This window comes from Sebastes fasciatus, chromosome 9 (genome assembly GCF_043250625.1).
Source record: "Sebastes fasciatus isolate fSebFas1 chromosome 9, fSebFas1.pri, whole genome shotgun sequence".
Taxonomy (NCBI): Eukaryota; Metazoa; Chordata; class Actinopteri; order Perciformes; family Sebastidae; genus Sebastes; species Sebastes fasciatus.
The window spans coordinates 21007531-21120068 of NC_133803.1; the positions used below are offsets into that span (position 1 = coordinate 21007531).

General features: G+C 40.8%; 3 protein-coding genes across 11 annotated transcripts; all 3 read right to left on the reverse strand.

The window, feature by feature from the left end:
* Positions 1 to 1689: 1689 nt before the first annotated feature.
* On the reverse strand, positions 1690 to 15140 carry b3galnt2 (beta-1,3-N-acetylgalactosaminyltransferase 2). Its single transcript, XM_074646598.1, has 12 exons — positions 14867 to 15140; positions 13099 to 13225; positions 12603 to 12703; positions 8204 to 8403; positions 7851 to 7946; positions 5890 to 6000; positions 5705 to 5783; positions 5016 to 5199; positions 4558 to 4683; positions 4209 to 4368; positions 3825 to 3881; positions 1690 to 2789 (listed from the first exon to the last, which is right to left on the reverse strand). The coding sequence occupies exons 1-12, from the start codon at positions 14979 to 14981 to the stop codon at positions 2652 to 2654; spliced, it is 1494 nt and encodes a 497-aa protein (XP_074502699.1). The 5' UTR covers positions 14982 to 15140; the 3' UTR covers positions 1690 to 2651.
* Positions 15141 to 19456: 4316 nt separating this feature from the next.
* gng4 (G protein subunit gamma 4) lies at positions 19457 to 35337 on the reverse strand. The gene is made up of 3 exons (XM_074646609.1): positions 34840 to 35337; positions 33500 to 33605; positions 19457 to 21539 (listed from the first exon to the last, which is right to left on the reverse strand). Exons 2-3 carry the CDS (start codon positions 33596 to 33598, stop codon positions 21411 to 21413), a joined length of 228 nt encoding a protein of 75 aa, XP_074502710.1. The 5' UTR covers positions 33599 to 33605; positions 34840 to 35337; the 3' UTR covers positions 19457 to 21410.
* A 1190-nt stretch (positions 35338 to 36527) lies between these two features.
* Positions 36528 to 111466, reverse strand: lyst (lysosomal trafficking regulator). Of its 9 annotated transcripts, XM_074646608.1 has the most exons (55): positions 111361 to 111466; positions 109146 to 109402; positions 99929 to 100044; positions 96686 to 96774; positions 90943 to 91141; positions 86661 to 86751; positions 83302 to 85411; positions 77660 to 78608; positions 77377 to 77562; positions 74035 to 74191; positions 70998 to 71209; positions 70829 to 70895; positions 70336 to 70445; positions 69220 to 69589; positions 68981 to 69137; positions 68693 to 68866; positions 68114 to 68274; positions 66601 to 66791; positions 65675 to 65920; positions 63138 to 63311; positions 62266 to 62415; positions 60219 to 60356; positions 59937 to 60135; positions 59722 to 59850; positions 57024 to 57648; positions 55414 to 55594; positions 54716 to 54885; positions 54387 to 54617; positions 54034 to 54200; positions 52276 to 52428; positions 51394 to 51585; positions 50438 to 50649; positions 50156 to 50365; positions 49571 to 49747; positions 49322 to 49398; positions 49012 to 49200; positions 48347 to 48492; positions 48146 to 48242; positions 47911 to 47972; positions 47651 to 47706; positions 47400 to 47552; positions 45767 to 46011; positions 45444 to 45510; positions 45202 to 45358; positions 43803 to 43943; positions 43498 to 43715; positions 42450 to 42680; positions 42148 to 42337; positions 41928 to 42064; positions 41682 to 41780; positions 40182 to 40321; positions 39420 to 39517; positions 39149 to 39305; positions 38982 to 39053; positions 36528 to 38864 (listed from the first exon to the last, which is right to left on the reverse strand). In XM_074646608.1, the coding sequence occupies exons 5-55, from the start codon at positions 91132 to 91134 to the stop codon at positions 38726 to 38728; spliced, it is 11352 nt and encodes a 3783-aa protein (XP_074502709.1). In that variant the 5' UTR covers positions 91135 to 91141; positions 96686 to 96774; positions 99929 to 100044; positions 109146 to 109402; positions 111361 to 111466; the 3' UTR covers positions 36528 to 38725. The 9 variants fall into 9 exon arrangements, with proteins under 9 accessions (XP_074502709.1, XP_074502701.1, XP_074502708.1 ...); XM_074646600.1 differs by lacking the exon at positions 99929 to 100044; XM_074646607.1 differs by lacking the exons at positions 99929 to 100044; positions 111361 to 111466 and adding an exon at positions 109517 to 109663 and having other exon boundaries at positions 74035 to 74188; positions 77401 to 77562.
* Between the last annotated feature and the right edge of the window lie 1072 nt (positions 111467 to 112538).

Sequence of the window (112538 nt, forward strand, 5' to 3'; positions counted from 1 at the left end):
TTTGGGGCAATTCATAGTCAAATCAGCACACTGACACACTGTGTTATGTTATGTTATGATTTGAGCATATTGTTTTATGCTAAATGCAGTACCTGTGAGGGTTTCTGGAAAATATTTGTCATTGTTTTGTGTTATTAATTGATTTCAATAATAAATATTTACATACATTTGCATAAACAAGCAAATTTGCCCACTCCCATGTTGATTAGAGTATTAAATACTTGACAAATCTCCCTTTAAGGTACATTTTGAACAGATTAAAAAAAAACTTGATTAATTTGATTGCGATTAACAATAGACAATCGTACGTTTAATCGCGATTCAATATTTTAATCGATTGACAGCCATAACAGGACAATTTTTATTCCTCAACATATGAGGCACTTATCAGCAGAATAGTACTCTCCACATTATGTAAATACCCCACATAATGTATATTGGCAGGAAATAAGGTGAGATAAAATATAAAAAATGTCCAACTGCTAAATTACAAGCCTAGGAAGACTCATGATAGAATACATGACTGCACTTTTTAGACAAACATTGTAGTTTGTCTCAAGTCATTATGATGTGGTTGATTTGATAGCCTGGTTGGATGGGTATGAATGCGAGAACAGGGCTCACACACACACACCCAGAGAACAAAGGAGGCAGAAGATTTAGAGCATATCTGTGAAAATAAAAAAATGCTAATAATTTAAACATTTTACATCGGTGAGTGACAATATCCCCACAGCGCTCATCAAAGTTCAGACAAATTCAATAACTTCATCTTCTACAGAAGCGCTAGAGCAGAGATGAGATGGAGCTTTTCCTTTTTTTTTTTCATCTGCGTGTTATTTCCACACTTCTCTCTCACTTCACAATGAAGGGCTTCGAGCCAAATCAGCGAGAGAGAGAGGCTGATGGGGTGAAAACTGCCGTCCTTATCTACGTAGGAGAGTGGAACAGATGCGGATATGACTTTGTTATCATGCAGCTCACTGAAAGAGAGGAGGCGAAAGGCTGAGACGGGGAGGGAGAGGAGGAGCAGGAAGAGGAATGTGTGCTCCAATGTCAGGTTAATTGCAGGAATAGATTTCTTGGCAGGTGGGAGAGGCCTAAATAAAACAAACGACTTGTATTATCCCCCATTAGTAAAATATCCAGCATCATCTTTCATTATTTACAAAAATATACAGCGAGGCAATCTAATTTTTAGTGACTCAGCATCAATCACGTGGCTATACTTCAACAAACAAACAAATCCCTGCAGCAACTAAAAGCATGTACTCAGCGAAGGCTCATCAAAAATAACACATTTACTTCATGTCAACAATTTAAAAGGTTCAGTGTGTACGAGTTGATGGCTGGATGTGTTCAGTTCTATTGATTTAACATGAAACAGCGGATCAATTTGGGGCCAAAACACTCCACAGGTTTCCCTGCTCATCATTCCAGCGGCGTCCAGCTCAGGAAAACAATCACCAATAGAGATCAAAGTGATTTTATATTCCTTTAAAGCTGAAGAAACGGACTTCTGTAACAGCACCGGCAAAGTCTGTTTGCTGGATGTGTGCGTCTGTGGTGCTAACTGAGCAGCACTAACGGCTAACACAACGCCTCGGGCTCAACACGGATCCAACACAGAATCAGTGAGTTTACTACCGTGTGCATCATCCCCGAAACAAACAACAAGGAAGTCATTCATCTCTCTTAAGTGTTCTTTATTACCTGTGAGGAGGGTTTCATAAAACCAGTGTTAAACTAGTGACTCTATTTCACAGTCAATCTGACTGCTTGTTCAAGTTCCAAAAAATCTGTGTTGCAAACACACTAAATCTGTGTTGATATCACAAGTGTTAACATACATACGGTGCAGTATAGAGTGCTGCAGGGATGATGTATTTTTGGCCAACCTGGAAGTTAGCATCGCCCTGTTTCCCTTGACAAAAAGCCTGAAGTGCTAAAATGCTCACTTCCGGGTTTTAGGACTCATTCCTGCAGCGCTCTATGACGCCTAACAAATACAGTAAGGCCACATCACTATTTGCACAATGACAGTTACAGTACAAACTGTGTGTTTTTGTGAGAAAGCTCGTCGTGAATCTACAAATAGCGAAGAGGATGAAAAGCTTTAGACAATAATTTACAAAATATAGCAATGTAAAGCAATCATCTTTCTCTTCCATCAAATATCCCTTTTAAACCAAAAGGTTTAAGTTTGAGTACCAATAATTATAATATTACAGAGTACTCAAGTCATACAGCGGTGATTCTGTACATGATGACCATCACATGCTGATATTGCACATGATTTTTGTCCTCATCACATTACTAAAGCATCTTTTAATCCAGTCTTTTGTCTGTTCCACTGAAGACATTTTCAATTTAATAACTGAGTTCATGATACAAATGCTGACAGTATGCTACAGCTACATGAGTTTTCAACGTATTCTGAAGCTGCATTTTGTTAATAACCTGCAATGAAATCTCAACGTTTTTAAGATTATTTTCCAACGGGATGTCGCCACATTTCAAACGTGTTTTCATCATAAAATAACAACTGATAAAACTCTTAAACGACTCAGTTTGGGGTTTTAAGGAAACCACAGTAACTGAACTAGTGCCGAGTGTATTTTACCCACAGTGCCGCGTGGCGAGAGCCAGATTTAGTGGCCCCAGGGACACCCACAGGGGTCTCCACAGGACCTCTTCCTGTCCCAGAGGATGTGCAGCTCCTCGGCGGTGTGTTGGGGAGACGACAGCATGTCCAGGTAGCACTCTTTCTCACACAGCCAGCCGGGGTCCTGGCAATAGCAGAGGAGCAGGACAGTGGCTGTGTTAACATGCAAAGGCTGATTTGGTTATTAGCCATACATTGGTCAAGGTCTTACTCAGGTTCAAGTGTTAATGTGCACCTTTCACAAACTGTAACTGAACTCCATGTTGCCAAGATTAAACCAGTTAACTTAAAGATCATGTTGAGTGTTTCCACAGACTCCGCCAGCTCCACTCATACACATTCTATAGTCGGGTTTCCACCCAAAGTTAAGTAAAATACCTAAATAACTGGTTTGTGGCTGCAGATCTTTAAAGTGTGTAGAATATGGCAGCATCTAGTGGTGTGGTTGCAGATTGCAGCCAACTGAGTATCCCACCGCTCACTCCTCCCTTTCCAAGACTGCGTTAACGTGAGCCGCTGAGTATAAAATCGTGGTAACGCCGTTCGCCTCGCTCAGAAGCCATCCATACCATAATAACTCTACTTTAGGAGCAACGGAAGCCAAACGGCGGCTGGCGGTACCACAGTTTTGCAGTCTGCGGCTCACGTTACCGCAGTTTCACAAGCGTGTTGGAGAACTACGGTGGCCTTCAGGTAACGTCAAAACATTAAAGGCTTTCTCTAGAGCCAGTGTTTGGTTTGTCCGTTCTGGGCTACTGTAGAAACATGACGGACTCCGTGGAGACGACCCGCTCCCTATGTAGATATGAAGGGTCATTCTAAGCTAACGAAAACACAACAATTCTTAGTTTCAGGTGATTATACACTCGTGAAAACATAGTTATGAATATTATATTCCATTTCTGCTAATGGATTCCACGAAACGTTACACACTGTTCCTTTAATGTCAGACATTGAATCTCATCTTGACAGATGTTGGTAGACTGTGAAAACGCTGTGGACAACGACAGAAAAGAGAAGGACTTCATCGTTCTATCCCTGACAAAGTCTGATAAATTGTATTTCATAAATACATATAAAATTTACCCAACCAAATCATTTGTGGTCATGGTGCTTCATTGGAGTTGGAAGATCTGGATGACGTCATTACATTATTTACCTGATATTTTTGTGGTCCAACAGCTGCCATCCATATCCCCATGCTCACATCTTCTCCCTGTAACACGTCAAGTCACGTCAAACTTTTTTGTATAGCTCATTTAAAAACAACCACAATTGGCCAAAGTGCTGAACAGGCACAAAATACAAATGAACACGAGGCAAACAATGATAAGAACAAAGGAAAACAATAAACATAAAGTGCACATAATAGTATTAAAAGAAGTGCAGCACAAAATAAGATAAAGTCAAGGAGTCAAGCTCAACTTAATCAAACGCCAACCAGCGACTTAAATGACAAAGACATCCAGGACCAAGTCCTCACATTGTATTCAGGACTATCTGGCACCAGACCCTCACAGTCACTTGCTCTTGGGTACTCTACCTGGTAGGCCTTCAGTTTATCTGCATTACTGGCGAGCCACTGGACCAGGTCACGGGAGACCACATAGCCTGAGCCGCAGGCAAACGCCGGGTAGGCTGGACTGGCGTACTCCAGCTCCTGCCACTTCCCAATGCGGTCCACTGCCCAGCTCTGCCTGAAACTGGGTCAGGACGGTAGATATGTTATCATCGCATCCTGTCTTCCTTTCACCCGACCCATCATCATTTTGACAGAGCATTCCTGTTTCTTTCATCTAAAGTTCAGCTGACACTGAAGATAAGTTGCAAACACAAGTGGACTAAAATCACCAGCAAGATATACATCGTCAACAGGATCACATTGTACTTACTTCCCCCACCAGAAATTGCTGCGCTTGAGACCCTTATGGTCAATCTTCATTAATACCGAGTCCACGTCGATGTAACAATCATCATCCGTCTTCAGCAGCAGATTAAAGTCAGCGTTTCCCACAGACCTGCCAGAGAGGGAATTTGCAACCTTAATTAAAGCCCACCTTCTGATTTTTGGCAATATCCCAGAGAGGATTTACTTTCAAATGCCACCGAGACTGAAGGGCAGCAGGTCTTGCAAATAAATGATATACCTGCCAAAGATTAAGACCACTCTGTATATTTTGCTACCTGATGACTCACAACTGTACATTTTCCCTGACTGAGTGATTGCAATTGTGATTCTAACAGCGAGACACTTTGAGGCGACGACACACTTTCATTTCAGGTTGCTGATTTCCTCAGAGGACCCAGGCAATTTGGAGACAGAGAATCGAGTCATTAGCACTTGCCATACCATTTATAGAACTGAAGCAGTTTGGAAGGCACGTTCCTGTAGGTGTCGACCACGTCTACAAACACCATGTCGCCGTGCCTGAGGCTCTCCTGCTGCAAGGCGGCATCCTCCCGCCTCAGCCTGGAGGCATGGTGCTCCATCCTGGCTGGGCGGCCCCGCAGGAGCCCCGACAGACCGTCTTCATCTGACACAGGTGGTGGGGTTGGGCATAGTTAGGCGAAACAGGTGAAATTAGGCAAAATTAGAATTTAAAAAGTCACATTGTTTGAAAACATTAAGTCACTTTTGAGGGATAATAACTTAAATCACTGTAATTAAATAAAATTACAATATTTTACAGCTGGATCATTAGTTGTGTTTTCAGAGAATCGATGGTGAATTTAATTTTGTTTTCCCCAAAATGGCTACAAATCTATTCCCAGATAAACTCAAATGCAAAAACACATGCAGGTACAATCAATAATGCAACACAACAGGGTAGAGACGGGGCAAAGAAATGTTATTTCCATTTGGCACGTACTATGCAAGAGCCCTGAGGCGAAAAAGGAGCTGATCTCATAACCTGCCAGAGTGAACAATGTTTTTTAGAATTTTTACATAGGGACTCCTTTTACAACAGTTGGCTCATTTGATTTTGATCAAACTGTTTTCATAAAAAAGCTCAGAATTAATTCTGCTGCTTGACCAACCATAGATAGTAAATGTGAACCCTCCAGCCAAACCGGGAAATCCAAGCGCACTTCTATGAGGCAATACGCCCTCTGCGATCTGCAATTCAAGAAAACAGCAAAAACTAATTTCTTTCCTTCACATTAAAACTTGAGAGAGAGAATATTCTTAATACACTTATTTTTGATGCCCTGTCGGTACGTACAGAGGAGATCTTGAGGACGCCGCCTCCATCATTGAGCTGCACAGAGGAGGAGTTGACTGTGGTCAGTCCAGCAGAGTCCATATTCTCCCAGACCAGTGTCCCCTCAAAACCCTGGATAAAAAACAGACATTTCATTATCTGCACATGTAGCATGGTGTTGTTGTGTCCAACACTATTTAAACTGAGCAACATTATACTGTGTGCAGGGCCGTATAGCTACCATTGAGGACACTGACATCATGTCCTCTGTATTGTTTCTCCTCATTTATTGGTTTAAGCAACCTCGGGGTAGTTTACATTCTACAGTTAAAGTCCAGGTAAAGCAAAAATAAATGAGTTTTTCACACCACAAAAAAATGTGTTATAAACCACCCAGCCAAATTTGAAGGATTAAAAAAAAAAACTATATAAAATTAGGTTTCAAAATCATGAAAAAATAAGCAGTATTCTCTGAAATGCTGGGGGCGTGTCCATCAAAGGTGTTGAAACCACGTACATTCGCGGGTGAGGCTTAACTACATGTGTACAGTTACAGTATATATGACATGTTGGCCATCTCGCTGTTGCACGCTACTGATGCAGAACGTTCAGAGACTGCTAAGCCGGCTACCTTCCGGTTTAGCCCTATACTAACTTGAATTGGGATAAAATAATTAAATTATGCGGCTCTTCTAGACTTTCCAAATGTTATTGGACCGAATCGATCAAATTCTGATAGTTAAATGTGTCATTTCATGGGGCGTTGTGATGCTCAAAACAATTTATCCACCGTTTTACAGCCGCAACAGTAGCGACTAAGTAGGCTACGGCGAAGTCTGTGACGTAAGCACAAGTTTAACTAACTTAGTTGTGATTGGCCAGTGAGCCCAACCCCGGAAAATGCACGCAGCACGCTCTCGTGCACAGGCACACAGAGAGGGCCGGTGGGGAGAGACAGACGAGGCTGGACGGCTGGTAAAAACCTTTTTGACAGCCCACTGGAATTTGTCCTGGTGTGCCAGATGGCCAGTACACCACTGGCTGTGGTAAGTAAACGTTGTAACTTATGACTGAGTGGGAGAACCACTGATGCTATGTGTTTATATAGTTTTAGGGGAAGGGTTATGCTAAGGATAGCTCCAGGGCGTCATCGAGCCACGATTTCAGGTCATGTCAGGCCACCCGAAAAATACAGAACACGAAAATGGAGAAAAAAAAGTTTAACTCTACTATTCATACTACATAGTTCACAGTTTTTTAACATGTTTTCAGCCCCTATTATTTAACTGTATAATGCATTTAGAAACAAATCTCTGATTTTACTTTAAAAACTTAAATTTTATTGAAGCTGATTCTAGTATTTCTTCAACACAATTCTACTTATTTTCTGTAATCAGTGTAGCAAGCTAGCTAACTAGCGGCTACCTTGCTAATTCCAGCATGCTTTAATGCTACACCAGTTACAGAAAATTAGCTGACAAAGTTGTCACGCATCTGGCGATAGCAGTGTGCTTTCCTAAGCTGTGACAAGAGTGTGTGGATGACGCATTCATTTGTAAACTTTTCTAATTTACTCTGGCTTTCTATGCTTAGCCGTTACTGCAACACCTTGCCGTAAGTCGGTTTAGTTTATACAGAAGTCAGCTCACTACAACGGTCTCAATGGTAAATGGTACACATAAAAATGACCACCGCTCTGACCATCCTGCTACGTGGATTTTAATGGGACTGTCCGTTCTACTCGTATTCTATTTCTATGGTGATATTTTAGTTAGTTTAGTTCAGCTTATGATTTTCAGAGGAATTTTCTTTGAAAGAACTGCTCTAATTAAATAGAACTTGTAGAAAATATAACAGCTTACTATGAAAAATCCAAAGAGACTTTTCTTCTGAGAGGTGGGTGTCGGTTGGTGGACTTCGACTCATGACCTCAGAGTCGTAGCCAAGATATTAGAAATACTGAGTATGTGTGGAAAACTGACCTTAGGCAAGATGAACTGCTCCACTGGTTTGTACCAGACCCCGCTCACCTCGGTCCCTGTGCTGATGGCACTGAAACGAGCAGTGACCACAGCCTCCTGCAGAAATATCAAGTTTTTATCCAGCAAGTATTCATGAAGAATAGTTATTTTTTTGGGCAAATTTACGTTAATCTACAGTGAATACTACTTAAAGACAGAAACCCAAAAGCAGTTTCAGTCTGTGTCTTTGAGTGAGGCGGTAAACAGTACCAGCACCGAGTCCTCCAGCTTCCCCCAGGCTGTGTATATCTATCAGCCTCAACAGAAACGCAGCATACGGGATACATTATGCTCAGAGGTCGAGGTTCTGTTACCTCCTGGTCCAGCTGGAGAAGCTTCACCGTCACATTGCTCTGAAGCTCGGGCCGGGTCCCGCTGGGAAACACCCCCAGCCTAGTGATGACCACGGGGTGGAGGACCTTGAAATCCAAGGCGATGGCCGACACGTCGGAGGGGGCGAGCACCGAGGGATCAGACACCGTCACGATCTCTATCCCCGCATCCTGGCCTGCCACTGGCACAGAGGGATGGCAGAGATTACTGAACAAGCACACGTGAAATTTATTACAATCCCAACATGCTGACCGTCTCTTTTCAGTGATGAAGACCAAGTGATGCGGGGAGAGGGCGAGCGTTCAGAGAAGAAGGCAGACTCTGGTAAAGCTACAACATCAGCATTTTGAGGAGCTGGTTCTTGGGACTGCTGTCTTCAAAGCGAGCTTCTGCGCGTGAGTGTGGTTTCTTAATTACAAAAGAGCAGTTTATTACCCAGGAGATCAATGAAAAGATCAAGGCTGTTAAAATGGAAGCAGGCTTTTTACTTTATATGCATTCAACACAAGTTCTGCTGCTCACTCCAAAATAAAGTCAATTAGAGGTGAAGAATCACAGACAAAGAGCAAGCAGCACTTTATCAGACCAAATGTTTCTCACATCGAACGAGTGGAATTGAGCTGCATGAGTGTGTGAGGACATATTAAATATTCCTACGCTCACTAAATGATTAGTTTGTGCTCAATGATCAAAACAAGGCAAAGCAGTGCTTCTCTTGGCACTGGCCAGCATCAGATTGCCAGTTTATTCTGGGGGGAAATTAATAAAACTTGGCATAAATCATAAATAATAAACAGAAAATGTACAGTTATTTACTATTTTTTGGGGGATTTTTTTCAATGCCTAGGGGTGTATAATATTCTACATAGTTTACAGTTCAACAATAGTAACTTACGTAATGTAAAACTTAGGGCTGCACAATTTATCAAAATCGCAATATGTCCTTCGACAATTTTCAAATCGCAGGAGGCACAATATTTGTTAAAGGCAAAATGTGTGTCAAAATACCATTTTAATTTAAATATTGTGGTGCTGCAGAGATGTCCTGGCCTACACATCATATTCTACAGAATTAAGAAAACATCTTTGTTTGGTGCAGATCCCTGCAACAATCCCACCATAATCATTTTAATATGTTTTTCAAAGAAAATGAGAATAATGATGTATAAATTATCATTCCATCTAATATTGCAAATCATATCGTAATTGCAATATCAGTCAAAATAATCGCAATAAGATATTTTTTCAAAATCGTTCAGTCCTATTGAAAATCAAGTCACAACAAGGGCTGCATCTGACAATTAGTTGCATTATTGGTTAAAGTGCAACTATTTTCTTATCTATAAAATGTCAGGAAATACAAAAAAAAAAAATGTCCATCATATTTTCCCAGAGCTCAAAATAACTTCTTCAAATTGCTTGTGATTGACTGATTTTTTCATTGATGGATTTTTTCTTTATTTTTGTGTCATGCACACTATATGCCCATACCACATAGGTTTACAAGACACCAGATGTACAGTTGCAGTGGTCAAACTTGTCATTCCATTATAAAATTACAGGTTATTTTACCGCTCGGTCTTTAACACTAATCCCTCCCAAGAGAAGCAAATACTCAACTCAAATTTGTCATTAACTTCCAGCCAAAAGAAATCAACATAAATGGAGGTCATTTTACTCAAAAGTACGTCCCTTATGTCCTCGTAGACAAGACAATAAAACAAAAAATGAACCTCATTCTCAGTTTCACCTTCATTCTTCACAAAACAAAGTCTGTCCTCCTCTGGACCTTGTTTTTTCCGACTAACAGCCCAAAACCCAGATGTCAATTGCTAAATTAGTCGCCAACTATTTTGATAATCGATTCATTGTTTGAATAATTTCTTAAGAAAAAAAAAGTCAAATTCTGTGATTCCAGCTTCTTAAATGTGAATATTTTCTGGTTTCTTTACTCCTCTATGACAGTAAACTGAATATCTTTGAGTTGTGAACAAAACAAGACATTTAGGACGTCATCTTGGGCTTTGGGAAACACTGATCGACATTTTTCACCATTTTCTGACATTTTATCGATCAAACAACTAATCGATAATCGAGAAAATAATCGATAGATTAATCAACAATGAAAATATTCATTAGTTGCAGCCCTAGATCTGCTACAAAAAAGGTTCCCTTCCTGAAGCACAACTCAAGATTTTCATAGTCATCCAGCCAAAAGAAATCAACATAAATGGAGGTAATTTTACTAAAAAGTACATCCCCTAGGTCCACGTAGACGAGACAATAAAACAAAAAGTGAACCTCATTCTCAATTTCACCTTCACACAACAAACAAAGTCTGTCCTCCTCTGGAGATGGTTTTGTCCAACTAACAGCCCAAAACCCAAATATATTCAATTTAGTAAGACTAAGAAAACCAGCTAATATCCACATTTACGAAGCTGGAACCAGTGATTTTTTGGGGCATTTTTGTTTATCAAAATTCAATCAAAACGATCGACTAATCAATTTGTTGAAATGTTTTGACTCGAGCAGAGCTGCAACGATTCATTGATCGATTAATCGGCTACTATTTTGATAATCAATTAATCGCTTTGAGTAATTTCTTAAGAAAAAAAGTCAAATTCTCTGATTCCAGCTTCTTAAATGTGAATATTTCTGGTTTCTTTACTCCTCTATGACAGCAAACTGAATATATTTGAGTTGTGGACAAAACCAGATATTTGTGGACAACATCTTGGGCTTTGGGAAACACTGATCATCATTTTTCACCATTTTCTGACATTTTACAGACCAAACAACTAATCGATTAACCGAGAAAATAATCGATAGATTAATCAACAATGAAAATAATGGTTAGTTGCCACCCTAACTCCATTTAGTAAGACAAAAAAACACCTAATATTCACATTTGAGATGCTGGAACCTGTGATTTTTTGGGGGCATTTTTGCTAAAAGAAATGACTTAAATGACTAATTGATTTGAAAATTGTGTGTTGATTGTGTCGATTAATTGATTTGTTGAAATGTTTTGATTAGAGCTGAAACGATTAACACTGTAAAAAAGTCTTCATATCAGCCTTTAAGTCTCAAAATCCTTCAAGATCATTAAGATCATTATGATCATTTTGACTTCTTCTCTCCAGTAGGAAGCACAAACACCTTGTGCTGGTAACAGAATTATTCAAACAGCGTCTGAGAAGCTAATTAGCATTCACCTTATTGTAGTCCCAAAGTAAAATCCCAGTGATGAATGCGGCACAAACATATTTCAACAACAATTAATTGTCCGCTTAACGTGTGCTTTGACCTGAATCCCAAGTCAGGTACCCAACTGTGTTTAAAAGCAGCCGTTGTCTCTTTCTCTTCCATTTACAACGAGCATCTCGCCGCCTGCCTCCGATTCTGAACCAAATCACGTCAACATTTACAACCATTAACACAGTGGAGAGCAGAGAATGGGCTGGAAAAATAGAACGTCACCGTGACCCTAAAGGCCGCCGTCTGAAAAAGCCTATTCTGATGAGCAGTAATTATGTTTTCAGGAAGGCAGCAAACACTGAACCGACCGGGAAAAAGTAGTGAAACGGCTGAATTGGACCGGCTCTGTGAAGGTGAGAGACATAATAATTACTGTGGATGTTCCATCTGACAGTGAGCCTGTTCAATTATTTCCTATGGCGTGTCAGTGCTTCGTATAGCTTTACTTTTCAAGTGTTAGTAGTTCTAGTTACGGCTGCAGCAGCTGGGAGACATTTCTGCTGTGGCCTTGGGTATGGAAAAGGAAAAGAATGGTGTCCTTGAGCTGTGGGAGAACATGAATAAAGGTGTTTCACTTTTTTTCTGAACATGCATTCTTTTCAGCTCATCTCCTGTTATTCTGCCTCCGCTCCACTATTGACGACGACTAGGTACACACCGATACCGGATCAGATATTGGGCCGATGCTGACTTAAATAGCTGGACTGGGTATCGGTGACAATGGGTGCGATCTGTTCTATTCAATATTCATTCAATATAGTATTTAATGTAAATAATTAATCTCTAGCTGTTAGTTTAGGAAGCGCTTGATTTAGGCAACAGAGTTTTCTACGAGTCGATCACGTTCATGTAATTGTTGGAAGCCAAAATCGGTGCATCCCTAGCCTGATATTGCCTTACACATAACAGAATGATCCTAGTCACTTCCACACAGTGAGGCACACAGCTTTCTAATTAAACCCTGGTATCGGATCGGTACTCTGCCGATACCCAAAGCCCAGGTATCGCTATCTGTATCGGGACTGAAAAAGGTGGATCGGTGCATCCCTTATTGATGACATGCAAGCAACAGATTGCACACAGAGTTAGTGGTTGAGGCTGATTATTATTGATTTTTACCTGGCTGTGTGAAGTTCAGGAGGGAGCAGGAGTACGGATCCTCCCTGTCCTCCTCTGGAATGGGACACCCATGTTCGCCCACGATGAACTTCACCCCGACTCTAAAAAACAAACCACAAACACTGTTTCATTCTCTTCTCTCTTTTTTTGTGTGTGTGCGCGCAATATTCGTCTGTAAGATTTCTAAAGCTTGTCCATCTATCCACCCTCCGTTGCCATGGTTACTGAGGGTTGCTTAAAGGCCATCACACCTTATCCGCGCTCAGATCGCTGAATGAGGAGGAAATGGGACAAGAAAGGAAGGAAGAATGAAAGAGAGAACAATATTGGCCGCTGGTCAGGTGGAGATAAAAAGGGTTTGGTGGGGGGCCTGTCAGTTATATTTTCTGACAGCTGCAGGCTTTATTTCCACTGTATGAATCTGAAGTTGGAGCTCCACCCTACACACACACACACACACACACACACACACACACACACAGACAGACAGACAGACCTGTGCTGGAAGTGAGGGTGCTCTCGGAGGTAGCCCAGCCAGGTTTTTCTTATCGCTTGTCGCAGTTCATGATGGTGTCTCGCTGACAGCACTCCCACCAAAACTTCATAGAAAGGTAGTGATTCATCTGTATAGGAAAACAGAAAAGCCATGTTAAATATTTACAACAGGATGTCATTTCTTATTCAGTGATGACGATAGGGATAAAATATGACCTGACAATGTTAAGAGATAAAAAAAAGTAAATATCACACTTTAAGGCTTGATTTATGCTTCCCATCCTGACTCCTTTCATATTTAGTTTGACTCATCCTATAATTTACACCATAAAGATTGTCTTTAAAAGGTGATTAAACTCTGATTTAAAAAAAAAAAAGTAAATATCACACTTTAAGGCTTTATTTAATGCTTCCCCATTCTTGATCCTGACTCCTTTCATATTTAATATTAAATATATTTAATATTTGACTCATCCTATAATTTACACCATCTTTAAAAGGTGATTAAACTCTCTGATTTAAAAAAAAGAAGAAGCAGGTTCACCCTCTCTAGTGTAGCTGTAATGATAGTCCCTTTGAAAGCAGCTCTGAGATCAGTATAGTTGTAACAAGACACAGAGATGCTCAGCTCCCTTCAGTCTGTTTCACCAGCAACGCCCAACCCTGCTGTTACAATCACATTAATATTATCCACTAAAACATATCAACACATACTTTAACTACCTGTTCCAACACAAACTAACAAAAAGAAAGCAAAGTTATCCAGCCAGCAGCTCGGATGTGTTAAAAGTTATGTTAAATATTTAAAGACAACAGGATGTCCATTTCTTATTCAGTGATGAAGATATAGGGATAAAATATGACCTGACAATGAAAAGAGATTACAAAAAAAAGTAAATATAACACTTTAAGGCTTGATTTAATGCTTCCTATTCCTGATCCTGACTATAATAATAATAATAATAATAATAATAATAAAAAACTTATATTTTGTTTGACTCATCCTATAATTTGCACCATGAAGATTGTCTTTAAAAAGGTGATTAAACTCTCTAATTAAAAAAAAAAAAAAAAAGCAGGTTCACCCTTTAGTGTAGATCATATAAGTGAAAGCAGCTCTGAGATCAGTATAGTTGTAACAAGACAGAGATGCTCAGCTCGCTTCAGTCTGTTTCACCAGCAACGCCCAACACTACTGTTACAGTCACATTATTATTATCCACTAAAACACACACTTTAACTAGATAAAAAGAGAGAAAAAAAGAGAGGAAAAAAAGTAAATATCACACTTTAAGGCTTGATTTAATGCTTCCCCATTCCTGATCCTGACTCCTTTAATATTTAATATTAAATATATTTAATATTTGACTCATCCTATAATTTACACCATCTTTAAAAGGTTATTAAACACTCTGATTTAAAAAAAAAGAAGAAGAAAAAAAAGCAGGTCTCTAGTGTAGCCCTGATCATATATAATAAGTAATAAGTGATAGTCCCTTTGAAAGCATCTCTGAGATCAGTATAGTTGTAACAAGACAAGAGATGCTCAGCTCAGTCTGTTTCACCAGCAACGCCCAACACTACTGTTACAATCATAATTATTATTATCCACTAAAACATATCAACATACACTTTAACTACCTGTTCCCACACAAACTAACAACAAAAAGCAAAGCAAAGTTATCCAGCCTGCAGCTCGGATGTGTTAAAAGTTGCAGGCTCCCAGGAGGTGAAGCTCCAGGAGGGGGGTCGTGGTTAAAGAAAAGTACCCGAGTTGGTGTTGTTGTCCAGCGGGTTGGAGGAGGAGGAGGATCGTTGTGCCAACCACAAGTGCACCAGGACGGCGACAGCACAGGGCAGCAGAATGAGCGCTATCCTCCGCATTGGACGGAGCCCTTCATTCAAGCCTGGAGTAGTAGTCTTCCTTCAGAGCCTCTCTTCTTCCTGCTGCTGTGAGTCGCTCCTCCGTGTGTGTGTGCGCTTCATTTCAGCTCCGCAGCTCTCCGCCGGGGCTCTAACTCACAGAGCACTGCCTCATGTCTGCCTCCGCCGGAGGAGAGACGGACCAATGAGAGGACGAGGAGCTGCCTGCCGCGGTGCACTCTGGGAGATGGAGTTCCACGCTCTTCTAAGCCAATCAGAACAGGATAATAACAATAGAAGGTACAATAATGTATGAATATGAAAAAAAGGTAAAATATGACTTAACTTAATTAATTATTATTATCATTATTTTATGCCCTTATCCCCCAAAGAGTTGCATCCCAGCTGTAATTTTATGGTTAAAATGGCAATAAAATTAAACTTCAACAAAACACTATTACTACTACTGCTGCTGCTGCTGTTGCTAATAATAATAATAATAATAATAATAATAATAATAATAATTATTATTATTATTATTATTATTATTATTTATTATTATTGTATGCCCTTATCCCCCAAAGAGTTGCATTACAGCTGTAATTTTATGGTTAAAATGGCAATAAAATTAAACTTCGACAAAACACTACTGCTACTGCTGCTAATAATAATAATAATAATAACAATAATAATAATAATAATAATAATAATAAAAACAATAACAGCAATAATAAAATAATAATTATTGTTATTATAAATATAACAATTATTTTTATTATAAATATAATAATAAATATGATAATAATACCAATACTAATACTATTAATAATAATAATAATAATAATAATAATAATTATTATTATTATTATTATTAGCAGCAGCAGCAGTAGTAGTAGTAGTAGTAGTATTAGTAGTAGTAGTACTAGTAGTATTGTATTATTGTTTTGTTGAAGTTTAATTTAAATGCCAGCTGTGATGTAACTTTTTGGGGTATCAGGGCATAAAAAAAATTTATACAAATGATAATAATAATAAGATAACAAAAACATTAAAACATCTAAAGTTCAATCTGATCTTGAATAATTGAAATAAGTACATATGGCAGATTAAAAAAAGAAAAGATTAATCACCTAATTGTTATACAATATATCATGACACGGTAGCAATACAAATTATAAAAGAAGAGCTGTTATGAATAATAATAATAATATTGGGGTTACATAGGATTATGATCAGCAGTGGTATCTATCTCTTCGTACTATAATTTTGTATAATCTATCACAAGATAAATGTTTGGGTTCAGCCAATACATTTTAGATTTTACACATCCCCATAAAAAATAGAGGCTCCTTGCAGTTTCAATTTCCACTCAAATCGTATAGTAAGCACGATAAATAGTTTATCACATCTCCTTAGAAGTAAAGTGAAACATTAAAACAAATTGATTAGAGCTACAAACAGTATCTCTGAGGCAAACCTCCCTATGTTTATCAGATAAAGAAGTGCAATTTTTCTGTTTGTTTTGCTTCAGATCACATTGTGAATTTCTAATGAAGTGAGAAAAACCTTCTAAGCAGAGTAGAACAAAAACATATGAATCATTTTATCCCCCTAAAACCATAGGTGACACGTTGCAGCTTCAAAATTAGAACATAACTTTATTAAACCCGTTACTCTGTGCTGCACATGAATCATTTAAGTGGAATCTATTGTGCATGGAGAGGGGTGTTTGAGGAGGATTTCTTCTGACTCTGAGAGCACCCAGGTTTCTCCTGGAGAGGAAGAGAGGGCCACGCCACCCAGAGCGTCTGCTGCCATGCTTGTAAACATTTCATTTGTAATGATTTTAGAGTTCCAGTGTTGCATAAATGCTATTTTAGTAAGACTTTACCAACCCCTTCTAGAGGAAAATAATAATTTAATGGGAAACACTGGCATGCAACATACTGTATGCCAGAAATGAAAGCGCTCCAAAACAGCATGCTGTGAGTGTAGATAAATAATCTTATCGGAAATTATTACTATTCTCATGTATTTTGCGTACTCTTTGGGGGCTCACTGCTCAATTTGGAAAATTGCTCCTGCACAGATTCTCGGTATGAGATAACCTACTGCCCTAGGGATAATTACTTTCCTGTGCATTATATAATTCTTTTTCGAGTCATATTCATACTCATTACAATGATTCAGTTCTCTCTCTGCAACACATTATTCATTTGAAAGGAAAAGGCTATTCATAGCATGTTCAGGGTTTCTTGAAACACAACCTAACATCCTGGCTCTGCTGCGGATATCTGCTCTATCTTAGTGTTGTTGTTTATGTTCTCAACGCTGATTTAACTTTTTATTTATTTGTTGAAACCTATTTATGCTCTGTTTATATTATTCAAATCCAGGTGTATACATTGTTCTTTTGTTTTGCAACTCTCAGCACTCTGCACTTTTCTTTGGATTGATATAGATTTCTCTTGGTCCCATCTGATGAGCATACCACATCATATTGAGACCTACTTATTGAATTTCTAATTTTAGTTTTTGGTACATAAAACTTGTATTTTTCTCTATAGTGACTAAAGTTTTCTCATATAAAAGTTTTCTTTCTTATCCGAACTGACGGTCTAAGGAGGAAAGAGGAGACTTCAAAGCCCTCTGGGAAATGATTTTGGCTGTAGACCTTTTCAAACTTGACAACATAAACACTCTAAATGTTAATGCAGTAGCTGACAGGAAGTAAACTTGGACCAAAACTGTTGCCATAGCAACACAATGGCAATGAAGAGTTCTATAGGCTGTTTCAACAGAATTGCGTTGCTAGGCAACAGTTTGGGTCCATGTTTACTTCCTGACAGCTTTTGTCATTAACTTACACTGCAACAGGAAATAAAATGGGACACATTTGCGTTGTTTATGTTTACAACTGTGAAATGGTATAAAGTATGGATATATTTATTATCGACTACTAACAACACTAAACAATGACAAATATTGTCCAGAAACCCTCACAGGTACTGCATTTAACATAAAGAAATATGCTCAAATCATAACATGGCAAACTGCAGCCCAACGGGCAACAACAGCTGTCAGTGTGTCAGTGTGCTGACTTGACTATGACTTGACCAAAACTGCATGTGATTATCATAAAGTGGGCATGTCTGTAAAGGGGAGACCCGTGGGTACCCATAGAACCCATTTCCATTCACATATCTTGAGGTCAGAGGTCAAGGGACCCCTTTGAAAATGGCCATGACAGTTTTTCCTCGCCAAAATTTAGCGTAAGTTTGGAGCATTATTTAGCCTCCTTCCACGACAAGCTAGTATGACATGGTTGGTACCAATGAATTCTTAGATTTTGTAGTTTCATTTGATACCAGTATCTTCACTCTAGATTTAAAGTCTAGATTTAAAGTCAAGAAAATGAACATCCTTAGGTATTTATAAAACCCTAAAGAATTCAGCTAAGATGCTTCCTCGGGAATGTGTGGGTGTTAGTTTAGATTTTATTGAAACTGACCAAACAACCCACCAGCATTGATCATATTCTGATTCAAATGTTGCTAAAAGAAAATGTTGCACTGAAGTTTGAGACATCTCGTTTTTCCAACTAAGCCCTGCTCACCTCAAGAGCTTCTGAGCTCAGAAAAAGAATAAATGTGAAAAAACTGTCCTAACTTTGGAGACAACACTGTGTTCATGTAGGAACCCATCAATCACAACACGAAGCTGATTGAGAAAATAGATTTCAGGTGTCTTTAACTTGTAATAAAGGTAGATAATAATACACACCACAGCTGTGCCAAGGTTTTAAAAAAAAAAAAAACACCCCTCTATCTCTGCTTCTCTTTAATTACATCCTGGTCTTTTGGGATTGGGTCAGAAAAAAAAAATCAATAAAGGATACCTGACTTGCCTTATTAGTGTCATTCATCAAAAGTGTCCATATTGTTTTTGTACAAGCTGTTCAGTTATTGCCAGTTTTTATAACTTGACCCATTATTAGGCCAAACCAAGCAATTCTGACTCCGATATGGTCACCAAACCTTCAAGCTCAGTGAAATAGTGTCTGAAAAGTGCTTAAAATTAATAACAAATATCAATAAAACTTGGTAGAAAGTGGTAATTTCAGTCTATTCCCAGGTGAGGCTGCAATGCATGCATGGATGGACACATGGAATAGCTACAAAAGAAAATGTGAATCATATAAGGGACATTATTCATGTGACCTGCGGTGTTAGAAGATCTGCAGAGTAAAAGGCGAACTGGCTGAGGCTGAATTGAATCACAATCCTTTAAAAAAAAAAAAATGCCATGGCGCATGAACACAGTGCATCCAGATGGCCTATGGTTCAGCTCAGCCACAGGAGGTCTCCACTACACACCAGAATATCATGTTCATCTGTGAGACCCTGAACGGTTTGCAGTGGCCTTTTATGTCATCAGTGTGATCAGACTGTAGCTCAGTGAAAGACACGAGGCAGAGATATTGAAGACACGGCACATTGGGGTTGTCGTTTTCCTTTAATTCATTTGATCCATCAAAGGATTTACAAAGCCTGCTATTTAAATGCTATTTTTTTTTTTTACCAAAACGATAATACCATTCATGAATACAGCTGCACATTGTCGACATATCCGGACTCCAATGAGATTATTATGTGCAGGGTAGCACCCAGAAAGTCAACAAAGAGGCAATATTTCATATCATAATAGTTCTCTCTGTTATAGATAGAAATAAATCCATGCAATATTCATCTCTAGCCGTTATATTTCTTGTTTCAGATTTGGCACCATCCTTGAGATGAGGTCAGTGGGAGCGCCATGAGGTCAGTCTCAGCTTTTTTTATTTAGGAAATAAAGAGAATAATTATCCTGAAAACAATTTGAGTCCAATAGTTTGTGACAGTTTGATTCCTAATGCGATGGCTGTTCAAGTACCAAGAGGAAATTTCTTTTTAATTTTACAGAAACGATGATGCAAAAAGCCTGAACCACCGAAGGGATCATATTATGTAAACCGACCCTTACCATTATTTTTAAAAAATACTCAGATAGTATCAATAATTGCATGATTTATAAATGTTTTCTTTCCCTAAGTATCATACAAGCTTAGTAGCACTACACGTCATGTAGCGGTCAGTGCTGTGCAACAAATATTCAATAATACTACTGATAATAACAATATTAATAACGATCATAACAATTCATCGTAAAAATTAGCAAATGCTATTCAACTACCATGTAAAGGAAATGTTTCGACAGTGTGCTTTTTCTTCCCAAAAACAAACAAAACGGAAAAAAGGCTGTGGGAGCACAGTGTGAAGATCACACTGCTCTCACAGAAATTGGCACTGTAACATACTGTACACTCTAAAAGACTGACGGTCCCTCGGAAACAGAGGGGGTAGTCAAAAAGGAGCGGAGGAACATGCAGGCCTCTGGTTTGGCATTAATGTCAAAGGCCTTGCCATTCACTCTAGGACAGGCAAAAAGAATCAGGCTCAGGAAACATGCCCAGAAAACAAATGAGACCGTTAAGGAAATAAAAAGAAAAGACGTCCTGCGACTCGTAAGAATATTCCAGTCAGGGGCTGCAGGATTAACCGATAGTGTCTCTGATTTGAAGTGGACGAAGTATATAAATCAAACAGAGCAGCAAAGGTAGAATGCATTAGAGAGCGGGCCTGGGAAGGAGGTGGCAGATTCATAAATAATTTTTGACCTACGGGTTGTTTGCACAGTGATAACCCCGAAGAACTCATCTCGCTGTTGAAACATTAGCTCTGCACCTTTCGATAAATAGAGAGTCTATTTATTTATTTGCAGCAGAACTGATGTGCAGCCACCTCCTTCTTATTACCACGGTAGTTGGCACAAACAAACAATTTACTATGTGAGATAAGGTTTCCGTTTCTGGGCCCTAATCTGAATCTGACTGTATACTGCAGCACTGAAAACGAGCGGGTTAATTGTTTGTGACTCTGGAGGCAAATTGAAAGAAAAACCACTAGTGAGGGAAGTGTCAAATTGAAAGCAATAAAAAACTAACTGTTCAAGATAATACAAAGATTAATGCTTTTTTATTCAGATAAAGGGAAATAAATGTTTAAAAAAGTCGTAGACACTGGGCAAATTTCTGTTTCCTGAGGCATGTTAAGATCTAGCACAATAAAAGAAAAGAAACATCTCTCATCTCATTAAGCACTGAGCAAGGCTGTTCTCTAATAACAAAGCAATAACAAACCTATTTAACAAGACATGGTACGCTCACTGGGTTGCCAGTTTGGTAGCTGACTCCCCCAAAACCTTCAGCCACCAGGACAGAGCTGACCAACAACAGAGTGTCCACCTGGCAAAACTCAACTCAACGCCTATGGCCAGTAGCTTCAGGTGTGGTGAAGACAGAGAAGACAGGCAACGTCGTGCCTGCACCCATACAGCTCTACCGGCAGCTCATCAGAGGATGGTGCAGAAGAACTTCTTCTCCCGGAATGGGTTCTCGGAGGCGGGGACGGGCATGATGAGGGGGTCCTCGCGTATGTGGGCGTCGCAGTACGCCATCAGGTCCGCAGCCGCTTTGGAGACCTGAAATGTTGAGACAAAGGAAAAAGACATGCATAAGTGATCAGTTTAAATCTGACTATTATATAATAACTATTAAGATGTATGTCTACTAAAGGATCACAGTAGGGCTGTCACAAGATCAGATTTCAATTAAAATATTTAATCGTGATTAATCGCATGATTGTCCATGGTTAATCGGGATTAATTGCATATTTTATCCGTTCAAGAGGTATCTTAAATGCAGATTTATCAAGTATTTAATACTCTTATCAACATGTGAGTGGGCAAATATACTTGCTTTATGCAAATGTATGTATATATTTATTATTGGAAATCAATTAACAACACAGAACAATGACAAATATTGTCCAGAAACCCTCACAGGTACTGCATTTAGCATAAAAAATATGCTCAAATCATAACATGGTAAACTGCAGCCCAACAGGCAACAACAGCTGTCAGTGTGTCAGTGTGCTGTCTTGACTATGACTTGCCCCAAACTGCATGTGATCATCATAAAGTGGGCATGTCTGTAAAGGGGAGACTCGTGGGTACCCAGAGAACGCATTTTCATTCACATATCTTGAGATCAGAGGTCAAGGGACCTCTTTGAAAATGGCCATGCCAGTTTTTCCTCGCCAAAATTTAGTGTACGTTTGGAGCGTTGTTTAACTTCCTTCACGACAAGCTAGTAAGACCTGGTTGGTACCAATGGATTCTTTTGATTTTCTAGTTTCATATGATACCAGTATCTTCACTCTAAACTGAGCCCGCTACGAGGTAAAAATTGCAAGTTGCATTAATGCGTTAAAACAAATTTATGTTATCGCGTTAACTTTGACCGTCCTAGTTTAGTATCATTTATACTTCTCTTATACTTTTATCTGTCCTTTGAAAGTAAGTATTGTATAGGTGAATATTGTGAGGTGAGTAAAGCATGGAGGACCAGAGAACTCTTGTCTTTTATGGTTTAATTTTGGTAGCCTTGCACTGAAGCTCACACTGGTCTGCAACTCGCTGTGTGTTCATTCTCAGAGAAAATGTTTTTGAAACTAAACTTGCACCAGATGAGACAAGTCCACAATCTGGATGAATGTTGCATGGCTCTTTTTTCTTTGAAATTGCATGTAGTTCATGATTCGTCAGCTTCTGTGGCAACTGCACGGATGCCGGTTACCTCAGCCTCAGGCAATAAAAGGCAGCAGCTCATCGAGATGACTGACAGGTGTTAAGGCGGGACCATGACCAAAGAGGGAAAAGGAGGGTGGGACTATCAACACACTTTCTGCCTCAAGGCGAAAAGTTGTGCAGTGTATTTCTCAAAGTCAAACAGTGACTATACATTTTACAGTACGGGCAGACTGCATGTGAATGTAGGTTTCTACTCGGGAGGTTACGGGAGGGGGAGGCCAAATGGAGAGCAGAGGAGCAGCTGCATCAGAGGGACGGCGAGGGCTCAGGGATCTACGTGGAGGACAGAGCCATCTGATCTCCTGTCTGCCATTTCACCTCACCCACTGCTGCTCTCACAAGAGAATACAATGCACAAAATCCATCATGCCTATCAGCCTTCAACATGATTATTACAGTATTATTTTTACAGTCTCAACCAGTCTAAAGGGGTTGTTCAGTCGAGATTTCAGTAGTTTAAAAAGGAACAATTCTTATTGTGAACAAATCCCATGAAAAGACCATAACCAACAATGTGTTAGTCTCTCAATTCTTTCTGACTTCCCTATGCTGTGGCACGCAGCTGCAAGCCCATTTGTTATTACTGTAGACATAATCGGCTCTAAAATATATATAATTTCACTTTTTAAAAGGGACAGTGTGTAGGATTTAGCAGCATCTAGTTGTGTGGTCGCAGATTGCAACCAACTTAGTACCCCTCCGCTCACTCCTCCCTTTCCAAGCCTTTGGTAATATGAGACACAGAGTGCAAAACTGTGGTAATGCCGTTCACCTCGCTCAGAGACCATCCTTACCGTAATAACACTACTATAGGAGAAGTCAGACGGCGGCTGGCGGTACAATGGTTTTGCACTCTGCGGCTCACGTTACCGCAGTTTCACAAGCGTGTCGGAGAACTATGGTGACCTTCAGGTAACGTAAAAACGTGAAAGGCTCTCTCTAGAGCCAGTGTTTGGTTTGTTTGTTCTGGGCTACTGTAGAAACATGGTGGACTCCATGAAGAGGACCCACTCCCTATGTAGATATGAAGGGCTCATTCCAAGCTAATAAAAACACAATGATTCTTAGTTTCAGGTGATTAAACATTAATGAAAACATAGTTATGAATATTATATTCCTTTTCTGCTTATAGATCCCCCTAAATGTTACACACAAAGGCTCTGAAATTTCCTAAAAACAGCTGGGCACTGTAGTTTATAACAAATGTTACTCAAACAGGGGTAAACAGTGCATTTGTTGGGGATTATTTTCGGCCGTGGATTAATGCACATTTGGTCTGGTGCAACAATGTGGCCCATTGATGTGTTTTTAATAGTGTTTTTACAACAATGGAGGGAGAAAAGGTTGAGGTACACATGAAATACTTGTCAGTACTTGTGGTTTTGGTCTTTTTATGGAATTTGATTATAAGAAAAATATGGAAAATATAGACTATCACATGCAGCCTCATCCTGTCAACTTGTTCGATACCTTCCCATGTCAAAATAGACAGCTCTTTAAGAATAAACAACCAGAAATTAAATGTATTTTTTCTTATATCTTAGAAGCAGAATCCCTCCAGGTTTACTTGCTGTATCTTTACCTCAGTGGTTCTCTACCTATAGGATTCGGGACACGGTATACTTTCAGCTCTACAGGGCATCTAGAAATCCTTCAAATGAATCATTCTGAGAAGGTCATTGCTTCATTTTAAGTGGTCGCATAAAGCAAAAACTTTGAGAACCACTGAGGCACCTCATGCTGTACCAGTAAGTCAGAAACAAGATTAAGAGTCCACATTGGCAAGCAGCTCGGAGATACACAACAGTGCATCAACACGTTCTCATCCCAACTCCTCATGTACTGACTACTGTCTACTTTGTCAGATCCCTCGGCGTCACTCTTTTCGGTCGCAGTGAACACGTGTGTAATGTTGTGAAGTAAACAAAAACACATGCTTAGGTTCAGGTTATAAAACCACTGGGTTAGGTTTAAGGAAAAACAACATGGTTGGGCTTAAAATGACTACGTTTGTACAGGGAGAACGACTCTGAGCGTTGTGAACACGGGACACAAAGAAACAGCTGATTGTAATGTGACGCACGGGACACAAACAGCGGTGTGGACACAATATATATTAAACGGTAAATTATATTAGCTGCGTATTTATTTTAGATGTCTGTCTCTATTTGACCTAATTCAGGCACTAATCGGAGGGTCTGCACAAAGTGGGAACATTAAGAAAGCCGTCCCTTGCAATGCAACTAAACAGCTTAATTATTCTCATAATCAAAGTAAATGCAATAATTATAGTATCATGAAACTGCAGCCAGGCTTTCTGCAGAGAACGGGAGCCCCACAGGACAAGAAGTGGTATTGCACGGCGTGTGTCATTAGGCCCAGACTGACTGTAATTACACTGCAGCCCCATGATGGAAGGAGAGTCCTTCTAATTAGCACAGATCACATTCCTTTGGCTGATTGAGCAATTAATGAGGATGTGGTGATCCCTCAATCAGCAGCACAGAGACTCCTCTAGTTGTCACTGATACACACTCAGTATCCCTTAAGATCAGATCCCTTAATTAAATTTAAGGGATCGCCAGACGTGGCCAACTGTCTGTTTCCTCCTCTTTCTTTGTACTTTTCTCTGCTTTCATTTAGCGCCACCTTCAACTTCAGTGGCTCTTTTATTTTGAGGCCGTTAATAAAGAGTGATTTGGATCTCCACATCTGATGTGCCAAGTGGTTATTAAAGCACAAACAGCTGCCTGCTTTTCAATCATCCAACTGCTGCTGCTCAGAAAATAATACAGATGTGAAATCATGCTGATCAAAAGTTATTCCTTAGAGGGAGACATCAACTCTCATCTGAGGACATAAGTTATTTTTTCACTTTTGAATTAGCAAAAATGTTATATAAATAACTTAATATAATATTTATAATCGCCTAAAGCCTAACGTGGCCTGCTGTCTTAATCAGTGGAAACGTTTTTCCTCCTTAATGCATTCATTACGTTTTTCTTGGAACATTATTATAGCTGATAATTTGTTGAGAAATGCAAGCACTGATACAAAGAGTAAAACTGTATGTGAACCCAAATATTGGCAGTTATTTCATATAAATGTCCTCATAGTTGGCTGAAAAGCAAACTTTACTAATGTCACACATGTTTTTTTCTATAGAGATGAGAAGTTACGGCCTGATTAAACACAAATGTGCCTGTGTGTCAAGCAAAGAAACGAGGCTGTATGTCTTCTTGTAAAAACTAACACAGCTTTGTTTTGGTTGCTAAAAGGTTTTCACATAATAAAGATGCAGCAAATGAGACTGCAGAACTCAATTATTCAGAAAGCTTAAATATTTGTTAGATCCACTATGGAGCTGAGCAATCAGATGTGACATTTAAGATTCATTTACATTCAAGTCTGACGTGTCTTTTTCCATAAAATGCGAAGGTGACAATAAAACTGACGAGTCAAATCTATTCAGACACCAAGTGACTCATTTAACAGAACATCATTTTACACGTTTTACCATTTACCCTTCAGCAGCACTTTAAATGACTTAGTTTACCTTGCACACTATTTTAGACATGACAGCAAGTTATTATGCACGCTAATAAACGGTTTACAACTTAAAGAACGATTCAACCACCACTTTGTTACGGTGGATGCTGGTGCCATTTTTCTTGCTGTGACATAAGTTAATATTATGTTCTTTCTTTTATAAATCATGATGGCAACACCACTAATTGTTACGCTACGTTTATTCTTCTTACTCCAAACTAACTGGAAATGGAAAGCACATATTTCTGGTCCTTTTGGTATGATGATGGAGGCCTGAACATAATGTGTAAATGTAATAACAACTGACAACAAAATCCAGTATTAAAGCTGGTCAGTTTGATAAAATTGGTGTAAAAAATTTCCAAATTCCTTAATATTCTTATGCATTCATGCATGACAGTTACATCAAATTCACACCAGAGCAGCAGCACTGTACTGTGTTTCAGTGTCTAAAGTCTGCCCGAGAAGAATCACAAGCAGCACAAAAATCAACCTCATTATTACAGCCCGTTCTCATTCCCAGGGCGTCAAACACTGACGCTTTGTCACGGCCGTCGCCGTGTGATACCGCCCCAGGACGCACCCTTTAGTGCCGGTATGAGATACAGCAGGCTTTCCATTAACTACAATGTAAACCCATCCATATCAATATTAAACGCTCAGGGAAAGTGCTGTGGTGACGTAGTTTAAACAGCCAGAGAGACACACCGGGCAGGCAGGAGGGGTGGTGGACGGATCCAACAACAACACAAGGCTTTCATCCAGGAGACCGCTGTTCATGTTCACTTTACAATCAGCTGTTCATTTGTGTCCCGTGTTCACAACGTCAAGTCACATTTTCACTCTACAAACGTAGTAGTTTTAAGCCCAGCCTAAGCAAGTGTTTTGTTTAATTTGCAGCAATAAGCACGTGTTTACTGCGACCGAAAAGTGATGCCGACGGGTCTGACAAAGCGCCAGTATGTGATGAGTTGGGATAAGAACATGTGGATTATTTCCATTCTGTTGAAACTGAAAGAAAATAGTACTAATATAATAATGTCACGGATTGTTGCTATAACATTACCATTAAATCATAAAAAAATACAACTGTACACATTGAGGCTTCAAGATTCATATCTTGATTAACAATTTAATGGCAATATTAATGTGGTTTACACTCGATTTACTGCTTTGGGCTGAAAAAAAAGGGGATTTTACCCTTCTACCCCCTTGCATGTTTAATGTTTACGGTAATTTATATTTCTCTTGCAAATTTCCGTATCCACAAAAAATATATATTCTATTTTATAAAAAAATATATTAAAAAAAAGAATGAAAATCAATGAAAACATGACTTCTTGACTGACACTTATATTTGATTGACAGTATATTAAAGGACCAGTGTGTAGGATTTTATGGCATCTGGCAGTGATGTCATCCTCACCCCTCCCACCTAACCTGACCCTGTCAGATGGTTTGTTACACAGAACCGTCTGAGAAGCCGTCATTGGAAACTGTTTGGAAAAGGCACTTTCAAAAAAAATACTGGGTAGGTGATTGGATGAACAATCAAACTCTTGCCGAAGCCAGTTGGGAGAAGAGCGAAAACACCTTTTCCATCCAGAAAAGCCTTCAGTGCCGTTCCTTGCTCTTCTTTCAATGAAGAAATACTCTCCAGTTCTGATGTAACTGATGCTATTGCAGCATCTACGAGCATTGTTATTTAGAACAACACAGTCGCCTCTACACGCCTAAACCACGCTCGTAGCTCCTCACAGGATGCTGATTGTGTCCGGCAAGCCAGCTCACGGACCAAACGCATTACTTTTCATGTGATCATGTGATGCTCGCGTGATCACATCATGACATTGCGAGAATCCAGCTGCCGTGCAAGGTAACCTCCCACCACCAAATTCAAGCTGCCACTTCAAACGTAAAAATGTGAAAGGCTCTCTCTAAAGCCAGTGTTTGATTTGTTCTGTGCTGTAGAAACATGGCGGTACAACATGGCGTACTAAATTCCCGCTCCCTATGTAGATATGAAGGGCTCATTCTAACGAAAATACAACAATTCTTAGTTTCAGGTGATTATAGACCAATGAAAACAAAATAATGGATATCATATTCCTTTCTAACAATAGATCACACTTGCCCTTTAAATCCAGCTCTTCTCATTCAAAAAAATATGTAAATATCTGAAAACAGACTAAAAGTCAACTTGTAGGTTAAATTAGAGGTCTTCCTGATAACATCTTCCAAACCCTGATTACACGTTGGGGATAATCACTTTGTTTGAGGAGGTTTTCTTGTAAGCAGCCTTTGTTGTGCTGAGTAGGGATGATGGTGTATGGCAGGTTTCCAGGCCCCGGCTATAATGCTGAGCGAACAGCCTCGGGGCTGTGGGGCAATCATTCCCTGAGCACATGAGTAGCATACCGAATGAGATGATGACACGGCCTTTTAGGTTGCACAAGAAGACGTTCATGAACAGCGTTGCGAATCCCCTTCACACGTCAGACACATAGCCATGTAAAATAGCCATTTAGTGGGGTGAAAACATCGTGCAGTAAAAACAAAGACTTCTAGGAATTGTTCGATCTAATGAATGGAAGATAGAAATCTCTATTTACAGTGAAAATAAAATGACATTTTAAAGCATGGTGACTGACCTCAACCATAAGGAGTATAAACGGCTGAAAAGTGGTCAATATTTAACCATGTGTTGTTTGATAAGGACTCTTTATGAGGCCTGAACTGCTTCACAATAAAAGTCTGGTGGGGCTGCAGGAGGTTATCAGGAATATGATTATTATATAGAACCAGTGGGCAACCGCGGGGTCTGAAAAGTGAAGCCAATGAGGTGTGTCTTAAACTTGCATTCTTTCTAATAGTCAGCAGGGGGAGACTCCTCTGGTTGCATAAAGAAGTGTGATTGTATAGAAGTCTATGAGAAAATGAGCCTACTTCTCACTTGATTTATTACCTCAGTAAACATTGTAAACATGAGTTTATGGTCTCAATCACTAGTTTAAGTCCTCTTCAATACAGCGTGATGTTCATTTAGTAAATTATGGTCCCATTTAGAGTCAAGTAGACCATAATGCAGTGGATGATTTAGGGCGTGGCTACTTTGTGATTGACAGGTCGCTACCACGGCGTTGTCTGGTCTGGGTGTTGTCCGTGTTTTCGTCTTACAACCTTAACCCTTTCACAGTGTGTTTTCAGTTCATAAAAAGTTAATATTAACATTTTGGTCGCCTAAAAATTCAGCTTATTCAGTGTTCGATTGTACTTAGCTCCACCCTCTCACTTCTGGTAGCAAGAAACCAAGATGGCGACGGACAAAATGCCGAATTGAGGCTTCAAAACGTCAGTCCACAAACCAATGGGTGACGTCACGATGACTACATCTACTTCTTAGTCTGTGTATAGAACAAGCGAATAAATTTAAAAGTGCACATTTTCTTTGTTGCGACTGGGAATTTGAACTTCCTTACGCTCACAAGCCTGCAGCACACCTCCCGAAATCAAACACAGGCAATGTAAGATGAGAAGAAGCCTGCATGAGAAAGCGCTAACCAAAGACAATCTCAATGATCACACTCAGAGAAGTTGACCCACATTGGTAGAAAACTAATGTCAGATGTGGTCAACAATCACCGAAGCCCAGCATGCCTCTGGGCTCATCCCTCACAGTTACCACGTTGGTGCTACTCGGGTCTCCCAGCTGTGCACAGTGGATTCACTCTGACAGAGAGGTGGTGATGCTGGTGCTTTCTAGGTGAACTGAAGCTTCATGTGACGTCTGTCAGAAGAAGTTGCACTAAACTAAGCTGAAAAACATTAATTTTGTTGTCATCTCGCAGTCGGCTGTTGGAATAAATTACGGGAACAACTAATTATGGTCAATTATGAATGTTTATATATGTTTAAAAACTGTAAAAAAAGACTTTTGTGGCTCCAGCTGCATAAAGTCTGATAAATGGCTTCAAGGGATGTCACTTGAGTCAGCGTCACTTGAGGCCGAAGACTTTGAAAATGAAAACCGAGTACATGCTGGACCGTGTATGGTCACAGTCTGTGAATTTGTGGCTAAATTGTTACAAATATTCAGTGGGCATGTCTAAAATGTTAAATCCAGTGGTACATGTCCACCAGATGTTATTCCGTCTAAACAATCCACCAAAATCTACTTCTAAAAACAGTTTAAGTGAGAAATAGGCTGTGCCACTGCTGAATCTCGTTACATGTTAGAACAAGATCGCCTAGTTTGACAGCTTGGTCCAAGTTTCGTGAGCCGGACGCGTTGGCTGGACGGGCTCATTTGCATAAAGGATTGTTTTCCGCCTTCTCATTTTGAAAGAGCAACAGCCAATGAGGAAACTCCAACACCAAGCCGACCAATAGTGTAACTTCATCACTCAGTGGTCCAGCCAAAAATCTGGGGTTGTGGAGTTTGAAAAAAAGGGAGCTGATCAGACCTCTGTAGCCCGCTTCTCAACTCTGCTCGAGGCTCAAGGCTACATTAGTTGCTACCAAAGACTGTAGTGGAAGTAGTCGGCGTGACGCCACCCATTGGTTTGTGGACTGCCGTTTTGAAGCCTCATGTTCGGCATTTTGACCGTTGCCATCTTGGTTTTTGCAACCAGAATTGGCATAAGAGGGTGGAGCTAAGTACAAACAAATGCTGAATCAGACATTTTTAGGCGACCAAAAATGTGAATATCAACTTTCATGAACTGAAAACACACTGTGAAAGGGTTAGAGCTGTAAGACAAACCACAAGGACAACTCCCAGACCAGACAACACCGTGGTAGTGACCTGTCAATCACAAGGTAGCCACGCCCTAAAGCATACACTGCTTTATCATCCATTTGACTCTAAATGGGACCATAATTTACTAAATGAACATCATGCTGTATTGAAGAAGACTTGAAACTAGCGATTGAGACCATGAACTCATGTTTACAATGTTTACTGAGGTAATAAATCAAGTGAGAAGTAGGCTTATTTTCTCAGACTTCTATACAATCACACTTCTTTAAGGCACATCCGCATTGGCTTCACTATTCTCTTTGTTTAGTTTGTACAAAAACTGAAGTTTAGAAATAATCAATTTTTTTCAGGGATTTGTTTGCAGGATTATTTCTTGGCCAGGAGCTGGCATTCCAGCCAAATCAGATATAATGATATATAACGTGAGCTTAAAGGCAGATTTTGTTACCCTTGGACAGAGCAAGGCTAGCTGTTGTGTTTGGATGGTTTAAATGTCAAGATGGCAGCATGTGTAGGCTGGTTTGTCACAGAGGAGGGGATGGCTAAGACATGGCAAAAAACCTGACTTGGTCCTCTCGACATTTTCCCTGATAAAGGTCCAGTGTGTAGGATCTGGTAGTATCCAGCTGGGAGGTGGGGATATTGCAACCAACTGAAGCCTCTCCCGTGTGCCAAGTGTGCTGGAGAGCTACGGTGGCCGACGCCAAACCGTGAATGACCCTCTCTAGAGTCAATTGTTGTAAGAGTAGCGTAGGTCATTTGGAGCAGAGCCAGTGCTTAATGAGCCTACTTCTCACTTGATTTATTACCTCAGTAAACATTTTAAACATGACTTTATGGTCTCAATCGGTAGTTTCAAGTCTTCTTCAATACAGCATGATGTTCATTTAGTAAATTCTGGTCCCATTTAGAGTCAGATAGACCATAAAGCAGGGGATGCTTTAGGGCGTGGCTACTTTGTGATTGACAGGTTTCTACCACGGCGTTGTCTGGTCTGGGTGTTGTCCGTGTTTTCGTCTTAGAACTTTAACCCTTTCACAGTGTGTTTTCAGTTCATGAAAGTTAATATATTAACATTTTGGTCACCTAAAAATTCTGCTTATTTAGCGTTCGATTGTACTTAGCTCCACCCTCTCACGTCTGGTAGCAAAAAGACCAGATGGCGACAGCTAAAATGCCGAACTTGAGGCTTCAAATTGGCAGTCCACAAACCAATGGGTGATGTCACGGTGACTACGTACACTTCTTATGTACAGTCTATGTATAGAACATGGTGGCCGACGCAAAAACGTGAATGGTCCTCGCTAGAGTCAGTTGTAAGTGTGGGTAGGTCATTTGGAGCAGAGCCAGTGCTTAGAGTGTGTGTGTATGTTGGAAGTGAGGGGTGAAGCAAGAGAGGGGTGAAGCAAGAGAGAGAGAGAGAGCGGTGGCGATGGCGGGAGCGAGTAATGTTATTGACTCCAGTCCAAGCAGGAAAAGTTAACAGTGTTTGGTTTGTCCGTTCTAGGCTACTGTAGAAATATGGCGGTGCAACAAGGCGGACTCCGTGATGAGGACCCGCTCCCTATGTAGATATAAACGGCTCATTGTAAAGTAACAAAAACACAACTCTATTTTTTATCAGGTGATTAGACACTAATGAAAAACATAGGTATGAAATTTATATATTCTATTTCTGCTAATAGATTATTATTGTCAACAAATCCCATTAAAATGACCAAAACCGAAAACGTATCGGCCCGACCAGCCTCTCTGTGACTCTGAGCCCCTGAGCCCATTTGTTCCAACAAAAAAGCCACACATATATGCTTTCATTTTTGCAAAATACAGAAGTCGTAGTAGCTCAGTAATTTCCCAAAACAGCCGGGCACTATAGTTTTGATCAAATGTTACTGAAACAGGACTGAACGGTGCATTAATATGGGACTAATTTGAGCCGCGGATGAACACACATTTGGTGCACTAGTAAGTAGATATGGCAGCAGGTCACTGAGTCAAAATAAACTACAGGGTTCATCGTGATGAAGGAACCTGTCAGCAACAGTGAGGCTCACTGATGTGTGCTTTGGACAACAATAGCTTCAGTGTTTCAGCCAAATAAATGATTACTTTCATTCAATTGTGTGCAAATATTAAGGCGTAAGTAGCAAGTATAACGTTGTAATTCTAAGCATTTATTTTTGGTGTTTTGTTCAGACTTTACATCAATAAAAATGAAAATGTTTGCTGGGAGCTGAAGACTGTCACTCATATTGTACCCCTCTAAACACTCAAGGTGTCTAAATCAGTGTAAGATTTCACATTAATCATATTAATATATAGACCTTGTAGCTGCATAAAATGGCAAAACACAAAGCTTCCAACAATTACAATAGCTGATACAGTATTTTAGAATAATGTACACTTCAGATAGCCCATTTACAAATCCACACATTGCATATTTGGTAAAGAAGAAACAGGTAAAAATAAGAAAGAGCTGTACCTTTATCCTATCCATGCAGGCCTCCATCTTCAGCTGCTCCACAGCTTTCCTGGCATGGGAGATGCTGGCCGTGCTGTTGTTGGCGATACCGTCCTTCATGGTGCTCCTGTGACGCCAAACACAGGCACAAAAGGGGGACACATGGAGTCAATGAACATCACATTAAATCCACAAAGCAGCATCCCCCCCCGGCCATGTCTCTACCCCCCCTTGGAGCAGCCATTCTCTGCCACAACCTTTTTATTTAAAGGACCCATTTTGTCTGGAGGGACTCTGTTTTACAGCAGCCAAGCTCCATTTTATCTGAAGAAAAGAGCTTAAAGGGCAGCAGCTGGACAGCAGTTTGTCATTTTACAGTCAGTGCTCATGCATGATTATTTTTGCCTTTTTTTGTGGTCAAGTTGTTCTTATTTGTTGAAGGGCACTTCAGGACACATTTTGATGGTCTATGTTGCATCATTTTCTTTGAATTATCAGCTCTTGGACCTGAATCTAACCTGCAACTTTCCTTCCTCTTACTGTCCACCTTCATCCTCTCAACTTTCTCCACAATGTGCATCAATGCAAGTGCAGTGTATTAAATATGCTCCATTGCAATCAGCCCTTTCTGTGCATCTATCAATGTACTAAATCTTGCTCTCATTTTTAGGCCCCTTCTTGACCCCCTCACTCACTGAAATGTCCCAGTTTGGCAGCCACAGCACAGAGACACACCTGACCACAGCTGTGTTTTATATTAATGTGCATGCAAATATGAAGCATTTCACTATAAGGTGGGGTTGCTGTTGAATCAACGTTTTTTTTTTTTTTTTTTTTTGCATCATGCTTATTTATTGCATTTCATCGCATCAATGTATTTAAACAGATGTGAAGCTGATGTTTTTGTAAAAAAGGGGGGATGCATGCAGACGGTGAATTCATTTTCCAATCCCACCCTTCATGGCTTCTAAAGCCAATTTATAGCTTTTAATCATCACAGCCTCGTAGGGAAGCTATCAGGCCTTTTATCCATGTATAGGTTTCCCTTCTTGATGAAGCTCACACGGCTGCATCAGTTTAGGTCTTTGACTTTAAGGTCTGCATTGTTTTATCCGCCTGTAACGAGGCTAATTGTTGATGCAGATCTGTCAAACATGAGCGACTCTTATTTCTAAAGGGAATTAAAATTGTGGACACACGCCGTGCGCGCTGCGGCCCTGCTTATAAAGAGCAGCAAACCCACACACACATACATCATGAGAAAAACAAAATGCATGAAAGAAATGACATGAAATGATGCCTCGCTGCATTGCTCGACTATGGAGCAGATTAATGTAGGGCTATACCAGCCGACAACCTACCTGAAATGTGCCAATGGTTTTCCAATTTGGAGAATTCCGGGTTGACTCCACCCAACACACACAAAAAAAAAAGAGGATCGGTCAAATATCAAATGATAAGAGGAAATCCCAGCCTCGTTTCGGTTGTGGACTGAACCCGAGGAGGTAAAATCCTGGCGTTTTTAATTTCGCCTCAGCGGTTTTCGCTCAGTGTGAGTGAGTCGTGCGTATTCCGTGTAGGAAGATGAGATCCAGGCGGTGAGGTCTTGGTGAGCAACCACACGGCTGGACTTGGAGAGATGTTACGCATGCAGCAGGGGGGGAAACCTCTGTATGACGATCAGATACAGGCTGTGGAGCTGGGAGCACTCGATCAGAGGACCAGGAGCTGCAGGAGGACCAGGAGCTGTAGCAGCAACAAGACAAGATGCGTTTCTGCTCTTCCAACTGGCCCTAAACGCACCGAGGCAGCCTATTAGTCCAATTAGGATCTGCTGCTTTTCTAATTTGCTTTATTGCTGCAGAAGACACCTGAGATCTGCAGGCTTCCCTATTTCATTTTTGCATCATTTTGACATCACTGGGTCCCCCCCCCTCTTATCTTATTATAACTGCTGGGCCTCATCCACAACAACACAACTCTTTGCATCCAGATTAAAAATCCATCTATTTGAATCATAATCAAATGTTTTTTGCTTAAAGGTCCCATATCGTGCTCATTTTCAGGTTCATACTTGTATTTTATGTTTCTACTAGAACATGTTTACATGCTGTAATGTTCACAAAACACATTATTTTCCTCATACTGTCTGCCTGAATATAGCTGTATATACCCTCTGTCTGAAACGCTCCGTTTTTAGTGCATTTCAAGGGAATTGCAATGGAATTGCATTCCTAGGCAACAGTTTGGGTCCATGTTAACTTCCTGTCAGCTGATGTTATTTACTTACACTGCAACAGGAAATAAACTGGGACACATTTAGAATGTTTACGTTTAAAACCGTGTAATGGTCTAAATATTGTATATTCATGACATCACAAATAGACAGAAATCCTAACGGTTTGTTTCAAACGCACAATTTCTGAATACGGGCTGTGCGTATTTCTCCGTATATTGAGCGCTTTGATAGTTTAACAATATTTATAAAGCACTTAACCCTGCTTTATAATATAAAAGACATGAAAATGTCACTTTTTACAATATGGGACCTTTAAGTTGTATACAATTACTGTGAAAGTAATGAAAAACTTAGTCCAAAGAGAAACATACACGGCCCATATTCAGAAACTGAGCTTTTGAAACAAGCTGTCAGGATTTCTGTCCATATGTGATGTCACAAATCTACAATATTTAGACCATTTCAAGGTTTTAAACATAAATATTCTAAATGTGTCCTAGTCTGTTGCAGTGTATGCGAATGAAGCTGTTGCCTAGCAACGCAATTCTGTTGCCATTCCTTTGCAATTCCATTGAAATGTACTAAAACGGAGCGTTTCAGACGGAGGGTAAATACAGGTGTATTCAAGCAGACAGTATGAGGAAAATAAAGTTTTTTTTAAAACATTAAAGTATGTAAACATGTTCTAGTAGAAACCCAAAGCACAAGTATGAACCTGAAAATGAACATAATATGTCCCCTTTAATCTAATTTGTGCTTCTCGCTTTAGATGCCCCCTGAACGCACCACACAAATGGACACAAGATGTAATCATATTTCTTCAAATATTTATATATATTTATATATTTATAATATACTCATCACTTGGTTTGTCCATACATACATACATACATACATACACACACACACACATATATACAAACAAAAAAGAAACATGTCCTTTGAGAATCAGTCCATGATGCCAAACCAGCCCAGAGAGGTCAATTAAATGACAATGATCTTAAATTATGCATAGCTTAAGTTATCAACAGAAAAAATATATTTCCTTCTGTGTCAGAAAGCACAAAAAAAACACCCATTATCACGATTTCTTCTTCTCGTCTTTCTGCCACTTTCTCAAAAAAGGAGGGAAAAACATTCGTACAATCTCAAATGTGGATGTTCGAGAGAAAAGAAAAACTTGTGGTTCTCATGCACTTCTATAAATTTCAAGGAGGAAATGTATGTACACATGCAAGCATGAAACACAGTAAACAAACACAGTAACATCATGTCTTGTGCAGGCCTGATGCTGCACACAACGAGGGTCCAGAGGGGCTGAGAAGAAAGAAAAAAAACAAATAACACCAATAAAGGAATGACGTCATGATATAAGAAGAAATATTCCCTTTCTTGTAAACAAGTCAAACACCCAAGTGTGAATTTTAAGACATCAGTTTTCATCACAGAGGGCTCGCTGCAGTCGACACAAAGGCAAAAACAACTTTTCTTTCACATCTGAGTTAAACAAAAATGATCTATTGCGTGTCTGATATTGCTTTCTTGATTAGATTTATTAGTGGAGTTAAATCAAAGCTCATTTCATGTTAAGACCACGGTTCTTGAATCAAATGGTAGCTGATAAAAAAAGTGCTTTCACTACCATTTCACACATACTAACAGACAAACTGAAAGTGCTGTAGGTTAAGTGGGAATGTAAAAAATAGCTGCATGGACCCATGGGTGGGTAAAGGAAAGAAACGTTTGGTCGGTGGTTTGCTGAACTGATTAGTGTAGTGTTTAAGATTCTGAAATAAGCTGTAAACCTCATCAGTGCAGGAGACGCTAACTGCTTTAACCTCAGTCTGCTGGACATGATGCTCTTCACCACGCCCTCCCTCCTACTACACCCTTCTTGTAATGCTGCGCAGGTACTAAAGCACGCCTTGTAGATCAGCGAGGTGGCATTCAGGAGATTCCTCCTTCAGCTTCAGGCTGTTTTGTTAATTGCTTTCTCAGAATTTCAGCAAATTATGTTAAGTAGTGAAAAGGTTTTTAGTGCATTTGAGAAGCAAGTCTGTAAAAAACAAGAGAAGGAAAGATGAGCCTCCGTGGCGCTTCTAATAAATAAACGAACATTTCTCATTGCAAAAAGACAGGTTCAACTGAGGCAGGCCTTCACAAAGGAGTATCATGACAGCAAATGTCTCATCCACATACATACAGTCAGCATCATTCTAGCATGCAAAAGTAGGACAGAAAAACAGGCAACACAAGGAACGACTCATTCCGACGTCGCCCCCGTCCCTCCGCTGAGCGCAGATACAAAGTGATGCAGGGCCGTGACTCTAGTGTTCAGACTTGAGTGGAGCAGACAGCTCAGCAGAGCGGCGTCTCACTCCCACAGAGCGGGACGTCTCCCGGTGACAGACGCAAGGAGGGGCTCCCCTCCCTCCTAGCTGCTGCAGCGTCAGCAGGAGACGCTGGCCGAGCTCTGGCAGCAATCTGTCAGACGACGCGCTGCGGGAGATCCGCCGACGTGAGAGACGGGGTTCTTCACACTTTGGGTCCGGCTTCGGCCAGACGATAGCAGCTTACCAGGAAACAGCAAAAAAATCAACATCAGGCAAAGATCTCTGCACAACAAAACCTCGACAGCAAGAAACAAAAATGACAAAAAGACTCAACAAACCAAACACACTCTCAGAAATGCATTTTGTATATAAAGTGTCTGTTGCAGCCGCGGCCATATCTTCATCCATTACCCCCAACATTCCACTTCAGTATGTTTATAAATATATATTTATATTCATATAATGCTATTTTCATGATCATTTCTTGATGCTGGGTAGAGTTTGCTCAGCTGGGGATGGCTTTAGTTTAAAGTTATGGAGGGTTCAGGGAGGTTGAGGCCATGCTGATGCGTCCTCCTCCCTGTCAGTGCAGAGAGGAGGAGGAGGAGGAGGAGGAGGAAGAGGGGGGGGCTCCTCTTGCTGAGAACAGGACAGTAGTAAACATCAGACACACAGTCAGCCTGCGGCATAGCTGCTCAGGAAGGAGTAGAACATGGGCAGCTTCATGCGCTGCTGGTCCCGCCGACACCACGCCATTACCGTGCCCTCGCTGTTGGCGGTGTAGAGGTGGTGGCCGTCACACGAGTACGTCAGGCTGAAGCGCGCAGGAGAGGACATTATCATCAGTATTCACCTCAGAATTACACCAGATTAATTGACAATGATAATAATAAAGTTAGCTGCAGCCCTAGTTGAAGCGCTGATTAGATACCTGATGATGGGTTTGCTCGACTTGGAAAAGGTGATCTCTCTCACTGGTTTTAAATCCCAGGTGCTCCACAACCTGAACATATTTCAGACATAAAAAGTGTTAATAATTCAGAGTCCTGAGAAGAAAAGAAGCACATGAACGTGAAAAAAAAAATAGTTCCTGCTCACCTGACGACGCCGTTCTCCAGCCCCCCGGCGATGACATTAACAGACACGCCCTCCGGCTGGTTGGAGAACGCCACGGAGCAGATGATCTCTCTGCAGTGGACGTGACCGATCAGGTCACCGTTCACCGTCCACAGACGCAGGTCGCTTCCTCCGCCCACTGGATACACAGAAATCATGTGTCATAACTCAACATTGTGTCAGTCTGGATAAGTGATGTGATAAAGTCTGAGAGGACGCAGAGCAGAGTGGAGTGGAGCGGAGCGGTCTTCACCTGAGTCACAAACTGTTGCGATGTCCCCCGTGGTCTCGCTGGCGGACACTGCAGTCACTGGGCTTTTGTGGCCTGTCAGGCTTTGTACATAACAGAGTCTGAAGAAACACAGAGCAGCACTTTACTTTAGATTTGTCATCACGCATAAAAAGACATGGAAAAGAAATTATTAAAGATTTTTCTTCTTAGCTTCTTATTATTCGACTATTAGGTTATTCGTTCATTGGGTAGGTATTCGGTTTTCAATTTTTGGATTCGGATATTCGTATTTATTTTGCAAATTTTTACGAAATTTGATCAAAATTGCGATATGGCCTACTGCATTTTTCAAATCACAAGATGAGGAGGAAATTGCAATATTTGTTAAATGTGAAATGTGTGTCAAAATACCATCTTAAATTAAATATTGTGGTGCTGCAGAGATGTCCTGGCCTACACATCATATTTCTACAGACTTAACAAAACATCTTTGTTTGGTACAGATCCCAACAAAAATCACACCATAATCATTTCGATATGATTTTCAATGAAAATGAGAATAATGATGTAAGAATTATCATTCCTTATAATATCACAAATCATAAAAATAATTACAATTTGATATTTTTTCAAAATCATGCAACCCTAGATTGAAGCACTCCTCCGGTCACGCCGGTCCTGCGTGTGCACGACAGTCCGCCGACCGAAGCTTTTGAAAATTCACTGTTTATTGCTATTGAAGAAATGGTATTGGGGACAGCCCTGTCTCACAAACACACTGACCTGTTGAGGTCCCAGAGGATGCAGGTGCCATCTGTGCTGACACTGATGAGGATGCTGTACGGTTTGCAGACAAACAGGCTGGTGACTTCACCGGTGTGTCCGTACAGGTGAACCTGAGATTCCACCTCCATCTCTGACGGCTATGGAAAGACACATGTTAGAGAACAGAGGACATACAGATCTGAATAGTTGTATGTGACTCAATGACTACATTTACATACACAAAATATTAGTAATAGTTTTTGTCCTTATACTGAAAAAGACTGGCGCGGAGGCATAATAACGAATATTCCACTAATATTTCCGTTTACATGTAGTCGTGCATACTCCGTTTAACATTACTGGTGGCAGACTTCTTCCTCTTTCATTCCTTCAGCCACCTCCTTTTGCACATATCCAGAAACCTACGAAGCAACATTTCTTAGTGGCCAAACGTTGGTACTACAACTTCCAAGTCCGTCAAGTGATGCCATTGGGCCCAAAAATACTTTTTCCCATAGACTCACGTTGGGAAAGAAACGTCTGTAACTAGGCAGATAATTTTTTTTTAGGTAAATCAACTTCCCAGTATGAACACTTGAATAGCCCTTTTTTAAATCATTAGGTCCTTAAAGTTGTAAAATGCACTAATAGCCGAATCCAGAGTTATTTCCCTTCTTCTGTTCATGTGAATGATCCCCAGACCGAGGCTGGACCGTGGGCTGGGAGGCGGAGTTAAAGAAAACGCTACTGCACCTGCACTATGAGCCAAATGGATGTGGAAGATCGCCGGATGATCCGGGTACTTTATCACTCCGTAGTCGAGCCATTTTGGCTTCATGCACCACTGAGCAACTCTCATAGGAATGAACGGGCGCCCACCTACAACGCTGTATCCAGTTCTCTTTATACATCCATGTGTGCAATGCACAGAACTGGCTGTAAACAGGCAAGAAGCCGTGTGTCGCAAACTGCCGTAAAAAACATGATTGAGACGCAAAGAATGCTCCTAAAACCTGAATAATATCGGCATATCCCACAAGTCTTAATTGGAAAATATCCAAACAGGATATGCTTTTTACATGACCCATCAGAATAACAGTGGACTATTAGTGTGCATGTAAATGTTACAGTAGTCAAGGATGAGGTATCTCGGTTTTTACCGTTTCCTAAAAAACTCCATTAATGAATCTCCAACAGGATTTTCTGAACAGCACAAATCAATTGCTACTGAAACACCCCTTCAGAGGCAGAGAAAAGAGGAAATGTAGATGCCTATTGGTGGGGACCGATGAAAGTCTGAAAGCCTCTCTGATGACTGAACTCCCGGACCTCTAATCCCACTTGTAGACTCGCTGGAAATGTGTTTCAAGGGTAACTGTGATGTGACTAATGAAGCTGAGCGTTTAGAGCACGGTGAAAGAGGGGTAGGGTGGGGAGGGGTAATGGGAGGTGGGTGGGTGGATTGGGTGTTGATGTGGAGGCGGAAGGTTAGAGGGGGACGTCGCCATGGAAACCCACCGTGGTGCTGGTGAAGCGGTTGCTGTAGGCGGTGATGACTCCACACTTGCTGCCTGTAAATAGCTGGCAGCCATCGGGCACCCAGGCGCAGCTGGTCACCTGGAGGAGAGCGAGAGACGGAGGAAACGACAGCTTATTGGTCGATCCGAGGGTAGAGTTGCGTAACACTGACGGGAGACCAGTAATTCCTTTCACTAACAGGTGCTCTGTTATTTTTTTGAGCTTGAGAGTTTAACTGGTGTTTACCTGGTGAAGTTGTGAACACTGAATGAAGTTGATAGGTGGTTCGCTCTGCTTGCTCTTCAGCCTCAATATGTTGTCTGCGTAACCCCAGCTCAAGATGGCCGACCACTGGATGTCCGTGCTGTGCATGCTCCGGACACCTGCAGAGCAGAGAACATAAAGTTAATGGAGTCAGCAGGACATTGTGCAAACCATCCAGGCTGACTTGTGAGTGACTTCCTACCTTGCTCTTTGCTGTAAATCATCATGAGGCAGAACTTGCGGGACAGACCGCAGATGGCTCGCGTCGGCAGAGCCAGCAGGGATCCGAACCGCTCCCCGTGCGGCTGGCTGAAACACACCACTGGGTCTGGAGCGGAGGGCGAGCCCACGTACTCGCCCCATTTCAGACCTTTGATCCATGGCAGTGGGCTCTGTGGGGGACGAAGAAGAAATTTCCAGGTTGAGCAGCAGATCATTTCATGGACGATCTATATTAAGTCATTCCTGTCAGAGTCACTACCACCACCACAGAGAGCAGATTACCGGGCAAACTATTTCTTTGGCCTGTTCTCGGGTTTCTCTGAAGGCCAGCTGAACCAGGAGGCCCATAGCTGCCGGCAGCTCCCCCTCCATCATGAGTTTGGGGCCGGCCCTGCTGACATGAGAGGCGTTGAAGAGCTGCCTGGGCGTCTGTCCGTATGTCTTGATCATCGTCTCCAGGGCTCGTCGCTGCACCGGGTCTTCTACAGCCGAAACGTCCATGCCAAAGTAGGTCTGTGAAAAATGATATGAAAGCTTATGTAAGCAATAGGGCTGTCAAAGTTAATGCGATAACACGTTAATGCAAATTCGTTTTAACACCACTAATTTATTTAATGCATTAACACAATCGATCTTTTGGTGGTTGTCAAGGGCTCGGTTTTAAAGCCAGAGTGAAGATACTGGTATCATATGGAAATAGAAAACCTAAAGAATCCATTGGTACCAACCATGTCATACTAGCTTGTCGCAAAGGAGGCTAAATAACGCTCCAAACTTGCGCTAAATTTTGGCGAGGAAAAACTGTTATGGCCATTTTCAAAGTGATCCTTTGACCTCTGACCTCAAGATATGTGAATGAAAATGGGTTCTATGGGTACCCACGAGTCTCCCCTTTACAGACATGCCCACTTTATGATAATCACATGCAGCTTTGGGCAAGTCATAGTCATGTCAGCACACTGACACACTGACAGCTGTTGTTGCCTGTTGGGCTTGAGTTTGCCATGTTATGATTTGAGCATATTGTTTATGCTAAATGCAGTACCTGTGAGGGTTTCTGGACAATATTTGTCATTGTTTGTGTTGTTAATTGGATTACAACAATAAATATATACATTTATTTGCATAAGGCACATTTGTCCACTCACATGTTGATAAGGGTATTAAATACTTGACAAATTTCGCTCTAAGGTATATTTTGAACAGATAAAAAATGTGCAATTAATTTGCAATTAATTGCGATTAAATATTTGAATTGATTGACAGCCCTAGTAAGCTACAACAACTTTCCCAATAATTTCTATCACATGTAAAACAGGCAGCTACTTACAGCTGGGTGGAAGACGTTGATGGCGTGGACAGCTGCTTTGCCTTTCTGCTTGAGCCCAAACACCAGGTCGATCCACTGGCACAGTGTCTGGGAGACCTGATCCGACTCCAGCGCTTGCCGGTGGACCAGGATGAACAGACGCGGGTCGTTGCGGGCCCACGGCGGCAAATTCACATGATTCACCCTCTCGCCATTTTGACGAACACCAAAATCGAAACCTGTGAAAGCAAAAAAAAAAATCCTTTTTTAATACATAAGATGTGGAAAAATCCATAAAGGTATAAAATGGTGTGTCAAATAATTACCCTCTCTGTTGACTAGGAATTCTGGGAGGTAGAAAAACTCTGGGATGAGCTCTTTCACGTCAGTCATGGACTCGAAGGAAGAGAGGCGCCACGTGGTGTTCATGGAGTGAAACGTCCGGTCGGGGATATCAAAGCTCTGGTCTGATTGAGGCCAAAGACAATCTAATTACAGATTCAACTCACTGATTGAAAAGATCCCCTTTCATGACCTTAGACACCACGCTGGCTGAATACATTTAGGATCACATAAAAAGATGCCTCGCAGGATCAGAGGAGAGAGACGGATGAATGAAAAAATAATTAACAAGAAAGGAAGAAATAGAAAAAGGAAGGGGAAGGGAAGGGCGAGGAGTTGATCAGAGAGAAGTATAAAGATGAAGTAACCTTTCATTGCTAATGCAAGTGATGCAGCTCAGTCTGATCTGAGATCAGGACTTTCCAACATTTCAGTACTAAAAGCCTCGGCATCAACCAAGACGGAGGTGTCAATGTAATGCAGACAGGTGCTGCTAAAAGCTTTTTGGAGATGTATGAAAATGATCTGCTCTTAAAGAGCACTGACCTGTCAGTCAGTTAACATTTACAGTGCTTAGAAACTAAAGATACTGTAAAAGACAATGCAGCTGGAGACTCCAGTTTTTTTCTTCTGATTTTCTTCCTTTAGTCAAAGGTTGTGTACGAAACCGCACTTAAAGCACTGGACATAAAACCTCGAGCCACTATTGCAATTATTTATTTGTTTGTTTGTTTATGACCAATGTCTGTTTAGATTTGTTTAAGATATTGCAGGTTTAGCTCCACCACCCCTTAAACAATTTATTCTAACAGCTCATGGTGAAGAAAGACAAACAGGGATCAGGAAGACGGTAAATATAAAACATTACTCAACAACATTTACTCAAACTGCTTTTTCAGTTACAGCAACAAAACAGTGGCATGATCTCCCTACAAATATTAGAGTAATGTTAAAAAGGGTCATGTTGTCTCATCAGGTATCGCTCTTTCTCTCGCCACTCTGTAGCCGGTCTGTGAGAGTCACTGGCGAGACCGGTCTCTTAAGAGAGCTCCAACCAGCTCATAGCGGGGTCTGTGAGTGTGACTGCCCGGCTGTAAATGTAAAAAACTTGCCCTTTTTGGCTGCTGTAGTTGTGACCATAGGCTGTACCGTTCCAGCGTTTTGCATTGTGGGATACAGTAGGCGAGGTACACTGGTCCGTACTAGAGATTTCTTTCCAAATCAATACAACATCCAGGTATTTTTTGGCATACTGTAGATTTTGCTTTTGTTTGCATACTGCATGCTACATTTTGGCCAAATCAGCACGTACTACACTGTTATAGTACTATACTACTAGTAGTATACGGTTACGAATACAGACAAACTTAATGTGTGACTCACCCTGATATGCGAGGAACATCTTGGTGAAAGGAGGCATTCGAACCAGGAAGTGCAGCACGGTGCCGCTGTTGGAGTAGTGTGAGCCGTAGTGGTAAGGCTGGACGGGAGGCATGGGGTCGTCCTCACGAATGCCCTTCTTGTACTCCTCCTCAAGGTACTGCACAACAAACACACGTGTGTTTTCTTACCGTAACATCCAATACACTCAGGAAACGCACACTGAAATGTACAACATGCCTTACCCTGTAATTATCCACGTAGCGGTCTTCTTTCTCTTTTGACTGGACTGCGATGGGTTTGATTAAATTCCTGCGTGATATAAGCAAAGCACAAATGAACCATGATGTTCAACTGTTTGATAAATGAAAATTGTCTCATTATAAATTGCTCCCGTGTCATTAGTCTTGACTTCAGAGAGACCTTATTTGTCATCCAGCTCAATGACAGAAGAGGTACATGTACAAACAGTGCCTAAGACTAATCTTCATAACATTATATAATCAAATGTTCTTATTAAATACCTCAAAGGACTTTCATATTAGAGGAGCTTCCGACCAGCACTGACCTGTAGATGGTTGGGTCCTGCAGGTCGATGGTCTCACTGGTGTAATCTCGCAGGATAAAGGGGAACACCGGGTACTGCATGAGGTCGTTGAAGGAGCGGCCCGCGTGCTTGTTGAGGTGTGTGAGGTACTCGAAGTTAGAGATCTGACCCGAGCCCCACAGCTGAGTGAGCGCCGTGATGTTTCCGTGTTCCAGCAGGTTAGGCAGGTCAGAGGTCAGGATGTTGTGGTAGACGTCGTCACGGAACTACGGCGGGAACACGGAGAACCATGAGATGTTTCACTTCTCTAGTGTCAGGATGTCTATGTAATGTAATGTTAAGTGAAACCTTTGTTTCCTGTCATGTCTTAACTGTCGACTATCAATAAAAGCATATAATGCATTACAACAAACTTTAACAGAGTCTATAGCCATGCTAGTGGCTAAGTGAAGTTGTACTTAGGAGGAACAGGAACATGCTGATGTTAAGAAAGTATAACATTTACCATGTAGATCATCTTAGCCTGCTATCATTTTCTCCTAATCTAATTCGGATTCACCAAAGTCACACATTAACACAAACAAACTAATCGAGGCAGTGGTCTCCCATGCTCTGCAAAGTAAAATTACTGTTTTTGTCAATGGAGTCTGGTGGCTTTGAAGAGAGCACAGATAACAGCTTCAGTTCCCCGTCAGAAAGGGCAGTCTCACGGCAAGGTAAAGCAGTACAATATTCTAAATATAGCGTACATTTAAACTGATATCGATTTTTTTAGGTGAACCTTTCTTTTAGGTGGCTAAAATGTGTTTTGCTGCCGGCCCCGTCCACAGCAGTACATTACTTTGGTTCTGTGCGGTACGGTAACTGCCTGCTTCTCCAAACATCATACAACCCAACTTTAAAAGAAATCAGAACTATCCCTTTAATAAAAAAATACATATTAGTCTAATGCAAAGGGATTTTTTTTTGCCTGTTCTCTAGGAAAGGTTTTTGTGAGTCAACAGACAATCTGAAGACAACAGATTATCTGTTTGGCCTCTATGTGCTGAGCAGTTCTGTACTTGCTTTGATTCCTCTGCATTGGAAATACCTGCAGTAAAAAGTGTGAAATAATAGCAGTGTTTTTCCTGTAGAGAATGAGAGTACTGTATCTTATCATCATGATTGATTCCTGGCAGAGGCAGAATAACAAAAAGGTAATTCAATAATTAACTCAAATATTTTCCAGCTGCATGATTTTGTCTATTCACACATCTTTTTTTTTTTTTGAGCTCTTTCATCTTGTCATTTCCATCACAGTCCATTATGTGTAGCTACATTTTTATATTCAAATGAAACATGGACTGATTTTTTTTCTCTTGTGATCTGCTGGGTAGTCTTGTTATGGATGATAGCAAAAATCTGTTCTTTGCAATAATGAAATGAAACAGCTGAAGTAAACACACTATACTGCAAAAACGCAAAATCTTACCAAGTAAATGTGTCTAATTACTAGTCAAAATAACTCATAACACTTTTTAACTTATTTTTGAAGTGGCCTTTTTTCCAGTCGAGAGCAATGTCAACATTCATTTCAGCATCTGTTTCCTGAACTTCCCAGTCACAACATGGCGTCTTCCATTTTTATTCCAAGTGACTTGTGTTTTTGCCTCACCTTGGTGTTGTCAAAGGCTAACAGCAGGGTCCTGCCGTTGGTGAGGAATATCTCCACGGCGTTGTCTCTCAGCTGCCACCAGCGCTTGTGCACCTCCTTGATCTCCTCGTACGTCCAGGAGAAAGAGGGTGCCTCGGTCTCCCCATGAAGGCTCTGTCCAAACACATAAACACATCCGGTGTTGAGTCGCCAGGCGGACTCACATAACCCTCTGGAAGAGAATAATCCTGAACAGCCTTCTCTGGTTTTACCTGGTTGTCATGAGCATCAGCAGCGTTGTCCTCCACAAAGTACATCCCAGACTTCCCTGTGGGACAACACAGGGTGAGTGAGATTTGGTGTACTAAGAACAAGACAAACAAAAGCTTCCCCCGCTGAATAACTAACACTTGTGTGTGAAGGGAGAGAAATATTCTCTAGTGCCTCAGAGAGAGCACATTACTCTTTGTGCCGTGTGACCGGCGGACTATATTATGCATGGAGCAGCTGTGAGAGATGGTCAGTGTCTTACCCAAAAGTAGCTCCCCTGCTGTTTCTCTGTTGGGGGCGACGCTGATGCACCGTCTGGTGAACCTGAGGACAAAGAGACATTTCTCATACAAGAAATACGCCGTCTGAATAAAGCATAGACACGCCTCAATGTAGCACAAGCTGATGAGACATTTATGTCAGACCACCCTGTCTTCCTAAGAGGGATATGATGTTTACTAAAGGTTTGCAGAGTGACAGAGGAGTAGAAATTATACCTGATGGGCTCGCTGGTGGCTTTGTCTTTGACCGTGGATGAGAAGGAGGAGTGGGTCTTATCCTCAAACAGGAAGGACAACGGTGGCTTCACTGTGTCTAAATAAGACATGGAGGTCAGAATAAGAATGCTAAAGGAGACAAAACACTCTAGTACTAGACTTGCTATAATACTGCTATAAATAAAAGGGTATCTTCTTTACCTTCAGACTTGCGTCTGTCTTTGAGCAGGTATTTGTTAGGAATGGTGAGGTAGCATCTCTGTAACCGCCGTCGCTCCCGGTTGGGCCCTTCGGTGGGGTCCAGCTGCCAGGACGTTGGGTAGGATGTCTGGTCGTACCAAACCGCACTGAAACAGACCATTAAAGCCCTCTCAAACACTTTGTCTACTCATAACAATATAGTATCAGGTAATTGGGGGGTTTAACATCCTAAGAAGGAGTATAAATTCACATGAGTTACATTAGGCCATTGGCTGCCATTAGTACAGCTTGACAGAGCTGCTATAATGACTCTAGACTCTCAGCCTTGACTTAAGTCCCGGCTACGGCCCTGCCTCCCCAGATATGGATGCACAACTGCATAGATCATAAAGTTTGCTTGATTTAATTGCTTTACAACTGTTTCTTTAAAGGTATTCCTTGTGCTCTGTATGTCGGAGATAATTTATCTTATTCAAATGTATTTATTCAAACATAAACTGTAACCTAATTGTTTCACATTAGAATATAATTTCTCTACAGTCAAGAAAATGACCAGAAAAATAATCACCATTAGAATAACAATCAGCATTACAGTAACGATTTTATCATTGTACTTTGTTCCAATATTGTGTGAGCCCCTGTGAGAGATAAAAGTCGATGCCTACCGGTCATGCGTGAGTTGTTGCACCAGCTCCTGCCAGTGTCGGCTGGCGCTGAGGTCAGTCTTATAGAGTCCCCTGATGTGCTGGATGACTTTCTTTCTCTCCATGCCTTGTCGCAGAGACACATTCTGAGTGATGTCAGCTGCAATCTTTGAAATGTCCTTGGACTTTCCATCCAGCCTCTGGATAAGACTGCAGAGGAATAAGAGAGAATGGGAGTGAATAGAAGGGTTGAACAAAGATGTGATTCTTACCAATATTTTCTTGTACAGAACATCAATCTCACATCAGGGGAAAAAAAGACCCTACTCACTTCCTCTGAGTGTTGGCCATTTTCTTTTCCCACGCCGCTTTGCTTGATTTCTCTTCTGATTCATATTTGAAATTTTCCTGTATGAATAAAAATACAAGTAAACAAGACACATTTGCTTTCTGGCTAATAAGGAACCTGACAAGCTGCACTTTATGGACAAAAGTTGATATTTCATACTGCTCAACTGCCAAATAGGCAAACTGAGTTTGACTAAAATGCTTAAAAACTCTTTGTCTTTGTAGGACTTACCTCTTTCATGGCTTTGAGCAAGTCTTGTTTGTGTGGAACGTTGGGTGGGATGCAGCGATGGCCACAAAGCTTCAGCGAAGTCATGAATATACCCACTGCGTTCTGCTCGTCTTTGGTGAGGCTGTCCTTGTGATCGTGCAGCATCTCATACAGGTACAGTGACAACTTCGGTCCATGCTGAGTGAAAGAGAGAGAGAGTGAAACAAAGCACAGATTAAATTTCTGTTTGTGTCTGGAGCAAGTCACATTCAATGATGAACAGGAGACAAGCATTATCCGGCTAGTTGACCCTCAGTAAAGCCTTAGAGAAAGAGTGAAAGACTCCCGTGGCAATGCAAGCAGCATGAAAACATCTATCAGTTATTTTAAAGCCAATGCCTGACACCTCCTGGAAAACTTGTCTGTAGGAGTGAAAATGACAAGCAAAGCTAATATACTGAACGCTCACTCACACTTTCCCCTGAAATCAACACAATTTCTGCACCGGGAAGGTAAAAATGACCAGAAATATATCATTTTGGGCAGTGAGCAAAAGCCAAGTTGACGTGCATGGTGACAAATAGACTTCATATCCTTCACACTCACCTCTAGACCCGGGCTGAGGCTCTCCTTCAGGATATCCAAGTGTCTGGGATCGAACACAAACTCCAGCGACTCCTTCCTGTCAGACAGGGGATGCGCAGGGCTGAGTGTGTGCACAAGAAGGCGGCCGATTTGGACCCGAAAAGTGTCCCGACACGACCATAGGATCCGTCGCCACTGCTGAGGTGGGGCTCCTCCTCGACCCGTGCTGCCCTGTGAGATCACAACCGTCAACACAAGGTCTCACAATACAGCAATTACTTCTTCTTCTCAGTGTCGTCATACCAGGCTGATTTTGATCCCGTCCATCATGAGTTTGAGGATGTCTTTCTGGAAGCTCTTCTTGCTGGCAGGTGGCAGGGTGAAGGGAGTGGGAGAGTGTGGGACAGAGGCGGAGCCGCCCTCGTCCTGTGGTTGATCACCTGGATCTGGTGTTAAAAACGGTTGGTCTGGAGAGTCGGGAATGTTCAGCAGGTCAAATAAGTCTTGACTCACATCTGAAATGAGAGACACATTCAAACAGAACCAGGATTAGACACCAAGTTTGGTTTAAGATAGGGATGCACAATCCAACTTTTTTAAGTCCCGATATCAATACCTGGACTTTGGGTATCGGTCGATACCGAGTACCAATCTGATACCAGTGTTTAATTAATAATCTGTATGCCTCACTGTGTGGAAGTAAACATTAATTTCCTAAATTGTAAAACAAAATGTAACAAATGATTACATAGATATACTTTTACTGAAGTGTTATTTATTATCAAAATAATAAATCTTACACCAACAACTTGGTAAAAATCTTCAAAATTAACAGTCATTACAATTTAAGTATAACCGTTTAATGCATTGAAAGAGGCTGGGACATGTTTTGAGTTCTGGGGTATGACACATGCGCAGTGTAACTGGAGCTGCGGTCATGCGTTGCTATTGACTCAATTTCAGCGAGTGCAGATCAGTTTTTACTGAGCATGTGTTGTACCCCAAAGATATGACACGTTGAAGATGCGTGGCATCTCCTCTTTTCACCCTCCTTGTTAAAATTCCAGTATATAATGTATATAGTATACAAACATAGAATTGAATTGAATAGATCGGCTCCATTGTCACCCATACCCGATCCAATTTGAGTCAGTATCGGCCCGATATCAGTATCGGTGTATCCTTACTTAACGCTCATGCAAGGTGAAGGAGAAAATAGAGAATAATAGAATAGATAAGTGGGAGAAGTTTTTTTTTACCATGGTAAATGAGTCTGTTGACAGCAAGAACCACAAGCCTCTGCAGCCGTTGGACGAACTCAGTCTCACTGGCACGAATGGGGTTTTCCTGGCTCATCCTCCTCTGCATCATCTGGTTGAGCTCATCGCTGGCTACGGAGCGCATCCGCATCAACAGAGAGTCGGTCTGGGCCAGAGAGAACCGGCGCGGGCCTACAAGCATAACATAGGAACATGCACAGTTGTGAGAACACTAAATGGGCGCACATGACGGTACGCTAAAGTAAGCACACATTCTTTTTTCCTTTCAGAGTAAGGTTATGCAAATATCTCATAAATCATTGAACACAGAGAAGTTCATAATGATTCACTAATCAAAGTGCCATCTGTGCTAACAAAATGCTTAACACCGATTTAGTTAAGCATTCAAACATGCACACACAAAAGGCACCAGTAGCGCACGATGGTACTGGGCAAATTAACACCCGAGGTGAGTGCGGGAGAGAGGGTGAGTTCACAGCAAACATGGGAGACATGCTCCATGACGGGGAGGATGTTCTCCGCTGTGGACCGCAGTCCGAGCTACCTGCGTCACAGTGGAGCATGTAGGATGGAGCTCCAGAGGGGGAGGGGAGGGGGGAGTCCTGGGACAGGAAGCTGAAGGGAGGGGAGAGGGGTATCTGGCCATAGGAGCAGTAGTGCTGTCTGGGGATGCGGGGAATAATGGAGTCTTTCATGGCAATGGAACCTTCAGATCGGGACGAGGAGAGGATCAATAAACAGACAGGTGAGGGTGGAGAAGAAGTGAAATGCCTGAAAACACATGGTGGTCAATTCTACCTCGACACTAACACAAAAACTGCACACCAGATTTCCAATGTTGCATCAGTTTGAAACACTCACCCGCGATGCTCTTGCGCTTCTGCTGGATGGCGTGATGCGGAGAGCTTGTTGCGTTTACAGAGCTGCTCAGCTTCTGAGGCTCCTGATTGGCTGTCGTCTTTATGAACTCAATCGCTGACTGAAGGACGCGGAACTGCAAAGCCACGGCCATCTCTGGGGAAAAACAATAAGAGGCAATGTACTTTGTCATGTTAGAAGTTGACCTGACGCGCCTCATTAGCGACTGCCGATGAGCTTCATACAAGGGATTTAAGAGAACTTGTGGCATTCATACATTTTATTCTACTTTTCATCCATGAATTTTCTCTTATGTTCAAACGTGATTCACAAGTGGTCCAGGCCTGTCGTACTAGTCATGAACAGAAAGTCTGCCTATCTCCACCCACTTGTTTGACTAAATAATCCTGCTTTAATCTGAATTCATTTTGAATTTAAACATGTGACTATAATCCACAATGGTCCACTATTGGTCCATGGTAAAGTTCATATTCTGTTCACCGTATCAGTGTGATGTGCATCATCGATCGGCAATTAAATGAGAGGTTCAACAGTTGTTGTTTTAGATTTTATTGGCATTTTTTTGGCTTCTAACTTCAAATCAGACCATTCTTCTTTATTTATGTCTCTGTACGGCTTTACAATGACACAGGGTTGACAGCTGTGGGAATATTTTCTCATTTTTCAGGTCCCATGCTGTGACTACAGACACTGCAGCTGTGTTAGGATTTAATCTGCTGATTTATATTATTTTTTTTACTGTTGGGCAGTTTTGGGCAACTCAGGAAGTGTAATAAGTCTTTTGTTACTTCTTACTCCTTTAAAAAGTAATAATATTACTTTACTTATTACTTGGTATCAAAAGTAATTAATTACGTTAGTCTATATATTACTTTCTTTTGCACCCTCATAGAACCGGGCCTGTCTCTTCCTCTCCCTCAGAGCACGGTCACACATGCATCTTCATCCCTTCACCAAAGTTCAACTCAACGCGATGCGAAGATGCATACTGACCTGCCAAACGTTCACATCAACACCTGGCACAAAAAAACAAATCACGTTCTAGTAACACAGCGTTACTTGAATAATATAATATAACTACTGTTTAGGAAATTGTAATTCCTTACACTACTTGTTACTGGGGAAAGTAATAATATTACAGTAATGCATAACTGTCCAACACGGCTTTTGGGTAACATTTTTATCAATGAAACTTGCCCACAAACAGAGCAGAAAAGGTAGCCTTACATAGCAGTTTGGGGTAGTCGACTATGCTGATGATCAAATCTCACAAACACGCACTTCTTCACAAACTAGTGGCGTTCATCAAGGCGGCCCAATGAGGGCAATAATACAGTCGAGTATAATTACTAAAATGACGAACAACCAAAAATAAAGAGTGCCTCGTACAGAGCCATAATGCCTTTGTAATGTTTCTGTGATCACAGAATGATTATATCACATAAAAATAGCAGAGAAATAAGCGCTAATGGGGAAGAGATGGGAGAGATACTTGTCAGAGAGCAAATTTAAGGAGAAATGAGAGAAAACTATTTAGTGGGAAGATGGAGATGTGAGATATTTCTCAAATTATGTTTTTGCTCAAATGAGTTTCCGCTCTGCATTTGTAGATAATGAAAGTGACAGCCCAGTTTCTTTTTCTGCAGCAGAGCTTGATATCATCCAGAACTGCAGAGCACAGTCGATGACAACACTGATGTATTTTGCATGCGTATTGAATTTTAGAAATCCAGCTCTCACCCTGTGTGCGACGCATCTTGCTGGTCTGCATGAAACCCAGCAAGGTAATGAGGTCTTCAATGATGCGGAAGTACTGGGACCCTGAAGAGCTGCAGGAGTGAATCGTCACCGCTACTAACAGCTGCTGGATGTCACACACCAGGAGCTTGTAGTCATTCAGGGGAATACTGCAGAGGGAGGACACGAAAAGAAAGAAAATATGAAGCACAGGAAGTGAGACTACCACTCGTATAAACCAGTTCAATGAACAGTGAGAGGATTAATGACTCAATTCACGGCTCAAAGGTTCAAGACAAAAGCCATGAGCCCATGGAGGTGTTTAAATGAATCGCCCTCTGTTCTGGCAGCCGTACCCGTTCTCCATGCCATTGAGGGTTGAGAGAGTGTTAAAGAGCACGTAGAGCAGCCCGTGGTCTAGCAGGATGTCTGCCAGCTTCGGGCAGGCGTTGAGGAGCTGCAGCAGCATACACAGGATGTTGTGCACCAAGGAGTTCTCATACAGGGAGTTCTCAATAAGACCCAACACTGGGATGATACAGCGCTTTCTGAAGGGTGAGATATTTTCCATTTCCTCCAGGTCCAGACTGGAAAGAAATACAGACAAGAGAAAAAATAGTGTCAAAGACATCTATTCATACAGTAGAAAGTCCTATGCATAATATTCTGCTGTCTCTGGACTCACTCTTCCTCCAGGCCCACCGGCCGTCCAAACAGCATCTCCAGGAAGCATTCGAGGAGCCCCTGGCTGCCCTGGTGGATGTACAGCTGGTTGGCCAGCAGCGAGAAGCCGTGGTTCTTTAGAAATTTCTCCTTCTGCTCCTTGAGGGCTCTGCTGAAATATGCATCCAGCAGCTAGGAGAGATAACAGATAACAGAAGGTAACAGAAAGGTTCAGTACAGTCTTAACACTGGCAATATATTGTGAAAGTTTGCCAACAAGCTCGCACCGATTTCAGAGTATAATATTTTTTCTCTTCTTTTCTTTTATCTTGAGGCACCATGGGATAAAATGTTTAACACAGAAAATTAAAGGGATAGTTCAGGTGTTTTGAAGTGGAAATATTCTAAATATAGCGTCAATTAAACTGATTTTGATTGATTTAGGTGAGCCTTTCTTTTAGGTGTCTAAAATACATTTTGCTGCCAGCTTCATCCACAGCAGTACATTGCTTTGGTTCTGTGGAGTAAATCCTGTCTGCTTCTCCAAACTGGGGGCACGGGGACCGTCCTCTACTGTAGATTATACACCGACTATGGACAAGTACCTCATACAACCTCACTTCAAAACACCCTAACTATCCCTTTAACAGAATAGTCTCACATTTTGGGGCAGTTATTTGCTGACCATCAAAGACTCATCAAAGAGGATACTGAACCAACCTTCATGACGCCTTGCTGGATGAGAGGTGACGAGTGGTTGACCAGGACAATGAGCGCTTCTGGCTGGATGAGCTTGTCCATCACCTCCTCAAGCATGAGGTCAGGCAGCAGCAGCAAGATGCCCCTCAGGAGATCATAGAGTCCACAGCAGATCAGCACCAGACAGTCCTCAGTGCTGGACCTGAGAAACACAGCTTAGACTTTAATACCATGAACAGCTAGCTGAATGTCCTCTATCAGTGCTCAAAATGACATATTATAAAACTGTATATTCTAATATAATTTTAGGTTATACAGGATGTGAAATAATTTAATGAGGTTAGGATTCGCCAATTGAATGCAGATACATAATATGATCTTTTTTGGTAACGACTTAATTAATTTACTATAATAGTGTTAGAGCCGAAATAGACTTTTTGTTATTATGATTAAATAAGTGTAATTTATGGTGTTGTTAGATTTGTGTACGGAAAGCGGGAGAGCAAATATTTTTTTTACCTCAGTGAAATAATTTTTTTTTGAAACGCCAACAAATATGGATTACAGCAGAATATGTAAAATATGTGAATTTTCTTTTTTTAATATATTTTGACTTTTGGACTTTTCTTGAAATGTTTGGATCACACGAGTCGGAAACAATCCTACGCAGCCACCACTGAATCTAATTCTACAAATAGTATAATACTAATAATATTAGTGTAGCCTGATCTTTATCTGAAGCTGTGCATAAATATCGGGCTTAAGCAGAATGTGGCATATTAAGTAGCAAAAAATATATCTTTTTAAATAGTTTTATACACAGACTTTAGTATGCATTATCCAGTAAGTGTGTTATTATGATTTTAGTTATACAGTTCATGTGCAAATCTAATTTTGACAAACTCAGAGCAGACAAATCCTGTGATCTTTGGTGCCCCCCTAAGGGGGACCCAGACCCCAAGGTTGGGAACCACTGCTATAGAAAATTGGTTTGATAACTGGGAGTGAATATTTTGCGTTTCCTGTTATGAAACTTACATCAGTCAGAAAAGAAGCTATTTTTTCAATGAACACACAACACCTGCCATGAATTTGGATTTAAGTCATTTTGTTTTAAATGTTTTCTGCAGAGCTTAAAATTCCTCAACAAATCCAATCAGATGACTTGATGTCAGACAGCCCACACTGTGTCTAATAAAAAAACAAAGGTGACTTTGGTGAGAAAACAGAATTACAAAGAATAAATCTTTTTTTAATTTCCTATCAGTTTAAGTCGGCAGCTGGCTGGCAGGTAGAAATAAAGTGAAACTGTCACTGCAGTACAAATCATTTTCAAAGTTGGCTAAGGATTATTACCATACCAGAATGCTGTATTTAGATTATGCAAATCCCTACACAGCTTCTCTTTATCTTTTTTGGACTCATCTACCAGAACAAAACCCACATTGACATGCAATTAGATCAAATGTTGAAAGAGACTGTCAGTGCTCACTGTAAGTTATTTATAGATTGGCCAAGGTTTGGTATGGGTTGACTTAATATTATAATTTATTGGTGAGTATTTTCTTGAGATACTGTAATATTGTATGTGAAAAAAGCATGCCTTGTTAAAGGGTACTATGGCAGCATACCTGTCATTGGACTCAGTCTTGCTGTGCGCCCTCTCGTAGCCAGGAGAATAGGTGTAGCTCTCCCAGTCTTCAGGCATGGAGCCCCGGTCAGCTGAATTGGGCCAGCGGCCGATTGCCAGCGAGCCGTTTGGTGCCGGGAAGGCCAGGCCCAGACTGGCCAGATTGCTGTGGCTCCTCTGGAAGGACTGGATGCCTTTCAGGCTGTCAGGGCGGCGCGGCGCCTCGTCACTGGCCCAGTCAAACCTGTCGTCGGACTCTGTCACCCCAACGCTGCCCTCTGCCAGGCTGTCCACCTCTGCCGCCTCGTCCCGCTCCTCCTCCACGCTGATGGAAGGAGTGCGCAGGGCCCCTCCCTCACCGATGTCCTTAGACTCACAGATCGTCTTGGCCGATTCACAGCTGCTCAGGAGCTGCTCGTCCCCTCCGCCCTTCTTTAGCGTCTCTGTGCTGCCAAGAGCCTGCTGAGAGGCGAGGGAGACGCCGTCACCTTCACCTGCCTCATTTGAGCCACCGTGTCCGAGTCGAGGTGTCAGTAGAGGGGAGGAGTACGGAGACGGTGCCAGACTAGGTGGGCGTAATGACTGATCGTCACCTCCATGTTCAGGGGAAGGAGCGTGGAGATGGCCTGGAAAACAGAACAAAATGATTCAGCACTTAAATATTATTAGATTTATAACTGAAGGCTGCAAAGGGCTGTATTTGTATTGTTGCAAGTAGGGCTGCTCAATTATGGCAAAAATCATAATCACAATTATTTTGGTCAATATTGAGATCACGATTACTTAACATGATTAGTCATTGACTTTGGAAACATGTATTTAGGGAGAAAAGTTTGTAGCTACATTTTAGAATGATATGTATCAATCTGGTGAACTTTGAGAGCAAACTTAAGAGGCTAAATGTATGAAGAACTTTGTGCTCTTGTAAAGAATTTAGTCATAAACACATTGGTTGTATAGATATGAATGGTGATGACAACAAAAAAGTCACACCCACAAAGCATGGTAAACGAAAGTGCAGCTGCTGTAAAGGAAAGGGGTGTGCTGGATTTATAACACAAGACAAAACGAGAGCTTCATGCGGCACAACAATCATTTTATGTTGATTATCTTGTTTTCATATTCGTTGGAAGCCAAAATCGTAATTGAAATTAGATTAAATTGCACAGCCCTAGTTGCAAGTATCACTGCCAAGCATATTTCATTTATAAAACCTTTCCTAAAGTCATCATGAAGTGCTTTACAAGATATTATGATGACAAAAGAGGCTCATAATTATAAAACTGAGTAGAACAATAAAAAAAGCTCAGGTAAAATAGGTAAAATGAGTCTTAGGAAGATATATAAGATGTACAGTATAATAAAGAAGGGCTCTGTAAGAACTATTGTCAAGGCCAGTAGTTAGATTAAATCTGTTTTAAAGCAAAAGACAGGAAGATTATGAGTTTCACAAACACATACTGACCTAATGTTCATGCATCAGCTTCTTTTCTAGAAGTAATGGTGTTTGAAACTAGAAAAACCTTAGGAGTCCCCTGTTACCAACCACGTCATGCTAGCATGTCGGGAAGATAACTAAATAACACTACGAAGATACACTACATTTTGGCGACGAAAAACTGGTGATTTTCATAGGGGTCTCTTGACCTCTGACCATTTCCTTTTTTTAATTTTTACATCACTGTATAAAATGACCTGTGGTGACCTCTAAGATAATCACAGCCTCATGAAACTTTACAATCACAAACTACAGATCTAGAGCATTCAGAGGATGGATGGCTTTCCTAGGTAGATTGACAGTAAGGGGGTTTGTGAGCAGTTGACACAACAGAAGTGCGAGGCCTTCTAATCGCCAAAAAATGAAATTCTTGCAGAAATCTCCAAATGTCAAACGTTTTTGATACCAAATCCCAGCATGGCTTTTTCTATGGTGTTCCTCAAAGTCTTTGTGTCTTAATGTGGTATTTTGGAGGGATTTGTTTTTTTATCATTTTGATCAATTCTCGAATGATAAAAAAATGGTTAAATTCAGCACCAAATCTATGTAACAAATGGTGTCAACCAAAAAATTGCTGCAACAACTTATGAGACATAATAGAGTATGGGGATGACCATCATATACTTCCACCATCATGTTCTTATAAACTTTTACAATTCATTTTTAATTAATTCATATTTTTTTAATTTATGATTTATGACTAGAACAACTTGACACACAGTGCTTTTTAATTTGAGCAGCATATCAAACTAATCTTCAGGCTCCCAGCTTTCAGATGATGTACACCACTTCTATGTGACATCTACTGTTGACCTGCTATCTCCCCCTAAAGACCACCTAAAGACCTCCTGTGCCCCCCTAAAAAAAAGACAAAAATGTGTCTATGGTAAAGAGGGAGTTTCACAAACACATACTGACCTAATGCTCATGCATCAGCTTTTCCTAGAAGTAATGGTGTTTACATTATGTACTTAAAATAATTGGTGACTGTAGTTAATCGCAGAGAGAAAACAGGGCTGATACAGCTCTAAACATTAAAACATTTTTTAGAGGCACATACACTCACAAAAGCACTGCTGATCTTCCTATTTATAATTTCATTCCAAAGCAACAAACTGAAGGCTTGTATTTAATCATCTTCACTGTGCTGGATGCCTCTGAGAGCTTTAAGTTCAGTGTAATATAGTTGAAACAGCTGTACCTTCATGGGGAGCATCAGCGAAGACAGTCGGGGAGAGTGACACCACAGAGCTGCTGGCAGACTTCCCTCCACTGTTGGAGTGTCTCAGATACATAATGGACTGCACCTTCTCCTGGTACAGCTTCCCATCTGACAAATAAAGAGACATCAAAGAACTCAGTGTGTTAAATTAATGCCACTTTGATACAGAGGTGCTGCTTTCACTGCTTCCTCACCTATGTGCAGTGAGAAGTAGAAGCTGGATGGAGTGTGGCAGACGTAGGTGTTGGTAGGTGGGTGAACAGCCAGCAGGAAGTTGTAGATCAGTTTTAGCAGGTCCATGTCCGGGGGAGACCCGAGCACCTCCTGGATGATTTTGACGAATGACAGACAGACTTCCTGGGGGATGGCGGTCAGATGCTCGTCCCGATGCTCCTTAAGACAAACATAATGCGGTCGGTAACAGTCTCTGCAGCGATAACGGGTGTTGTTACAGAAGCTTGGTGACTATGACCTACCTGTAACACCTGGCAGGTGAGCAGGAAGCGGTGCACCACCTCCGCCTTGAGGAACTGACGGATGTTGAAGACCTGATGAGGGTGGTGCACCCTGATGAGGATCTCCAAGGCAGCAAGCAGCGTTTCCCACACTCCACACTGACAGAAAACAACACAAACAGTGAATGACACATTGACTGGTTCTTCATCATATAATGATGGCGTTGAGAGCACCATTATTCCTCAGCAGAGTAAAACAGAGCTGCAGAGAATGCAAAACAAATAGCACTTTGATTTTATCCGTGTTTATTTTACTGCATGATTGATTAGCAGTCCATTAGTGTTCCTACATAAAGGTTTGTCGGAACATAACATCTAGGTGCAAAATTGTTGAAACCAATTTATTCCTTTTTAAATTCTGGGTATATTTGGGAGGAACGTGGTGAAAACCAAAATCGTGACTGTTGAGAGTTGCTCCTGAGGTGTATGAATTTATTACCAGCTCATCATTAAATGATGCTTTCAGCGTTCTTCCCCTCATCAGGACTGGATGTTAATAAATTAAAAGACATTGGCAAACTAGAAAGATTCAGTAAAGCCATTCAGCATTAACGATTTTCTCTCTTCTTACTTTTCTGTACTGCTGAATCTTCAAGTCTAATGTGAAAACAACAAAATATCACGTCTCGAACAAAAAATTAGGGGAATTTTTTTAAGAAAACTAGCAAAAATTATCTGATTCCAGCTTCTTAAATGTGAATATTTTCTGGTTTCTTTACTCCTCTATGACAGTAAACTGAATATCTTTGAGTTGTGGACAAAACAAGACATTTGAGGACGTCATCTGGGGCTTTGGGAAACACTGGTCGACATTTTTCATCATTTTCTGACATTTTATAGACCAAACAACTAATCGATTAATCGAGAAAATAATCGCTAGATTAATGGACAATGAAAATAATCGTTAGTCGCAGCCCTATGAACAATATTTGAAGATTTAGCTCATCTAGAGCTTAATTTCTACTCTTCTTATTGTAGTTTTACTTCATATTTGACTAAAAGAACAACTTATTTGTCGTCTTAATTTGAATTTATGATAATCACCTAGTTGGAAATATGATTGCTCGTCTTTGTGCGTGTTTAATGTATGTATATTCTGTCATGTTTCACACAGGAAGTGATATAAGAACTCATTTCCTCATATTTTTGTTCATATCCTCAATTTGTTCTTATAGTGATCTAGTGACTGAGAGCAGTCTTACCGAGATAAGAAAAAACATCTTTTCACAGTCCACAAATTGTTTGTCCAACGCAAGGAAACACAAGTTTTAAATTTGAGGAACATAAAAAAATGCATGAATATCATTTAATCAAATTTAGATTATTATATGTTTTAAAGTAATTATAAAGATTTGATTAGTAAGAAAATACTATCGGTCCATTGATCCCATTTAAAACTATAAAACCCCTTAGATGATATTGCGTGCGTTCTGCTTCTGAATGGCTTACAAACGATGCTTTTTGATTTTCCTGTAACACCAGTACAAACGCTCTGGAAAATAACACGTTTACTTAAATGAACTGTTTAAGTTTATTTACCAGTACATCAGTTTCACTACTACTAATGTTCTTCTTCTTCTTACAGCCTTTTTTTGGTGGTATCTTTACAATTCTTGGGCATATGTCAGAGTACTTGCACACGGCACAACACCTTCCCTTATATAGTGTTTAAGGGGTGTTTCCTATGCTGATACCTGCCCTTTTAGTGTTTAGGAGCGCTATCTATGCTAATACCTGCCCTTATATACAGTAGTGTTTAGGGGGCGTTACCTAAGCTAATAATAAATAATCAGCCACAGGCCTCAAATTTATGATCAAGTGGTGTTCATCATTCCCCTGGGTACGAGCAGATTTGGATGTTAAGAACGTTTGGTGCATCTGAAGTTGACTTCAGAAAATTAAGAGAAAGTATAAGAGAAATCTAAGAGACTGTTGCTGCATGAGGCCCATTATGTTATGTCTACTGTCACTAATGAAATATGATTGATCCTGTGATGTATGTGTTTACCTCAGCCTTGGCCCAGATCTTCCAGTCCAACAGGACGTCTGAGAGAAGCCTTATATCCTGTACCACGGCGATGGACTCGGTGTCCAAACGGAACTGCCCATCGTCCCCCAGGATGAGGATGGGTGCACTGACACATCCATCCAGTAAAGTCTAGGACAGTAGGACAGAATATGGCCACCGCATCAGAAATAGATTGCTGGTCACTTTCATCAGACACACACACCTCAACATATTGATAATCATTCTCTCTCTCCAGAAACAAGCTTACAGTGCAGAATCCCAGAGTCAATAAATTCTCCATGAAATATTTTGTAGTGCTTATCACTCCGTCAAAACCGCTGCCATTTACTCCCTGAGCTGTATCGATCATTTGTGACCAGCTTCACTGCAGTGGTTATAAATCTAAAAGTACTTTGGGTCTCTGGTAGACCGGGGTAAGATAGAAGTTGGCAGCCTTTTTGCAGTAAAAATAGAAAAAGAAAAAACCCAACAACTGTAACAAAGCATGTTCCTTTTGATACAGAAATGATGATGAGTGTTTAAGATCACTCATCAGAGCAGTTCTTTGCTACACAGTACATACAGTATCTGGAAGCCTAAAGTGACAAAGGCAATCAGAGGTGCTGTGTGACTCTGCAGGAGCTCAGTGTTTCATCAAGTCAGACAGAATCCATTTCAGCACACAGCCATCACACAGCTCAATTACAGACACAGCCAGAGGGTCAAGTAACAGCGGGGTCACCGACACCGGCACAGAGAGGCACCGGTGTGTCGGGCTGGATCAGATTCATGCCGGTGAATATGTTTTACTGCACAGATCAGCAGAGGTTGTGGGTACTGAAAACGGAAAAAGAGTTCACGGTGTGACTCACTTTCAGCATGTGATATCCCACGATGCATTTGGACTTGATGAGGACCTGGTGGATCATAGAGTAACCATGGTAACAGTCCATTTCATGGATGCGGTGCTGGTTGAACTTGGACAAAGACAGCAGCACCTGTAGGGCCAGAGCCTGGGTCTTCTCACAGTCACTCAGCTCCACCGTCTGGACACCGTGGACCCAGAGACGAGGGACAGAAGAAAACAGAACAAAAACAAAATGTATGAAAGTGAACAATGGAGGCCTGAAGATGGAGTTCTAAAACATTATTTCACACTGTTCCTGCTACAATTATTGTGTTCTCAACAAAAGCACACACAAGCCTTATATCAAACTTTGTCTGTAAAAGTGACAGTAAACTACGATCCCTATTGGCAACAAGTGCAACAAAACTAATATGACTTTCCTCCTCATACACAGGTTGGTGGCCTGAAACTGACATAACTAATTAGGTTACATTGTCAGAATCAGATGAGTGACCTAGCAAACGGGAGGTAATTCATTGCCTACAAAAATTAACAAAGTTTTGTCATTTATCTTTTGGGCTCAGAAATACATTTCCTTGCGGTGCTGGTCATATGAAGCACCTTCATGAATGTTATCATGAAGCAGCATACAGACTTCAAATAAAATGGGTTTCTAAACTGTAGGGCTGCAACTAATGATTATATTTCATAATTAATCAATCTGCCAATTATTATCCTGATTAACCGTTTGCTCTGCAAAAACATCAGAAATCAGTGAGAAATGGCAACCAGAATTTCCGAGAGCCCAAGGTGACGTCGTCAAATGTCAATGCAAATGCCAAAAACAAAGATATTAAATCTACTATAATGTTAAGAAATGGAAAAAACAGCAAATCCTCAGATTTAAGAAGCTGGAATCATAAATGTTTGGCATTTTTGCTTGAAAAATTACGTCAATTATTATTCGATAATCAAAATAGTTGGCTATAAATTTTATATCGATTGACTAATCTAGCTCTACTAAACTACCCCTTTTCTGTAAAATGTCCTTTTCTATGGCATCCAATCAGAGTGTTTATGACTTGAAAATTGAATCTCTTTCTTCTTTGTGTCGTTTTTTCATCTCAAAAAAGGCTGCGGCAGCAGACATGACGTCACGCTGCAGTGGCCAATCACGTAACCGGCGATCCAGAGCTGTACAACCCAGATATGATGGAACAAAAGAAGTTAATCGTCGCAGTCAATTGGCTATTAAAGTGACTCTCCCACACCGACTCACAACTCTGTGGCGAATCGCCGCAACAGCTGATCTGGTGTGAATGCAGCCTTATAGAGGAACAGCTGACAAGCATGTTAATGCAATCAATATGTGACGTTACGATCAACATTATTCTACATTGTTGTGAGGTGACTCATTTGTAAAATTCACAGAATTTCTCTGGTTTATAAATCAAACTGACACTTTTCCCTCTCTGGAATACATCCATCTAAACTAGCGTTTGTTAACGGGGGCGGTACTGTCCCCCAGGGGGCGTTCAGAGAAGGTCAGGAGGCGCTGGAAGCAATATTTTTGAAAGGGGGCGTTAAGGGGTTCTTGGGGGCATTTGTTTGTGTGTTGTTTTTCAATGCCAGTTAAGTCCTACATTCGAAGCAGTTTTTTTAACATTTTTATTATTAGACTTTAGACTTTTACCAGAATCAGGTTTTCCCTGCTAAAGACCAGGCTTTTTTTATGAATCGCTTGCGAGCAGAAGGGACCCACTATAAAGAGCAACCGACCAACCGGTAACTGTTGTTGCCATGACAGACATCTATTTCAGCATTCAGCATGTGATTGAGGGGCCCGGCTCCATTGTTTGGACCGACTTACTCGATCGAGCAACAAATAATGGTCTAAGTCCATCACATGTTGGTTCAGAGCCTAAATGCCAATGTTTTACATTTTTTAACTGTAATCAGGAAGTGCCTGATGTACATAAATAACAAAATGGTTTATTCATTATTAAAATGATATTTGATTTATTTGTCAATCTGTTAATTGTTCTGACTGTAGTTGTGCTGTTTTGGGGTTATGGCAGGCCGTGCAAAATAACAATAGTCATAGGATGAAGGTATACTGCATATATGTATTAAGAATACTCCTGCAATATTTATTGAGTCTTCTCTGAGTATCTTCTTCACATGGATCCTCAACTCAGCCAAGCAATCCATTGAGTCTTGTTCTTTTTAGATTTTGCTTTATTGAACTGCCTTACCAGCCAAAGAACACTGTGGGACTAATTTAACATTGTGCGGCATTCACTTCAGCATCTGGACTAGTTTCCAAAACTATCGCTACTCAAAACTTGTGGAATATCTTTTGTTATTTGGCATTCAGTGAGATGCTTTTTCAATGACATAACACAAAATAATAATCAACATTGATATTCAGGGGAGACATTTAGCCTACACTTTAATTGATGGGGGCTGTAAGAGTCCTGAATAGTAGATAATATCACAACAACTGGGAATCATGACCTCTGACTCAGCTAGAGCTCCATTAAAAAATAAGGACCATCCTACCTGTGCGAAGAGGAAAACAAAATTTCCGGTTCCTCCGATCTTGTGCAAGACGCTCTGCAGGCCGTGGGTTTCCGTGGGGAGCAGAGCTCTGAGAGAGTTCGACTCCAGGGAAACACTCTGCACTTCCTTGGAGCTGAACGGCCGCTGGGTGACCACCGTCTTGGCCTGACCCTTCAGTCTGATCACAGGCTCGTAGATAGTGTAGACTCTAGGACTGCTGGGAGCATACACTACTGCCAAGCTCTCCTATACAGAAACACAATTATAATTTCAGACAAAACTTTCATCCTGTAACTTTTAATTATTTACAGTTTTAGGTATTTATGGTACTAAATCTGTTTGAAATTCAATTAGACCCTACCAAGGAGGCCAGCTTGCTTGGGGCTACAATTTCTAGCATGGATTTAGACCTGGGTTGGACTTGGTTAGAGCATAATAGAAATTATAAAGATGTGGAGGGGAACTCATTCATTCTTCTTGTCTTACTCCCCTCTTTACTTTTTTTTATAATCAGCAGAGTTATTATCAACAAAAGTCATTAGCTTTAATGGGAGAAAAACTATTTTCAGTCTCACTGAAAAAGCTGCAGCTTAACTGTAATAGCTTTTTCCATTGGGGGAAAAATTACTTCCTACCGTGCAGTATCATTAATGACAGCTAATTGGAACAGCACATTACTCATACACCGTGAAATGAAACAATAAATGAGACATAGGAGGGATTAGCTATGCTTACAGAACACTTGAATCATAAAGTACAAGTACAGGGTTTAACAGCAGTGTCAATCTGCATTTTAACATGCAAAAAAATGGGTGAAACAACAGTGACAATACAAGACTTATTTGTCGATTTCATGTTTTATAAGTGCATGTTTTTGTGTTGTGATTTAGATGTTGAGTTAATGCTTCACATAAAGAAAGACTTACAACCAAAGCTGTTGTGTCCACGTCCTTATTCTTCATCAGAAGCTCTCGTAAATGCTCACACTTCAGGCCTTCAAGAGTGACAAACTTGGAGACCGTCCCACTGGGCTTGCCATATTTGCAGGGCATGATCGAGGTGAGGTCAGGCCCGCTGGTGTACAGGTACAGGGCCTCCTCCGATGCTATTCTAGATCCTGAAATATGGAGGCAAACACAGTTACAATTGACCCTTCCTAAGTCCCTTTTCACTCTGTGCTCCAATAACAGTTGAGCAAGCATGGAACCCGGCAGAACCTCGGTCAACTTTCCTCTCTCCTGTTGGGTCATACTTAGATATGCTACGTTGGTTCACAGGTAACATTATTATGTAAGTCACATTACATTGGTGTCACAATCTTCAATCTTCTCAGTGTTTCTGAGCACCAGAGTCCCTTTAGGAAACCTCTCATTTTACTGCAGCAGCAGGGTCTGAAAGTCTGCCTCACGTCGTCCTGGTTCTGGTTTTCCAGTGCCTGCCTCCCTCCCCTCCAGCGGGCCCAGCAATACGGCCTGGGACTCCAGCAGCGGTGAAGCAGCGAGACGAAGCTCTGCTCCTGAACAGAGGAGGAGCCGCTACAGTCGGCTGCTGAACTCTCCACCTCCAGGTCCCGCTGGAGTTTTGAGTTTCTGGTGAACCTGCATGATTTCGTCTGATTTCTTTCCTTTGTTTATATCATCTCTGCTTTCTGCCAACCCGAAGTATGTTGAAGTATCTTTCTTTTTGTCAAGCTTATCCGACCAAGCAACAGTAACTAAGGGGGGGAGGGACTTAGGACCAGTCAATTAGAGGTACTCTCCTAATGAGACAAATACTGCAAATTTTATTACAGAAGCTGGAAAACAGAATTGTGTGAAATCCAAGATGGGAAATCAACCCCATGAGTAAATGATTAATATTACTCAATCAATAACCCATACAGGAATAACATATGATGCGACGTATAGTGAGACCCTAGAGGAGCCATGTTGCACCTTGATGTTTTATTTCTTGTTTTCATGAAATTGTTGGTGAATCTCGCAGTCCTTCTTTTCCAAGAAGAAACCTACGAAGGCGGAAACTGAGAAGCTAAGCTTTTCTAAAGAAAGACATCAGTTGGGTTCACAGGTTGAGATTGCCGAGAGGCGACCATTCACAGCCAATTAGAGGCAACAAGAGAAGTATTCAGTGAGCCTCCCGCGAGAATGCTGAGAATCTACAGCATGCGACACATCACACCAGCAACAGCCTTTTACAGCCACTAGACTGGTTACGCTTTTAAAATACACAAACCACCAACTACATACTGCTTATAAGAGAAAAGTTGGTAATCTGTGTAATGTACCACCAGAGAGCAGCACTGAGGTGGAACAGATAAAATTGTAAAAAGGATTATAACAGATTGCACGTATGCATGTAGTAAGATGATGAGTGACTGACTGGGATTAAGAGCTTAAAGACGCATGATTCCAGTTAGATGAAGATGACAGGAGGTCCTACCATTGAAAAGAAGTACGGTGCCCATGCTCCAGCGTCCACCCGGTTTCAACAGCTCCTCAGAGGATGGCGTACAGTGGCCCAGCATGCAGAAGGTTTTGTTGCTGTCGGATGATAAACTGGACTTTCTTGGTAGGGTGTAGTCCAACGACACCTCACATTTCCTGAAACAGAGAGCAGGTTAAGTGAAGGTTATTATTTACCAGATTTAAAACTAAACTGCCAGAGTCTTACTCTTGCTTTTGCACGTAGGGATGCAAAATTAATCAATTTTAATCGATATCGCAATGTGGCCTACTGTAATTTTCAAATCACAGGAGGTACAATATTTGTTAAAGGTGAAATGTTGTCAAAATACCATTTAAACTTAAATATTGTCGTGCTGCCGTGATGTCCTGGCCTTTGTTTGATACAGATCCCCGCAAAAATCACACCATAATCATTTTAATATGTGTTTCAATGAAAATGAGAATAATCATTCCCTCTAATATTGCAAATCATATCTCAATTGAAATATCAGTCAAAATAATTGCAATTAGATATATTTTTTAAATCGTGCAGCCCTAATTGTAAATTCCTCACCTGATGCCACACACCCAGACGACCACACGGCCATGGATGTTCTTCTTGCCCTCTGGCTGCTGGGTGTAAGTGAGGCCGAGGTGCTGCCATTGGCCCGCTCTGAGCAGTTCCTCACCAGAGTCTGCCTGCGCCAGCAGCCCTGCTTTTATCTCATCATTTGGGTCTATACAAATCCTGAGGGGAACAGCACATTACAGTACTTCAAGGTCCATAAGCTACAAATACTTAAGAAATAGTAACCCATTCTCCCCACACATCTTTGAGACTGTAGTCTACGCTGGAGCTCACCTGAATGTGAGAGAGCCTGTAGAGAAGTCTGCCCACACTTGAAGCATCAGTGCCTTGGAGCCCATGGACAGAATATGAATGAGGTCTTCCTCTCCTGATCTCGTCCCAGCCTGAGAGGAGCCGTGGTCGGACTCAGCTGCAGGAGGGTTACTCTCCTCTGGAAAACAACGACGAAAGAATTTCAAAACCAGTTCAATTATTTATGGACTTCAGGCATTGGTGAAGGATCTGTTTCTCACCCTTGTCTTTGTCCCCATCCTTCTCCTCCTGCTCTGTCACCCTCAGCCACATAGAGGCACTGAAGCCGCTAGCCATGTGGGGCCAGCAGTTCTGCCCTACCAGGGGCAAGTGGAGAGGAGAAATGTGCCAGGGAGAGGAGCGGAGATGGCTTGGTCGGTACTCGGCATCCCCCTCCCTGCGCACAGGAGACAATTTGCCCTTCCAGAGCAAACTGACGCTTTTCCCTCCGGCAGCACCGTTCTGTCTGGAGCCAGTGGACACGCCTCCTGGGGTCGAAGCCCCGAGGATGATTGGAAAGGTCAGGAAGTGGAGAGGTTCTATATTCACGTTGGCTTCAACGATTTGTAGGATGCCTTTTAGTAAAATTTCCTGAAGGTAACAAAGTAAACAGGGAGTGAGAAGGACAGTCTATCATTTTAGATTTGATATAGGAAAACACTTGATAGATTTGTGCTAACTCTGCATGTTTACATAACAAAAAAATTAAATGAAACAAATGAAGACAAAGAAATCACATACGCACATAACTGAGCCGTTTAATTGCTTTAAGTGTGTGATCCATTTAAAACAGCTCGGCATTAAACCTGTGATAACCCTGAGAGAATGCAGCAAAACTCTAAAATAGAAAAACCTGGGCAGCAGTACAAACAGAGAAACACATGTGGCCACTGTAGTCACTCATGTGTATGTCTCATTTTCATAGACGGAGAACACAGGTCACATGTCATTATATTCACATGGTTAAAAATAAACCCCTCTCTTCCCTTTTGGGAACCTGTTTCTTGAAGACAGGTTATTAATGACGTCTGCTGCTGGATTCCAATTAAACACAGACCGCTGTGTGGTAACAAGTTGTAGTATCACATCTGTTCAGCACACACTGGTGTTAATTGTATATAGCATGAAGTGGGCCCAAGAGAGCGTTGCGTGTTGATGAGTTTTAAAGAACCGAGAAGTGAGAAGAGAGTGTGACAGGAAGGGTGTCGTACAAATGCGTTCTTGTTCCTGCTGAAAAATTGAATGTGCAGACAGTGTGTTCATAAGCTATCAGTGTCAACACCCTGAACGCAAGCTAACAGTGCATCGCTGAGTGACTGATAGAGTTTGATATTTACTGTAGGTGGGGTCTTCTCCAGGAAGAGGCGAATCAATAGAGCCAGTTCCTCCGCTGTGATTCGCTGGCTCACCATGGCAACCAGCAGCTCCACTAGCACAGTCTGGCAATCTGAGTGTAGACCAATGAAGAGTAGATTACGTAAACGGTTTTCACTCACTTGGGCATGCACCACAGGCAAAAACTCAAAACAGCATCACTGCCTGCTTTGCTCTCAGCAAAAAAGGCCACAAATACATGACAATATCTTACAATGCCATATAAGATAAACTTAAATTCTATATAATGTATAACATCAATCCATTGGGTACAGATTTTCCCTAAAATGACTCAGACTGAGTATGACGTTTAAACCCTGAGGACCCAGTCGAAATGTCAGCAGCAGGAAACTGCAGCAAACTGAGTGTACCCAATTTTTTTTCCGTAGATGTCACACATGAATAATATCCTACAGTGTCAGATGAGACAAAAATAAGCCAGAAGAAATAACAAACCTGTAAAGGAGGGGTCTGTTTGGCTGAGGATGTTGTGAAAGCCAGACAGGATGGTTTTGACTCCTCCCTGTGAGGACCAGTACAAGGAGTCAGAGCAAAGTTGAGGAGAAAAGTAAGACAACTGAGGCGGTTAAGAGTAGTACAAAGAAAAATAAGTGGTCAGTCTGACCTGGTCGTAGAGCAGGGCAGCGTTGCGGTGGTTGGCGTGTACCGCACCCAGCAGACTGTGAAACACATGGCTCAGAACCTCCAGGTCTGGGGAGCCGGTGGCGAGTAGCTTCAGCTCCATTATGCAGATCTCCGGGAACAGCAGCACGCCACGCCCAGGCCCGTCCGCCACCACCGCAAAGTCACATACCGCAGCAGACTCCTCTTTCACTCCTAAGAAAACCACCACAAACACACCAGGGCCAGATCAGAGACACAACAAGAGACTCTCACATGGAGAAATGATAAACGTCACGCTGACTGGCAAGCCACGCCACATGTGCTAACACAGAAACGCACAGTGGCCGGCCGTGTTGCTTTAACATCTTCACAATCCACAGGCATTCCCTGCTTCAGCTCCGTCCTCCTGTCTTGGAGGCAGCTCATAAAAATTAGTTAGCATCAGTCCTGTGCTCAGCAGCCTCAGAGCAGCATGGGAGTCCCCTCATGATTTACAGGAGAGCAGCCCAGCAGGCTCTCACGCAGCTTCTGGGACCTCCTTTTATTAATGAAGCTTGCTCTCTCTCCCAATGCACAGCTACACAGTGTGCCTCCATATAATACTCTCATAACCACATATACAGTATACTGCTGGCAGTAAATATAAACTAAAAGGCGTATACCGACTGCCATCCTGGTATCCCTTAATATAATTTTGTGAAAAATTTAGATGCTTGTGTCAAGGTTGAATTTATTTGCAACAAACCACCAGTTTGCATTTCACCTCATTTTACATTGTGATTTTGGAAAAGAAATGTTCTTTTAGTCCACAAATCATTTCAAATAACCTCTTCTCATAGGATGTATAACAAGAGTTACGGATGTAACTACGGTTCTATGAATTCTGGATGACCGCCAGAGGACGGTGCTTTAGCACTGGATGGAGATATCCAGTGCTAAAGCACCGTCCTCTGGCGGTCAGGAAGAATGAAATAGAACCTATGTTTTTGAAAAAAAACAAAAACACTTCCTTAACATGATGTATTTCCATGGGCGTCGCAGCTCTTATACAAGGGTGGGACACCTCCCACTTTTTTAAATGATTAGTTTAGATGAAAATCAGTGCATCGTGTATCCACTCTGCGCTCTCTTCAGAGTGCCGTGTCAGTGCTTCATTATCAAATCTATTCCGCTTGCTTATTGAGAGAATACCCAAATCAATGAAATACCATACCATGTTTTCACTGCTCATTGGCGCACATCATTATAAAAACAAGACACTGATTATGATGTAGTTTCTCAGTCAAGGTTTAGTTACAAATCTGGACTAATGCAACATGGAAAACAATGGATTGACAATGACTATTGATTACAACAGTCATACTGGGCAATATGGATGCACATCTCCCAGTAAATAATTACCATCAAGTATTCAGCCAAGCCATAGCCTAGAATAAATATTATTTTATATTTTAAAATGAGTCACACAGCTGTAGGCCTCTAGGTTTTATTTTACTATTTGAGACATGAAGCTGCAGCCATAGCCTACAGGCTTATGGTTTCATTGTATAGCCAAAGCTAATTGTATAATATTGTGAGGAGCCAAAGTTCAGGGTTATATTTCATTATTTTCATTATTTTCTATAATTTTCTATTTATGTTATTGTTAATATTCACTTATCTTAAGAATCTATAGAAAATATTCTATTCAATAAATATTGTTTGTTTGTACCTCATTCTGCTCTGTATAGTGTTACATAGGGGCACTTTGACTGCAGTTGTCCTATCCACTTTACTTTATTAACAGAAATTGCAATTACATGCAAGCATAAAGAGATCCTCAAGTTTAAATAAACAATGAGTGGTTATTATCAATGATGCCTCTGAATTAGTCGTCAAATCAATTTCTGTACTTTAAGCTTTTTAATATCCTCAGATATATGATCTGGGGCCAACCACTTCCTCTGGACGAAATTACAAAATGTATCAAACCTCCTGTTAAAAGGCACCAGAATACAGGAAAGGACATCTATTCTGTTAAAAAAAATGTTGGCGGGAGGACCCCCAGACACCCCTGATTGAAAATGTGGATGGACAATGCATCCACATTTTCAATGCTTCCTACACCCATGTGTATTTCAAATTGAATCAGGATGTTCAATGTTAAGGAGAAATGGCCGTTTGATATGAGAGGAAGGACGGACTATTACCGCCTATTATTTGTCTCGCGTGAGGTCAGTGTTTCAGATTCACTGTTTTCCAGGACGAAAAAGTTTCCCAGGAAGCTAAAGTCTCGGACTTTGAGTCACAAGATCCAGCTTGTGAGGCCGCGGTGTGTGGTTGCCTGCAGTTGTAAAACGTAAAACAATGATTGTATTCTGAGGGGATGAAAAAGTAAAAAGGGTGTAATCAGGCCACGTTCTTAACCGGTGAGACCAGACTGGAGACGCAGAGCGAACACAAGAGGCTGTTGTGAGAAGAAAGAAAGCTCTCAGGCCCGTTTCTGCCATGTCATATGTGCGCAATAAAAACTAACCACTTGTTATTGCCAAATATCCTCCACAGCAAACGAAATGAGGATGTGTTTTTTTTACACTGCAAATTGCTTAAAAACCATGACTCTGGTCAACATGAATGCAAGGAAATGCAATAATGCATAATAATTCAACAAATGTGTTGAGCGATCAATTCAATAGCGGGAGAAGCAAGATTTCCCAAGGCTAAAAATCAGCAGGTTTAGAGGTTGAGACCAATACATGACCTCTTAATCCATCAAGATTAGTGTGTTGACATTTATCACCAACATAAACAAATGTGACAGAAGACGGAGTACATGACGTAAAAGTGATTTACAGCGTTCTTAAAATAACCCCAGGGAAGAAAAAGGCGTGAAAAATCTGCAGTGGAAGACTTAAAAGTAAAGCAAACAGTACAAGTAGCGTTAAACAAGCCTAATCATTAGGAGCAGTCAGGTGTGTGCAGTAGCTGTGGATTCTTGAGGAGGGTGGTAAGGTAAGAGTGAGGTGTGTGTGTGTGTGTGTCAGCCAGTGTGGACCTACCCTCTTCCTGCTTGGCCATGTCTTCAGGGTTGCTTTCGCTGTCAGCGTCGTAGCCCTCCTCCTCCCCCGGGGGCTTGACACCACAGCTCTGCACCTCGTCCACCTCCTCAGACAGATCGCCTGCCGGAGCCACCCCCTCCACCAACACCTGGAGCTTCTGACAGAAAGAGAAAGAGTGAGAGGGGAAGAGTGAGACAGCAAAAAAAAAAAGTTGTGAATTTCAACTTCATCGCCTGGTCAAGCTGTTGGTAAGATAAAATGTATTTCGCAATAGCTTACCCAAAGTTGTTTTTAAAAAAAAGGTCCAGGACTAAGAATGTTATGCTAAAATATACTAAGCATGACAAGCAGCGGTCCTATCACTAATACGGCGAATGAATTACCAACAAAATGTTTTCAAGTGAGGGGGGGAAAAAAAGTACACGATTTTGGTCATAAGACAAATATCAGCTGACTCGCAGGGCGCTCACACAGCCCAGTTCCTTGATGTGAACAGTCAGTCATCATACATGCACGTAGGCAAACACACACGCACACGCACACACTCACACACTCACACACTCACACTCACACACTCACACACTCACACACTCACACACTCACACACTCACACACTCACACACTCACACTTACACTCAAGTAAACAGTTGAACTCTAAACTGTTTACCAGTTCAAAGAAGAGGCTTACTGTAATGAACACCTATTCTTTTCAGCATAATACCAGGCAGCTTTGATATTCAATTGTGGGTGAAGTGAACATTTTAAAGTGGACAAACTTTGTGGTGGAAGACTAATCTTGGAGCTTCATAGCACATACTTGTAATGGTTAAGTGAACATCACACTCGGCTGGGCTCACTGAGAAAGAGCTAAGCTCTTAGGAAATAGGTAAATCTATTATATAAAAAGCTAAATCCTCCTGTGTTGGAACAGGCTTAGTCAGACAGGCATTTTAAGACTTGTGAAAAACACATCTGAGGCGGTGAGAGAGGAGGCACCCACTACCAGGCCGGTAGTCGTTTTAGTGAGAACAGACAGAAGGAAAAGTATTATCTTTTTACAATATCTTTTCGGTATTCGTCTCACTTCCTGAAGCAAATAAAAGCAGCGACATAACCATAACCATATATGGTCTTGAAAAGTGTTCATTAATGTAGCCTACATCAATAGTGACGCTCTTGAGAAGGCGGAAGTTGTTGTGACTAAGGACATGTGTGAATATTTTAACTGCTATATTCTTTATATTCTTATGAAGACTATGTTGAAATAACTTACATTAAAGTGAGAGTAGGCAGAATGTTTTTAGCATCATTGGTAACAAATTCCATAATAACCTTTCAGCATATTGTAATTCAAGTGTTCTGAGAGAAAACTAGACTTCTACACCTCCTCATGGCTCTGCTTTCAGGCTTTAGAAAATCTAGCCCCGTGACAGGAGACTTTGGCCAATCACAGGTCATTTCAGAGAGAGAGCGTTCCTATTGGCTGTTCATTCAACTAAGGCAGTTTTCAATCACTCTCGAACTCTGATCGGATCAAACTCCGTTTGGAGTTTGCGAGTGATTGACAGCTGCTCAGAGACGGCAGGTTCCAGCTCGGCTCTGATTGGTTGTTTTCCTCCGGTCTCTGAAATCTTGCAGATGCCATTAGGAGCAACGGCGGACACTGGAGGACACCGGAGGACACAGAGGCCTGTCTCATGCACTACTGTCAGGATATAGTGACTGTTTTATAAAAATAACTTTTTTTTAAATCATATTTGCTCCAATCTCGCCTACTGCTGCTTGAATATGTAAAAATCTTTTAAACAAAGTACCATCAGTGACCTGTTTGGGTTTCAAAATGACACCATGCTCGCTCATGTTTGCATCCACTGCTTGGTCTAAACAAGGGCCATCATTATGTACGTCTGTTGTTTTGTTGCACATCGGGCAGATAACGGCTGCTTAGCAACATGGTGCGAGTGGCCATACACAGCCGCCCTGATGCTTGACGACACTCGGCCGGAAAATGATTTTCCTCTCATTGTACGGTTCGCTCCTAAATAAACACCACTGCTCTTTATATTTTGCCGTGGCGTTCAGCCAAAGAAGCTGTGCGAGGTGACTGAACACAATCTGCTTCATTCTACTGGGGAAAAAAGCAATTTAAAAAAATCAACCGGATATGAAATATCCTTTTTATCAATCTGTTGTGTTTGAATGAACTTTATCAAGCAAAGATTCATTGTCCCCTTCACAGCGGCTCATTGGGCACACTGGAAGATAAGTTCATATTATTGGGTTACACACAACAAGATGCAGTTTGTTTGTGGTCACACTCATAGATATGAAACTGTTTTAAAGCTATGGTCGCTCACACATGCTTATTTAAAATTGTATAATCTCTTTTGACTCTCCAGTTCTCACCCCTGTCTGACACCTTGAGAAACATTTGCCACTATGTTGAAACTAGTGATGAGAATTTGTTTAATGAAGTGTAAGACAAGTACTTTACCTCTACTGACAGTAGAGAGACAACAGGAAATTAGAGGAGAGAGATGGGACATGCAACAAAGGTTTATGGTCAGCACCTTGAACCCAGAGGCCACTGACTTACTAATTTTATAGCAGCAAATTAAATCGTAGCAACATTCACCAAGTGGATAACTATAGTGTACACTGGCACTTTGCGTCATGGGTAGCAGACTGCAAAGGATTTTGAAAAAATATTTATTTGCGATTATTTTGACTGATATTGCTATAGCGATATGATTTGCAATATGGGCGGGAATGTTAATGTTGTTAATCATTATTCTCATTTTCATTGTAAAACATATTAAAATGATTATGGTGTGATTTTTGCGGGGATCTGTACCATACAAAGATGATTTCTTAAGTCTGTAGAATATGATGTTTAGGTGAGGATTTCTCTGCAGCACCACAATATTTCATTTAAAAATGGTATTTTGACAACATTTCACCTTTAACAAAATTCGCCTGCTGCAGTTTGAAAATTGCAGAAGGACATATTGCGATTTCGATAAAATTTCGATAAATTGTGCAGCCCTAGCAAAGATGAAGTAGTAGTTTTGCAGAAAATGTGCACATACGGTGCAACAAAAGCATTTATAGTTTGAATTATACCTTGAAAAAAAGCTTGATTCTACTGAGTAGAGGCTGTCCAGCAGAAAAGATAAGTAGAGTAACATTTTGCCAAGAGCTTTATACTGATGAATATGGATAGTACCTCCTGTAGCAGCAGAGGAGTCAAGTGTCTGACTGGCTATAACCTGAACTTTCCTCTTGATACACAAGTAGCTCAAAAATCTTGAGAATATAAAAAGGTGCATTAACTTCACTCACAGGTTCTCCCAAGGCAGGACTCACCCTGTCTGGCTTCTCCTCAGGGGGATCAGGACAGGATGACACCTCTGCCATGGCCACTCTCAGGAGTGAGTCGAACAGAGGAATAGCGAGGTCCGAGTTTACCACCCCGGAGCGAGAGAGCTGGTCTCTCACCTCAAACAGGGTCTCTTCCACTGATTGGAGCTACAGACGAGAGGAGACATAACAGTTTAATTGTTTTTTTTGTGGTTGATGTGGTTAGGGATTGGCTGATTGATTAGTATGATATTAAACTACATACCTGATAAGAAAGCTCAGGCTCTATCCTCTGCAGGGCCGAGTTAGCACTGTGCAGACAAATAGCCAGCAAGGCCTCAAGGAGACGAATACTTTGTAGTTGCCACTCTTCCTCCAGCTTCTTTGCAGGATCTTTGGTTTTCCCCTCAGCTGGACCAGTGCCGAGGGCGTCGGCTGAATCATGAGATGTCTCCTCCAGTCCCAGTGAGGCCGCCAGGGCCGTGGACTCAGGGCTGCCTTTGCCCTTACCATCCCTCTTTTTCTTTGCCTTCCCGTCCTTGGTTTTACAGGAAAGTTTCTGAATAACCATGGCCATGAGGCGCAAACAGACATCCAGTCCTCCGAGCCTGAAGAACTGCCTCTGAAACAAGGGGCTGGCCAGGTAGATCCACCGACACACTGACCAGACATCTGCAGCGCATCGTACCTGCTCTTTGGAGGGCAGAGCCACGCTATCTGGGGAGAGGTAAGGCAGTCGCCCGCCAAGAGGTTCACTGGCTGTACTGTCGTAACCCGAAGTGTCCTCAGAGTCATTGGCTGAGTCCCGGTCAGAATCGGCCTCTTTGCTAACACAGAGGAAGGCCACGCACAAGAAGAGGTTGATAACGTGAAGGTGGGTCTCTGCTCGGCTCCGCCCTGGTCCACGACCCTGCCCGCTCCGACTCTTATGGCGTGGATATGCCTCCTTTAGGCCTTCGTAGAACTTGCTGAGGCTCTGCGGGCCCTCTCCAGCCCCTCGGGACCCCAGTTCCTCAGCCAGGCCCAAGACGGCCTCCCTTTCTTCAGCATCGGCGCTCTCCAGCTCCTGAAGCACCCCGTCAGCCTGCTGGTGTCCAATGCCTATTATCAGAGTCTCAAACACCTTCAACGCCAAAGGGCGTGTCTGGTCTAAGTAGACGAGCTCCGTCACCTGATTGAGCCCGTTACAACTGATGAAAAGGTCTCTGATCACCCTGTAACAGAAAATATTGGAAACTAAGCAAACAGAAAATGGACATAAACATTACACACACTAAATATAAAAACAGGCAAATAGCAAGACTCACAATTGAACACTTTAATACACTATGCTATTCATTTACTTAAAGGTACAGTGTGTAGAAGAGACCTGCTCCGTATGTAGATATAAACGGCTCATTCTAAGGTAACGAAAACACAACAATCCTTATTTTCAGGTGATTATACACTAAAGAAAACATACTTATTAATATTATATTCCATTTCTGCCAATAGATCCCCCTAATTGTTACACACTGGTCTTTTAAGTATTACCCTTGGAAGAATATAGCCATGAATGTGCCTCTCACTGGAGGAAAGGATTCAAATGGTGACCGAAAGGGTAGATGTGAATTGCACACATTTAAACTCTCCCAGCAATTAAAATAATTGGCACCACTCACTCTAATCTAACGAACTCTGCAACTAGTCAATCAGAGGCAAAGCCGCTGCCACCACACACATACACACACACCACCGTCACACTCCTTCCTCCACTGATTTCATTTCCTCCCGTCGGGTTGCAGATATAATTTCCCCCAGGGCACAACAACTCCTTTAAGTATATTAGTCAACTTCTATTAACATGATAAATGAACTGTGAAGGACACCACACGCTAACCCCTGAACACACCTGCTATATTTGTACGTTTCCAAATTTATATACTGCATTTGCTTTGTTACCTAATGTCTTTTTTGTGTTTATTTTGCTGAACCACAAAGACAAATTTATCTGAATGTGAATCATACGTTCAGTTAGCAAAACAATGTTGACACTTTACCCTTTTAAATTTGTTTACTACTGGTATACACACGCTATTTAGGCAGTGATAAATAATAAATTACACTATTACAACGCAGGGTAAATTACCTTAAAAGAATAATGTGTCACCTGAGTGAAGGTTAAATCAACATTTGGTAAGAGAACAACGCTCTCAAGAGATGTGCCGACATTATACACTGACACACTGAAAATAAAATCACTTTAATCTCAGCATGGGATTGTTTACCCAGTATGTTAAGGAGCTGAAACAGATGTTCACTTGAAGCTCTGAAGCCCAGAGCATGAAATGGGTATATTTAATAAATAATAAACTTGCAGATTTTTTCCCCTCCAATTCAAACTTTTTCCATCTCGTCCTCTAAATTAACGTAGAGTTGATTAATTCTGCTTTTTCAGAACATTTCCTCTTTTCATTAGTGGTGTGCAAGACCATCAGGGTGACTATCCATTAGCCTGAATATTTAATGCTCTCATCTGAAAAATACAGTGCTCTGTTGTGCAGAAAAGCTACAGGAGCGGTGCAAGACGTCAGAGGATGTGCAGCTTTGTGAAGTTTACTTGTCTTTTAGTTTATCTTGCGACAGCATGCTTTTAAATCAATGTGTGCACTGTAGCTTCTGTACTATTATTTAAGCCATTTAGGTGAAGGATAAGATCACCCAAACAAAAAAACATCTGTCATATAATCATCTTAACCTTTGTCATTCAATACACTACTGAAGTGTGTGAGACTGAGCCTTCTCCCAAACTATCAACATTCACATGGCGCCCTCAGAAGGCAAACAAATATAAATGTCCAGCTTGTGTAAATGTTTGAATACACTGAGGGTGAAAATCAATATTTACCTCATTATATCCTATCCTTGTATTTGCTGACAATAATTTGATCTACAACACTGCAAGAAGATATTCCTCAGACCAGTGTGGAGATTGTTCATACGGTCAGGATAAACATCACATATAAGGTATACTACTGGGCCCTGCTGATTATGCTGAATGTGATGTTTGGAGACATTTTAACCAGCTGACATTTATTTAACAGTTTGGGAGAAGGATGAGTTAAAAGTTATAAAATATATAATTGGCCCACCAGATGGAGCCGTATAGTTTAACCGAGTGAGATTCACCATATAGAAGCAAGGATGGGTGGTTTGTACAGAAGCAGTTCAGTAAGCAGCATCCTTCAACAAATCATTTTCTTGTTCTTGCTGTGCGGTAAATATTGCAATTTGGTTTCCAATGTTTTAGGACATACTGAATTTTTTTTTTTAAATTCATAAGACCAGTCGTACATTACATTTTAGCAACCACTGTTGTATTTACCAGCGACCTGAAGATTCAATAAAATTGTACAACAGTGATAAAGCAGACTAGAAGAACTGCGGTGAAGAACTACGGTGGCCAACGCGAAAACGCAAATGTCCCTCTCTAGAGCCAGTTGTTGTAAGAGTACTGTAGGTCATTTGGAGCAAAGCCAGTGTTAAGAGTGTGTGTGTATTTGGGAAGTGAGTCGTGAAGCAGGAGGGAGAGAGCGCCGGCGCCGGGAGCGAGTAACATTATTGACTCTGGCCTAAGCAGGAAAAGTTAATGGAGTTTGGTTTGCCCGTTCTAGGCGACTGTATGAAGATAGCGGTGCAACATGGTGGACTCCGAGGAGAAGACCCGCTCCCTGTAGATATAAACGGTTCATTCTAAGGTAACGAAAACAAAGGTGATTATACTCTAAAGGAAACATACTTATAAATATTATATTTCATTTCTGCCGATAGATCCCCCTAATTGTTACACATTGGCTTTGTCCGCTTGATGTTTCACTTTGCTATATTTGCGTTTTTTCGGCGCTGTGTTCGCCATTTTCGTAGCTTCCTCTTGGATGTGTGCTTACGATCTGGCACCTGGTCGCTACGTTTTTATAGAGGTTGACGCCCAGAAACATCCCGAACACACAGCAAAATAAGAATATACAGGCAGATGAGTCTCTGCAGATACAGACACCACCACACACTTCTGGTGGGTCAAGTGATGATTGAAAGTGATTATTTTTGTATGAGTCCATATATTGCTTTTAGGAGAATCCTACTCATTGTGTTTAAGTAGAACACCAATCATGCTCTCTGAAAGTGAGATTTATCTGAACATAAGACTTGATGCCTTTTATATAAGCACAAGGACATAAAATTGTCTCTAAAGTGTCTTTTGAAAAGGCTCAGATGACAGAACCACAGCTGTAAAGACTTTGAATGCCAGTCAAACCTGCAGAGAGCAGAACGCCATACTGAATTTTAATAAGGAAACCTATCCGCCCACCACTGACAGACTGCCTCAAAGCATCCATCCATCCATTTTCTATTCACACTGATCCTGTTTAGGGTCGCATGGGGATTCATCGTATCCCAGCACGCATCGGGAAGGATCCAGCACCAGCCTAGACAGGTCACCATGATTAACACGCAGACAGACACATTCACACATATGGGCAATTCAGTGTTCCCTTAACGGATTGCCTCAAAGCAGAGAACTCAATATATAACTAATAATATCCAAACCAAAAGTAAAAACTAATTAATACATTATTATACCAAATTTGGCAGCATTTTGTTAAATGTGTCTGGACAAATACCACAAGCACCTGCTTTAGTCAGACAACTGTACTCATAACAGTGTTACATAAACAGTCACTAATCTGCCATCTGTCACTCAGTCCACACAGCTGTAATAAATTATTGATTAGCATCAATTAGCAATGACCTGGTGAGACAGATCTAATGACAAACAATGTCCAAGTGGATTAGGTGTCTATTTTGAGCTGGCTGATTATATTTGCTTTATGTGATCGTATAAAAGGATCAGGATCCAAAACGTTTTTCAAAACAACCACCTGCATCACTTTAATGTAATGACTAGGGCTGTCAATCGATTCAAATATTAAATCGTGATTAATCGCAAATTTTGTATCTGTTCAAAATGTACCTTAAAGGGAGATTTGTCAAGTATTTAATACTCTTATCAACATGGGAGTGGACCAATATGCTGCTTTATGCAAATGTATGTATATATTACTATTGGAAATCAATTAACAAAACAAGAAAATTACAAATATTGTCCAGAAACCCTCACAGGTACTGCATTTAGCATAAAGAAATATGCTCAAATCATAACATGGCAAACTCAAGCCCAACAGGCAACAACAGCTGTCAGTGTATCAGTGTGCTGACTTGACTATGACTTGACCAAAACTGCATGTGATTATCATAAAGTGGGCATGTCTGTAAAGGGGAGACTCGTGGGTACCCATAGAACCCATTTTCATTCACATATTTTGAGGTCAGAGGTCAAGGAACCCCTTTGAAAATGGCCATGACAGTTTTTCCTCGCCAAACTTTAGTGTAAATTTGGAGCATTATTTAGCCTCCTTCCCGACAAGCTACTATGACATGGTTGGTACCAATGGATTCCTTCGATTTTTTTAGTTTCATATGCTGTATCTTCACTCTAGCTTTAAAACTGAGCCCGCTACAACCTAAAAACCGCAAGCTGTATTAATGCGTTTAAATAAATTAGTGGCGTTAAAATGTTTGTGTTAACACGTTATTATCGCATTAACTTTGACAGCCCTTAGTAATGACAAATTAGTCTAAACGCATTTACAAGCACATTTACTTAATCCAAGAATAGCTTGCAGCTACACATCTTTCTTCCTAAAAACAAAATGAATTTAAAACACATCTTTGGCAGAATCCTGAAATGTGGTCCAATACTACAGGGAAAACTCAGAGAGAGTGACAAAAACAACCACTGAAAAAAAGACAGATGACCAAAGAAAAATAGGGCTCAAGAATCAAACATAATGATGTAAAATCGCTCACCTTGATTTGAGAAGGGCGGGTAACGTCTGCAGGTAAATGAGTAGTACCTCCACAGGCAGGCACTGTGTGTGATAGCTGCAGACTTGACTACAGACAGTGGAAACCCCCAGCTGTTGGGCATGGTGGGCCAGCTCTACCCCTCTCTGCAGCACAGGGTTGAAGATGTGTGTGTAGAGCTGCCACTGCACTATAGCATTGCCCCGCAGGGTCAGGTGGCACACATGGCCGGCTATCTGCTGGCTCAGCTGCCAATCCTCACCAAACACTAGCTCTTGATAGGCCTCCAGAGCGTCCCACTTCCACAGCATGTCCTCTGCCCCCCCTCCACTCGGCAGAATACCCTGGGAGCGGTAGCACAGACTGGTAGAAATGGCTGAAGGCTCCCCGTGCTGCAGTGTCTCCTCCAGGCCTGGCAGCTGGCTGCTGTCCAGAGTGCAGATGTTACAGGAGGCCAGCTTGGCTTTCTCTGAGGGTTGTCCCCCACCAAGCTGGTCTAGGATCAGTCGGCCCAGGACGCTGAGAACATGAGACTGGTAACTACGCAGACCTGGAGCTTGGAAGGCATGCAGCAAGGGTCCTACGACTGAGCAGGGGTCCATACAACAGCATATTCCAACAGCCTGCACCCCAGCCAGCACCTGCAACACAGCTGGCCCGCTGGGGGACAGTCGCTGCAGGAGCCGCAGACATTGGTGAGCACAGGCAGCCAGGCAGCAGCAGCGCTCGGGGTAACGCACCGCATCACCATCCATCCCTTCCTTGCCTTCTCCATCCTCTTCAAAGGGGTTGCGTCTAGCAGCCTGCTTGAAAGCCGAGACGGGCAAACCTGACAGGTCTCTGTGGTGATGCAGGAAGTGGGAATATTCACAGCGACGGTGGCGGCGTCTGGCGCACACGGACTGATGCAGCTGTTCCGACTTTGCCTTCTTGACAGCACTGATGATCTTAAAGACCCCTGCGATGAGACCTCGTAGCCTCTCTGAAACCTCGCCTCCTACTTCAGAGTCCCTTGCCCTGCCAAGTCCTTCCAGCCGCAGCACCGTGGCCTCGAACAGCTCCAGGCCGCGGTGCTGGACAAACTCGTGGATGAGCTCCAGCGCCTGGCTAAAGAAAAAAGGGTTGGGTGTGGAAGCCTGCAAGCAACCTAGCAGCACTTGTAGTACTCCCTCTAGTAGCTCTGGCAGCAGTAGCGCTCTGTGGCGATAGCGGGAGAATGAAAAGTCATCCTGGACCTCCTGCAGGGTCTTCTTTTGCCGAGGAGCGAAAGGGTCATTCTGTCTGTCCAAGCAGCTCTGGATTTTGAGGGTGGCTCTTAGCAGGTCTGTCAGACTGCGTCTCAGGCTATCTGGGAGGGTTTCACTCTGACTCACATCCACTGACATCAGGTGCAGGATGGTGCGTAGAAGCATCCTCTGGACTAGTGCGATTGGTTCTTCCGTCCAGCCTCCAGCAAGCTCCTCTGCCCCCGCTCCTCCTCCACCTCCACCCCCTGGACCGCAGCAATCTCCAAACTCAGTCAGGATCTCAGTGAGAGTGGGTACGACACTGACCGCCAGGCCTGGGTTGTGGTTGATGCTCATGTCAAACTTACAAACCTTCTCCAGCAGGGAAAGCAACACATGGCAGAGATCAAAGGGCGAGTTTTCCATGCGGTTGAAAATGGATATTGCAGCTGGGTCTGTCAGGGTTTCAGTGTCCGCCATCTGGGAGCCAGGGGCCCGGGGGTGTGGGTACGGTGCACTCATGGTTTCTGCGTTGGGGTTGGCGGCGGTGGATGTTAACTGGGAGGCCTCTGAACGATGATGCTGACAGCTTACACGGATGGTGGAGCCATGTGACCTTCGGCTCCTCGCACCACCGGGGCCCGGGACAGCTTTGTCTTCAGGGTTGGCTTCCGAATCTGAGGTAGAAACCTGAGACTTCCGAGCATCCTTTACAGAGTATTTCTGCGCCGTCCTGCGTGACCTCCGTGACTTCCAGGTGCCACTGCCGACACGGGACCTCTTTCCAGAGCTCTGTTCATCTGTCGCAGCCTTCTGTCCTGCTCTGAGAGGGGCGGCCTTCACCTCCCGGCTGAGGAACACCTCCAGTAGGGACGGCAGGGTGAAATCTGTCAACATAAAGAAATCTGTCAGTTTTATTCTGGACATACTGTACATGAAGACCTATATACCAAATGTACTTCTAGACCAGTTGTTTTCCAAGCACTGTGGATTTTTAATGCGTTCTGTGACTTTTTCTCTCACTCTGACCCGCCGGAAATCCCCCGTCAGAAACTCATGTGCACTCGCACTTTGACTCTCACAGACGCACTCAATAAAATCTATTCTGAGGCAAATTATATCACTGGTACAGGGGCAATGTAATGTAAAAAACATTCCAGTCTAAAATATGTTATTTTATTTTTTTCTCTGCAACCATCTTGCGTCCCCATTGGAGGTCCCGACCCCCAGGATGAGAACCACTGTTCTAGACATACATACTGTTATTTTTGCGTCACACCAAACTTAAATTGTATACTGAAGTCATATTGCATTTATGCCTGCTTATGTCACATTTTAGGAATTGTTTTCTTTTTTCAAACATCAGCCATTTTAAATTTCCAATTTCCAAAAAAACCCATTTTTTTTTAATGTAAGATGAGTAACATAAAGCTTAGCTGCAGCCATTCTGTTTGTTAAAACACACTGAGTGAGTAAGAATTAATTAGAGTAAAAATGTCTAGGGTCCATGTTAGATTGGATCAGCAGTCCTGTACTAAATACCGGTGTCATCCTGAGGTCACAGGCCTCTGCAGCCACTACTCTTCTCCTGTTGTGTGACTGGCTGCTTATGTTTGTAACACTAAGATTCAACATAATGGAGACATTGACTGCAACGATTAACGACAAGTCATCCATTTGCACTGTTAAGCAAGTCAAATACATTAAACATAAAAATGAGTCATTCGACATCACAGACGCTATTTACAGTCAAAAGCAATGTGCACACATTCCACTTCCTTCACATAAACCCTCCAAAGCGAATGCTGAAACATGCTTAACCTTAATAATTACGTAAAAGATGAAGCATATATATAAATAAACAAAGTTAGAGAACATTTCTGGCCCATGAAATGCTGTCTGCATTTCAGCTCGTCTGTACAAACGATAAGAATGTACAGTTTGCAAATCACAGAGAACTGTAACGCACAGCACATTTTACACTCATAAAATAAAGTATGTAAATTGAAATCATTAGTTACAAACCAGGAATAAGAGGCAGTCACATGCCATTACAGCTGCGCAGTGTGACGTATGTGCTGTTAACATCAACATTAACATGAACAAGTAATAGAGTAAGTCTTTGTGGGTACTGACCTGGGGCTTTTTCCTCCTGCACAGGGATCTTCCAGACCAGCGGTAGTAGAGACAGCAGCAAAGTGAGCAGCTCCTCCCGGCAGGTCAATTCCTAAGAGTGCAACAAAACACACTGAGGTTACCAAGAAAGTTTCCCTGCCCCTCTGGTCACTCTGAAGTCACACCCAGACACTCCCATCAAGATAAACTCTCCATATTCAGGACAAATGTCCCTTTGTGTTTCGCTACTTTCAACATAGAGAATTTAGCTATTTTAAGATTAGCTTTGTATCTGAATTCAACTGTTTTTCAGAAATATTTTCATTCCACGAGATATTTTTTTGTTTATTCGTGTGCATTTAGTTAGCTAGTTATTAGTTAGTTAGTCTTCAGTGAAATGTGTCAGAGAGCAATGTAGCATCTACATGACGGCCTTAATTCCAAGACCCTGGGGATCTCATGTCTAACCAGGGCATACCTCACAGCAGAGAGAGAACCAACTCCTTCATGTGTTAATTAAAAACAATCAACCTACACAATTGGCAATTTTCTTTTCATTGTATAATGCATTGTGCAATCATTACATGTTGTGCAGTTTCTATAAAGTAATGGGTCTGTCACCGTTGTGCTGTTTATGCAAAGCCAAAGGCTGCCAGAAATGACTGATTGATGAGTAACTCACTAATCAAGTAGGCTTTTCGTTAGATACTCTCTTACTCTAACTCTGGTTATTTACATTAATACTTTTACTTCTATTTAATTATAGTTTTTGGATACTTCAACTATAGCCTGACCAATATTGGATTTGAGAAGTTGATACTTTACTGATATCGGTATCTGATAGCAATATATCTATTGACTTTATTTTTTCTAAAAAGGCAACAAAGAACACCAGCTGGGATCGAACCGGGGATGTGGCGGTTACATAAAAACACAAAACCGACCAAACTTGTTTTTTCTACATACTGAGCAGGACATTTTATAGTGTAAAAATTAACTTGTCAGGGCTCACTGGTGGACACACTGTGCGATGGTAACACAAATTACCTCAAACCTATTTTGGCATTTCTGTACTGACATTTCTTGGCTAACATGTACACTGATACAATATATCTTCAAAAAGTTAATATCGGCAGATATATGAGCCTGGCAAATTGATTGGTGTAGCTCCAACTCTAACCACCTCTGACTGTAATTATACAGCTTTTTATCTGGTTGTAGCCAAGCATTTGCAATTTGAATTATTCAGTTGATGATTTACCCAGAGATGACAGTTGCCTGTCATTTAACACTTAGTCAGTTGGAAAAAAATATACAAATATATAAAATATATTAAATATCCCTGACATTTACCCCCCAAAATTTGACCATTATATTTTATGTTTCTTTTACATAACTATAGGAATACTGGTTATGTGTGGACATTTTTACGAATGCAATGAATAAGAGTCTTATGTAAGGAAAATCTTACTGAGATGGACCTGAGTCATCTAAACAGAGTCAGAACTAAACAGACAGAGACCAGGTGGCACAGAGTGGGAGTATTTAACAGCACAGTGGAAAAAAATCCAACTCAAATACATTTTCTACTTAATTCAAACAGAACATTTATGATTTGAAACCTTGTTTTGCAAACCACAAGTTCTTACATACCACACATAAATAAATGTTAATAAAGAGTCTGGTTTATAAAGCATCTCTGCCTGATTGTTACTAAAGGCTTGACTCCATTCAGGCCACAGCTGACGCACACAGCTGGAGCTTGTGATAACACACTAACTCATGAATGCATTACATTTCTGTACTGAAGGCTCCCATTAAAAAGAGAAAATATAATGAATGTGTGTGAAATTAGGTGTGAACAATACGAGGCCACAAGGATGCTGACGCACAGGGTCACATTCATCACATTACAATATTTCATTCAATAGTGCATTTGTTGCTTCAAGTCAGAAGATTAGAAAGTTTAGAAACCTTCTTCTTTAAGAGACTGTTGGCATGAAAATAACTGAACTTGGTGGTGATCCCATCTTTCACTCTGGAGCCTAGAGACCGTTTCAGAATAGATCATTATTTACATTATGTCAAAAGCCTGTTTATTCACTGAATTTCACATGATCGGCATCAAAGCACTTAGGAGTCATTATGTTTTATGTAGGTTGACATCCGACTCTGCAGCGGCACCATGTCTGACACAGGGAACCATTGAAGACAAATGCCAAACCCCAATGCTCAAGGTCATATTGTTTTCAACTTTATCCTGATTTCTGACCATTTATGTGCAGCGCTGAAATTGTCATGTAAAAGCCCCATAATTCACTCTGGATAGGAGCATCTCCTAAATTGTTACTTGACCCAAAAAACACTCACAGATCAGATCAATATATAGAAACACAGAGTTCAGTGTAGCCAGGGCTCTGCTGGACCAGTACTAGGCAGAGGAAACACTGGGCTCTGTCAGAGCTTGGTGTTAGTTAACAGAGCAAACAATACCTGCTTCTGTGAGGCCATTCCTATCATTTAACATGAGCACCTAAATAGAGTGCTCACAACTCAGTGTCGTAGATAGGTGTTAACAAACAGAGTGGCTACCTTTGACCTTCATGGTACAGTATTTCCACCAATATTGTGCCAAACCAAGTCCAAACGATATCTGTAAAAGACATTTTAAACGAAGAGTAATACTGATATATTTTGTGTATTGTATGATTAAAATATCCTTAGTGGGTATATCCTAAATGGATTTGCATATCAGCATCAACATCCTGCGTACAACAAAAGCAGAACGAAGAGACCAACTTGGGCAACGCGTGGGCAACGCAGAGCTCATTTCCTCTTGAGATATGACCACCATGCAAGCTGTAGTAAAACCAGCCACAGATTTAGAGAGGTAGCCTAATCGGCCACTACACAAATACAGAGACAATATTGTCCATGTGATGGTTTAATAATTGGGTAAAGTGTCTGGAAATCAAAACAGGCAATAGGTCTGTACCAAATGTCTTCTCGGCATAACCCTTACAAAATCCTCAATTTGAATAAAGTGATTCATCGGATAAAATTAGTTAGTCTTTTATTTATTTTAAGTCAACTTTCTTTAATGAATATAACAAAAGTGCCTTCCTTTGTGTGCAACAGGCAGCAGAGCAAACAGTTTTATGACTACAGTGAAAATGTTGTTTTTGAAAGGCTAAACGCAAACAAATACGGATTAAAGCAGAATATTTTGTTAGATAAAAACATGTTGTGAATTTTGGACTTTACAACGCTCTGGAGTTATTGGAAATGTCTGGATCACACAAATCGGAAACAATCCTACGCAGCCGCCACTGGAGTCTAATTCTAAAAATAGTATAATACTAATAATATCAGTTTAGCCTGATCTTTATCTGCAATTATTCAGTACAGCCCTAGGGTTTTGTCTGATCAAAATATCATCAACTATTCTGAAAGTTATATGATAGTGCTGTCAACTGTTCTAAATGGATTTGCATATCAGCATCAACATCCTGCATTCAACAGCAGCAGAACGAAGAGAAAAACGTTCTGCCATCAATCAGATAATCAAGCAACGTGTGGGCTCTGCAGAGCTCATTTCCTCTTTAGATATGACCACCCTGCAAGCTGCAGTAACACCAGCCACATATGTAGAGAGGCAGCCTAATTGGCTACTAAACAAATATAGAATTGGGTAAAGTGTTTAGAAATCAAAACAGGCATTCAGTTTCTCATGTCTGAGGTCAGGTACAGTCATGAAAATATAAGCATCTACTAATGTGGAAAAAAAAACTGACGACTTTTCACTGGTTTTATTGCGCTGTGGTCATCAAATACCGCTTTAATCTTACCATATGATGTCTGTCTGATGTTATGTTTGCATAATCTTTGTTTCTATTATCACGTGTTTGCATTACACTGTATATCTCTATCGCAAACTCTGTCTGCAATTTCCTTTCGAGGAAAAGAGATAAGTCGCAGCAGAGGTTATGTAGGCTTATGTGCAAAAATTTAAATTTGCCATGCTGATATTAAACAGCTGCATGAAAAAAAGGTTTAATAGATTCATTAAAACATGAGTCAGATTTAAAAACTAAAAGCAGTGGCCTAAAGTGTAGTGTGAATATTACTGAATTGAACTACAGTAGTAGCATTTACATAATTTTATGACAATAGCTGCAACCCCCATGGCTGAAACTACAGTTTAAATGCACATATGACTGTATGATGCGGCCTCAAGGAGAAGAATGCTTATCTTGATGGACGTTTTTCATGAAGATTAATTTGTGGCCTTGAGCATCCTCACCTGGTCAATGATGGCATCCAGGGTGCTGAGCAACAGGAAGCCCCGTCCCCTGACCAGGTACTCTCCCAGTGCCACCATGTGACTCTCCTCCTCGTCTTCCTCCCGTGCCTCTGCTCTCTGGGCCACCGCACTGCATAGTTGATGTACATCAGTCAGGAACTCCCTCGCCAGTGTGTTACTGGCTCCACTCATGTCTGAGCTGCAACAGAGGAGTTAAAACATCATAAGACGGTGGCACAATCAAATCTATATACAAGCCCTCAAAACTACTATGTGGGATTATGAGGTCGTCCTTCATTAAGAGAAACCAATAAATTGTCATTTCCGGGTAGCTGCATGATTTTTAATTTAATACTGTAAATATAAATGAAAAGTTGTGAAATCATCTTTACAGACTTTAAAATTCCATAATAACCTTTCAGCATATTGTAATTCAAGTTTTCTGAGAGAAAACTAGACTTCTGCTCCTCCTCATGGCTCTGTTTTCAGGCTTTAAAAAATCTAGCCCGTGACGGGAGACTTTGACCAATCACAGGTCATTTTATTGAGAGAGCGTTCCCATTGGATGTGCTCCGGTCATGTGACAGGAACTTGGCGTTCCTTCACCAGATTTCACAATGGCGGCGGCATCAAAAACTCATTTTACAGCTAAAGTTCGCGAGTAATTGACAGCCGGCTCTCATAGACGGCAGCTGGAAAGCGGACCTCAGATCAGCTCTGACTGCTTGTTTTCCTCCGGTATGTGAAATCTTGCAGATGCCATTAGGAGCACCGGAGGACACAGAGGAACATGATTTTTTTCAGGTTACCTGTTTCATGTACTCATGTACACTTAAACGGATGTCGATTTTTTAGGTGAGCCTTTCTTATAGGTGGTTAAAATGTGTTTCTCTGCCGTCCCCATCCACAGCAGTACATTGCTTTGCTCCAGTGCTCCTGTCTGTTTCTCCAAGCATGGGGCACACCGACCTTCCTCTACTATAGGTAAAACACCTACTATGGATAAGTACCTCATACAACCTCACTTCAAAACACCCAAACTATCCCTTTAATAGAGCCATTCTTTGGCAATGAAAGTAAAGTAGAAAGCTGAAGTTATGGAAGTAATTTTAAGGAAAAACAGTAAGTTTAGAGTTCACCTCACATTCTAAATAAAACATAACAATCACACTACTGCTGCGATACTTGAATGCATATTAAGAATTTGGAAGTAGCAGCCTTTTGTCAATTCAGTTTTAATGCACACTTTATGGAGATGGATTGCCAAATATGAAAAAAAAATGGTTTACAAAAATAACAGTTTAGTGATTTTATCTGTATTTGTACTAATGTGACAAAGCTGCAGTTTAATCACATTAGTCATTCTGTTGGGGTCAATAATCTAATGGAAATGCCTGGATACCAACTAAGACACAAGTACAGTGAGATAAAAGAAACAAAGCCAACTCCTTCAAAAAGCCAAAGCATGGCGACATCTAGATAATCGTGTTGTTCCAGTTCTAGACCATAATCTGGAGGACTCAACACAACACACACCTCACATCTGTCTCCATTCACTGTTGAAGATACACACACCCTTTACAGGAAGGCCCCAATTACACAGCTCAACAATGAATTTACCAATATGAATTTAAGACATCAGGACTGAGCCATAAATAATTCCATCAGACAGTAACCAAATAACTTAGTGCTACATTACCAAACCTACTTACAACATACTAATATAATACGTAGAGAAGTGCTAGGTTAATACAAACTACAAGTATTTAATTTAAAAACCAACAAAGACTAATTCCTGACTCTAGCCTCTGTAATATACACGTATAGTCGTTCTCATCTCACCAAATGTTACTGGTTTCCTCCCAGTCATCTTGTGTTTGCTCCAAGCATGACTGTAGCTCTGCTGGCTGTATCTGCATACCTCCTCACACGACTGCTGACTGAATTTTCTGTTCTGCAGCACAAATTCCATTAAATTGGAATTTCAAATGGAAGCTTTCCAGATTCGCAGCAGATCAGCGTATCACATGAAAGCATGTGATGTCACATGGCGAGGGGACTGGCCTTGGGAATACTGACGAGCCCCCAATGCCCTGTGTAAGACCTCCGTAATCAACCATCATTCACAGTGACGCCCTTTGTATTCTCCACTACAACAACCGTTAAGGGATTTTTTTTTTATGAACAAACAGGTCTACTAAGAACAACTAGAAAAAGCGCCAAAAAGAGACAAGTTAGGTTTGATAAAGCATAGAGTACTCTATCTATTTACAAGATGAAACCCATATTATATTATTTTATTATTTATTTTTTATGACTTTAAGTTTATTGATTTCAAATTTTTAACAACACAAAACCACATCATAGAAAAAACACCTGAACAGAATCCCTAAACAACACTAGACTGAAGAAAGAAAAATAATAATAAAATAAAATAGGTGAGGATTGACTTATACTAAAAGATAAATAAAAGCAAACAGACAACAGCAAAATATTCATAAAACTAAGGCAAATCAAAATAACAGTATTAACATGGCATGTTGTTAAGTAAGTTATAATCTTCTACTAATTTTTATTCTATTCGTCTCTTATCAAGATTGCAAGTTTCTAAAAAACACGCTAAATCTGTCAACACGTACAAAATTATGTACAAAACATGTTTTTATTAGATTTGATGTTAACTCTATTATTTGATTATTGCAGCAGCTGTATTCATAGTTCTTGAGACCACGAGGTTTTCCAAAAAATTATTTGCTAAACACGTTATGTAATGTTTCCACTCTGAAGAGATCATTTTCAGGACATTTGCACTACTGAGGCCTGAATTCTACCTCTGTTAAGGAGTCACTGAACAATATCTACGCCATAGATACATAGGACATGATTTTTAGTCCTACACAACCACATAAGGAGCTAATTTTCTCAAGCATAACTTGAGAGTTTACATGAGAATTTGGTCAGAAGAGATTATGGACGAAGAAGCTGGTCTGAAGTTGCTAGAGGAAGGAAAAGGATGCAGCCTATACATGCATTTATTTGCTACTTTATGTGGTGACATTGCAAATATAGTCTTATCAATATCTGGATATTATAAAAGAAAAGTTGAACCCTACTGACCTGCTCTATCTTATACTGAATTGTCCTCTGAAAGAACAATGCTATTACAGTGTGTCACTGAAGAGTATTTAGTGACACAGTGTAACCTCAGTTAAAATTCAACCTCACCATGATAATTCATCTTTAGTCTGAGTGAAACATGTCTCTCCACTGAATGGAGCTTATTTAGGTCACAGGTCAGTCTCACACAAGCTAGACGCACATCCAAGAGGCTTTGACATGCTATGCTAGGTTTGACTTCTTAATGTGTAATAGCTACTGTTATTTCTAATAAAGCTAGTGTTTGTATTGCATTATCCAACACACACATACAGTATAAGCCTCAATAAAAAAAGCTAGCTACGAGAAATGTGTTATGTATTATGTGTTATTATGTAAATATTATATTATATTTCTGAAGTATTTCACACTTTTATCAACATGGGAGTGGGCAAATATGCTGCTTTATGCAAATGTACGTATATATTTACACAAATCTATGACTAATATCGTCCAGAAACCCTCACAGGTACTGCATTTAGCATAAAACAATATGCTGACATCATAACATGGCAAACTGCAGCCCAACAGGCAACAACAGCTGTCAGTGTGTCAGTGTGCTGACTTGACTATGACTTGACCAAAACTGCATGTGATTATCATAAAGTGGGCATGTCTGTAAAGGGGAGACTCGTGGGTACCCATAGAACCCATTGAAAATGGCCATGCAAGTTTTTCCTGCTAGTATAACATGGTACCAATGGATTCCTGAGGTTTTCTAGTTTCATATGATGCCAGTATCTTCACTGTTGCTTTAAAACTGAGCCCACTACAACCTAAAAATCCAAAGTTGCGTTATCGCATTAACTTTGACAGCCCTAGTAAATATGTTATTAAATTAGATACAATGCCTTCGGAAAAAAAATGACAGCTGACATATTGACAGTCCAGGCTGCATCGCCAAGAAAGATCAGGAGAGGATAGTTCTGTCAAAAATATTGAAGTATCGATACTGAATATTTGAAATATTCAGCAGTATCGATACACAGCTACCAGCTGCGCTTTTCTGCTCTCTCTTTTCTCCAAAAGCGAGTTGACACACACACACACACACACACACCGCTGTTTATCTTTTAATAGAAAACTAAAATTTGATGCCCTCAATGTGTCAATTTTTCCCTGTGGTATCAAAAATGGTATCGAATATCAATATTTTTCAAGGTATTGTATTGAAGTTAAAAATTCCAGTATTGTGACAACACCAATAGAGGATAAAACAATTAAATAGTTAAATAGTCACTCTCCCTTTGTGTATGCTCTGAATTTCGTATTGAGCACCCAATTGTCTGGGTTAGCATGGCTCCGGTTCATATAAGAGTACATCATACGGTGTCTTGAACCAGGATTCCTGTGTGTATAGTGCACTGTTAATAGAGTGTCAAGAGCTATAATGATTTCATGAAGGCAAACGTGGTTTATCCACATGACTAACTGCATCAATATATCTAGTTCTACTGCAAACAATGAGAAATTAAGTGTGAGCACGCACAAGATATAAATCTTGTGCGTTTTTTTTTTGTTCTATCAATTTAAATCTGTCACTGAGGACTGGGATGAGTTGTGATGCACATTTGTAAATGACAATAGAACACATCATGATAATGGATGATTTAAACTGTTTTGTTTTTATTGCGGGCTCTGATTGATGCCAAAAGCAAAGATGAACACCTGTTCAGATGAGCTCCACAAATCAACACTGCTTTTAAAGTTTCAACACAACAATGTAATTAATATCAATAAAAGCCTCCAACATTACCGATGCTGAAAGCCTTCTCATTTTCAGTGTAGCAACACTTTAACTAACTTACAAACTGATAATTAAAAAAAAATAAATACAATTCTAACATCATAAATTTGCAAATCTACAATAAAAGGAAAAAAAAGTGTGGATATCAAACTTAAAGAGAGTTTACGGCAGTGTAATGACTTGCGGATTTTGTGTTTCATTTCTACAACATCTGTTAGCTAAGTGCTCAATTATCGCAGATAAAAGCTCCAAAAATGTAAAAACATGAAACCCTCACAGAGCGAAACATTAAACTGCCTTAAGGTTGTCTTTAAACAAGGACATTAAATCAGGCATTTTAACCGAAGCCCCATTCTAACTAATCACTTTTCAGCTGAGGGAACACATGGCTCACGAATGCTAATGCACTCACTTAATTCTAGGTAGTGTGTGTGTGTCACTTATTTACAATGAACTGAATACAAACGAGAGGCACTTGAGGTGCTTAATGTCTACAATTTTCCTCATCAATATGGAAATCTATGCAGCAAGGTACTCCGAAAGGCTAATGCACCATGATTACATAATGTCTGCAACCTCTACTATAGTGGTGGGACATAAAAATGATGAAAATAAATCACTTCTGCAGTTACTTTCTTTGTTAAAGAGCAAAGTTAACTGTTTGCCCACTATACCACTGCGGAAGTCCATTTTTGTCATTGAGGTGTTGATTTAAAACCATGAACTCTTTGAGGCTGCAGTTTGTGATTCCATTATAAAGCACGGTGTTACCCACCCTTAGTGAGACAAAAACCTCCATCACAGTACAGTTAAAGATGTTAAAATAACAATGAGACCTACCAGAATTTCAGTGCATCTCTGCTGTTGTTGGGGTGGTGCTGCACATAGTGGAAGAGACAGAGGAAATTCTCCAGACCCTGAAGGCTGACCTGATAAGAGACAGATAAGAAAAAAGAGTAGGAACATGATTACTCACATGAAGAAGAATTGAAATGAAAAATGCACTACACAAAAGCAATAACCTTTCACTTGATAACCCATTATGACATTACTCTCAGTGATGTTATGTTTTGAAATCAATGGTACAGTCAATTAGATTGTGATGTAACAGCGAGTAATGTCATTATGTGGAACTCTTGCTCTAATATTGATCAGGTCAAATACAGTGCTGAAAGTCAGTATATTTTATTTCTCCTCTCCAACATCCCAATACAAAATACTGGAACCAAACCCATTTGTTCTTACACTCGATTTTTCATTAAAATGACACAAAAATAATTCAGTTGCCAGAAGCATAAGTCATGTTTAAGATATTGCATTTATCTCTGAACAAACTCACCCAGTCATATTCAAAGTAAAGGCTCATTGCTTTGAACAAGAGTCCGGTGGACAACACGACGATATTTAAAAATTTCTAATAACAATCTGCAATAAAAAGAACAGCACTGGAGAATGCCTGAATCTGGGGAAACAAAGCCCATATAAAGATGAGATCTGCCTCGCCACAGTGCTTAGGTCTGAGCCTCACTATAACGCAATCAAAGAATCTCTCACCACCAGAGCTGGCGAGGCAATCGGGACATTCTTAAAAGTGAGACAAGCCAGATGACCGCTTTTAACTGCATTACCGGTTCCAGGGTAGTGTGTTAAAATCTTCCCGCCCAGCAGACATGCGATTCTCTAAGCCAGCATCCTGCCTTCCCTTACACCAGCCAGGAGCTTGCTTTACTCCTCTGCTAATCTGACACCACTGACTGGAGTCATTCAGGCAACGCTGATCCCTGACTGATGTGGCTGCGCTGAGTGTCTGGGTCACAAAGCCAAAAGAATAGATACCACATTACCAGTCACATTACACTCAGTCTGACCTACGATGGCACTGACAGGATGGAAAAAACAACTTGTTAACCAAAGTTAAAGGGCTATACCATTTTATCAATAACAATATTATTACTATAAAGGGATGCATGCAGAAGTGAAGTCTGTGGGTTCACTACAAATCTGTTAAGCTGGTGAGCTTAGTACGCACATTCAATGCACGCTCTTTTAAAATTCAGATTGAGTCAGGTACCAATACCTAATCTTTTGACCACTAGTAGTTCAATGTGTTTATGATTAAATTAAGAGCATACAATTGTTCATCTAGCCCTTATCGTTGCTAATTTTGCACTTGAAGTGCGCTAGATCGAAGCATTTCACTCTAAAATGTAGCTAACAAAAGGGTAAAGTGCATTTTCTCATATTGCAATATATATATAGCAGAAAAAAATGTCAGTTTTTTCCAACATCGTGCAGCCCTAATTTGTTCATTAACAGGGATGTAGCACAGCGTGGAAGTGAAAACAGTGCTCTGTTTATTTTAATGAGAAAGTACAGTGATAAAAATATGTTGTTACTAAAATCAATGAATAATCGTGATATCAATATGGATAAAAATAATCATGATCATCATTTTGGCCATAATCGTGCAGCCCTACTAGTAGTGCTATGGAGCAATGTTTGTACAAGTGGGTCCCAATTTTGTTTGTATCATGTCTGCACAGAAGAACACGAGCATGAGGGCAACGTGGTACACACTCTTGGCAATCATTAGTAACGTTAGTCTACTGATTGACAATTGGTGGCGATAGCGCCGAAAGAAGGATAGCACCGACTGTGAAGAAGAAGACCTGCTAGCAAGCAAACCAAGGAGAGTTAAAAGAGGAGATGTCACAGCTTTATATAGTGTCATATCATTATACAACACATGCGCAGTAAAATCTGGTCTGCACTTGCCGAACGGCTCACTAGCTGGTGCACGATCATAGAACATGAGGATGATGGATTCGTTTCACTGAGGCATCTGCAGGGAGGGTGTCAAAAGTAGCCTATTTTATGGGTGAGAATGACAATTCTGCAATTATTAAAAAGATCTTTAATAAAAACCATAAACAAATGCTTTCTATTTGAAAACGTTCTATTGTATATCAGCCACCATCCATTCGAGTGTACCCAAAAAGTTCTGTCATGCCGAACACACCCAAGTGGACACTATCCCTTTATTTCTAGCGCCGTCTGCTGTATCCTCCCCAACATCGCAGTTCCAGTTACCCTGCGAGTGTGTCATACCCCATAGCTCAAGACCGTGTCCTAGCCTCCATTCAATAGCTTCGAAGCAAACAAGAATATAATCAATGTAGGGTTTAAAGTATTCAAAACATTGGCTTTACAAATGTTTTATGAGGAGAGGAACACATTCAATATAGACCTAAAGAATACACACAATGCGTTAGAAACACTGGATGTAAACATAACTTTTGTTTGCTAGAAAACTCCACAGAGCACCTTTAATTCCTCTTATTTTGGAGAAAATATGCATCAACTAAACACTGGCACTCAACAGCACCACCACTTTCACCAGCATTAGTTTGCACCCTTGGATTCCCTACAAAACAATAAAGCTGTAGTATAACTCCATACATACATAGTGATATGTCACATTGACACCACAGCAAATCATTTAGCTGCATGGACACTGATTTCGACAGACTCTAATCCTGGAATCTAAAGCAGAAAGTGACAAACACAGAAAGCACGTGACATAAAACAGCCCTTTAAAGAGTAAATGTGGCTTTATGTACAATTATAGTGCGTTTACTATTTTCTGTGTCTTCTTTACATGTTGTGTTTTCTTTACATGCCCTAAAAGACATATCCATAGCCAACTATGCAGTGTATCTGTAAAACTGATGTGCCTACTCTCCATGACTAACAACACAAGAGGGAACCTTTGAAATCGGTTATTCAGGTGTCTGCAGTTTCGTCACGACTCTGCTTTTGCTGCTAACCGTCGCGGCGAGGACGGGGACCGAGGCCACTCTTCTGGCAAAACCCAGCTCTGTTGTATAGTTACATGGTGAGTCAGCTTCCTTCCTGTGTCACAACTGTCAAAGCGAGTTTTGTGTTGCTTGTTACCACTATGAATCACATTAAAAGAGCTAGCAAATATGCAATATAACATGGGCTAAAAGATGAACACATTAATGTCCTAAAATTTGAAGTTGCAGCAGGTGATGATGATGGTGCAGATTTGACCACACTCACCAGGGTCAAGGAAGGGCAGAGAGGGTGACACTTCAACAGCTGAGGCAAGAACCCACCCAAGCAGTGAGGGGATGGGTGGGGAGGTAGGTGGGTGAGGGTCACTGCACACCAGGGGTCTGGACAACATCACACGGGGGAGACGGGAAGAGAAAGAAATGCATAGGAGAGACAGGAGAGGACAGGGGTAAAACAGAGCTGACAAGAACATAAAGGTGAAAGAAATAACTGCAGCAACAGATGAGAGCAGAGATAAACAGAGGGAGGGACCGGCAGGAAATCAAAGCTTCAAGGTTGACAAAACTGTTATTAGTTTAATAAATAAGCCCTGGAGTTACGCTGGGGCTGTGCACTCAGTCTATTAAAGTTAAATCTCCCAAAATGAGCATCTAAAATGACTTGATTTGTCCTTGTGTTATCAGTGTATCTGTTGTGGCCGCATTCCTCATATTGGAAAGGGAGACTACGTGGTTCTTGATAACACTAATTTCCCAGCAACAGGGTTGTTTTTTCCCTCTGAGGCTCTAATCCAATATTACAATGCACTCGGCACAAACCAGCCAGGGTGATTTGATAATGGAGAGACTGCCAATACTGATTAATACAGCTTGGAGGGGAAATCAACAGCTCACAAAGCCCCGAGAACACATTTCTGTAAGCAAAAAAGAAAGCGTTGACCTTTCCTCTGCAGTGATGAACTTCTTTATTAGCTCATTTGTCATGTAGACATACACAGGCTATCTGGGTAGTTGAGACAAACGGCTACGGATTTCACTTATTGACACTTTTATGTTAAGCTGTTTAGCTTTTATGCTATGTTAGCTATTATATGATTTGTTCTATATAATTTTAGTGATGCAGACCTGCAGGCTGCCTGGCCAAAGAGAAATTATCTCACGATAAGAATACACATTTAAGTTGGATAATAAGGGAGACACACACAGCATAGATTCATCAGAATTGAGGAAAAAAAACAACACTCTTTTAATAATATTTAACCAATACTTTATGCTCTTTTTCTTGCCTGGTCCAGGAAGGTTAGAGGTCAGATTCAGCTACAGAACAGCATGCCTGATGCGGACACTTGCTTAAGGACACCTCAGAAGGAAACACATTTGCTCACACTTGCTTGGTTTGTATACACCAGACCGACAATACGTCATCCGGAGTAGGCTTGCATGACCACGCCCCCATTTGGGGGAAAACAATCCAACATTCCTCATAGACGGTAACAGCGTAAAGAGAAGAAGTTGAAACATGTATCTTAACTTCTACTTTAAACAAATCGGTAATAGTATTAAACGCTATGCCGAAGAATTGCTATGTAGATGGTTGCACCAACAATACACCAAAAACGCTGATCTCCGATTTGTTCCCTTGCTATGTCCTAAAAAACATATAGTTGAGGGGCTTTATGGCTCCAAGCTATAGACAAGACCAGCATAGAGTCATCGCCGAGGCTGCGCTCCCTTTTAGGGGAAAGAAACTCGCTGTCACAGGAGAGAAAATGGAAAATGACAAAAGCTGTCGTGTAGCGGGTTAACCAAGGCTTTCACACCAAGATTTGAGGCACATACAACACATGAATATTCACTGTCAGTGTGGTAAATCACTAAATAATGCTGGTGACCTCGGCTAGCGTGGCTATCTAACGTTAGCTTGAGGCTGCTGCAGTAATACAGTCATACATTAACGTTATAGCAGCATCAGACTGTCGTCTCCAACTAAATCTCAGCCTGTAGATCAAACAGTTGGCTATTAACAGGTTGGTTATTGACAGACACTTAGCCTAATGTGATTCAATCAAATATGTATAGAAGTCTGGATAAGCAATATCTGGCCACTGTGTTAGACGGGGGAAGACTGAAGGGACATGGTGGCAATCAACCATCATTTATTAATGTATCGCGAACGCTCAGGTTCAGGCAAGGTAGCAAAATAATTATTAGACATGTGTATAAAACAAACACTTGTTTAACAAGAGATGAATGCATACAAATTTGTCAAAATTACAATCCAAACATACGTCAAATTGCATTGAAGTCTATGAGATCTTTGGTTTTCTTTCCCCCAAAAGGGGGCGCGGCCTTTTTGCGAAGTATCTGTATATGCCAGTCTGATGTATACTTAAGTCTCTATGTTTTTAGCTTTTTCTTTTGTCAGAGGGTGGCTTTATATGAGAGGAATACAGGTTTGAACACTGAAAGCCCAACCAAAGTTTCCATAATGGCTCGGACATGGTGGCCGTGACCTGTTTCTTTTATCCAACATAGCAATCATGGGAGGCCTAGTCATGGGAGTCTGATGGCTGAGTCACCCACACTGGTACAGACTTTCCTCTCAAGCTCTCTTTGGATAATTGGGTAGACTACAACTTGGCAGAGGCAGTGAAAGCGATGTGATCCTGTCCTCGTGAGAGAGAAGACGTGGGGCGTTGGTTATGCAATGTTTTTTTTCCGGTTTGAGATCTCTACTGATCTAATTTGACATTTGGGTGATGAGCATCATGAGGAGCCCCTAACGTTCCGCATTTCCTCACAAACTACTACAGCGAGAGAGCAGAGGCGCTTCGCTTTCCCCCCCCTTTAAGACACACAACAAAATGTCAAGAGGCTACCATCAAAAAGCATGTTTGTGTTTCTGTCAGTGTCAGATCCACACTGTCACAAACCGTGACCTTTATTCGAGCATAGCCACTGTGCAGGAAATGAAAATATGTCCCTTTCTGTTTCTTTGTTTTCATTACAGGGAGATTGAGAGTGCAAGCTTGGTCAAAATTATAATCCAAACAGCCTGCTCTGGCCTCTCTCTCCCCTGGTGGACTGAGAGACTCTGTTTTTGAGGAAGAGTTCGGACTTAATAAGATGCCACCGAGTGGAAAAAGCTGGGACAGAGCAATGGTTGGACTCTGACTCACCCCAGAGCTACAGACATGAATTATTCATCCATTCAGCCAATCGGTTGGAACAGCCCTGGAGACCAGAGCGAGTAGGAGTTTGGTTGAAACTTAGGACGGAACAATAAATGCAGATGTGAAACAAGTCCTGTGGTCAACCAGCAAACCTGAGAATGCAACTTCACTTGCGACAACATACTAGAAATCATGAAAGTCACACCGAATAAAATGATCAACAATCTTTGGCAGAAGTAGTATGATTATCACAAGACATCATGATCAGAGCATGACTGCATGCTTTTTATGGTTGGACCGTAGCACTTTCAATTTCACTCTAAGAGCAATGTCATGGTGAATTCACGAAAAAAAGTCTGAGTATTAATGGCAAATTACTGTGCAATAGTTGAAACGGCTTCATCACACGAATATGTTGCCAGATATGTTTAAAATTAGTAGGCCTATAATTTCTAGTGTATGTATTTCAGGACTGGCACTTATATTGTGGTACATGTGATTTTGACACAGTAGGTGGAAGAATATCTGTGCGTTCCAATACCCATACTACCATACTATTTAGTATGAAAGAAAAATATTTAATATGTCCCAATACGTAGTATGTCAAATGCAGTATGCCAAAAATACCAGGATGTCCAACTGCATCTTGCAGTATGCAAGCCAGCATGCTTTTCTGGCTATTCTGACCCACAATCCCTGCACAGCGGAAGATACATCAATACGGCTCAGTCTAGTTAATAAAGGCTGCGTTCCAAATCGCATACTTTTTCTTTTTACTTCAAATTTCGTGCTACAGAGTGCAATGCATATGAGCAAGAGGTTCAAAGTTCAATTTGCAATGTTATGACAAAGTAGTATGTCCCAATTGTATGCCTACTGCATGTAACAGTATGTACTTTGTAAGGGCAGCTGCAGTATGTACTAAAAGTAAAAAGAGTGCGATTTGAAACGTAGCCTATGACTGGTTAGAGGTAACAAGTTATGAGGGAAGACCTTTTGGTGTGAAACTCCCCCATCACTTGAGGTTAGGCAATACTAACCCTGAAAACATGTGGGCTGAGACAGCTCCAGTCTGATTGGTTGGTTTTTCCATTTTAGGTTACAGTGCTTTAGAAATTACTTATCTGAAAAAGTCCCATAATTCTCCAAAAATGCAGTAAAGTAGTGATTCTCAACTGCTAAGACTTTACTACTGTATGTCCATTGTTGTTTTGCTGAGAAACAATACTGCCTTTAGGCTATACATAATAACACAACTCACATGTTAGAATAATCATGCAAAAAAAAATTTGCTAAACTGACATACTTTATGCAGATATACGGTAGGCCGTTTAATAAATGTTGGATATATGCTAGTCAACATCATCCAGTTTTATTTTACCAGACTGCTGTATGAAAATGACAAGAGAGACCCATTAATGCAGCAATTATGCTATTTTTCCCCACTTAACTGTGCTCTTCGTTACTTAGATGTGGAATATGATCCATACACATTATTATTAATTGCTTAGATAGCTAGAGCAGAACATATCACAGCTGACCTTAAAGCCACACAAACTACACAACATAACGTCTCTGATAATACAATCATGGAAATAATGTACACAGCTTTTACCAAAATAACCGATATAAGAAATGGTGCATTTCATATTGTTCAGTTCTGACAAGCCAAATAATGAACTTTGGGGATGCAAAGCGCTGCCATCTTTACTCCCTCTTTAGTATTCACTACATTTCGCCTATGCTTTGCTCGACAAGTTTAATCTTCTTTAGACAAGGATTCAGGGATTTACCACAGAAGGAATGTAAAGCACAGAACTGAGTTTAGAAAGCTAATGGCAAGTAATGTGGGTGGAATATGTGACCAGGGCTGTCCTAATTCAGAAAATCACAATCGGCTTTACACAAAAGTATCTGTTGTTACAGATTAAGTGACAATGAATGTACAGACAATGGACATATGGCTTATAAACATGACGTCAGAGTAGCTACAGAACGATACTCACATAGATGGGTCCAATCACCCTGTAGAAAAATTTCTTTTCAAATGCAGGGCAGGTCATCCATTTTTATGTAAAAGCTAAATTCAACGAGAGTTAGCATTAGCCTGCAACTGACTGCATTTAATATAAGAGTGAAGCAGAGCCAGCAGAGATTAGTTAGCTGGTGGAGCCCCTTGATACCAGCAGACCAGAAAAGTGAAGTGTTCCAAACACCACGCTTTGGTGTTTGGAAACATCCTGTTAGCTCATAATGAAACTGAACAACACACAGCAACAAAACCTGGGCTCTTGCTTGGCTCCTGGCCAGGTAACCATTCTACTAAATTGACTCTGCTCATCAAGATTCAGAGAGATTGGGCAGAATAGAAAGTGTCCACACTGATACTTTTATGCAAGTGTGCCTAAGGTAGATTTCCCTCATAGTTGAACCCACTAATACGGTAGTTTGGCTCCATGAAAGGAAGAAATTCTAAAGAATGGAAAGAAAAGACTTAATGCCTCAAATCCTATTATACTGAAGCTATAATGCAAATACGCTTAGTCGCTTACCTAAAGTAAATGCTACAGTTGATAATAGTGGATTTCGTATAATGGTGTATCTAATGTGTAGTGAATATATAGCAAGTAGGAGGATGCCACCAATGCTCTGCTTTATAACCAGAGCTAGGCAGATCCACCACAACAGTTTGCTCCGTCCCTAGATTTAGATTTACATTTTTTTATAGATTTTATTTAGGAATGCACCGATACTGGATCGGATATCGGGGCAATACAAACTCAAATAGCTGGATCGGATATCGGTGACAATGTGGCCAATCTATTCAGTTCAATTCTATGTTTATATACTATATACTGGTATTTTAATTCCTGTTTAAGTTTTGACAAATCTGTTGCTGCATTAAAAAGTTTTACACTTGAATTGTAATTACTGTTAATTTTGATGGTAAAAATGGATGGTGTACGACTTATTATCTAAAAATAAAGAACAATTAAATGTATTTATTGGTCACATTTTGTTTTACAAAGTTAGGAAAGCAATGTTTAAGTCAAGCCTGATACCCAAAGCCCAGGTTTCGCTATCGGGACTAAAAAAGTCGGATCGCTGCATCCCTAATTTTATTTATTTACACATATAAAACAAGTACAAGTTCATATTACAAAAACAAAAGTGATGGAGAGGTGCAAAAAACCCAATTGTAAAAAGAGAATAAAATATTAAAAAGGATGGTAAAGAGAGAGAGAGAAGAAGAAAATTGAGACTGTGGTTCACTTTGACCTAAAAAAATAGAGGCCGTATAAAAAATTTAATCTTTTTATGGCATTTCTGCTTTTTCAAAAAACTATTAACTGCGAATGATTGTCAAAACAGGAAACAAAAAGAGGAAAGTATGGTCAAACATCAGGTCAAAGTTAGACCCAACCCAATGAGCCATCAAGGCATCCCAGTTCTGTTACTGTCCTTGGTCATTGTGCATGTGAAAAACTAGCAAGAGATTAATCCTGATAGAAATGCAGATGAAAAGCAGAGAGATGAGAGACAAGAACGCAAAGAATAAAAGATGAGGAGGGAGAGGAGAAAAAGAGCAAGGCTGCTGTCACACTTTTTTGTGGTATCTTATTGATTACTGCAGGAGAAGGCGTCTTTTTGCCCTCCACATTTCACTGTAAAGTGTGATCACAGAATTGGATACAGAGCAGCAGGGCCGAGTCTTGCCGTCTGGTGGGCGTTAAGACAAGGGCCTTTCAGTCGTTGGACCGTTTCCATGATCACTTAATCATGTTTACCTGCAATGACTAGCAGACGCCACAGATGGTAGGAATGTACAGTATAAACTTGTGCACTGATGGGATTTCCAGAAAGAGCTGGAGAAAAATATAATTTGCCAGCAGTGCAACAGCATCCATGTGAGTGCTGCAGCCTGCCACTGTTTGTTCCCATCAGATTCAATCAGGAGGGAAAGCTAACTTATCAGCAAACCGGAGAGTACAGCTGTGCTCACTAACCATCTTTCTCTGCATCTCTCACACACAGACACACACACACACACACACACACCCACGCACACGACGCTTTGATCACTGCAAGGCTGACAAGTGGAGGAGCAAACACAGTCATCCCAAGGGAGCTGTCACAACAAAAAGTGACATAAAAAGTTACCATTAATAGAAATGCAGAGCCTGCTTGGTGCAGTCCAAGCGTTAGTATTACTATGACAACTGGGAACAAGCCAGCACCATTTCTACAGCTGATATCCTAATGCACATGATTAACAAAAGAAACGAAGCATATACACACCATTTCCAAGAATGTAAAAACCCTACAGGGTTTCTCAGCACTCGTTAGCTTTAAAAATGATAGCAGGTCTGTCTTTTAAAGACGACTCACACGTGATAAATCAAAAATAATCGACTAATATAATGGCTAAATCACCCCATCTGTGTGTGTGTGTGTGTGTGTGTGTGTGTGTGTGTGTGTGTGTGTGTGTGCAGGGCAGATCACTCAGCCTGCAGTCCGATCCTAATCCAAGTCTCGTGATCTGGCTGCTGTTAGTTCTCTGACAGCAGGAGGGGGGTGAAAAGAGCTGCAGTGGCCTGACAGAAATTTAAGAACCAACGCCACTCACTCCTAAATCACCGACACGGAAACAAAAGTGTACTTGCACAACACTCATAATGAGCAATCTGTGGTTTACATCTGCCTCCACCTCTGTGAAGTGACTCACTGATAGTCCTGCTTGCGCTTGTGCTGTGTACAAGTTACAGCTTTGGCTCTAAAAGTGGCACCTAGGGACCGCCAGGAGGATTCAAGGCATCCCATCCCGAAGCAACGAGGGGAATCATGTTCTACCACAATGGCAGAATGACACGTACTCAACGACTCTCAATCCTGCAGTTACAAAATATGTCATATCTGAAGACAAACAATCTTCCCCGATTCTCAGGAGGAAATCTTATAAAAACAGGCATCTGTAGTGTCCTGAATGTCTCTATACAGATGTTTCATTTGAAGTTTTTTGGGGTGTTTGAATTAGTTAAACAAGTACAAACACTTATATACACTTGCTACTTTATCTAAACTTCACATACTGTTTTTCTGTTAAAGAATGTACTGTATATAGAACAGAATTAACATGTGTGTCTTTTTTTACTGTCATTTTCTACAGTCGTGTAATAGCCTCTTCTAGTTTCATAATTTCATAGTTTCACACTCACTGTGGAACAGCTGACGCACAAAACAGAAAGTAATTTAGGAAGCTTGAATACAAGGAGCTGACTAAAAAGAAGGTCTCTTGACAATGTTTGAAATAGTTGGATATTCTTAAAGTGATCATTTGGAATCAAACTAATACCCAGCACTGTTTAGACGCAGTAATATTTGGATTATGGTGTGTCAAATTAAAATTGTAAACAAACAAGAAACCCTCATGGAGAAAGGAGGAATGAGGGTATGTTTGTTCACATACTTAAGAAAACTACCATGAGTGAGCAATAATAAATGGATTTATGCTGTATTTGAAGGTATAATCTCCTATTTTCTAATTCAAATTAAATACAGTATGTGGCAAGTTCAACTTTGACCCGTTTTCAAACTTCATTATATCATAAATATTGGGTTTCGTTCATCTAATTGTCCCAAAATAACATGGATGAAAGTAATTCATAATTTCTGGGGTGTTTTCTTACTCAAACATGAAGTATTATTGACCATAAATTACAAAGTGTAAAAAACTTGTGGTAATGAGTTGGAATGAAGTTAGCTAAAAAGGTGTCATTATGTGCTGCCATTGGAAATGTTTTATATTATAATATTCATAATATTCTGACTAAACTTTGACATATATCCATCTGTGATAATCCATCAACATTATGTTCCTCTGATACTAACTATAGTCAAAATTATTAATAATTTCTGCCTTTTTTTTTTTTACTCCAAAAATGAGGTTTCATTTCATGTAAATGAAGTGACCATAAATGACCATACCATAACCATGACCATAAATTACAAGAACAAGTGTAAAAACGGAACGAGGTTGGCTAGAAAGGTGTAACACAGAATTTGGTGATAATTTATAGTTTATGCTTCATAAACCGTCAAACCAGACCAAAACGTGCAAGGTCGACGGGAAGACAATAGGAGGGTTAAACAATGATGCAAACAAATACTGTTTATCCATCAAAATAAACACGATATACCTGACTGTATCTTCTAGGAGGCTTTTTCCAGGACTACAAGGCAGTGGTCCAAACTAAAAGTAAGCATCACCTCCATCCTACAGTAAGTGTAGTGTCCGCCAGCAGTGCCTACCTGCAGATCCACTCCTTGCAGTCTACAATCCATGTACTTTTCCCACGCATATGACAGATCAGTCTGCTGTGGACTGGCCATGTCGTCCACAACTCCCAGGTACAACACCAATCAGGGCGTTGAGGAAGTCAGGAATGACAAAAAATCTCCTTCAGGTGGCTGAAAGTGCCCCGGACGAAGCCCCAAATGTTCTCCTGAGTCATTCATAGCAGCTTCATGATTCACTGCGCTGCTTTGCCACTTTTTAAATTGAGCTCCTGCAGAAACAGATACACAAAGTGTGAAGGGTTAGCAAAACACACAATCAGCAGTAGCAAAGCCTGTTTCGCTTTTGTTTTTACCCAAGCACTCTGCAGTTGATTATGACGCACTTTAACCTGACTTGAACTCCAAACTTCACGACGAGCTCCACACACACTGTAGCATAACCAAAACAAACCGGAGTGTAGCAGTGCACTGAGCTAGCTAGCTAGGTATCTGACAGAAACAACCTGCGTCAAATCCTCAAGCAGGTTCAAGCAACCAATTTCCGGTAGGGGATTTTGTTTCCAGAATAAAAGCATCTAACAGTGTTAAGATTCAAGATTCAAGCCCTTTATTGTCATTGTGTAGTACAACGAAATTAGATTGTGACAATCCCATAGGTGCTAATGAAAAGATAATACACTAATACAAAAAAGAGATGGTGCAATAATGGTGCAGATAATGCAATATAAAATATAAAAATACAATATGTATATACATATGTAAATACATGATCATGTGGAAAACTGATATATAATATAATGGAGATGAGAAATATGATCATTTTAAAAGTAAATCATTATAAATCTAAGGGCCACAAACATAACTCCAATAGGAATATTTTGAGAATAAATGTGACCATACAAACATTTAGATATTTTACATTTTTACAGATAAATCCGCCTTACACTAGTAATTTGTTCAACATGACAAACTATTCCTTGCAAGGTTAACTTTGGCGCCACCTGCCTACATCATATATGTATTTGTAATTAATAGCGGAATATAATTATTAAATAATGTTTATAATAAAGTAATTTTCAATATTTTTTTAGGTAAATATTGGGGTAATTTGGCAGTAATTCCAAAGAAATTTCAAATAGGTTACTTTACTAATCATCACCTAATTACCATGAAATTTGCAGACCTGTAAAATGAAGTGTTACCATATATTTAATTTAGGCTTTAGAATTGCTTTTTAAATAATATTTCTTAATAAAGGAAAACCTGTCTGCCATGGTGGCAGGTGAACTGTAATTTCCACCTTCTACAGCCAACATTTACACTGTTATTTAACAGGTGGCAGGTGCTAATTTTATTCCCTGCCTCCAGGACGACTTATAGATTTTAAATGTTCATTCAGTCAAAATGCTATTTCTGTCCAAGCACTTTTAAAGGTTTATTTTATTTTATTTCCTCTCCTCTCCTCTCCTCTCCTCTCCTCTCCTCTCCTCTCCTCTCCTCTCCTCTCCTCTCCTCTCCTCTCCTCTCCTCTCCTCTCCTCTCCTCTCTGTGTGTGTGTGTGTGTGTGTGTTGGTAATGTAAGGTAATGCAGTTCAGCTTTCAACTCTGCCAGTTGTACATTTCATCTTCTAGGGTTTTCTGCAGTGCAATGCATTTGAGCCTTAACATTTTTAGGCAAGTCATTTCACATTTCTGCATTTCCTGCAATGCTTTGCAATAAATTTGAGCTGTCAGCATTCCCACGCATTTTCAGCAGGAAATGCATTTTCTAGTTGTTGATTTACACTTTTAATTGAATGTCTACACCTCCAGTTCAGGATTGAACTGATTCTCAGAAAAGTTGCAGTTAGTCTTTTATTTTGAAAGTCCTGCTCGTTGGCTGTGTAGCTAATGTTCTAGCTAGCTTGACAACAAGAAACAGCAGGACAGCTCGATAATTACAACCATAATATAATCATTAATACTCTACTAGCCTTAGAGACGATAAACTTAATCTTTTCAACAACCTATCTCAATGAACAACATATATTTCCCTGTATTTTAGCCGCGTTGCCAACAGTAATAAACGTTAGCTGTTGTTGCTCCGCAACCGCTGCAGCTGTCAGATACTGTGTTAGCAGAGAGGAGCGAACATTAACGACATTTACCACAATAAGCAGACTATTAAAGGCATTAGCGACATCTTAATACACAGTTTAAAGTGGGATTAATTCATTTTCATACATACCTTTCGTTTCCCATCAATTAAAGCCAGATAATGCTGCTAGCCGTCCAGCAGACACTGACTTATACCGTGTGTGATTCTGCCCTCAGCGATGACTACTAGGCTTTGCCTTACAATAACGAGTCTCTGCTTTAGTGACCACTTTGCATATATTGAGGAGGCAAACCATCACATGTTCAAGGTTTCCAATTAATGTGATTCAAAAATAGTTTCCACATTTATATATATCACAGACTACGAATAAAAAAATATTCAACACTTTGTTTATTTCTTTTTGAGAAGAAAAATAATAATTTATTAAAATCCTATATGCACCCTAAAGCCATTATTTTGGAAATAATTGCATTCTATTATTTTACAATATAGTTCATTTTATATATTTAGTGTGACGTGTTTATACAATTAATATTAACTACCATGAACTACGTAATTGTTGTTAATTTACACTTTTCATTGAATGTCTGCACCTCCAGTCAGGGTCTGAAATTAATCTTTTTCCTCACCTGCCGCTGTGGCAGGTCACTGAACATTTCTACCGGACACTCATTTTTTTTTGTCTGCCACTTCTGAAATCTAGGTATAACGCTTTAAAACTGTAAACACTGACTCAGTGGTACCAGACCGTAGAATTATGGAATATATCACGTTCCATAATTCATGACTTAATCCATGACTATATTTGGTAACACTTCATTTTACAGGTCTGCAAATGTCATGGTAATTAGGTGATAAATAGCAAGTTACCTATTTGAAATTTCTTTGAAAATCAGCGATGTCTACAAGACAATTCTTATACAAAAGACTGATTTATCCGTTTTTTATCTGTTAAAACAGGGTACAAATAATCCTCGCAGACTCGTCTGAGGGTCAGAATGGCACATATGTGTTAATAAGCGCTCACAGCCGGTGACCCGCCCACTGACTTCTGTTCTGCTTCTGATTGGATGACTCACAATTAAATCCCCATCAATCAAAGCGTTGCGTTCAGGAACGGTGGTGCGTTTGATAACTCTCTGTAAATCAGCAAATGGGTACCTTAAAGGTCCCATATTATAAAAAAGGTGAGATTTTCATATTTTTTAATTATAAAGCAGGTTTAAGTTCTATATAAATACTGTGAACGTGTCGAAACACTCAATCCACAGAGAAATACACACAACCCGTATTCAGAAACTCTGCAT

Bases quoted from the DNA above. Each gene is read 5' to 3' on its own strand.
- b3galnt2 (XM_074646598.1), bottom strand. From the start codon at position 14,981: ATGCGGAGGATAGCGCTCATTCTGCTGCCCTGTGCTGTCGCCGTCCTG. The intron at 4,369-4,557 runs GTAAGTACAATG...GTCCTGACCCAG, and splicing joins AGCAATTTCTGGTGGGGGAA to TTTCAGGCAGAGCTGGGCAG. The intron at 3,882-4,208 runs GTAGAGTACCCA...GACGTGTTACAG, and splicing joins ATAAACTGAAGGCCTACCAG to GGAGAAGATGTGAGCATGGG.
- gng4 (XM_074646609.1), bottom strand. From the start codon at position 33,598: ATGAAGGACGGTATCGCCAACAACAGCACGGCCAGCATCTCCCATGCC. The intron at 21,540-33,499 runs GTACAGCTCTTT...TCAACATTTCAG, and splicing joins CCTGCATGGATAGGATAAAG to GTCTCCAAAGCGGCTGCGGA.
- lyst (XM_074646600.1), bottom strand. From the start codon at position 109,226: ATGGCCAGTCCACAGCAGACTGATCTGTCATATGCGTGGGAAAAGTAC. The intron at 78,609-83,301 runs GTGAGCGATTTT...TTTCTGTTACAG, and splicing joins CCCGCCCTTCTCAAATCAAG to GGTGATCAGAGACCTTTTCA. The intron at 71,210-74,034 runs GTAGGTCCACAC...TGGTTTTCTTAG, and splicing joins CATGGCCAAGCAGGAAGAGG to GAGTGAAAGAGGAGTCTGCT.